Source organism: Acinonyx jubatus, chromosome A2, assembly GCF_027475565.1.
Source record: "Acinonyx jubatus isolate Ajub_Pintada_27869175 chromosome A2, VMU_Ajub_asm_v1.0, whole genome shotgun sequence".
Taxonomy (NCBI): Eukaryota; Metazoa; Chordata; class Mammalia; order Carnivora; family Felidae; genus Acinonyx; species Acinonyx jubatus.
The window spans coordinates 122,490,927-122,635,105 of NC_069383.1; positions in this window are offsets into that span (position 1 = coordinate 122,490,927).

The window sequence follows — 144,179 nt, forward strand, 5'->3', positions numbered from 1 at the left end:
GGTGATTAAATATCTTAAGGCGACAGCGTGCCTCTAAGAGGCATTTACAGGGAGTAAAGCTTATGGTAAAATGGAGAGCAAATACTCATGTTAAGTGGATAGCAAGTATTTAGATCAGACTGATTGTGGGCATCTGAAAATGGGAAGCAAATATTTCTAGACCTTCTCATTTCTTTTTTTGTTTGTTTTGTTCTTTTTGCAAGAAAAGCCAGACATCTGGAATTTTATGTGAAAGATTTCACATTATGATCACTTCACATGAATGATTATGTCATGTTGAGAGTTAACTGAATTTATATAAAAAAATATGAGATGTCTAATATTTAATTGAAGGCTGAATATAGTCCACAGGTCAGTTGCTTTATTGATGTCTGATTTCTTTGTATTTTAATCACTTAGCTGTATAATTTATTCTTTTAAATCCCATTAATTTATTTTGAATGGATTCTCAATCCTATCTGATGGTTACCAAAAGTTGTCAGTTTTTATTTATGCCTTCAAGTGAACTTTAAGCTTATAGACTTGAGTGGAAGTTTCCCTATCTGTATAATGGGAATTATAAGAGGGCCTAACTGCAAAGTTGGTTTGGGTTTTAAATCAGTTGATGTATACCAGCTTCTATATCTTTGTAAGTGGTAAATGTAAGTCTATATTGCAATTTTCCAGGATCTATCCAATGAGCTTTCACATAGAGGATGCTTTTAAAATATAAGTTGATTGACTAATAGACAGATCAATAGGTTTATGGCAACAAATACCCACTGAAGAATTCTTCTCACCCTATTATACTTGGATATGATCTAGTAATAGAAGGATATAATTGAGAAGAATCAGATTTTAGTTTTAGCCCATGATAGCATGTGGAAGCTTAATTCTTGAAATAATTATAGTATAAACATTTTTGCAATAAATAAAATATGTCTAAATAGCTTCATAAATATTTAAACAGTGAATCCACAAATCCCACCTGTGCTTTCCAGGCAGCATACTTTGAAAGCAACAACATTTTATTAGTTTCATGTACACCATTAGAGCACATTATTTATACAAATACAATTCCATTCTCAGACCACCTAACCCACTCCCACTTCAGAGGAAAGCCCAGTAGTCCTCAAGAAATGAAATGGATTTCACTCTGGATCTGTAGCTCAAACGACTAAAAAAATGAGGACAGAGCTGAAAATTATCCTTTTGTGGGGAAAATATAAGTGATAAGTAGAAATATTTTCTTTTTGTGATGAAGTCAGCTGTTGAATAATCATGCTGTAGATTTGCGTAGTAAGGAAATCACCTGGATTCAATGATATCTCTCTTCCAGTTTGAAAAATCTAGTAATAATAGCTGATGCATATAACTGTAATTATGAAAGCAATACATGTTTTCCTTTTTAGTTCCCTTGGGATAAAAAAGTGTTCTAATCATCGTGTAGAAATACATATTCCTTTCCTTCAAGTAGTTTAACATTTATGAGAGAATGTGTATATATGAGGAAAAATCATACAAGAAAAAAATTCAGGGAGAAAATAATAGAATATAAATTTTTTTGATATTTTTCCTGAGAAGTGAAGTGAAAATCTGAAGACATAAAGACTTTATGGAATAGGTTCACTTAGGGGAAAAAAAGAAAGCAGTATTGCAAAAAGGAAATAACACAGATTGATTGGCTGGGGGGTCTGAAAAAGGAACAAATAATTTAAAGATTTAGTAAGCATGTTAGTATGATTTTAGGAATGGGTAGCAATTAGAGAATAATAAAAATTAGAAAACTCTGCTTACACACTTTTTATTCAGAGATGAACAAGGCAAAATATAGTGAGGAGACACTGAATTCTTCAGAATAATTTGAGTTCACAGTCCAGTGGCTATTTAATTTTTCATTGTCAGGAAAGATGTTAATTTCTCTCTGTTTCCTTCTCTATAGAAATTGTATGAGGAGTGTTAGCCTACTTTCAGACACTAAGAAAATATTAAAATATGGCAGGTTTTAGTACTTAAATTACTCATGAAAAAGCCAACTGTTCTGAAAACTAATGCTATAAAAAAAAGCTTAAGTCCTGTGGAAAGCACTCCAAACTTGACAGAAATATTTAAAAGGTCCTGATTTTTCTAATATTCTAGGTCAGAAAAACTTTACTGTTTTTCATTCAAAGAAATAGTAGAGCAATAGGAATGACATGGCTTTATAGTACTCAGCTTCACTGATAATACACACATTATAATTTGAAAAAATAAAATTAAATCTATAAAACTTTACCCCCTATCATAAATGTTGTGCATAACACAAACATGTGAATGCATACATGAATATACCTTATGAATGTAAATTGGCTGTAATTCAAGAGCTCAAAGTTGCCCCTGATAAAATTACTGAAAATACAAAGATAAATGTAAATAGAGTAGTAGATGCCTAACTTAATCAGCTTGTGACAAATCAAATTTACAAACTGTAAGCATTGGTGACCAAATAAACATTAACTAACAAGGTCGATCTGACTAACAATATATTGATGTGCTTCATTTTACTATAAAGAGAAAAAGACCTTCTTTTTAAGAGCACATAAAACATTCATAAAAATTGGACAACTGTTGGGGCATTAGGTAAATGTTAATAAATTTGTAAAGGGAGAATTTATACAGACAGTATTCCCTGATCATGGTGAAAGAAAATTATGAATGTATAATGAACTTAGTCTCAAAGAGATTCTTTTACTTGGGAACTTAAATCCTTTCTCTCAGTTTATTTTGTTTTGTTTAGAGAGACAGATCACAAGCAGGGAGGGCCAGAGGAAGAGGAAGAGAGAATCTTAAGCAGGCTCCATACTCATACAGAGCCTGATTCAGAACTTGATCCCACAACTGTGAGATCATGACTTGGGCTGAAATCAAGAGTAAGACACTTAACTAAAAAAAAAAAAAATTTTAACGGTTATTTATTTTTGAGACAGAGAGAGATAGAGCATGAACGGGGGAGGGTCAGAGAGAGGGAGACATAGAATCTGAAACAGGATCCAGGCTCCAAGCTGTCAGCACAGAGCCCCACGCGGGGCTCGAACTCACAGACCGCGAGATCATGACCTGAGCCGAAGTCAGTCGCCCAACCGACTGAGCCACCCAGGCGCCCCATAGATGCTTAACTAAATGAATAACTCAAGTGCCCCTAAATACTCTCTCTTGAACAACTCTTAGTTCAAAGAAGAAAGACCGAAACTGAAGAAAATACACAGAAAAAATAAACGTGATATCTATCAGAACCCAAGGGACACCATGTTCAGAGGGAAACTGATAACCTTGAAACATACATTGATTTTTTAAAAAAGAAAAATGAGGGGCACCTAGGTGGCTCAGTTGGTTAAGCGCCAGACTTCGACACAGGTTGTGATCTCACGGTTCATGGGTTTGAGCCCTGTGTCGGGCTCTATGCTGACAGCTCAGGGCATGGAGCCTGCTTCAGATTCTGTGTCTCCCTCTGTCTCTGCTCCTCCCCCACTCATGCTCTGTCTCGCTCTCAAAAATAAAACAAGATAAATAAACATTAAAAAATTTTTAAAGAAAAATGAGAGCAAAAAAAATAAGCATCAGATGCAAAAAAGTTTAGAAAAATAACATAAAATGAAGGAAATATAACTAAAAATCTATAAAAAAGGTAAATTCATGAATATTATGGAAACTTTCAAAAATTGTATGCAAATTTTTAAAAACTGGGAGGAAAATAATAAACTACTAAAGAGTCTAATTAAGGAAAAAGGAAAAGAGAAGTGACAACTCTTTAGAGCTGGAGACACTATACCCCAATGAGCCAGAAATATATACTCACTCATAGGTCAAGATCTTTCCCTACAATAGGCAGTTCATAAAGTTTGCAAGAGGTAACTGCCTTTCAAATGCACAGACATTAGCACATGGATACAAGGAACATGAAAAGTCAAGGAAACATGACATATCAAAAGGAAACCAATAATATCTCAGTAACCAACCCCAAAGAAATGACTATCTATGAAATGGTTGACACATAATATAATATAAAATAATTGCTGTAAAGTCCAGAAAGCTACTTGAGAACACAGACAACTCAATGAAATCAGAAAAAAAAGTCTACAAGAAGAAAACAAAAAGTTCAACAAAGAGATGTAAATCATAAAAAAAGAGCTACACAGAAATTCTAAGTGGAGGAATACAATGGATGAAATGAAAAAATACAATAGAGAACTTCAACATCAGACTTGATCAAGAAGAAGAAGAAGCAGTCTGTGGACTCAGAAATACATCATTATAAATGATCTAGTCAGAGGAGAAAAAAGAAAAAAAACAGTTTTAAAAACAGTAATGAAAACCTATGGGATTTATGGGACATCATAAATGGATTCAATATATGCATTATAGGGGTTTCAGTAAGAGAACAGAGAGGAAAAGGGAAGAAAACTTATTTAAAGAAATTATGACCAAAAACTTCCAAAATCTTGGTAGTGAAGTAAATACTTGGATTCGTAATGCTAAAAGATTCCCAAACAGTATCAACTTGAGGAAGAGTACATTCAGACACATTATAATCACATTATTTAATATCAAGGAAAAAGAGAATTTTTTATATTTAATATTTAATATCAAAGGAAAAATGACTCAGTAAATACAAGGAATATCCAAAAGATTGTCAATGAGTTTCTCAGCAGAAAACTTGCAGGCCAGGAGAGAATGTAATGATATATTCAAAGTACTAAAAAAAAAAAAAAAGAAAAAGAAAACCAAAAAACTGCTGACCAAGAACAATGTACCTGGGAAAATTATCTTTTAAAAATGAAACAGAGGCGCGCCTGGGTGGCTCAGTCGGTTAAGCGTCTGACCTTGGCTCAAGTCACGATCTCGCGGTATGTGAGTTTGAGCCCCGTGTCGGGCTCTGTGCTGACTGCTCAGAGCCTGGAGCCTGTTTCAGATTCTGTGTCTCCCTCTCTCTCTCACCCTCTCCAGTTCATGCTCTGTCTCTCTCTGTCTCAAAAATAAATAAATTTCAAAAAAAAATTAAAAAAAAATGAAACAGAGATAAAGCTTTTCCCAGATAAACAAAAACTGAGGGAGTTCTTTCTTCATTGTTAGATCTGTCTTAGAAGAAATTCTTAAGGGAGTTCTTAAATTGAAATGAAAACAGACTAAAAAACAAGGTAAAAGCATATGGAAATATATATCTCACACAGAAAAGTAAATATAGGCAGATAGAGATTAATGTAATATTGTAAAGGAGGTGTGTAAATCACTTTTAACCTTTTTTTAAAATTTATTTTTTAATTTCTTATTTTTTAAATTAATTTTTACACCAAATGTGGGGCTCAAACTTAGAACTTTGAAAACCAAGAGTCACATGCTGTACAGAGTGAGCCAGCCGGGCATCCCTACTTTTACCATTAATATAAAAGGTAAAAGATAAAAATTGTTAATGAACATACAATGCAAAAAGAAGCAAACCAACCATAAGAACCCACAGTGTGTGTATGTGGGAAGCAAGAAAAATGCAGAGATTTTGTATGCAATTGAAGTTAAGCTGTTATCAATATAAAATATATTGTGGTTATAACTACAAGATATTTTACACAAGCCTCAAGCTAACCACAAAGAAAAAAATCTAAAATAGAGACACAAAAGATAGAGAAACTAATGAAAGGAAATCACTACAAAGATTGATTAAATAACAAAGTATGATAGCAAGAAGAGAGAAAGAAAACAACTACACAATGGGGCAGAAAACAATGAAAAAAATGGCAATAATAAGTGCTCATTTATCAAGAATTATTTTAAAGGTAAATGAATTAAACTCATCAAAGGTAGAGTGTGGATGAATGAATAAAAACTAGATCCAGTGTTATGATGTCTACAGAAGACTCACTTGAGATTCAAAGAATTACATAAGTTGAAAGGAAAGATATGGGGAAAGCTATTTCATGCAATTGGTAACAAAAAGGAAGCAGAAGGTGACTATGTTGTGTCAGGCAAATTAGATTTTAAGTCTAAAACTTTCTCTAGAGACAAGGGAAGTCATTACATAAGGACGAAAAGTTTAATTCAACACGAAGGAAACAATTATAAATATACACGCACCAAGAATCTGAGCACCTAAATATATAAAGCAAATATTGACAGATTTGAAGGCAGAAATTGACAGCAATATAGTAACAGTAAGAAACTTAAATATCCCACTTACATTAATGGATATAACCTTTCGACAGAAAATCAAAAAAGAAATAGCTGACTTGAACAATTCTATAAACCAAATCAACTTTTCACCCAATAACAGAATAATGCACATTCTTCTGGAAATTTCTACAGGATAGATCACATGTTGTTGAAACAAGCTTAACAAATCTAAAATATTGAAATCATCCTGGAAAAGCTGCAGTGTGAGGATGCTCTAGACTGAGTACTGCCATCAGTGTCTTTCCACCTACTCCTCCCGCAATGGCAGTGGCAGCAACAGCAGCACTTAGCAGTGGCAACTTGAGGCTGTACCCTGGGCAAGCCACACACCCCCTGGGTGATGCTCAGCTGAAGGGGTGTTCAGAGCCCCTAAGGGGTGTGTGTAGGGTGGGGTTGCCACCTGGTACCAGCTGGTATCCTGAAAAACCTCCCATACACCCACACATGCCTTTTGTATTACAGGATGCCCCTCCAGGAGCACAGGCAGTAAGAGGAAGTGTGTCCTGCACAGGTCCACATGGGAAAAGCAGTGGGAATGGAGACCAGCACTATGCTCTTGTCCTCCCTCCAGAGAAAACAGGAAAATGAGAACCAGCAAGAGTCTGGGTGACAAATGCCTGGATTGAGATTGGAGGACTGTTCATTTGGCTATTGCTTTATTCCTCAAAATTGTGTTACAAGTGCCTAATTATGGAAAACAATCTGAGGATTAAGAGAACAATCTGCACAATTAAAGGGAGAGAATGTGGCAGGAGTAGAAAATATAACAAGATTTCATAACACACAAAAGACAGAAAGCTAGACAAAATGACAAAATTGAGGAATTCTCCCCAAAAGAAAAACCAAGAAGAAATCATAGCCAGGAATGTACTCAAAACAGATATAAGCAATATATCTGAAGAAGAATTCAGAACAGCAGTCTAGTTGGGCTTGAAAGAAGCATAAAAGACACCACAGAAATGCTTGCTGAAGAGATTAAAAAAATAGGCCAAAATAAAAATTGCTATAATTGAGATACAAAACTAACTAGATGTAATCACAATGAAGATGGAAGAAACAGAAGAAGCGAATAGGTGATATAGAAGAAATATTTTGTAAAATAATGAGTGAAAAAAGAAGGAAAGAAAACTATTAGATCACAAATGTAAACTTAAAGAACTTAGTCACTCCATAAAGTGCAATAATATCATACGAGTCCCAGAAGAAGAGCAAGAAAAAGGGAAAGAAGGTTTATTTGAACAAATTATAGCTGAGAATTTCCATAATATGGGGAAGGAAATAGGCATTCAAGTCCAAGAGGCACAAAGTACTCCCCTCAAAATCAACAAAAACAGGTTGACACCAAGACATATCATAGTGAAACTTGAAAAATACAAAGATAGAATACTGAAACCACGTAGGGACAAAGGATAGCTATATAAGGTTAGCAGCAGACCTGTCCATAGAAACCTGGAAGGCCAGAAGGGAGTGGCATGATAGATTCAATATGCTAAATGGGAAAATATACACCCAAGAATACTTTACCCAGCAAGGCTGTCATTCGGAATAGAAGGAGAGGTAAAGAGTTTCTAAGATAAGTGAATACTAAAGGAGTTTGAGAACACTAAACCAACTCCAATCAAAAGACATAAAGTATTGGAACAGGTTTAAAAAAAATAAGTCCCATCGATACACTGCTTGCAAGAGACTCATTTTAGACCCAAAGACATCTCCAGAATGAAAGCGAGGGGATGGAGAACCCTGTTTAATATTAATGAAAATTAAAAAAAAGTGGGAGTAGCCATATTTATATCAGATAAACTCGATTTTAAACCAAAGACTATAATAAGAGATGAAGAAGGACACTATATAACAAGAAGATCTAACAATTGTAAATAATTATATGGCCAACTTGAAAGTAGTCAAATATGTAAATCAATTAATAACAAACTTATAGAAACTCATTGAGGGGCTTCTGGGTGGCTCAGTTGGTTGTGTTCAACTCTTGATTTGGCTTATGTCATGATCTCATGGTTCGTGAGTCCAAGCCCCGCTTTGGGCTCTGTGCTGACAGTGTGGAGCCCGCTTGGGCTTCCACCTCTCCCTTTCTCTCTGCCCTTACACTGCTCATGCTCTTTCTCTCTCTCAAAATAAATATATAAACACTTTTAAAAAAAGAAACTTGTTAATAATAATAATAATACAATAACAGCAGGGGCCTTTAACACCCCCTTGCAGCAATGGACAAATTATCTAAGCAGAAGATCCACAAGGAAACAATGGCTTTGAATGACACACTGAACCAGATGGACTTAGCAGATATACTCAGAGCATTTCATCCTAAAGCAGCAGGATACACATTCTTTTCAAGTGCACATGGAACATTCTCCAGAATAGATCACACACTGGGTCACAAATCATCCCTCAAGAAGTACAAGAAGAAAAAAAAAAGAAGTACAAAAAGATCAAGATCATACCATGCATATTTTTAGACCAGAATGCTATGAAACTTGAAATCAATCACAAGAAAAAAATTGAAAAGACCGCAAATACATGGAGGTTAAAAACATCTGGCTAAAGAATAAATGGGTTAACCAGGAAATTAAATAAGAAATAAAAAAAAATACATGGAAGCAAATGATAATGAAAATAGGACAGTCCAAAATCACTGGGGATGCAGCAAAGGTGATCATAAGAGGGAAGTATATAGCAATACAGGTGTACCTCAAGAAGCAAGAAAATCTCAAATACCCAGACCAACCTTACACCTAAGGAGCTGGAAAAAGAACAGCTAATAAAGACTAAAGCAAACAGAAGAAGGGAAATAATAAAGATTAGAGCAGAAATACATGATATAGAAATTAAAACAAACAAACAAACAAACAAACAGTAAAACAGATCAAGAAAACTAGGAGTTGGCCTTTAGAAAGACTTAACAAAGTTGATAAACTCCTAGCTAGAATTTTCAGAAAGAAAAAAGATCCAAAGAAATAAAAACACAAATGAAAGAGGAGCGATCACAACCAACACCACGGAAATCCAAACAATTATGAGAGAATATTGTGAACAAGTATATGCCAATAAGTGGGAAATGAGTAAGTTCCTAGAAACATATAAACTACCAAAACTGAAACAGGAGGAAATAGAAATTTGAACAGATCCATAACCAGCAAAGAAATTGAATCAGTAATCAAAAATCTCCCAAAAAATAAGAGTCCAGGGCTGGATGGCTTCCCAGGGAAATTCTATCAAACATTTAAAGAAGAGTTAACACCTATTCTCATGAAACTGTTCTTAAAAATAGAAATGGAAGGAAAACTTCCAAATTCATTCTATGAAGCCAGCATTACCTTGATTCCAAAATCAGACAAAGGCCCTACTAAAAAGGAGAATTAGAGATCAATATTCTTAATGAATTCCAAATTTGTATGGAACCAGAAAAGACCTCAAATAGCTAAAATCAAGTTGAAAAAGCAAAGCAAGGTGGGAGGCATCACAATTAAGATGTATTACAAAGCTGTAATGATCAAGACAGTATTGGCACAAAAACAGACACATAGATCAATGGAACAGAATAGAGAACCCAGAAACGAACCCACAAATATATGGCAAACTAATCTTTCACAAAGCAGGAAAGAATATCCAATGAAAAAAAGATATTTTTTTCCATCAGCAAATTGTGTTGGGCAAACTGCACAGAGAAATGCAGAAGAATGAACCTGGACCACTTTCTTACACCATACACAAAGATAAATTCAAAATGGATGAAAAGAGGTAAACACAAGACAGGGAGCCATCAAAATCCTAGAGGAGAAAAGAGGCTACAACCTCTTTGACCTTGGCCGCAGCAACTTCTTAATTGACATGTCGCCAGAGGCAAGGGAAATAAAAGCAAAACTGAACTAGTGGGATTTCATCATGATAAAAAAACTTTTCCACACTGAAGGAAACAATCAACAAAACTAAAAGGCAACCTATGGAATGGGAGAAGATACTCGCAAATGACTTATTGGATAAAAGACTGGTATATAAAAGCTATAAAGAAGTTACCAAATACAACACCCAAAAACCAAACAACCCAGTTAAAAAATGGGCAGAGGCACCTAGATGGCTCAGTTGGTTAAGCATCTGCCTTTGACTGAGGTCATGATCTCACAGTTTGTGAGTTCGAGTCCTGCATTGGGCCCTGTGCTGACAGCTCATAGCCTGGAGCCTGCTTCAGATTCTGTGTCTCCCCCTCTCTCTGCCCCTCCCCCCACTCACACTCTGTCTCTCTCTCAAAAGTAAATAAATATTAAAAAAAAAAGAGAAATGGGCAGAAGACATGAACAGATATTTCCCCAAAGAAGACATACAAATGTCTAACATACACATGAAAGATGCTCAATATCAGTCATCATCAGGGAAATACAAATCAAAACCATAAGAGATATCACATTACAACTGTCAGAATGACTAAAATTAACAACTCAGGAAACAACAGATGTTGGCAAGGATGCAGAGAAAGAGGAACCCTCTTGCACTGTTGGTGGGAATGCAAACTTATGCAGCCATTCTGAAAAACAGTATGGAGAGTCCTCAAAAAGTTAAAAATAGGGGCGCCTGTGTGCTTCAGTCCATTGAGCATCCGACTTCAGCTCAGGTCATGATCTCATGGTTTGTGGTTTCGAGCCCCACGTCAGGCTGTGTGCTGATAGCTCTGAAAGTGGAGCTTGCTTTGGATTCTGTATCTTGCTCTCTCTCTGCCCCTCCCCTGCTCACATTCTGTCTTTCTCTCTCTCCAAAATAAACAAAACATTAAAAGAAAAAGTTAAAAATAGAACTAAACCCATGACCCAGCAATTGCACTACTAGATATTTATCCAAAGGATAAAAAAATACTGATGCAAATGTATACATGCACCCCAATGTTTATAGCAGCATTATCAACAATAGCCAAATTATGGAAAGAGCCCAAATGTCCATTAACTGATGAATGGATAAAGAAGAAGAGGTATGTATATGCATATATACATATATGTATATACTTATACATATAAGTGGTATACGTGTGTGTGTATATATACATGTATATATACATATATATAATGGAATGTTAGTTATCAAAAAGAATGAAATCTTGCTATTTGTAATGACTTGGATGGAAATAGAGTATATTAGCCTAACTGAAATAAGTCAATCAGAGAAAGACAAATACCATATGATTCACTCATATGTGGAGTTTAAGCAACAAAACAGATGAACACTGGAAAAAGGAAGGAAAAATAAAATAATAAAACACTAATGGGCATTAACGAGGGCACTTGTTGGGATAAGCACTGGGTGTTATATGTAAGTGAGAATCACCAAGGTCTACTCCTAAAACCAATACTACACCTTATGTTAACTAACTTGAATTTAAATAAAAACCTGGAACAAAACAAAAACAAAAACAAAAAAACTATAAACAAAGAATTGATATAAAAATACTGAAATAAAAAAAAAAGACTGAAATCCTTTTTAAGGTAGCACAGTAAAGCTGCATAATTGCACTCAATGAAGACATTTCTTTTGGGGCACCTGGGTGGCTCAGTCAGTTAAGCATTTGACTTTGGCTCAGGTCATGATCTGATGGTTTTGTGAGTTCAAGCCCTGTGTCAGGCTCTGTGCAGTGACTTCACAAAGCCTGCTTGGGATTCCCTCTCCCTCTCTCTCTCTCTCTCTCTCTCTCCCTTGGTTCCTTCACTGTTCACACTCTCTCCATTTCTCTCAAAGTAAATAAATAAAAACAAAATTATTTTGAAAACAGCTAATTCATTAGGTTTCCTAGGTGCTCTTTTCTTTTAATTTTTTTAAGTTTATTCATTTTGAGAGAGACAGAGAGAGCGAGCAGGGGAGGGGCAGAGAGAGGGAGAGAGAGAATCCCAAGCAGCCTCTGCACTGTCAGCGTGGAGCCTGATGTGGGGCTTGAATTCACAAACTCTGAGGTCATGACCTGAGCCAAAACCAAGAGTTAGACGTTTAACTGACTGAGCTACCCAGGCACCCCTCTAGATGCTTTTTTTTCTTTTTAAAGACATTTCTTTCTATATAATCTTTGAAGGAGCTCAGACAACTTGCTAGATTTACAGAGTTGCTAGATATAGTAAATAAAAATATAGCATTCCAAGTTAAATTTCAAATAGATTAACAACAAATAATTTTTAATATAATTGTGTCCCATACAATATTTGGGACATACAACCCAGATGGTCTGAATGGTGCCCTCAGGTACAGTAAACTTTAGACAGGTTTCTTCCTGACTCAGACCCTTGCCTTCCCTTTCTTAGAACATTTATTCTAGGAAACTGGCAATTGTAAATTATCTCTTCCCTTTTGAAGTATAAATCTTGCAATCCCAGGAATGTCTTTCTCAAGGACCTGGGAGACTTCTCTTGGAAATATAATCATCACAAAAGATAGGGCCTTTATCTCCCAGCTTCTGTGGGAAGATAGTAGCCTAACTATCACAAGCACCAATTATAAATTCACATTGACCAACCTCCTTCAATGTCTTCTGATACTTTTTCAGTAGCTCACCCTGCACTGAAAAACTCTCTTGGTTTTTTCTTCAATATAGTTAAGTCTAACCTCTCTCGCATATTGCAAATGTATTTCTCTATTGGAATAGTCTTTAAAAATTTTTTAAATGTTTTATTTATTTTTGAGAGAAAGAGAGAGAGACAGAGACAGAGAGAGTGAGTGCAAGCAGGGGAGGGGCAGATAGAGGGAAACACAGAATCTGAAGCAGGATCCAGGCTCTGAGCTGTCAGCACAGAGCCTGATGTAGAGCTTGAGCCCATGAACAGTGAAATCATGACCTGAGTCAAAGTTGGATGCTTAATCGACTGAGCCACTCAGATGCTCCTCCACTGAAATAGTCTTGAATTAAGTTTTCCTTGCATGTTTAACTAGTCTTTAATCCATATTTATACTAAAATATCATACCAAAAAATCTGTCATTTATCTGAAGTTCTAATTTGACTGGGTGTTTTAAATTTTATCTGACAACCATATAGTTTTGTAAGATATAATAATGGAAAGCAAACGAACTGAATAGGAAAAAGAAAAAAAGAATAAAAAATAATCAGCTCAGCAGCTCATCAAGCATAATAAGGGATCTCAGCAAAACATCAAGCAAAATAACATTTACATTATAGGGATTCCAGAAGGAGAAGAGACAGAAAAGGGGGCAGAAAATTATGTGATGAAATAATAGCTTAAAACTTCCCTAATCTAGGGAAGGAAAGGGAAATCCAGATCCAGGAGGAACAGAGAGCCCCAAACAAGATCAACCCAAAGACGTCCACAACAAGACACATAATATTTAAAATGTCAAAAAGTAGTGAAAGATAATTTTAAGAGCAGCAAGACAGGGGTGGCTGGGTGGCTCTGTTGGTTAAAGGTCAGATTTTTGGTTTTGGCTCAGGCCCTGATTTCACATTTTGTGAGATAGAACCATGCATTGGACTCTGCATTGACAGTGCAGAACCTGCTTGGGATTCTCTATCTGCCTCTCTCTGTCTGCCCCTCCCCTGCTCTCTCTTTCTGTCAAAAATAAATAAATAAACTTAAAAAAATAAAAGCAGCAAGAGAAAAGAAAACAGTTACATACAAGGGAAACCCAGAAAGCTATTAGCTGATTTTTCAGCAGAAATTTTGCAGGCCTTAAGGGAGCAGCATGATATATTCAAAGTGCTGGAAGGAAAATCCTGCAACCAAGAATACTCTATGCAGCAAGGCTATCACTGACACTAGGAGGAGAGATAAAGACTTTCCCAAACAAAAGTCAAAGGAATTCATCACCACTAAACAAGTCTTACAATAAAGGTTAAAGAGAATTCTTTGAATGGAAAGGAAAGACCACTATCAAGAGTAAGAAACTTAAGGAAGTAATAGATTTCAGAGGTATATATAAATATAACAAAAGTAGTAGATTAATCACTTAAAAAATACAAAAGCAGTAAAATCAATTATATATAATTATATTACCTTATATATTAATATATATTAATATATAAAGTAATATAATTATATATATTATATTAATTTATATATATAATATATATAAATATATATATATACATATATATATGTATATGTATATGTATATATATATATATATGTTTTTCTTCTTGGTGATCCCTTCATAAACTGACCCTGAAATTATTCATCTATGAAATGTACAATTTGACTAATAAAGCAGTTCTTAAATAAATACAAAATAGGAAGATCTTTTATCATTGCAATATTCACTTTCCAAAGTAACCAGAGACCCAGAGTCTCAGTCAGATGTGAAGAAAGCAGGTGAGAGTTCTGAGCCACACAAGGATCAGGATAGAAATGGTGAGAAGCACCTGGAAATAAATAGACCTGAAGTTTAGACCAGAAGTGCAGAGGGCATGAGTTTTGCTGATGGGAAACAGAAAAGACGGGTTGGCATCCTAACACTAGACATGAAAAGACACCTCAACATAGGCAAAAGGATCAAAGGCAACATGGAACAAAAGCCAGGATGATGAGAAATCCCCTGCCCCACACTTTGGATTCAGGCTGTCAGGGCAGAGAGGGAGAGAGGAAGGGAAGGGGTGAATCTTACATTTAACTACTTTCCCAAAAGTGATTGAGTTTTAAATAACAGATGACCAATACACTTTGAATTAATGTGTAATTATTTTAAGTACTCCTTTAAAATGGGAACTCATGAGCTATGTTGAATTCAGTTACTGAAAAATGAAATCACTCATTTTCTGACAATGTTGCTTTTATAAATTTCAACATCACTACATGTGGATTTGATCCAGCAAATCTCAATATAGGAATTCACTCAAGAAAAATATATGCTAACATAAATAAGCAAATGTTTGCATATAAAAGTTAATTATAGCTTTTTATTTTATGGTAAAAAGCTAAAAGAAATCCAAATGAATGAAATCTTGCCATTTGCAACAATGTGGATGGAACTGGAGGGTATTAGGCTAAGCGAAATAAGTCAGTCAGAGAAAGAATAGATATATGATTTCACTCATGTGTGGAAATTGAGAGACTCAACACATGAACATAGTGGAGCAGAAGGAAGGAAAAATAAGATAACAACAGAGAGGGAAATAAATCGTAAAAGACTCTTAAATACAGAGAACGAACTGAGGGTTGCTGGAGGGGAGGTTGCTGGAGGGGAGGGGGGATGGGTTAAATGAATGATGGGCATTAAGGAGGGCACTTTTTGGGATGAGCACTGGGTGTCATAAGTAAGAGATGAATCACTGGATTCTACTCCTGAAGTCAAGACTACACTGTATATTAACTAACTCAAATCTAAATTAAAAAACTAATAAATAAAAGAGGGGCGCCTGGTTGGCTCAGATGGTTAAGTGTCGACTTTGACTCAGGTCATGATCTCGTGGTTTGTGGGCTTAAGCTCTGCGTCTGGCTCTGTGCTGACAGCTCAGAGCCTGGAGCCTGCTTCGGATTCTCTGCCTCCCTCTCTGGGTCTCCCTCCCCAGCTTGCACTCTGTCTCTGTCTCTTTCTCTCAAAAATAAATAAAATCTTTTTAAAAAAAGAAAAAAAGAAATCCAAATGGCCAGGAACGAGGATTTATGAAAATGAATTCTGGTATATCCATATAATGGAATAATATTTCGCTGTCAAAAAAATAGATCCTCAGGAATTTGCATTTTGAGGTGCTTCCTTAATATTTAATTAAGATCATTTGACAGTTTTCAATGAGAATGTAAAAGTTTGGCGACAAGTTCTCATAGTATTTACCTTACCCTTGGTATTCATTATAAGGTGAATTGTTGACTATCATATAATGAAATAGAGTATTCCCATGTAAACTTTTTCTTATGTTCAGGATGCTTTGTTTAAATAAAACTTCTTTCATATAAATACTGCATTTAAAACATACCAACCTATTTGACATATCTACTTCAGCATGAAAATTTTGTGAGCCAAGAAGATACAACCTGAGCTAGTCATTGATTCATTATTTTGAACACTAGAGAGAACAATATTAAGATGTTCTTAATTCAAAGTGTTGTGGTGAGATATTACTAGGCTTTATATAACTCAGTAACAAGTAAATCCCATAATGCCTGGGGAATAAGAGGTTCTGTTTAATTAAATATTCTATTTTACTCAGAGTTATCACATAAACTATAGATGGTTTCAACTTTAAAGTATTTGACAAATTAAAAAATGAAATGCTGTAAAAATAAAAACTGGAATATAACATACTTTAATTTTGATTTATTTTTAGAGTCTTTAATGTTTCAGAGCCATAGGAAAAAAAACTGTTAGATACCAACAGGAAAAGTATGGTACACAAATGGAAAACTTTTTAGCTTCCTTGAATGTATGTACTATATAAGTCTGCTAGAATTGCAGTAACAGAATACCATGGGCTTCAACAGCAGGAATTTATTTCTCACAGTTTTGGAGGCTAAGATGTCTAAGCTCAAGGTTCAGGCCAATTCAATCCCCCGGTGAGGACCCTCCTTCCTGCAGATGACTACCTCCTTGCTGTGTCTTTTTTTTTTGTTTGTTTATTTATTTTTGAGAAAGAGAGAGAGTGGGGGGGGTAGGATGAGGGGCAGAGAGAGGGAGACAGATAATCTAAGCACGTTCCACTCTGTCTGGAGCCCAATGTGGGGCTCCAACTCATGAACTGTGAGATCATGACCTGAGCTGAAGTTGGAAGCTGAACCAACTGAGCCATCCAGGCACCTCTTCACTGTGTCTTCATAGAGCAAAGAGAGAGAGCAAGAGAGAGAGATGGGAATTGACAAAGAGAGAGAGAGAGGGAAAGAGAGAATGAATAGCAGAGCATATCTTGGTTTCTTCTCCTCTTCTTATAAGGACACTAACCTCATAATGGGAGTGCCACCCATATCTAAATTTAATTACCTTTCAAAGTTCCCACTTCCAAGTATCATCGCATTGGGGGTTAGGGCTTCACTCTATAAATTTGGTTGGGCATGGGGGACACAACTCAGTCCATAGGACCCACTAACTTTACAAAAGGGAAAGCTTTATTCAGAGAGGGAACAAATTTACTAGCCTAGAATGGCATATAACTATCGGCAGAACTCAGCTGGGCCCCAAATCTCCCTAGTCTTGGTCAGTAAAATCTGAGAGTACTCTATCAGGCTGTTTCATAGTACACATTTCTCTTTCTTCCTTATTATAGTTGTTTTTCTACAAAATTCATATATTTTTTTTCTACAAATGATATTGATCCTACCAATCCGTAAGTTCTCCGAATACAGAGAATCCATATCTGAAGCATCAACTGACTTATTGTCCATACATTAATTATTTTGTTTCATAAAAATTAAGTTGTCAATTCAGGAGGGCTGTCAAGTGTCTGAATTTTCTAGTTGTTAAGAATTCAAGTATATTAGAATTTACTGCAGTATTTTAGTGATATATTTTATCCTTATTATTTTAGTCTTATAATTTTATATAGGCTTTGTATGAAATTTTGAGCAACAGCATTTACTATACGTTACACATGTCTACCTTCCATGTTGGCACTCATTAGTGTTAATAACTAGGCACTTAATTTTTTTCTGATGTGGTTCTGGTTATATTATTTTTCATTAAATTATAGCTTATATAGACGGCATATGGAACATGACAGTGCCATAGACTATGTCTCTTTGGTTTACTCCTTGGACATATGCTTTACATACAAAAAGATATTTCAATTCACCATATGTGATCCACATTTAAAAGTGGAAACAGAGCCTCACAGGAGATGTATCAAAATAGCACAGGCAAACATTTACTATTTGTGCCAGTAAGTGGATCTTTAGCAGAAAACTCAACAACTACCATAGGCAGCAGCTGTTATTCAGTGGACCAAAAATAACGGCCTGGAACGATGCAAGCTGCAGTTTCAGCAGATTTGAACCCCATCCACCTAGCAAATACTTATCTCTCAAAATCCATTCGGTTGCCTAAAAAGGCTCTTCAATCGCAATTAACCACTATAATTGTTCTGACCCAGACATACTAGTTAGGGAGACGTACTCCAAGAAAAAGTTTCCTGAGAGAACAGGTAATTGCCGGGAGGGAAAAAACAACACAGTAAACAGATTGTCGGTTCCCTAGGACAATTTTTGGAACTCAACAAAAAATATTTTCAATAAGTCTTTGGATGGCAAATATGGCTGGAACAATAACTTGTAAAATTTAAGAAAATTAACTAGTTTATCATCAGATGCCTCTCTGAAATACCACAAAAGGTTTTTTTTATGTAAAGTATTTTATTTCATCAGATTTTTTGGTCAGCAGAAATAGCCAACGTGAGTATGTGTTAATATTTGTTGGAAGACAGTCAGAACCAGACATGCTGGCAGTTAACTTTTGATGCATTGTGATAATGATGCATTAAACTCTGAGTACTGTTATGGTAGTAGTGGGGAATGCAAGGTTCAGCTAACAAAGTCACCAGCTTAGAACTCCAGCTCTATCACGTGCTTATAGGTAAGGCCCTGAGAAACCTCAGTTTCCTCTGGTACAAAGATGATAATTTCATATCATCTGATAATCAGTGCTTCTGATTATTTCAAAGAGTCATGGTGAGGCCAGGTGTACAATGACCATTACTGCTATCTGACATCATTTATTGAATTCATACTCTGTATCATGTCATTTAACCTTCAAATCAACCTACAAGCTAGTTTATTTCTATCCTGTTTCAACATACAAACCTGCAAATCTCAGTGATTTTACACAAAAAATTCTGATGTAGAATCAGGTGAATCTTCAGAGAAGTTCTATGGCATGCTGTGACTCAGAGATTCATGGTGCTTTAATTTTGTGATGACACCATTTCAACACATGCCTCCCAGGTCCCCAAATCTGGAAAAGAGAGATCCGGAGAGCTGCCATCTGCTCTTAAATGCTTTAGCCCAGAATTGACTAAGAAGAGCCCATTGGCCATGGCTACCACATGACCTGCCTGCACGTATGGGGCAGAGAATCTGGGGAAGCACACGGTTACTAGATGAGCAGTCAACATATCCACCACAGACAGTGTGGTTTTCCCTGTTTGACAAGTGAGGGGACAGAGGCCCAGAGGCATTATATAAATTACCTAAGTCACATACATGTTTTGTAGGAGAATCTATTTACATCCTAATTTTTTTGATTTAGGATCTTTATTAATATTTTGATAATTTATTACCATGTGTTAGTGAATCATAACAGGCCCACAAAAGATATGTTTTTATAATTCTTTCTTAATTAATGACCTTCACAAATGATGAGAAAATAATTATTTCATTAGGTTCTTCTTTCATGTCATGAAGAAAAAGTTTCTACTGTTTTATTTCTTAAGTTTGGGAAATTCAGACTCAAATTACTCAGACACTATTAAAACAGGAATTATTTGAAATAAGACAATTTAAACATTTCAATATACACTTGGATATTGTTCATCTTGGATAAACATATACATACTGTTTTAAGAGGGAAGAATAAATGCACATTTTGGATGTGTGTTTAAAAATACGGAAAACATTAAGAAAACCTAACTTTAGTACTCATATATAGAAATTAGGAAAATTAGGAATTCAAGTTAGAAATTCAATTATTTTTTTTGAAATAATTACTTCACTGTGTTGTGGAATGTGCATATCAGAAAGTAAGACATATAAGGATTTTAAGAGACCAAACAGATGAACCTAAGGGAAGGGAAACAAAAATAATATAAAAACAGGGAGGGGGACAAAACAGAAGAGACTCATAAATATGGAGAACAAACTGAGGGTTACCAGAGGGGTTGTGGGAGAGGGGATGGGCTAAATGGGTAAGGGACATTAAGGAATCTACTCCTGAAATCATTGTTGCACCATATGCTAACTAATTTGGATGTAAATTAAAAAAAAAAAAAAAGAAAGGGAGTAAGAAAGTCTCATGTTATGAAAATAGCAAAATAAATAAAAAAATATTCTAATGTACTTAAAATTATAAAATGGAACAATACACAAATCATTTGTAATATGGAACATACTACCAGAACATAGCATATGGCTTAATATTTGGGTGTTGCATATGGTAAATGTTTGCTTGCCATATTTGTACTCTTATTTATGGCTTTTCTCATAGTTCTTACAAGAACTAGGAAAACAGAATAATCCAAAGATTCTGATAGGAAAAGAATAGACTGTGATTCTGTTAGCTTTACAGATAGCCATGGGCAAATTAAAATTGTATGCAAGACCAGGAAAGCTGATTTTATTGTACTCATGGCTCATCTTCAGAAGTGGCGTGAAATTCTGAAAAGAGAACTATATCAAGCAATTTTGGGAAGTGCTTTTATTGTAACCACTGACCATATTAGCTTTATGTAATAGCACAATCTTTCCTTATCTTCTCCCATAGACTGTACTCAAGAACCACGATGTTTATTTCTATTCTCAAGAATTTCGACACCTCACTTCCTCCTTTCAAATTGGAACCTTAAATAAAATGCACTCTCCTATTTTTTTTTCCTAGTCTAAATTCAAAACCTATCTGGCATCGTTTGGGGATATATGATTTATATATAAAGATGGATGGAAACAGATACATGTGGTCATTTACGGACATCAGAAGGAAGGAATAACATCAAAGATGGTTAACATTTTTTTGGTAGGTGTAATGTTCCAGTCACGTTCTAACAGCAATAAATAACTAATAACAAAAATAATAGCTAGTCTTTATTGAGTTATCAGGCTTGGTTTTTTATCAGGCTTCGTTCTCAGTGGTTTACATACAAAAAAATCATTTGGTTCCTACAGCCTAAGAGGAGGGTGCTAATATTGATATCTTCACTTTACAGTTGAGAAAACTGGTGCTTAGAATAGCGAAGTGAATTGCCCAAATCACACAAGTCAAATGGGATGCAGGTCACTTGTGAGCCCCTGGCTCCATGATTCCAAAGTATAACTTCCTTTCTTTACACTATGAAGCTCCCTCTATCTACTTGTCGTCTTCACCTGTGGCCTCTGAGCAGTTGTCATTGTGTCTCCATGCCCAGTGGTCTGAGTCAGGGGTAGGAAAGAGTATTTCTTCATGCTAACAAAGTTGTCAATGGCATGGTTGGAAACTGTTGATTTCAGAATGGTGGCTAAGATAAATCTGACCAAGTGAGGCTCAAAGAAATTCATTGTTCTTGTGCTCTCAAGGAAAAAGCATTAGAGTATTTCATTCTCTTTACGGAAGAGATTAGAAAAGAACAATTAACAGGCAAAGCTATTCTCCAATGCCTACAAAGCCAGTATAAAATAGTATACCTCCTTCTTAAAATGGGGGTTTTGGCTCCTGCTAATGAGGGAAAAACTATTCTCAAATTACTACTTAATGTCTTGTGAAATATATGAAAAACACTATTAAATTGATTTTAAGACTCCTGTCAAAAGCGTTGCCTGCTATATCATTTAACAGTTCCTATTTAAGTTTCCATGTTAGAAAGAAAGTCCTTATGTGGAAATTATTTTCAGGGAAGGCTTCTTCTCCCCTAAGGAACTGTAATTCTTGTCTTAGTAACATGTTTCATTTTTACCCTGGTGGTCGGGCAGCTCAATCCAATATGAATGCTCTATCAAAGAAATCATTTAGCATCTGTGGCAGTCGCTTTATCCTTTTCCTATTTTCCCTTCTTACTGAGGGCACAACTAGGCTATTTTCCAGCCTTCTCTGCAGGTAGATAATTAATGTGAATCAACGAGATGTAAGTAAAAGCTATGTGTGTCATGTTCAGCCTGGCCACCCACTGTTGATTTTCTCTCCCTTCCCCAAATTGCTTGCTGATTCATGATGCCAAGGGTCATCGTTGAAGGTGTGTATTGAAGAGAGGAGTGCCTCTTTCAACCCCACATTCCCACCTCCCTGCCAACAGATATATCTCACATGGCCAATAAATAAACTTCTAATGTTTGAAGCCACTAAGGCTTCAGAGGGTATCAATTACAGGGCCTACTATTTTATTAATTACTAAAGAAATGTGTAACCAACACTGAGTGTTTTTCTTTTGTTCTCCATTTTTAAGCTCTAGTGAGGTAAGATGTGGGGTAGGTAACAGAGTGAGTTCTAGTTCACAAAGACATTCAGGATCCCATAGGCTCTGCCATCTTTTAAACATCCCTTCCAAGGTTATCCTTTGCTTAGCTGTTAATTAGTGGTTAGCAAGAAAAAAACTGGTGTCAGAGGCAAGAAAGATATAAATGCAAGCTATTCAGTGGCAAAGCATTTGTTTGCCTCTGATAACCTGAAGACAGACAATATGTATACAAAAATTTTGGCTATAGGAAAAGGGGTTGAAAAATGGTATCATTGGTGAGGACTGGTTTCCACTGGCTGAGCAAAACCTGGTATTAGAGGAAATAAGATTGAACGATAATTAGCTGTGTTTCACAGAGAAAGAAAAACAATAGAAAGTGTCTGGAAATTTAAGGTTCTGCAAGATTTGAGAAACCTGATCGAAAAAGTAGAAGCCAAACAGAAAGTAAGATCGAAAAACTTCAGACTGACAAAGATTCATTTGTACCCAACTATGCAGCAAAATTCCAATTGATACAGAGCTTCCCACTTAAACCAAAAAGCTTCAATATAGTCAATATGTATTTGCAAAAGACGCATGCAGATAAAGAAGAAAAACAAGAATGAAAACATCACACTTGAAAAACTATGACCCAGAAAAAAACTGTTAGTCTATCAGAGCATGGAACTAACTAGAGCCAGTTAAATCAGATGCCTAGTAAGATCATGAAGGTACTGCATTTTGAAAAAACCTGCAAATCTAGACTAAAAATATAAGTTTGACTTCTTAAGTGTTAAAATTGGATGAAAGCACATTGAGGGAATTGACCAGTCTCTGAGAAGGACATTCTCATCACCTACTTCAGATCTGGCCAAGCATAGGAGAAAACATGGAAAAGCCAGTAGGGGTAGGGTCAGAGAATATAGACAACAATGACAATCGCCCTGGCTCCTCAGAAAGCAAAAATTAGGATGTACTTAAGAAACTGACTCACTGCTAGGGCAAAGGTATCTAGCATTATAGACATATATCATTCCATATGACCTACATATAGACCAGAGCACACCAGCGACTGCTTGGTGTTCTTTCGTTTTGTAAAAGGACTTTATTGAGATGATTCTGTTGCTTCTTCTCCACTTAAGTGTGTGTGTGTGTGTGTGTGTGTGTGTGTGTGCGTGCTGAGGTGGTACATGATACTTTGCCCTTCTTTTTAGAAGGTTATTTATTTATTTTGATGAGAGAGAGAGAGAGAGAGAGAGAGAGAGAGAGAGAGAGAGAGAGAACAAGCCAGGAATGGGTAGAGAGAAGGAGAGACAAAAGTCCAGACAGTCTCCACGTCATCAGCACAGAGCCTGATGTGGGGTTTGAACTCAGGAACTGCAAGATCATGACCTGAGCCCAGATCAAGAGTCGGGCGACCGTACCAACTCGGCACCCCAATACTTTGCCTTTTTAATCATATGTGATTAATCACAGGTGGAGCCATACTAGGTCCTCACGGAGGTATGTGTGCTTCCCTCAGAAACCTCAGAAACTGAGCTACCTGCACAGACTGGTTGGGACCGGGAAGGAGACTGATGTGTTCTATGTTAGGTATGACGAGTAAACCAGATACTGATCAGCAGGGTGAACTGTGGCAAAGACTGGCTAACAATTTTCAAACCAATTCCTTTTTCTTTTTCTCTAGGGCATGGTATTGGACTGTATCTCAACATCTGTTGCAGTTAGTTGTGGCCACATGACTGAGTTTATGCCAAAGGAATGCTAACAGAGGGGACATCACTTCCAAGTCTGGCCCATAAAAACTTGTGCAATCTCATCTCTCTTCTTCCCTATCTGCTGATAAAAAGTTAACACTCTGGAGACCTTGCAAAAAATGTGTTGAAGATGGTAACGTTCTCTTAGCCTAGAGCTTGAATAAATGCCTGGAGTAAACATCTAGTCCCATTCCAAACAACCTTTATTTACTTGAGAAAGAAATACACTTCTGTTTTGTTAATCCATTGAGATTTCAGTTTTCATTTACAATAGCAGCTGGCATTATTTCTCTTCATTTTCTAATTTTCAGTTAACTATAATTTTTAATGATATATTTTAACATTTCTTTGGTGCAAACTGCATTCAATTCATTCAATACAAAAGAGGGAGGTATAAATATAACAAAACATACCAATAAAGTGGATGGCTGTGAATTCATGAAACTCAGGAGATAGTCTAATTTACTTCCATGAAATCAGGAAATTCAGTTCATGCAATTTTGGTGAGTTAAGTAAAGTAAGAAAGAGTAACTGTTACAAATGTGCCCATATGTTTTTGATAATCATCTATCTGCCTAACGAGTATATTTCTGATACTACCAGATATACTACAGCAGCAATTACTTTTATTACTCATGCAGAGTCTGACAGACTTTTTAAAGTGAGATACGATTATATTATTTATTTTTTAAGCTATGCATGATAAGGTCAAGCCTATAGAATAATGCTGACGAGCTGTTTCAACACAATACTTTTTGTTTCTTTTAATAGAGAGAATTTTTGTTTTTGTTTTTGCTTTTGTTTTGTTTTTTGGTTTCCTCAGTGTAGACCATATCCAAGTACAAATAAACTCCTATTCATTCAGGAATGATCTCCAGTCCTCCCAGATTAGAGAGCAGGAGCAAAGCTCTTCAACAAATTCAGGTGCTGCCTGAATTCCTTTTGACTACCACCATGCTCCCCTAAAATCCCCATGCGCTAATGATCAAGGTGCTTCTCATAATTACAGTCTTGCCTCGCTCAGCTTGGCCTAGTCATTGGAATATGCCCTCTACCTTCGACTCTCTTATTTCAGCTAATGATGCCACCAGTCATATAATCACCCTGACCTGAAATCTTATAGTCAATTTAATACCTCCTTCTTCCTAACCCTGTACATCCATCCAATCAATTTCTAAATTACATATATCTACCTCTACAAAGGCTTTCACATCTTTAACCTTCCTTCTATTCCTGCTGCCTGCACCTCAGTTCAGATCCTCATTACTTTCCTACCTTCTGTGCTATAATAACTTAGTAATTGGCTTCTCTACTTCTATGTCTCCCCATTCCAATTCATCTTAACACTGCTGCAAGATTAATCTTCTTAAACTGCATCTCTGATCATAGAATCACAGACTCTCAAGATAAAAGAGGCCCTTAAAGGTCAACTGATCCAACCTTCGTTCTTTTCTTTTCATTTCTTAATAAATATCAGAATCGGACATATGTACTTTGTTTTATTATAGAAGTAATGGTTTAAAAAAATTGAACAGTACAAAATAAAAAGCAAAAATCTTACTTCTCTCTTCTATCCCCAGTTTTATTTCCCAGAAGCAACTACTATATGTGCTTTTAGTTTGACTTTTTTATTCTCCTGGTGGTTACTATTATAATTTCTGTAATATAGTTATTACTTTCTTTTCTTGATGTAATAACATTTAATGTAATATATATTGACTTCCCATTGTGAAACATGAGTAAACTAGTGTACTTACTCCTTTTACCTACCTTTTAGTTTTTGTTAGTTTTATTATTGTCTGTTTTTTCATATTTCCAGAGCTTATGTTATTTATTTATTTATTAAATATATGAAATTTATTGTCAAATTGGTTTCCATACAACACCCAGTACTCATCCCAACAGGTGCCCTCCTCAATACCCATCACGCACCCTCCCACTCCCTATCAGCCACAGCTTATGTAATTTAAATTCTGTTCTACAAGTCCTCAATTCTTTGCATATAGCTTAATTCTAAAAGTTGGCAAAAACTCCAGCTTCTAAAATGTTATTATTAAATTATATCAGTGTAGAATCTGCAGTGTAGTTTGAAATCTACAAAGGGACATTAAAATAAGCAAAAAAGAGATACAGTAAGAGGGCAGTAATGTACAGATGAGCAGGTTGTGTCCTGCACAAGAGCATTTGTTCAAACGGGTGAGTGTGACTACAATCCCAATTACTGTGCTCTGCTCTGTGCATTAGCACAGCAGAATCACATTTTTCTAATTTCCGAAAAATGACATCAGTGCTAGCCGACATGCTAAGTGGAAGGAAAACAAGGTGAATACAAAGTCATCAAACCCAAGAAAGTTTCAACATAGAGGGAATGGTAAGGGTGTCAAATATTACAGAGGACTAAATAAGAAAAGGATTGTGATATTTTCCATTGGTTACCAATAGGTTTTTGGTTACTAGTGACCTCAGCAAAATCAGATATATTGATCAACGTGGAAGGTAGGCTGTAGTACCTTCATGAGAGAGTATTCAGACCAGAAAGCCTGAGAATATAGACAATTTTTTCTAAAAATTTGAATGGTTAGGGAAAAAAAGAAATCATTTGATTGCAAGTAGTCAAATCTAATAATTTGTTTCTTTGTAACACCTTTTATTGCTTTTGAATTTAGATATATCTTCAGTGTATAAGTATTCACTTATATTTTCTTCAAGTTCAAATATGATTTAATATTTAAAATTTTAATTTTAAAATCCATCTGTTATATATTTTCATATGCAGCATTATATGAGGCTTTAACTCAAACTTTATTTTTATAAACAATCCATTGTACCAATAACCCATCTTCTCTCTGCTAACCTGGAACATCACCTTTATCAATTAATTAATTTTTTATTTTGGGGGATCATTTTTCTGAGTGCTCTTCTGTTCCCTTATTCTAATTCTAAATTACTGAGTCAATGTCAACCTAATTTTATTACAGCCCAATATTTGGTTATGATTTTTCATGAGAAAGCTCGAGAAGAAGCTAAGGAAAACATTCTTTGCTTGGTTTGAATCTTGTTTCTGTTCCATTTGTATAGATTAAAAAGACTCATTAGCTGAAGGCTGAATCCCCATTTTCAGTCCTGGATATCTACAATTTTTCTATTGTCATTTTCATTCCTTTGTCCTTTTTTGTCTGTTCTCAGAGAGCGTCTCACAGTCTGCTTCCAGCAATAACATTTTCTGCAATGTCGGTTCATCTCCTTACTGCCAGCAGTCTTGCTCAACTTTAGTTTCCTAGCATTTATGTTTTAGAGTTTATTTTAATTTTATTTTTTTAGATTTACATCCAAGTTAGTTAGCATATAGTGCAACAATGATTTCAGGAGTAGATTCCTTATTGCCTCTTACCTATTTAGCCCGTCGCCCCTCCCACACCCTATCCAGTAACTCTCTGTTTTTTCTCCATATTTATGAGTCCCTCACGCTTTGTTTTTATATTATTTTTGTTTCCCTTCTCTTATGTTCATCTGTTTTGTCTCTTACAGTCCTCGTATGAGTGGTCATATGATATTTGTCTTTCTCTGACTAATTTCACTTAGCATAATACCCTCCGGTTCCATCCACATGGTTGCAAACGTCAAGATTTCATTCTTTTGACTACTGAGTAATACTCCGTTGTGTGTGTATATATATATATATATATATATATATATATATATATATATATATACCACGTTTTCTTTATCCATTCATCTGTCGATGGACATTTGGGCTCTTTCCATACTTTGGCTACTGTTGATAGTGCTGCTATAAACATGGGGGTGCATGTGTCCCTTCAAAACAGCATCCCTGTATCCCTTGATAAATACCTAGTAGTGCAATTGCTGGGTTGTAGGCTAGTTCTATTTTTAGTTTTTTTGAGGAGCCTTCATACTGTTTTCCAGAGTGGCTGCACCAGCTTGCGTTCCCAATTCTAGCATTTTTTCTTATCTCACCAATCAACGTATACTTCTAACCTGTAATTTCATGTCATCTATATTCTCTTATTTTTGCTTTTTCATACCTCCTTAAAGTCTATTCAGAACATAAACCTGGTTTTGCATTTCTTTTTCCTTTATGAAATGCTTGTGTATGTGTATATATATATATATGTGTGTGTGTGTGTGTGTATGTATATATATACATACACACACACATATATATATACATATATATGTATATTTTCTCCAAATTATGAATGCAAATGAGCCTTTTTATGGCACACGATCTTTTCTTAGATCCCCCACTTTTTAATTCTATATTTCCCTTTGCATGAGAAGCTGTTTACCTCTCATCCTGTTTCAAGTAAAAATGGGATGGTAGATTCTTTATTGCTTCATGCCATGTGGCTGCTACTAAGATCTTCAGATTGAACCCCTAATCTGTTTGTAGAACCTCTGATCAAATGGCAGGTACTGAACCACTGTTGGCCTAATCTGACTGTGCTGTTTTGAAGGAGGAGATGTCTGATGTTATCTGGCCACATGACAACACAGAAGTAATTTTATTCTTTGTTGATGTGAAAAAGTGCTTGGTTTTTCTTTTGTTGGGGGGGTGAAAAAAATACCAAAACTCCCAGATTCACTCTTCTTTTAGTCATTTCCATCTACTTCCTACTACCGACCCTTCATCCTAGAATGCAGGGCACACCAGCACTGCCCCCTTCCTCTCCCACTGCCCCTTTGCATCCGTGGCCACTCGAGAGATGTAGAAAGAGGTACTGAGGTGAGGGAAAGACTGATAAAGTAGCCATTGGCTTTCTAGCAGGTGAAGGTACTCATTTTTCAGGAAGAGGACTTCAGAAATCTTCCCCTAAGTTTTCGTTATGCTGTATGGCCTTATTACCATTCCTGCTTGTGCCAGATTTTAGTGCTCCTGAAACTTTCTCTCTCTATATCTGCAAATATTTAGGTCAGCACTTGGTAACTCATTTGACGTCTCATGCCTACCAATCTGCTGCTTCAAAACAGTCACTGTTACCCATTGCTCAGGGAATAGAACCCAGCCTGCCCTGAGCTACCTACAGCATCACCCCACCTTTACCATATCTATAGTCTGATTGCTTTGAGACTACTTTCAGGTGTCACAGTCACCTGCCAAATCACCTTCCTTTCCTTACTTGGACCCTTCGTTTTCCTGCCTCCAGAACATTTTGCATCTTACTACCTCACTTGTTGTGATTTCGTCCATTTTTAAGGGAATTCTCTCTTCATTAGTCTTCCTTACATGGTTGTCAGATGACTCTTGGCAGGAATATAGTCTTGATATACACATTCTGATGTTTGACCATAGCATTTATACAGTCTTCGATTGAATTAATGAAATCTGTGCAACTTGAGGCCACAAATATTTTTAACATTTAACATGTGTGAAATAATAACAATAATCATTAACAACAACAACAATAATTTTAATCAGTAGGAGATTTGTATTTGAACTTCACCTGTATTCACAAGGTTAGGACCCCAATAGTATTCTTTTTTTCTCCTTTTTCAAACTTTTATTGAAATCCCAGTTAGTTAACATACAGTGTAATATTAGTTCCAGGTGCCCAAAAGCTTTCTTTAGCATCTATTGCTGGTGTCATTTTTCCTATACAGATGTATCAGCCACAGGATGGGTGCTTTCCAACAGCACCTTACAGTAGATACTCTCTCCATTTTAATCTCCTCTTAACTGCTACTGCTTCTACACAGGCAGCAGATTGCACTCCTGCTGACCTTTTGGTGTACAAGGAAGAAAACGAGTTTCCCTTACAGCCTCCATGGCAAGTACACATGTGATTTCATTGGTTTCTTACACTGGTCTTCTTGCATTCTCTTCATTTTAGCCAGTTCTCTGTCTCTCTGTGTTTATACCTATGTGTGCGTATGTATCAGCTACAAAAACAGCCACTTAAAAGACACCCTTATCTCATTCCCCCCTTCTATTCCTTTGAGAAGTAATGCTCCAAGTGGGTACTAAACTTCATGTCACTCTGAAAGTCAGCTAATCATCTAAATGACAGCAGTGACATTTGGGACTGCAGGACTCTTGTCTACTGGCTTTATAAGCCCATCTTACAATTTTCATTTATTGACATCAAACAGCTTGGCAATAAAGTGTTTCTTGAAGCCATGATGAACCCAGATTTCATATACAAAATCAATTTAATTTGAAAAGTTTGAATGAAAAAGGTGCACTAAACCAGGAGACTGGAAGTCTGGGCAGTGAGGGCAGGCTGGTATAGGGAAAGTTAGAACTGGGTTTAAGCATCATGGTTTGTGGTCTAATATAATAGTTCATATCTTAGCTTCTTGATGTACTAGGTAGGTGAATCTTTGGCAAGTTACTCAACAATCCCGAGTACTTTGCTCACTGCAAATGGAATGTGGAAGTTTAATAGCGAATGGAATATAAAGTTCCTAGAAAGGTGTTTGAGTGAAAGTTGGCATTATTGCTATTATTGCACTAGATATGCCACTATATTGCCATGTGGCTTTCTATGTATTATTTGACTTTACAGGGCCTTTGTTTCCTTCCTACAACATTAAAGAAACTTGTCAGATGATTTCTAAGCCTGCTTCCAGTTTTTAAGCTTTATTTTTCCAACTGGTAGAACTGGAAGAATAATATTTGGTTTGTTTTCATTCTGGTGTGTTTGTAAGTCTGACCAATAAATCTCTAATCTTCAGGGCCATATCTACAATAGTTTAATACCAATTCTATACCAGACAGCTCATTAGAATGTGGCCTGACAAAATTTCACAACAAAGTGCCTCCTGGCCTCTTAGTCAATCAATGGCAAAGTGATCTTTTTCTTTAGATTTGGGAGAGCCTGACATCAATCATTAAGACAACCAGAGTTGGAGGCCACTGACCAATTTTACCTATATATTTTCAGACTTATCAATCATGGCCTATTGTACATAAATGTCATTTAGGAGCAGGACCTTGAGGAAGGCACAGTTCTACCCACAACAGGAATGTGGCCCGCAGTTTAGATTTGAATAGACATTAAGGTGGAGCGTAGGTGTAAGCAGAAGCCTGGCACGTTTCAGCGTGGTTGTATTCTGACAAGAAAACTCAACAGCTTTTTCATATCTCTGGAACACACTTGGCCTTGTCTTTGATTCATCTTTCCATGATGGGTAGAATAAATCTGCAATGATCTTTTAAATGATGAAGCCCATCAAAATGCTGGAAGATACTTAGAATGGTGAGTAGGAAGGCTAATTGTGACTTTTGAAAAGTGACTAAGCTAACGGGTATGTATCTTCATCTATTAAAACAAAGGGATGATTCACATAATCTGTCTTGAGGCAAATTTTCTATCTCTCTGTCACTTTCTTTTCTTTCCTTTTTTTGTTTATTTATTTATTTTGAGAGTGTGTGAGAGAGAGCGTGAGTGGGAGAGGGGCAGAGAGAGAGAGGGAGAGAGAAAATCCCAAGTAGGCTCACTGCTGTCAGCATGGAGCCCAATGTGGGGCTCGATCTCATGAACCATGAGATCATGACCTGAGTGGAAATCAAGAGTTGGACATTCAACCGAGTCACCCAGGTGCTCCTCCATGACATTTTCATATGCAATGTTTAATTAGAATCATGTGATAAGTGTGCCAAAAATGCAGATTTCCTGATCCCAAGTCCATTTATTCTGATTAAGTTAAAATAGTGAGGACTGAAGACATGCACTTTTTTTAGCATTCATATTTAGAATTCAAGATTCAAGCCTGCAATAATGACAGTGACATTCACACTGGTTTAATGGCCATGCATCCTTAATGGATCACTTAAATGTACTAAGACATTATAAATCTTCACTGACTAGCTCTGTGAGATAGGCATTCTTGCTAATTTTACCTATAAAGAGATGGGGTCCTAAAAATATGTAGCAAATAGCTGCATACATATAGTTAGCCGATGGAAAGACCAGAGTTTGAGCAGATTGTCCGAACCCAAATCCTGTGGCCTTAACTACTATCTTGCTTCTCAGGGCCATGCTAAAGTTTCCCGCAGCTATCAACGTGTCAGTCGTCATTCTCTATTTTTGATAGACTGTCAGACTGGACCCGGAATTTCAAAACCACCTAATTTAACCTCACTTGTTGAGGCCTTCCTGCTTTTGTTTCTGAACTAACTGGAATGGTACCATAATAGTTAACCTTAGAAGTGGAGAGTGAAAAAAAAAATCAACTTTCACTTCTTTGATTTAGAGCAACCAGGGCACTGCAAGGACCATATGATAGCTTTGTGTGAGACAGAAAAATACACTTCTTCTAGATGATCCAAATAAATACAGCCAGGGGTAGAACTAATTGGAAAACTTATTCATTCATACCAATGTAGCACCAAGAGTTCTGGGGCTTAGAGAACAGAACTCAGATTGGATTTAAGTCCTGATTGATGCCTTTGACTGGTGCCTTATTCAGGAAACAACCTGTGCAACTGTACTCTGTGCCCCCATAGGGCTGGAGCGTTTACTATATCTGCCCTTCAGTTTCCCCTTCAAAGTCCTATACCTGAAGTTATCTGGCAAAGTTGCACAAACAAAAACGCAGGTAGAAAATAGGGTACTAGAAACAAAGAAATATGTTTAACTTAGATTCCCATATGTGGAAGTCAACACATAAAGGGCAAGCTTATGTGGAAAAAGTGAAATCTATTCTAGGCATAATTTATCTTTGTCAGGTGTCAATGGACCTGGCCTTTATTTGAAAGCAATTTAATTAATGAGATTAGTGCCCCTGAAGTTCTTCAATGCTGAAATAAGTGAATTCATATATCCTAATGTCTTGCACAAATTTCTCCCTCACCCCCAACCCTGGTTTAATATACTTTCCAAATACCAATCATTGATCATTCACTCATCAGAATTGAAAAAAAAAAAAAAAAAAGGAAAAGGAAAACCTCCAAATTAGCTTTGGATTTCAGGAGAAACAAAATAAAATAAAACACTTGATGGTGGTTGAAAATAAACCATATCGAGGTTTGTGTTCCAGATTTGTTTGTCAAACAGAAACAAAAAACAACAACAACAACGACAATAAAAGCCCCAACTCTTACTTTGATGCTGTTCAAAAGCCTGAGGCAGTTTCTACCCCATTTGTATTTCTGGATTTTTTTCAGCCCCATCTGTTTATTTTCTATTGAGCAATCATAGCAAAACAGAAAGCCAGCTTCTGAGGATCTGAAAGCAGGTGGGATTTGGAGGTAATTTGAAAGGCATGATGATACATTCTCGGAATAGATGATCTCAGACTTGTCCAATACCATTGTTGTTTGGCATTTAATAGTTCCTTTAAGTTTATGTAGTATTTATATGAAGTAGAATTTATTTGTAGTGAGACAATCTGAAATGCTCAGAAATAATCTGAAATTGAGATCTTTAAATATGTGATTTTTTTTTTATAACTAGGAGATATAATTTTGGGTCTTAAGAATGGGGAGATACTTTCTTACACTCTTCTAGTAAAGTCCCAGGTTATAACATAAAAACCAGGAGATATATTTTAAACTTTCTTCCTTAAATCTAAACATTTGATTCTGATGCAGTACATTTCAGAAAGTCAAACAGCACAGAATTTTATTCAAATAGTAGCTTCATTTCAGATTGTTGAAACTGATAAGATCCAGAATACCATATATTAAAAAAAAGACCTATTTCTATAAAAATGGGAAGGGGAAGGGCACCTGGGTGGCTCAGTTGATTAAGTGTCTGACTCTTGATTTCAACTCAGGTCATGATCTCCTGGTTCATGAGATTGACAGCACGGAGCCTGCTCGGGATTCTCTCTCTCTCCTTCTCCCTCTGCCCCTCCCCCGCTCCTGCTGTGACTCTGTCTCTCAGAATAAATAAACATTTAAAAAATCAAAAATGGGGAGGGGGGAAGATGGCAACATTACTTTGCCTTGACTTTCATTTTACATTTTTGCATGATGAAATTTTGACAGAAAGTCATTCTTGCCAAAGATTCTGAACAAATGTCTTTGGTTTTCCTGGACTTGTGCCAGAAAGGAGCACAGGTTTTTATGACTTGTCTCAACAGAGGGGCAATGGTGACTACTATGGAAAATTTACACACCCCTTTCATTATAGGTGAGCAGAGAGACTTCAGTATGCCCACCCACATACTAAAGGCTACAGGTGACAATGAGCTCACTTCCTAATCAGACACGCATCATCATCTCCAATTTCTATGTACTGAGAACCCAGAGGGTTGTTCATGCTATTAGGAAGCACTGGCTAATGGCTGATTCTGGGCATGCTGCTAACGGCTAACACATAAAAAAATTCTGTCTTCCAAGGAAGAGTGTCTCTGAGGTGATGGAAAAGACATGCATTGACGGATAGATATCTCCATTTTTAACCCAGGAGCAATTAAACTTCAGCATTAGAAAGATTAGGTTAGGGTCTGATTACCCCCAAATCTCAGTCACTTAATAGAATGTTTCACATAAGCTCATTCCAGTGGATACTGGGCAGCCCTTCTGCATCTTGTAGCCATGCCACACAAAAAATACAGCTTCTAAGGACACTGCAGGGAACCAGGGGAATGGATGGACTGTCTTAGCTGAGACATATTACATGTCACTTTCTGTCAGCATCCATGGGCCAAACTACATACATTGGCCCAGCATAATTTCAAAAGAAGTCTGGGGAATGCAGGAGAGCACATGGAATAATTGTTGAGCAATAAATATTCTGCAAAAACCACGCTGTAGTACAAGCCTGGGGTTTTCATACTAAAATAGAAAAAAAAAATCTGAAAAAGGAAAGAAACTAGTTTTGCATATCACCTGAGATTAGCCTTGGAAGCTATTTTCTCTCGGTAAAATCTTAAAAAATGAAAGGATACATGGGATTTATGGAGTTTATTTCTGTAGGTTGAGCAGAGCAATCAGCCATTAATTTACTTTAGCAATCTGACTCAAATGAATCTATTTACTCATACCAATACCTAGAGTTTGAATGGAACAGTATTAAGAGGTTAAGCTGTAAAGACAAACTACTTAGCTTCAAAACCTGTCTCTAGTACCTTCTAGGTGCTTTATGAGCAGGTTGTGCAATCCCTCTGAGACCAAGTTTCCACAGTTGAAGTGGGAGTGATGATGTTCATGAGAGTGCAGCTTCCTGGGCTACCATAAAGAGTAAATGAAATGATATGTGCATAGTACAGTGCTTCACATATAGTATACACTCTGTAGCACATGGATATTTCCAATAAGAAAATCCAATACACCAGTTTATTCTATTTTCTAAGAATTCCTTGTGATCAGTGTCTCTTCAGTAGTTATGACCAATAGCTAGCAATAGTCGTTAGCGGAGGACTATTCACAAGTTTGTAACCTACGCATGTGTAGCAAGAGACATAGTACTGAAATAAATGAGGACTCAGAAAGGGGTTCCAAAAAAGAACTTGTTAATTCCCTGAAGATTCAAAGTTAAGGACTGCATCTCATCACCTCCTCATAGGCTCAAAACAGTTAACGCCTGCTCAGAAAAAAAAAAAACGTAATTATATTATTGAATAAGTGACTGATATTTGGGTAATATCTTTGATAATGCCTGCTACTGTGTTTGAGAGGTAGTCCACAAGATCTAACTAGACAGATTTTCTTGTACTATAGTCACATTGAATCCTGAGCCAAAATATATACTTGTTAATGCTTTTAAAAAATATTTATTTTGGGGGGGCAGGCAGAGAGAGAGGGAGACACAAAATCCAGAGCAGGCTTCAGGCTCTGAGCTGTCAGCACAGAGCCCAAAGCAGGGCTTGAACTCACAAACTGTGAGATCATGACCAGAGCCGAAGTTGGATGCTAAACCAACTGAGCCACCCAGGTTTCCCCACCTGTTAATGCTTTAAACTTTCTTTTTTTGTGATAAATTTAACCATCAAACTTCACAGCATGACAAATTTATTTTTCTGCCAAATAATTAACTAGATGCCTCTTCCATATACTGTTTTCTAAAGAGGATTTATTTGTTTGTTTGTTTGTTTGTTTATTTATTTAGTTAGTTTCACATCAGAAGCTTCCAGTGGGAGACAGCATACTAACTCTAAGCTGCTAATTCCAACATGATCCCAACTGCTTTAAACTGACTGGTGAATTAACCTAGCTACTGAGATTTATCTGTGAACGGTTAAGATATTTGGTGGGTAATAAGCTATAGAATTTCAGTACCCTTTTTCTGCATACCTTAATTATATCTAATGAGATGTTTTCGAAAAGAAACAAACTTCATACATTTTTGTCTAAACTTCTACATCAAAACCATGTTGTATCAGCTGAAATTGTTCTCATTAAGTGGATGGATGTGAGTGTGTTAATCAGTAACACGGTCTAGGAAGGTGCCAGAAGTCAGCTTCTCTTGTATCACTGGGGACCAGCAATCTGAGTTTTATTTGTTCATTTATTTATGTGAGAATAGCTGATACCAATTAAGTAAAATGATTCCAAATGCTAAGAATAAATCCTCTAATGTAAAAATACATTAGCATTCATACTCTTTGTAAACATTTAAAAATGAATGCATTCCACTTTTAACTAATGGCACTCATATTAGTACCTATGGGCCATGGGATGTTGTTTTCCATTAAGTAGATCTTTATGTTAGAGCATGTATAAGAAATTATAGCAAAAAAAAAAACCAAAAAACTTTCTCTAAACTACCGAACATATTAATATAGTCCAGGTTTGAAAATAAATGGTGTAGAGGAGTAAAGGCTTAATTATATAAGAGTTTTGCATGCTAGACAAACAGCTGTTAGATATTAATCTAGAGGAACACAGGAAACAACAAATCATTGGGGATCAAATAAAGGGCAAAAACTTCAACAAACAGACTGTCAGAAGGCCTAGTATGGAATTGAAGCAAAAAGATGGCATCTGCCAAGGTAAAAATCTTGATTAAAGTTGTCCAAATTATAAAGTTGTTACAGTGCTGAAAATCAGCTCCCAGCAGCAGACTGCTGGAGATATTTAACAGGTGGGCTGGTTTGGATGCTGGAAAGCTCTTAACTATACTGATGAGGGAAAAAGAGTTCAGTATTTTAATGATGGATTAACTTCATACACCTTTGGAGACTGCTTCCAATATGTCTTGAAAATAAAAATGTTTCTTTTTCTCGTCACAGGCTTTGATATAAACTACAGACACCTGGGAGCCTACTGGAGGTGGAACTCTCTTTGGACTGTGTGGTGCTTGGACAGAAGTCGTCATGTAAAGTGGGTTTGGATGAGACTGAGCAGGGGCCCTGGCTTGGTGGGAAGGTTTGCTGTGGTCAGGGACTGGTATGGGCAGCAGGCCAGGAAGCCACATAAATAAAACAAAGATTAAGGAATACACAATTATTAAAATGTAGAAAAGTAAGTACTAAATGCCAGCAAAAAGGTAACCCTGAAACCAAGACTCTGATGATCCCACCAAATGTTTCATATAGAAATGCATGAACCAACCTGAACAACAACAAGGAAAGAACAGGCAAGTGACTGTACCTAAGGAGGAAAAGCAATTGGAAGTAGATGAACTAGATCCTGATTATAGGTTGAATCGTGTTGTACCCACAGACGTCAGTTTTTCCACCTGAGGGACCCAGAACTATGGTTTATTCATTCCCATAGCCACCTCTCAGCTTTAATGTGATACATTTTTATAACATCGCCATTTCTTTGATGTGAACAAGACAGTCAGATTTTATTCAAGAATTTAATTTAATTTGAATAGAGAAATATGGCCAAACATTATATTTCCTATTGTCTGTTCACTCCTTTCCTGTCTGGGCAGCATTGGATATTGGTGGGGGAAAAGGGCCTTTTAGCTAGATGATCCTGAGTTTGAAATTTGTCATCATGTTCTCATTTTCTCAAGGCGAGTAAAAAATTGGGGTCAGTTACTTAACTTCTCTGAGCTTCAAGTCCCTTGCACCTGAAATAGGAAATAGGAAATGTATCTCCGGCATTGAGTCATATGATGATGTAAAAAAGTACTTAGAAGAGAACCTAAAATTAGGAACAGCTTAATCCAGCCTTCATCCTTCTGAATCCTGTCTTCATCATGGCAAAGCAGATGACACAAAATCCTTGTCACAGAACTAACAATTTTGGGGACTGGGAGTGACTTCCCTGTTTAGACAGAGCATTTTCTCTCCAGACAACCATCCTTACTCTGCAATATTATTTATTCATTTACATTAGCTACCTGTTCCTTATAGGCATATGCATAGGTTACCCTTAGGTAAAGTCATAAATAAGTGTTGGTCAGTACCTTAGTTTTTACAAATTTCAGGTGTAAAGAAAATGAGGTGACGTGGCAAAAGGGCTTCAATGCAGTATGTAACAACTAAGTGATCAGAGTGTCTTTGTGCAAAACTCAACATCTAATAATACTTTTCAGTCTGTTTTCATTCTAATATTAATTATTTTTCCTATGTTGACTTTATGACATAGAATTTGGAGCAGGAGGAATCTGAATGCTTGCCCAGTGCATGCTATTAATTTGCTGAATGAAACAAATGGAGGCCCACAGAAGAAAAGGTTTTGGCGTGGTAGAAGATCTCATAGTGACTGAACAAGGAATAAAAGCTGGGTCACCTTACTGACTGTTTAACGCTTTCAACTACATCTCAAATTTCCCCCTGAAAGAGTTTACACAAAACATTTACTACTGAGCCTGGCACAGACTCAACACTCCAAAAGTTAGCTGTTAGAATTGCTATTTCCATCTCTTTCCTTTCATTCATACGGTTTCATGCACCTATGACATTCTACTCCTTTTAAGGAATCAAGGTCTGACTTGTACTTTGAACCTGACATTAGACTCGGTTTCTGGTTATACCACATATTCAAAACTAGCTCTTTCTCTCAGGAAGTCCAATAACTGTTACTCTCTATCACTTCTCAGCACATAATCTGTTGCCTAATGTTGTTACTGAGTTTTTCTTCTTTTCTTTTTTCTTTTTAATGTTTATTCATTTTTGAGAGAGAGAGAGAGATACAGAGAGAGAGAGACAGAGACAGAGACAGAGAGAGAGAGAGACAGAGACAGAGAGAGAGAGAGACAGAGACAGAGACAGAGCATGAGAGGGGAAGGGACAGAGAGAGAGGGAGAAACACAATGTGAAGCAGGCTCCAGGCTCTGAGCTGTCAGCACAGAGCCCAATGTGGGGCTTGAACTCACTTATTGTGAGATCATGACTTGAGCAGAAGTCAGAGGCTTAACCTTCTGAGCCACCAGGTGCCCCTCTTTTTTCTTTCTTTTTTTTCTGGAAGTTTACTTATTTATTTTGAGGGGGGGAGAGAGAGAGAAAGAGAGAATGAGGGGGGAAACAGTGGGGGAGTAGCAGAGAGAGAGAGGGAGAAAGAGAATTCCAAGCAGGCTCCACACTGTCAGCACCACAACCTAACACAGGCCTTGTTCCCACAAACCATGAGATCATGACCTGAGCTAAAATTAAGAGTCAGACACTCAGCCAACTAAGCCACACAGGAACCCTGAATTTCTTTCTTATATGTGTACTGCTCATCTTCTCAACACAATTACAATTCTATCAGAGGGTAGGGAAGATCTTTGCATTCTAGTCAACTCCCATAGTGCAGTATGCTCAGTACTTTGCTGATTGGTGGATGGAGGGACGTACACTCTGTTCTGAGTAACACAATGATGAAACTCACCTCAACTCAGTACATCTATGTCCCGTGTCATCTACTGCTGAGAACAACCAGACCACCACGGCAAAGTTATGACAAATAGAAATTTAAGCTCGCTACACTGGGAATACTGTTATCTTTTCTAGAGCAGCTAAGCTTGGAATTTACAAAGTACAGTACTATTGCAACCCCTTAATAAAGAGAACGTAAACCTCTTGCCTCCTTTCCAACACTGCAGAGACCAGACGATCCGTTAGAATTTCAGGCACTACCATACTAGTTACGTGCTGTCAATACTTAGTAAAAGGGTCATATTACTAATGTAGGTGAATGTGAGAACCAGAAGTAGAATCTGCTTAGGAATAATTTAGAAACAAGTCTTTGTTTATTCAGCAATGCATGCATGAAGTGATTTCCTTGTTTTTACCTCAAAAATGAGGGCTGGCACCCAAATGGACTTTGCAGGTTTAGAGTGAAGATACACAATTCAGTTAAACTCCACACAAATGAGTTAATCATGAATAATAACACATCTCAAAGTTCAGTAACACAACTCAAATTTCCTTTCCTTGCTGCCTTTTTTTTCCAAGTAGAAGCAAGTATAAATTTTAATAGAGCAGATACCTGGAGCATAATGGGGCATTATCAGTGCAGTGTCACAAAAATGAAACCAGAGGTTGTTAAGAATGTTCAGCTCAATGAGACTATTGGTTTGGGTAGAAATGAATGTGACTATATTTCAAGGACTTCAATATTCCACAGAATGTGGAAAGGATCTTAGAAGTTAGTTCAGTGAGGAATGGTTTCTGATTCCTTTCCTTCCTCTTCTGTTCTTGACTTCCATTTGACTTATGAATCTAAGCAAGATCAAGTAACTGTGTACAGTTGGAAAGTGTGGCGGCTCAAATTGCAGGGTACTTTCCTCTGAGTGTTCAGACTTGCTGTGTGTTTTAAGTAGAAAGCAAGATCAGGCTCCTAAGTGTAACTGATAAACTTGTACAGTAAATCAGTGAGTAAGAGAGAGAACGACACAGCAGGTATATCTTGCGTAATAAGTCACATCTCTGACACGAATGAAATTAGTTTAAGTCCTACAGCATACTCCAACTCTTACTGATATTGGTTACCCAAGAGATTGCGAATGAAGTCTCATTTTTAAAGTACAGTAGTTGCTGGGGGAGAATATTTCTCCTTCTCATTTAATCGGTATCATTTTCTTTATAGGAATTCCCAAAACGCCTCCTTAATCTTAGCAGAATGCTGGTAGCGGGAAGGCAGCACAAGGTTTGCATTCTCTTTTCTCATAAGTTGCTTCATAGGTAAAACAATCATCACATAACTGGTCACACGCCTGTGTCTGACTAATAAATTGCTATATTGCTATTTACAAGGTGAGTGGAACAGCAAGAATTAGCACTGGGACTGAGACGCCTATGCAGATACCTAACTCCCATGTATTGACAACCAACTCTGCTGTAGGATATGCCACACAAAACATCTATTCACTGTATTCCTTTAGCTATTCTTTACTGAGAGACTTGTGCCTGGGCTGGATGTACATAAGTATATAAGAAATGGTCCTTGGATTCCACGTGTCCTGATCTGAAGGGAAGGAAACATGTTAACAGATATTATGTTTCCCACAATAGATACAATTTTACAATGCTGTTGTTATTGTTTAAAAAGTAGACAGGTTGGGACAGAGAATACTCATTATACTTGGCAGTTTGTTATCACTGAAAATTTCTGAGATTATATCCTCTTTAAATTTTTTCAATGTTTATTTTTGAGAGAGAGAGAGAGAGAGAGAGAGAGCGCGCCAGCAGGGGAGGGACAGAGAGAGAGGGAGACACAGAATCCGAAGCAGTCTCCAGGCTCTGAGCTGTCAGCACAGAGCCTGAGGTGGGGCTGGAACTCACAAACGGCAAGGTCATGACCTGAGCCTAAGTCGGACCCTTAACCGACTGAGCCACCCAGGCACCCCAGGTATATCCTCTTTAGAAGGGTAGAACCAGAGAGGTGATTGGAAGGTGACTACTAAGAGAGAATGTACTGAGCAGAAACACAGGCGCTAAGTACAGGGCTGGATAAAGAGACTGGGATTGAGCCTGGCTGTGCCACTCTTAAACAGTTTACTTCAAATTTCTGAGCATCAATTTTCTGTGGAGATTAAAAATAGGGCCTACCGGGGCGCCTGGGTGGCGCAGTCGGTTAAGTGTCCGACTTCAGCCAGGTCACGATCTCGCGGTCCGGGAGTTCGAGCCCCGCGTCAGGCTCTGCGCTGATGGCTCGGAGCCTGGAGCCTGTTTCTGATTCTGTGTCTCCCTCTCTCTCTGCCCCTCCCCCGTTCATGCTCTGTCTCTCTCTGTCCCATAAATAAATAAAAACGTTGAAAAAAAAATAGGGCCTACCTATTAAAGATGTTTTGAAAATTAAATGAAGTACTGAGATAATACTTGTAAGAAACTTAGCATAGGTCCCAGAGCCTGTGTTGCATTAATGTTAGTTGCTGGTGTTGGAATTGTTGTTACAACATTACATTATTACAGAGATGAAGGCATTATTGTTAGGTTATTTGTAATCAGTGTTAACAAGACCACAGACTCAGCAGAGTGGATGGGCCCAGAAGTCAGACTGTCAGGTAGATTTTAAAAATGAATGAAGTTAGATGTAAGAGACACTGACAGCAGACTCTCTTTAAAGGATTTTGATGGCAGGAGGGTAAGAGAAAACCATAAGTTTATGAAGAAGCAGGGCTGAATTGGAGTCCATTTACAAATGGCAAAGACTTAGGAATGTCTCTGAGATTGTAGAACAGAGCCCCAGTAGAGACAGACTTTAGAGATAAATGCAAGAGGAGGGGAGGAGAGGAGGAAAACAAATAAATGCAAAGAAATTTCCACACATAAGGGGTGTCAGAGGGAAATGTTTACACATACAAGGCTCTATGTGCACACACATTCATTCTGGGAAGAGCACTGAGGAAGTAAGAGATGGAAAACAAATTAGGCCAAGTGCAAAGTTCAATAAATTCACTGAGCTCTTTGAAGTGATGCCATATATACTCACTGTCCTTCATGGGCACTCTGAGAAGAATTGAAATGCATCATATATATGATCTATATGCATATAGAGATGTACAGTACAGAAAGACAGAGAAAGAAAAGCTACTTCACATGAGTTATTTTCTCTTTTTAGTCAATAGAGCAGGGCAACTAAGGTTTCAAAAGATATAATTCATACTGCTGATATGAAAATATAATAGAAGGGAAAGTGAATTTCTGAAATTTGAAACGTGAAAAGTTTCTGTAGACGATTGATGATGTATCCTTTTAGCTTATGGTCTCCGTTTGGTATCTTAGCATGAAAACTTTTGTAAAACAAGAATATCCATCTACGGTATATTTTATTTCATGTCATGGGTAGGACACATTTGTTGTTTTCTCTGACCAGCCTCCATCTTTCCCTTCTGGTGACAGCTCCTTGGTTTCTGCCTTTACTCTCAGTCCTGCAGTTAGAGGGGGCTGATCAAATCCCCACCTTCTAGGATACCCAGGAGACTTAATGTAGCTAGTTCTAGTCCTAATTTGGGTGTCCCAAGTTTGGGAATAAGAGTTAATCCTGTAACTCTTGCTGGAAATTTTGGGAAAGAGGATTCTTTTTACCGAGGTTGTTAAGCTGGTTGAATACAGATCTTGAGTTGCACGGTCAACCATAAGGGAAAAGCCCTGCTGAGCACAAAACCAGCATGTAATTCTGGATAACATTGAGCATGTGGATCCAGCCATGATGGAGGACTGTCCCTAGACTCACTGACGTGGCCAAGTCGGTTTGAATTAAACTTCTCTTATTTGCTAATAAAGATTTTTGAGATTCTGTTTTCCAAACCATAAAAATTCATTGTATTTTGTCAGCCACCTTCCTAGTTGGCAGCCCCACTGTGAGTCATTTCAGTTATGATCTCATCATCTCTAACAACCTACAACGGCTTACTTATTTGACTTTTGACCAGCGCAGTTCCTTTACATTGTCAATCCTATATGTATAACTCTCAATATTACAAAGATTAGGGTAAAGATTTTTAAAATTCTATATGGCTTACAAGTATAACTTTTTGGACACTTCTTTAGTACCAAGTGAATTACTTTCCATTATCTTTTATATGTAGGATTATATTTTGAATAAAACTACATTTATTTTTAATGTAATATGAACATATGAAATGTAATATGAACATATGTAATGAAATGAAGGCATTATTATGATCTAAAATGAAAACAAGATACAATATACAACAAGAGACAAGAGACAAAATAAAGTGTAGTCAGTAGTTCAAGGGAAGTTTAATAGGGAAAGTGAATTTTTAACAGACCCTGAAAAGATGAGATGTATTTTCTAAATGTTAGGTTATTTGATGTAAGTTGATTAGGTCTAGGAAGATGGGGAAGGCAGAGAAGGATACTGGAACGAAGGCTTTCAGGATATCAGTCTTGCAAAGAATATTTATTTCAAAAGTATTTAATAAATTAAATTAAATAAGGTTGCTATACAACTTTAACTTGTCTTGGAAAATTTCATGTGTCTAAGTGGCTTCAAGAAAAATTTAATACTCCAATTATTTTAAAGCAAAGGGACTTCATCTTACTCCTTTAGTCCTTTTATTGGGTATTGGGATACCCACTATGTATGTCTATGTAATGTGGTACATAGTAGTTGGATTATGAAAGCCATGTATGACATCTAAGTTTTGTTCAATGTGGGTAATAGTTTCAGAAGCAATGCATTTGCTTATATTATTTTGGTTCACATTCCTGTTGTAAAAAAATGTATAAAGTATTTCGAGTATAAAGAACATTTTTCCAACAAAGGGAAGGACACGTAATTATACTTGTGAAATACATGTATTTATACACACAAATGTGAGACTCTATTGTATTATACTCCTAGCACATTGCACTATGTCTGGCACAAGAGAGACTGAGTAAATATTTGTTGCATGAATAAATAAACAGAATAATGCTATTTTGTCATTCTTGGAGTTATGCCATGGAACAAGTATATATGCAAATTCGACTACAATGAAATATTTTAGTTGCTCCTCTAATGAAAGCATGTTGGATGCACTTTAAGGTGGTACTTAATGTTGGATTTTGCTTCATGATGAACTGTGTTTAACAAGGTAGCAATATACTTGAAAACATAACAAAGTTGTACCTACATGACACTAAATTTCCTAGATAAAACCTAAAAAGTTCAATAAAAAATATAGATGTTCAATGTATTAAAGCCAGACGTAAGGCTATTTGATATGCATGGACAATTGATCGCCTTAAAATTTTTTTTTTTTTTTTGTCTAGGTATTTGGCTGAGTATCAGGAGAACTAATTAGTGCTTTGTCTTTAAAAAGAAAAAGAATAGATTTAGAGTGCTAACATGGCCCAGTGAATCAAGTACCTAGACTTTAGGAATTCAGTATATAATAGACCTAAGTACACTTTTCAAGAATGGCAGAGTTAGTGCTGAATGTGATGCTGCTGTTGATGATAACGGTAATGGTGATAATGAGCATGATATCACACTGGAGAATCAACTGCAATCCACCTTCCTTACTCTGAGTTCCATCTTGCAGAGTCAGGTAATGGCACAGACATTAAAATCAATCTTCTTGTTGACTAGATCCTAGGAAAAAGAGCTCCAGATGAATTTTAACTGTCTAATGACAGATTTTATGACTAAGGAATTTGAAAAACTGCCATCAAGGTGCGGGACCAATAAGAGAATGTGTGGTATAGAAAGCCAGACAGCTTCACGCCAAATCTGTTCTAAGTATCTGGGAAGATTCAACTTCTGCTTCAGTGTGGTATCCTGGGGTATGTTAGAATTCCAGGCTTTCTGACTTCAATTAACCTCTTTTACAGATGAAGCCAAAAAAAAGAAACATGCATAATAACTGTTGCAAAGACATATTTCAAAGTCATTAAATGCACATTAATAATCTTGGGAATATATAATTTTGTAGGTGACAGATACTATTTTTACAGCTGTTCTTTAGAGAAAGAATAAGTTTCTCTTCATTAAAGACTAATGAGTGACATTACATTTAAGTGTTCACATTAGATATGCTTCTTTGAATTTAATGATGGGGCAATGAGGCCTTTAATTAAATACTCAAAAATCTCCACTGGGAGAAACAAAACAAATTTATCTGCAATTTTAAAAAATAATGGGATCCATCTGTTATATAATAAAATTGAAAATTTTTGGATATTTAGATATATTACCATTGTACCTATGCAAGCTTACTTCTTGATATCCTAATTTACTGTTATAACAAATTAAGTAATATGGTACTTTGTGTTTTATTATATCTTTTGTTTTGCTCCCATACCTTTCATATTCACTCCATATTCATGGAGTACGCAGGAATTCCCTATAACCCTCGGGTTGTTCTCTGAATTACTGTGTCTCAATATCCCACAATAGGAGCAGATCTTTAAACAATAATTGAAAGAAAAATAATTATAAGATTAAAGATTGCTATCTAGAAATTGGATTATAACCAGTTTCCTAAATTATGTGATCTTCCTAAATTAGTTTTTCCCCTATTTTAGACCACAGTATGTCCATTTACCCTATGCTAGAATTCATTATGTATTTATTGGAAATACAAAATGTAATTAAAGTTATTAAAATTTTTAAAATATTAAAAAGGAAGCATGATAACATTACTGAATTTTCACAGTAGGTCGCATTTAGATGAAATAATTTCTCACATAGACACTATTATTTTAAAGGTTTCCTAATTTCTGGACAACTGGAAAGAGAAAAGCAGTAGTTAGGTGCAGAGTAATTAAGACTACAGTAAATCAATATATCACTTGGGATATTTACTGAGCACTTAATTTTGTCCTTAGCTCCTGCTATTGTCTAGTTTCGCTAATGGTCATAATTTTGAAAAATATCAAAGAACAAATATCTTAAAAAGGAAAAGGATTAAAATGCCTAGAAGGGATGACGGAAAAAATAACTCTCTCACAGTCCATTTTGATGGACTTATGATAAAATCTTTCATTAGGCAAAGTCTTGGGAAGCCTACTGATGTGGGATTAGATACATTAGATGAGACTCAAAGCTTATGTAAGGTTGCTAATTATTGGTGGTTGATTTTTATGTTTTTCATGGAGCTCAAGTCTAATCTATACGCTACCTTAATAGTTTTAATGAAAATTCCTATTAATAAACAGAAGATACTGAAGGTTGTTTTTCAGAAGACCAATGAAAGAGTTTGGAGGGCAACAAACTCCCTTGAATTAAGTCGGGAAAGAAGATGCCATAATTGGAGGACCATTTGAGATAAATAAAGAATCTTAGAACTTCATGTCTTCATAAATTGGAAAGAATGATCTTGAAATATTTTGATGATGTATAGTGTGGGATGTGAAAAGAAAGTAATGATTACTTGAGACTGAGGTTTGGTTTTCCATTCATTCTTTAAAAAAATTTTTTTTAACATTTATTTAATATTGAGAGACAGAGACAGAGCATAAGCAAGGGGGGGGGGGCAGAGAGAGGAGGAGACACAGAATCTGAAGCAGGCTCCAGGCTCTGAGCTGTTAGCACAGAGCTCAGTGCAGGGCTTGAACTCACAAACCACGAGATCATGACTTGAGCCAAAGTCAGATGCTTAACCCAATGAGCCACCCAGGTGCCCCTCCATTCATTCTTTTGAAGCACCTACATTGTTCTAGGCATTATTTTGGGTTTGGAGGATAAAGTAGTGTAAAAAAAGAGATCAAGCTCTGAACTTAGGGATTTGGAATACCATTACTAAAACTTAATATTTGACTACGCACTTCTTCAAAGTTTGCAATATTTATTTTTTTATTTGTTAAGGGTCAAGAGGCAACACTGTGAGAATAAGAGTGGTAGACACAGTATACATTTATAGCACTAGCACACTTCATGTCAAACAACATTTCCAATCCCAACTTCAATTCTGGATGCAGAATCAAGTCTCTTTTTAATATAATTTTCACCCCATGTAATAAGAAAAAACAACCTATTTTGCTCAGGTACACTATAGCAAAGAGAAAATCAATATAAAATGTATGATCTATATTACATTTTATAAGTTTTAAATGTTTATTTATTTTTGAGAGAGAGAGAGAGAGAGCAAGCACAACCAGGGGAGGGGCAGGGAGAGAGGGAGACAGAGAATCTGAAGCAAGCTCCAGGCTTTGAGCTGTCAGCCCAGAGCCTGCGTGGGGCTCAAACTCACGAACTGCGAGATCAAACCTGAGCTGAAATCAGAGATTTGACTGACTGAGCCACCCAGGCACTGCTATGATCTATTATATTTATAATATTCTTGGTAAATTGCAAAGTGAGATCTGTAATGTAGAAGGATAGTGGACCAGTGGGATTTTAAATACTGACTCTGTTATCAGTGTGCAATTCAAAGTGAACTACTCAAGCATCACATGATAGCTTGTCTGACTTCCTTGGATTCTTAGGTATGGCACGGGATTTCTCAGGGCAGATTATTGTATAAAAATAATAACAAAAACTATATTCATTCACTTCACTAATATTTATTTTAAATTACAAGCCACCAGGGTGCTAGTTTTGGGATTTGGCAATGAACATAACCTGGCATGGTTTTTTCTTTTATGGACTTTGTATTCTTGTGAAAGAGGACAAATATTCATTACATGATCACAAATAGATTTCAAAAATTGTGACTGTGACAAGTGTTACCAGTGAATTCCCAAGGCCACCAAAATAAATACTGCTTCACTTAGTTTTAGGGTTGTAAAACTCTTCAAGCCATATATAAAGGAAAATATGAAGAAATAAAAGTAATGAGAGAAGCATTCTTATTCCAGGCATAGAGAATAGCAGACATAGAGCCCAGTAGCAGGAGTGAGGTTGGTAGATTGCATGTGCTAACTGGCTGGTGTAGTGGGAAACGAAGGAGCATAATGCAAGAGTAGGCGAGAATATGCAGAGCCTTTGGTCAATCTGAGTATCTTTTTTTTTTTTTTAAATTTAAACAGCACTGAGAACCCATGTGATAGTTATAATTTACAAATGACATAATTTCCTTTTTCTTTTTACGATTTTTTATTGTGGTAAAATATATACAACATAATATTTGTCATTTTAACTATTTGTAAGTGTACAATTGAGCGGCATTAATTACATCCACAATGTTGTACAACCATCGCTATCATCTATTTCCAAAATTTTTATTACCCAAACAAAAATCCGGTATCCATTAAGCAATAGTTCTCTATTCTCTCCTTCTCCTAACTCCTGGTAAGCTCGGTCTACTTTCTGTCTTTATTAATTGGGCTACTCTAAGTATGTCATGTAAGTAAAATCACACAGTATTTGTTCTTTTGTCTTTGGCTTATGTCATTTAGCATGATGTTTTCGAAGTTCATCCATATTGTATCACATTTCAGAACTTCATATCTCTTTATGGCTGAGTAATATTCTGTTTTATGATTGCGCCACAGGTTTTATCCCTTCACATGTGGACAGACACTTCCATAATTTCTACCTCCTGACTACAGTGAACTATGCTGCTATGAACACCGGTGTACAAGTATCTGTCGAGGCTTTGTTTTCAGTACTTTTGGGTATATATCTAGGAGTGGAATTACTGGGTCATAGGGTAGTTCTGTTTAATATTTTGAGGAATCCCAAAACTTTCCCCACAGCATTGTTTTACATTCCTACCAGAAACATATAGGGCATCCAATTTCTTATATCTTCACTTGCTAATGTTTGCTTGTTTTTGGGGGTGTGTGTGTGGGGAGGGTCATAGCCATTCTAATAGGCTTGAAGCTGTATGAATAGTATTTCATTGTGATTTGCAGTTCCTTAGTTACTAATAGTATTGAGCATCTTTTCATTTGTTTACTGGCAACTTGGATATCTACACTGGAAGGTGCCTATTCAATTGGGTTGTCTTGTTCTGGTTGAGTTGTGGTAGTTCTTTCTATATTTTAGATAGTGATCCCTTGCCAGATATAGGATTTGCAAATATTTATCCTATATTGTGGATTATCTTATCTTTTCCTTGAGAGTGTCCTTTGATACAATTTTAAAATTTTAATGAAGTCCAGTTTATCTAAATTTTCTTTTCTTGCATGTGCCTTTGGTGTCATGTTTAAGAAACCATTGCCAAATCCAATGTTATACAGATTTGCCCCTACATTTTTTTCTCAGAGTTTTCTAGTTTTAGTTCTTAAATTGAGATCTTTGAGTTATATTTTGAGTTAATTTTTATATTTTGAGTTAATTTTTATATGGAGTGCAAAGTAAGGATCCAACTTCATTCATTTGCATGTAGTTTTCCCAGTTTTCCCAGCACCTTTTATTGAAAAGGTGTTCTTTCCCCAGGAAGTGGTCTTGGCACCTTCTAAAAAATTAGTTGACCATAGATGTAAGAGTTTACTTTTGAGCTCCCAAATTAATAAATTATTCCATGGATATATATTTTTCTATCCTTATGTAAGTATCACACTATTTTGAATACTGTAGCTTTAGAATAAGTCTTAAATTCTGTGTTAGTCTTTCAGCTTTGTTCTTTTTCAAGAATATTTTGGCTCTTCTGGCTCTCTTGAAATTCCATATATATTTTAATACATATTTTCCCATTCTGGAAAAAAAAACATTGGGATTTTGGTAGAGATTGCATCAAATCTGTATATCATTTTGACATCAATGAGTTTTTATGAGAAAATTTTATTTTGAGATAATTGCAGGATCACATGTAGTTGTAAACATAATTGATAGATCCTGTGTACCATGCACTCCATTCCCTCAATGGTAACATTTTACAAAATCACAGTATAGTATTCTTACCAGGATATGGACATTAATACAGCCCAGGTACATTTCCAACCACAAGAATATCCACTGTCACCTTTTTATAGTTACACCTTCCTACAACTTCTTCTCAAACCCCACACATGACCTCTGGCAGCCAATATTTTTTTCTTCATTTCTATAATTTTTTTCATCTTTTGGTTGTATAAATGGAATCACAAAGTGTATAACATTTTGCACTTGGCATTTTCCCCTCAGCTTTGTTCACTTTTTTTCAGTCTATATATTTTTTGGTTTGGGATGGCTTAATATCTATTCCATCTTTCAGTTTATAGATTATTTTCTGTTTTTTTTCCATTTTGGTTGAATCTATCTGCTGAATTTATATTTCAGTTACTGTATTTTACACTTCAAAAGTTTCCATTTGATTATTTATGTCTTCTCTTTCTTTATTGGAGGTTTCTATTTATTTGTTGAGACTTTATTTTTTTTCCTTTGTTTTAAGGGAGATTGTAATTACTCAATGGGACATTTTCATTAGGGCTTCTTTAAGTTTTTGTCAGGTAATTCTAACAACTTTGTCATCTAGGTACTGGCATCTATTGATTGCTTTTCTTCATTCAGTTTGAGATCTTTCAGGTTTGGTGTGTTGGGTGATATTCAACTGAAACCTTGACATATTTTTATTAGATTATGGGACAGGATCTTATTTAAATCTATTTTAGCTGGTTTCCTCTGACACTGTATTTGCAGGAGAAGGGGTAGTGCTTCTTTATTTCAGCCAAGAGAAGTAGAAATCTAGGTTCCCCCTTGGTCTCTGTTGATACCCACAGTGGAAGCATCTTTACTCTCGGGTTAAGGCGGGAGTACCAATTTCCCTCTAGGTGTCCACTGATACCTTTCTGGCTGGGATAAATAGAAGTCCCATGTTAATGATTCCCATGTAGCTTCCACTAAAACCACAGGGAGATGGCCTCTTAACACTGACTGTGCAGTAGGACTCTTCTGATTCTACCCAAGCCCAGTGAGGAGGGGTGCCTCATTATTTCAAGGTAAAAGTCTATAGATCCCATATGGTCTCTATTGACATTGCAGTGTGTGGAAAGCAGTGAACCCACTTACCACCCAATGGAGGTGAAATTACTGGCTCCTTCCTCAGACTTTTCTGACACTATCCTGATGGTGTTGGGGGAGGGGTGCTGGGGTGCCATGTCTGGTGAGCATGGAACACCCACTCCATATTTGCTGGTGTGGGTATGTGTGGAGCCCCAACTGTTTACTGTGGTGTTTGGGTACAGTAGAGCGCGTTGTCCAAAGGTTTTCTGTTTTGCTAGGCTGACCCTGGTCCTTCAGCTTTTGAGTAGATTTTATTTTTTGTTTGATTGTATTTTATTTGTTTGTACTTCTTGTCATTTCCAGGTGCTAGATTATTCAGCCTGTAAAAGTTTGGGCTATATGATGTGAAAAGAACGCCTAGAAAACACACTATCGTGATTTTTTTGACAACTGATGTTATCACTTTGGTCCTGAGGTCCCTAGCCAGTCTGTCTTTCTCTCTACCCTTGAAAGTCTCCTTTTATATGTTTTACATATAATTCATAAGATATTAATTGTACATACTGGGAGGAATAGAGAACTGTATGTCTATTTCTTCTTCCTGGAAATTTGTTTTTAAAAAAGAACTGATTTTACTCTAGTGATTTCATTACAGGAGACAAAACAAGATATATTAATGTATTTAGCCTTTTTTAACATAAATATTTGAAAAAATTCAAAATAATAACATAACCATCCATTTTTATTTTTAATTTTTAACTGTGTTGTCCTGCAGAGATTTCATAAGCCACTCCAATATCTCCAAACTACAGTTGTGTATGTGTGTGTGTGTGTACCCGTATATGCAGGCACATACTTTTTTATTTGGGGGGATATCTTCTTTGTTATTATTCTTCCTCTACATAACTCTTCATAAGTATTCTTCTGAATGTCTTGACACTTCCAAAAAAAGACTCTTTAATTTTATTGCATGGATCGTGAATTCTTTCATAGTTGCTCTTATTAGATTGACCTTCTGTGTCAATTCCCTTTTCCCATATATACAGCATACTCCTTAATTGAAAAATTACTATTTATATTCTCTTGTTACTATTTATATGGTTTGTACTTATTTTCTAATTAAAGCCATCTTTTCCTATCACATTCTTTATATCTAATATTTTGTTTAGTTTTTTTTTCTGTTTAATATCAAAACATTTTTCTGACCTAACAGAAATATGGGAAATAAAAACAGACACTGTGCATACAAATGTTATTTACACATAGTAAGAAGATATAAGAAAGCTCAGCGTCTGTCGCATACTAAACGCTAATGCTCTCGTATGTTTGTGTCTTTGGAGTAATGCTGTCTTTGTAAATAGTTTTATTGAAAGTTGCTACACTCAGTATTTGTATATATTGTCTATGGCTATTTTCATGCTACGAAAGCAAAATTGAGTCATTTCAGCAAAGACCTATGAAGCCCAACAACTAAGATACTTACTATCTGCTCCTTTACAGGAAAACCTTGAAGATCCTTGCTTTAGAAGATTGCCATTATTAAAACCTCTAGAGAAATAAGGTGAACATATGCAATACCCAATATTTCTGAAGAATCCCTGATATCCGCATATGGTAATATATTTAAGAATGTGTGTGCCTTTAAACGTTTAATGCCAAGAGAAGAATGTCTGACTAATATGATGTTATGGTATGCAGAGATGGTCTTAAACATCACAAATATAGGAAAATGAAGAAGGATATCATCTCTAAGTATTTTGCATTGGCTTTTATGGAAATATATCCCCTTTCTTTATTTTCTTCCATTATGGAAAAATTTTCATGTTTCTTTTGTAGATGTCTCTATTTCTATCAGTTATTATATGCAGTTCCAAAAAGTCCTGGACTTTATCTCCATCCTCTTCCTAGGCAGCTAGACCCATAGAAACAACTTGATTTAGCATGTATTCATGTGAAAATTAAATATCTCTATCTTAGATCTCACTTTTCAGATCCATACCTGCATATTCAATTGCTTACTAGGCTTCACCACATGAGTGGCTTTCAGGCACATAAAACTGACTGAGTTGAGGAACTTACCAGCCGTAATCTCCTCTACTTCCATTGTTCTTGGTGTCAGTGAAAGGCCACGTCATCTATCATATTGGGCAAGCCACATACCATATAGTCATCTTTGTTTGTAGTGTTCTTCAAGTTCACTCTCATGTTCTGGTTATGTGATTGATTTTAATTTCTTTAAGTGGCTTTGCCATTCTTCATTAAATTAAATATCTATTCCGTGAACATTCTAGAAAATTCAGAGCAATTATCTCTTCAATTATTTTCTTCTTTATTCTCTCCCTGTTTTCTATTTGGGATCACTACTTATTCTATTTTCTTTGTCTGCCACATTTTATATTTTAATTTCTATCTTTGATCTATATGGATCTTGTGATTTATCCTGTTCAAAATCCTTTCTTCTACAGCATATAATTTGCCATTTAAATATTTTTAAGTTTTAAATGTAATTTTATTTTTCTTTTTAGAAGCTACATTCCATTAATTTTTGAGTACATGTGTTATTTTTCCATTGTGTTCTATTCTCTTGTCATGATTTCTATTGCATCTATATTTAAAAAAATTTAGGGGCGCCTGGGTGGCGCAGTCGGTTAAGCGTCCGACTTCAGCTCAGGTCACGATCTCGCGGTCCGTGAGTTCGAGCCCCGCGTCGGGCTCTGGGCTGATGGCTCAGAGCCTAGAGCCTGTTTCCGATTCTGTGTCTCCCTCTCTCTCTGCCCCTCGCCCGTTCATGCTCTGTCTCTCTCTGTCCCCAAAATAAATAAACGTTGAAAAAAATTTTTTTAAAAATTTAATGTTCTCATTTTGTTATCTTTTACAAATAACTCTACTATTTAAAAAAAAATTTTTTTTAACGTTTTATTTAATTTTGAGACAGGGAGAGACAGAGCATGAACAGGGGAGGGTCAGAGAGAGGGAGACACAGAATCTGAAACAGGCTCCAGGCTCTGAGCTGTCAGCACAGAGCCCGACGCGGGGCTCGAACTCACGGACCGTGAGATCATGACCTGAGCCAAAGTCAGCCGTTTCACCGACTGAGCCACCCAGGCACCCCTAACTCTACTATTTAAGTCTCATCAAGTTTGTTGCAATTTTCCTTCATTAGAGGTTATCTGCTTTTTTTTTTTTTAATTAAGTTCCTTTTAAGTTGGGATTGTATCTTTCATTTATTTATTAAAAAAAAATTAATGTTGTGTTTTTTTTTTGAGAGAGAGAGAGAGAAAGCACAAGTGGGGGAGAGGCAGAGAGAAGGAGAGATAGAATCCCAAGCAGCTTTGCACCATGAGCACAGGGCCGGATGTGGGGTTCAAACTCACAAACCTTGAGATCATGAACTGAGCTGAAATCAAGACTCTGATGCTTAACCAACTGAGCCACCCAAGCATCCCAGGGATTGTATCTTTTATAATGGAAGTCAATGGTATTTGTGGAAATGTCTGATCAGTAGTTTTACATTAATTTTTTATGTAGCTTCTTTAATCAGGAATTAGAATTGTTCTAGGCCCTTTTATAAGGAGGGCAGGGCTTCCAATGTTCCTCCTTTATACAAATATACAAATTCCAGCTCCTTGACTCACATAGGTTCAAGGACAACCTGTTTCCTCAATACCCTTTTTAATAACCATAGTTCTCTGATCTTCTTTTCTAGGCTACTATTCCTCTTATGATTTTATGAAGAAATCTTTCTTCTTTACTGGATCTTGGAGATATTCTTTTATTTTCTTTTTTTTTAGAAGTTTGTATTATATTTATCCAACATTTTTATATGTGTGTAGTGATAGATGTATCAGCTTAACTTAATTTATACGTTGAGATTATCCAAGTAATCTTTTCATAAGCAATTATGGCAACATTGTGCTTCTTTTAAACTATTCTAATAACTTTGCTATACTTTTGGGATATTGGCTTTAATTTTTACTCTATCCTGAAATGTCTTGCTATTTCAATTTTTTAAAACTTATCTCATAAAATTCTTTCTCTTTCTTTTTCTGCTTCAACCACTCTGGACTTCTTTCATTTCTCTAAATGCACCCTATGCTCTTCTATTGTATTCTTTACATATGCTGTGCCTTCTGTGTCTGGAACATTTTTCCATACCCTCTTCAATAACCAAGTTTATTGAAACTGATGATCCAGAACTAGAAATCTCTGACCCTCTCTTATTACTTAGACTTATTTATTGCATTCATTCATACAATTATATTCCTTTTCTTCAGATCATTTGTAACATTTTGTAATTATATGATCAGTAATATGATAATTAGTTTAATATACAGTGTTCACCCTTTATCCATAAACTACATGCCCCTTTAGAGAGGAGGAGCAGAGCACTGTTTATTTTGATTCATCATATTATGCATGGAGTCCAGCACTCATTAAGTGCTTACCAATATTTATTAGGAAATTGTTTGATTGTATCATATTGGTTGGGAGATTCCTCTTATATTGACTTAATATTATTGGGTGTGTATAACCTTAAATATATGAATCTAAATCTATTCAATCAAAAGCTATCATATTGGATTCTGAGTTTGACCAAGATTATAATTTGAAAAATTTATGTTTATTTCACATTAAGTTTGACATAAATTGAATAAAAAAAAAAAGAAAATGAGAAACTAAGAGTGCTGTTTAATGAGAAAATTTAGAAAGGAAGAGTCACCCCATTAGACAGAACCAAAATATATTACTACATAGATATAGCACAAACAAATTCTGAGACCATCTGTTCTGCTATCTAAAGCTAATTAAATAAAAAAACCTGAGCAATTAAGAAACAACTATCAGCCTAAAGTCTGAATCAAAAATGATTTGATAATAAAAACTATAGCTATTGAAAATACATTTAATTAGGAAGTACCTGAGTAAAAGTCTACAGGTCATTAAAGTAGATTTGAAAGAGTGAAGTATGGTGCAAGGATAGTAAAGGAAAAAAAAATTCCAAGGGGTAATGGTTACCTGTTGCATTCGATTAGCCTAATGAATCTAGCCTATCTAGGAAATAAAAGCATGCAATTTTAATAGTTCTGGAAAAACTCATAATACACTTTAGAATATTAAATACCAACATATTAATTAAAAAGTAGAAAAGCAAAGAAGACATTTCCTTATTATATACTAGATACCTAGTTTTTATTACTGGTATAATCCTCAGTAAATCCATGTTGATTATTTAGTTTCAAAAAAAATAACAATTACTGAAACTTCTGTTGAAGCTATGTAGATGTGGTAATAAAGTACTTTTCATTTAACACAGTATTCTTCACGTATTCCGTATTTACAGTACATAAAGTATTTTGTATTTTCACTTATATGTATTATTCGACCTTCCTAAAACCTCTTAGGTGAGTAAAGCAGGTAAAATTAGCCCTATCTGACAAATGAAAAAACAGAGTGGGTTCAAGCTCACATAGATGGATCTTAATTTAGTTTTTCTGACTCTTAAATACACTAAAATTGCAGTATGCTTTTTCTGCTCATCAGATAATTAGTATCTTTAAAATTTTTTTAAAAAATATTTATTTTTGAGAGAGAGAGACAGAGTGTGAATGGGGGAGGAGCAGACAGAGAAGGAGACATGGAATATGAAGCAGGCTCCAACCTCTGAGCCGTCAGCACAGAGCCTGATGTGGGGCTTGAACCATGAACTGTGAGATCATGACCTGAGCCAAAGTTGGATGCTTAACTGACTGAGCCACCCAGGCGTCCCCAGATAATTAGTTTCTTTATAGGAAGTTAATAAGACTAATTTGAGGCATATTGGAGGAATCTGGGTGACTCAGCCAGGTAAGCGTCTGACTCTTGATTTCGGCTCAGGTTATCATCTCATGATTTGTGAGATCAAGCCCCAAATTGGGCTTTTTGGTGGGTGTGGAGCCTGCTTGGGATTCTCCATCTCTCTCTCTCTCCCCACCTCCACCCCTTCAAAATAAATAAAATAAACTTTAAAAAATGCTCATTTGAGGAATATTATGAAGGGTTTATTTTTCTGTAAGAACAAACTGTCAAATCCTCTAGCTAACCAGGAGATATCTGCGTGTATATTTCACAAATTCTTGAAGTTATAATTATATTGATTTTACATACAAAATCTAGTCTAAGGACAGATAGTCTTCACTGGAGGAAATGCATAGTTATGCATTTGTGAGGGTAAAGTATATCAAGACAAATAAGAAAAAAATCATACCTTAATCTCTTCCCTGATTCTCATCCACAGCCATCAAAGTGTAAGTGGAGCAAACATTCATATCATTGGAGTGTGCTCATTATAAATGAAGATTTTGAGGTCCTACACAATCTATATCTATAGAGGTAATGTCCAGAAACCTGAATGTCTTTATGAGAGCCCCCCGTAAAAATTATGCACAATGTGGTTTTAGAACCATGGAGTGGGTGAATGTTGAAACATGTGGAAGATGATTTAAAATGATTTAGAATGAAATCAAGGGTTTTGACATCTCAGGGGGATAAGGAAAAAGTTCAAAATATAATTATAGTAATATGAACATTTAGCATCAATAATTAAGTACACAAATATATTAAGTTAGAGCCAATATTAGTCAAAGGCTTGTAACATATAAAATAAATTTAAATCAATGCAATTTTGATTTTTAGGAGTTTATCAAGGATTTAACATAATTTATTTTGTTCAATGTTTGACCCTGGAACCAAACAGCACTGTATGGATCCTATCAACCCAGAACAGGAAAAATGAACAAGGATCCAATGTTTTGTCATGGGCAATTGTATCCCCTGTGTTTATAACTAAACAACAGGCTTCCATTTAAAATGGCATCTGGCTAGTCGTCCTACAGGCAGTGTCTCTGAACTTCTCTCTAAAATACCTATTAAGACAGAGGAAAACTCACAGCATCACAACAAATGAAGACTGACAGACAACCTATTGCTAGAAAACGGGAGGAATTTCTGCTAACTATAAAGTCGATGGAATTGGATTGAGAAAAACAATCGTGGCTTCATGAAAGCAAATATCCTCACACTACTGAAAAAGATCAGAAGATACTTTATTTTCCTTAAGTATCCTTCTCTCTTTCTCTCCTTCTTTCTTTCTCTCTTAGTTACACCGTCTGCTTTCTATATCTAACTTCTAGGATCTTAGACATACATTCTTCCTTTTTCAATACAGTCCTTGCTTTTACAGGTAATCTCAATAATGTCTGTGTCTTCTTTCCTATAGCAAGAACACAATGGAGTAGAAAGTAGGAGTATGAGAGCCCTTAAACAGGGATGCATGCGTACTGAGAAGTGTAGCTCTCAGAAATAAAGCAGTGTAGTTTAAGGCAGAGGATAGAAAAGCTGTGTGGGAAATATATGCAGTAGATTTTCATGTACATCTCTAATTTAATAAGAACTCCTGTGTGTGGGATGAAAGACACCCCTCTTAATTTCAACAGAAAAGACCCTGGGAACTAGGCCAAGAACTGTGCACATCAATTTACTTTTTATATATAGATCTGAAAAGATGATTAAATTTATAATCAAATGGACAGTGGCTGGGGCCAAGGGCATCCTACTAATTGGTAAACACTGTAAATAGGATAGATCTCCATTCATACAAGAAGGAAAACAAAACAACATGTGTTCTATTAAAATCTAATTGCCACAGAGGGAAAGGGGAAAACTGAATATCATTATGAAGGCTCACTTGAAGAAAATTTTTAAAAAATGACTTATCAAAGAAAAAGAAGAAAATGTTAAAATATTTCACCTTGAACTAAACCCCAAGATGCAAGAAAAAGTGGTGTCAATGCATATGCGAGCAGCAAGTATTGAGAGTACAGGCAGTCAGATATGAAATAGAAGGGGGGTGGGCTGAAAAGAAAACAAGATGAAACACATAGACCAAAGGCTGAGAAGTTAAGAAGCTGATCTAAATAAGGTATCATAAATTAAATCAGGAAAGCATAATTAAAATTTGCATCAGAGACAGTAGAGATAAGAGCTACTATTGCAGCAAATAAAACCATTCATGTGAAGCCCACAATTGAGATTCATTCCTGGAAACAAAGGAGAAAGACCAGGGGATTAAAAAAAAAACTATTAAAGAAAAAGTGAAGCAGATGGAAGTTGGCGAATGGAAATACAAAATGTGTATTTGAGGTTTTCTCAAAAAAGAAGCCAGAGGAATTAGGATGGAAGTAATCATTAAAGGAAAAAAAAATGATGAAAAATGTCCCCAGCTGATAAGATTATGACTCTTCTAATAAAAATGCTTCAGGGGCATCTGGGTGACTCAGTCGGTTAAGCATCTGACCTCAGCTCCAGTCATGATCTCACCACTTGAGGGTTCAAGCCCTTGGTTGGGCTCTGTGCTGACAGCTCAGAGCCTGGAGCATGCTTCTGATTCTGTGTCTCCCTCTCTCTCTGCCTCTCCCCTGCTCACGTTCTGTCTCTGTCTCTCTCTCTCTCACAAAGAAATAAATATTGGGGCGCCTGGGTGGCTCAGTTGGTTGAGTGTCCGACTTTGGCTCAGGTCATGATCTCGCAGTTTGTGAGTTCGAGCTCGGCATCGGGCTCTGTGCAGACAGCTCAGGGCTGGAGCCTGCTTCAGATCCTGTCTCTCTCTCTCTCTCTGCCCCTTCCCCACTCATGCTCTGTCTCTCTCTCTCAAAAATGAATAAACGTTAAAAAAATTTAAAAAAAGAAAGAAATACTAAAAAAATAAAAAAATGCTTCATAATATTCCAAAAAATGGAAATAAAAAGGACCCTCACCAAACCAAAAATTCTAATGAGAATAATTAAGATAAATATTCTTAATAGTATCCAGACAATGAAGTAGGTTATGAATAGAGGAAAAACTTCAATTGGTCTGACTTCTTCAGGGCAAGAGTTATCCCATAAAGGTAAATTTATTGCATTAAAGCCCTCAGAATTTTGCTGTGGTAAATTTGAAACCTAAAAATGTAAATCAAATATCCCTCCATATGTTAAGGCAACAAGAGGATCTTTTCAGATAAAGAAGTGATTAAAATGTACACACACACACACACACACACTCTTAAAAATATTTCTTTAAAATTGATTTAGGTACATATTACAGCTTATTGAGAAAGGATTAAAAATTTAAAACTCAGGAATGAAGAAAATTACAATCTAGGAGATTTAAGAAATTTTGAAAACATTTAAATACAGGCACTGCCTAACTTATAATGATTTGACTTAACAATTTTTCAATGTTACAATCCTGCAAAAGTCACATGGAGAGAGAGAGAGAGAGAGAGAGAGAGAGAGAGAGCATGCGAGCAGGAGAGGGGCAGAGAGAGAGGGGCACAGAGAATCCAAAGCAGGCTCCAGGCTCTGAGCTGTCAGCACAGAACCCGATGTGGGGCTGGAACCTGTGAACTGCAAGATTATGACCCAAGCTGAAGTCAGACACTTAGCCAACTGAACCAGCTAGGCACCCCTGGTCAAACTGTACTTTGAATTTTGATCTTTCCTTGGCCAGCAATATACAGTATGATACTTTTATGATGCTGGGCAGTGGCAGTCAGCTGCAGCTCCTGGTCGGTCCCCCACCACGAGGGTAAACAACCAACACATTTATATCCCTTTGGAACCACATAATCATTCCGTTTTTCACTCTCAGTATAGTATTCAACAAATTACACGAGACATGTAACACTTTATTATAAAACAGGCCTTGTGTTGGATGATTTTGCCCAACTGTAGGCTGATGGAAGTGTTCTGAGCTTGCTTAATGCATATAAAATATATTGTCAACATATGACATTTTCAGCTAACAATGGGTTTATTGGGACGTAACCCCATCATAAGTAAAGGAAGATCTGTAATTATATCAAATGTTGTAAAGTCACAAGTTTGTGATGAAGGGAGATGTTTAAAATATTAATAGTTTAATATCATGATTTGGCTCTAAAATCAAATTTTGTCAAATGAACAGGAGTAAATTTTAAAAAAGCAGAGAAGTCCAAGCTTGTCAAAATTCTCACCTTTTGTGAATAGATAATACGGTAGTAAAATGGAATAATTTCATGAAATAACAGAGACTAATTAATGGAGGTTATCATGAAAACAAAAAGCAATTGTTTAAGGAATTTAAAACCAGAGGAAATACTCCAGAATCCTTGAAGATTATGAACAAAAAATACTTTACTATAGAAAAAGGTAGAAAATAAAGTCAAATGCCAGAAAGCATAAAACAAGATTTACTTATGAAAATAAGTATGAAAAGGATTAAACTCTTCTATTAGAAAGTAAAGACAATCAGGGACAAAACATAAGAGATTCATAAATATGGAGAAAAGAGGGTTACTGGAGAGGGTATGGGGGGGGGGATGGGCTAAATGGGTAAGGGGCACTAAGGAATCTACTCCTGAAATCATTGTTGCACTATATGCTAACTAATTTGGATGCATATTTAAAAAAATAAAAATTTTTTAAAAAGTAAAGACAATGGGATTTGGCTGACAATCCAATCTAGAACTATATGAGCCACACACAAGAGAAAATAATACAGATAAAATTATATTAAAATATTAAAAAATAAAAATGATACCAATTTATCCAGTAAACACACATGAAAATAAAGCAGTGAGAAACTATTTCAGTAAAATAGAAAGCACATGCATTATACAAGATTAAAAATATCTTTTCACAATAATATGAACTTCAAGAGACTCTACAGCAAAGGGAAATGAATAAAAATATAAGTGAACACAAATACAATTTGACAAGAAGTAATGAGAGAACTCTTATCTGGCCATATATGAAAATACTCTGTATGATGACAAATACAAAAATCATTTATTGTAATATACACCATTGTTTTATGTACCACTAAAAAGAAAAAAAATGATTTTCTATGCCATCCTGTAAAAATCATCTCTATTTCAGGGGCACCTGGGTGGCTCAGTTGGTTAAGTGTCCAACTTCGGCTCAGGTCATGACCTCACAGTTTGTGAGTTTGAGCCCCGCGTTGGGCTCTGTGCTGATAGCTCAGAGCCTGGAGCCTGCTTCAGTTTCTGTGTCTCCCTCTCTCTCTGCCCCTCCCCATTCATGCTCTGTCTCTCTGTTTAAAAATAAATAAAACATTTAAAAAAATTTAAAAAATCATCTCTCTTTCAGAAATGTTTACATATGAAAAAGTGTGCTAATTACAACTGGTGAAGTGCACTATTGTAAAGCTTTCCTAATTGAAACAGCATTACACCAGACACAAAATCCGTAAGCAGAAATGTGACGGCCCACAGAACCTTGAAATAAAATGTTTGTATGAATAATATCGTAATTGAGTACATAAGAACTTTAATTTATAATAGGACACCGTAAACGAAATCAACAAACTGACCGGAAAGGTATAGAATATTCAATAAATGGTATGAAGGAAAAAATACATCTTAGATAAAAATGTTAAGTCCAGTTCACTGAATGGATATATTTGCTTGGGTATAAAAAAATGATGTAATAAAAGACCAAAGAAATTAAAAGTGAATATTTAAATGACCTTTGGTAGTTAGGACTAGTAAATTACTCTTTTAATAAACAATGAGGGAAAATTACAAAAGGAACTTTTAACTGTGTGAGAAGTTTAAGATTTCTAAACATCAGAAACATTACAAAACTAAAAGCCAAAAATTTGGTTGAGCCATATGGAACCACTGTTTTTGTGGGTTAACGTGGCTGAGTATGGGTAACATATGAACAAATTGGGAATAAGTTTAACCAACATGAAAATTAAACTAAACCTTGATTGATTAGAAATCTACAAATTAAAATAAATACAGTAACACACTAGTACCAAAACAGGTGAGGGACAATACTCCATTTCTAGAAGAAACAGATATGGCCAATAAATATAGAAAACATTTCAACTTAACACATATTTTAGATTAAAAAGCAATTAAAAGGGAATATACCAAAATCTTACTTTTGGTCCTCTCTGCGTGTTGAGAATATGGCTGAGTTTAATTTGTGGGATTTTTGGTATTGTTTTATTTTGCTGACACTTTTTTGTATTTGAAAACTATTCTCAAGTGAGCATGAGTTGTTCATTAACATCAGGAACATATATAAATACATATAGTGATTGGGATAGAGCAGATGGTACCCAGCAGAGAGAATAGAACAAATGAAAACAGGAGGCTGAATGTGGAATGTTTCTGTTGGCTGAGGTTGGAGTATGGGAACAGTTACTTGCCTCTCCAAGCTCTACACTTAGACAGCACAGTGTATATTTTAGAGACAAGAGTGTCTGAGGGGGATTTGGTATCACTTTCAACTTAGTAACACTGAAGCCTCAGCATCCTATAACTGAGAATATCTAAGGAGGAAAAACGAGCAAGACTGTATACCTAAAGTAAGAAGTCTGACCCCTTAGTGTCACAGGCCATCTCAATTTTTGTTTATTTTTTTATCTTCCATACTACTTCATCTATGGTTGATTTAAAGCAAGCAACACATAATTTGATAATTAACTTTTTACTTGGGGAAAATGAAACTGATATTAAAGAGGATGGTAAAATTGCTGATACATCCCAATTCCTAATGGTTCCAGGTCCCCAAAATTGCGCGTATTAATATGACCCTAGAAGTAGAAATGGTATCTAGATCAGTAGTTCTCAAAATGTGATCTCAAAATGCATGGGAGTTTGTTAGAAGTACACATTCTCAGACCTCACTAACACCTACTGCATCAGAAATTCTGGAAGTGGGATTCACAGTGTTTCAAAAATTTTTTTAAGGTTTATTTATTTTTAGGAGAGACAGAGAGGAAGAGAGAGCAGGGGAGGGGCAGAGAGAGAGAGACAGAGGGCGACAGAGGATCTGAAGGGGACTCTGTACTGACAGCAGAGAGCCTGATGCAGGGCTCAAACCCATGAACCATGAGATCATGAGGTGAGCTGAAGTCGGATGCTTAAGTGACTGAGCCACCCAGGTACCCCCACAATCAATGTTTTAAAAAACCCTTTTGGCAAAAGAACAAACAATCCAATTAAAAAAAATGGTGGAGATGAATACACATTTTCCCAAAGAAGACATACAGATGGCCAACAGGTATATGAAAAAGTGCTGAGCATCACTATTCAGCAGGTAAATGGAAATCAAAACCACAATAAAAAAATCACCTCAGACATGTTAGAAAGGCTATCATCAAAAAACAAAAGGTAACAAATGTCAGAGAGGATGAGACAATGGAATCCAAGTACACTGTTGGTAGGAATGCAAACTGGTACAGCTGTTATGGAAAACATTATAGTGATTCCTCAAAAAATCAGGAATAGAACTGTCACATGATTCAGCAATCCCACTTCTGATATATGTCCAGTGGAAATGAAAAAAAGCTCTTGAAGAGATACCTGCACTTCCATGTTCAGTGCAACATTATTCACAATAGCCAAGACATGGAGCAAACTTAAGTATCTGTCAGTGGATGAATGGATAGAGAAGATGTAGGGTGTGTGTGTGTGTGTTTGTGTATGTGTGTGTGTGTGTGTGTGTGTTAATATGCAATATTATTCAGCTCTGAGAAACAAGGAAATGCTACCATTTGTGACAACATAGATAGACTTTAGGGCATTATGGTAACTGAAATATATCAGACACAGAAAGACAGATATTATATGAGATCTCTTATGTGTGGAATCTAAAAAAGCCAAATTCATAGAAACGGAGAACAGAATGGTGGTTAACAGGGGTTGGGGGTGGGATGAGTGGGGAGATGTTGGTTAAAGGGTATAAACTTCCAGTTACAAGATAAGTTCTGGGTCTAACGTACATCATTGTGATTATAGTTAGTAATAGTGTATTATATACTTGAAAGTTACCAATAGAGAATTTCTTAGATGTTCTTACCACTAAAAATAAAAGGAAATCATGTGGCATGATGGAGGTGTTAGCTAAAGCTGTGGTGGTCATCATTTTGCCATATATAAGTGTATCAAATCAACACATGTGTACTTTAAACCTACAGTGTTATATGTCAATTATATCCCAATAAATCTGGGGGAAAAAACTCTCTTGCTGATTTTTTTTCACACTAAAGGGGCAGGTTTATTTTTAGCCAATAAGTGTCTGGAATTTCAGACCAGAAATATAAATATAAATATAAGCATAAACATAAATATAAATATAAACATAAGATATAAAACCACAGTAAAAAATCACATTTCATTGGGTTCTCCAAAGATGCAAATGATAATCTCAAAAACACCATTTTTCAAATCATGTTCTCCAGAGTTCTAGACAACTGGGTATTTGCTATACCTTTAAAACTTCAGCTTGTAGATTCACAACATATGCTAGCAGCTAAGGATGCTAATAGGTCTAGTAAAGAAACTGTATTTGACCAAGATGGTTTAGTTTTTCCTGGTATCAGGAAATGCCCAATATCATTATGTGATGGGATATTTACCTAACAACATCATTCAGAACTGCTGTCGCATGAATCATCCTTTGTGAAACATTCTAGCTCTTTCGTCTTCAAGTCCAACAGAGAAAGGGAACAGATCTGTATTTCATACTGGGATTATAGTAGTCAAACTTTTGAAGCTTCCTTTGGAAGGAAAGTGATATGTTTTCATTCCACGGATATATTCTCCATACATATATTATCCAGCATGGATAAGGAGGGAAAAATATTTAAAGGCTTAATGGAAAATTGTCACACGCCAAATGTCTTATAAGTAACATCCATTGCTACTCTTTTCTCATGGGGAATATTTGCAAAATAATCATTCATTTCATTAGCAAAATTCTCATAGAATATGAAAATCTTTGCTATTTACATTGAAAAATCCTTTCAAAAATGTATTGAAAAAAGAAATATGGGATGTTTATTTATTTTAATTTTGTTACATTTAATTTTGGAAGTAGTTGAGGTCTAAACAAGACTTAAAATTTCTGTGCTCTAGGGGCGCCTGGGTGGCTCAGTTCATTAAGTGTATGACTTCGGCTCAGGTCATTATCTCTCGGGTCGGCTCAGGTCATTATCTCATGGGTCGTGGGTTCAGGCCCCGCTTTGGGCTCTGTGCCGACAGCTCAGAGCCTGGAGCCTGCTTCGAATTTTGTGTCTTTCTCTCACTCTGCCCCTCCCCTGCTCATGCTCTGTCTGTGTGTGTGTGTCTCTCTCTCTCAAGAATAAACATTAAAAAAAATTAAAAAAAATTTTTCTTTACTCTAAACTTTAAGCTTGTTTCTGTGTTACAACTTTTGCACTTCTAGTTATTCTGCTTGGACTACTGTTCCCCTTTATATTTCCATATCTGGTTCCTTCTTATTATTCAGGATCTATCTCAGAGCACTGACTCAAGGACCCAAACTAAATGAATTGTTTAATCCCCAACAACAGTCTGTAGATCAGCTATGTTCATTTTACTGTTTTGGTAGTGAGAGCTATTGGAGCTATTGAGAGCTATTTGGTATCAGAGCTATTGGAACTAATCTTGCATGATTTGTCAGTGGTGCTGTTTGTTTGTATCATTATTTCATTATTCTGGAGGTACCATCAAAGGTAGAGTCTTTTGTTTTGAGCACCATCCATATAGAAGAGTACCTGGCACCTTATAGGCACTCAATAAATAAATAGCTGTTAATGAAAAGTAGAGAATTTAATGTTTTATACCAGTGTTTTGAAAACTTTTTCTATAAAGGGCTGGACAGTAAATATTTTAGGTTTTGTGCACCATGTGATCTCTCTCATAACTAGTCACCTCTGCCAGGGGCAGCCCAAAATAGCCAGGCATATTATATAAATTTATGAGCTTGGCCATGTTCCAAAAAAACTTAGTTATGAAAAGAGGAGATGGGCTGGGTTTGGCCCATAGGTCTTAGTTCAAGAAACCTATTCTACAGTATCAGCAAAGAAAACATCACATACTGGAATGGAAACTACCTCCCTTAATCAAGAAAGTGAGCCAAGTGCAACTTGTAGACTTGCGCTGTGAACCTTGACAGGTTTTGGGTATATACTCCAACCAAACACTTTTTTTTTAAATACTCTTTTTATTTTAGAAAAATTTTGAGTGACATAAAATTGCACGAGTAGTACAAAAAATGTTAGCGTACCCTACACCCCATTATTCTATTATTAACATCTTCTACAATAGGGTTCATTTGTTACAATTAGTGAAACAATATTAATATATCATTATTAACTGAAGTCCATACGTTTTCAGTTTTCCTTAGTTTTTACCTATTGCCCTTTTTCTGTTTCAGGGTCCCATTCAGAGTATCACATTGCATTTTACACTCAGCCCTCCTTATGCTAATTATTTTTAAGAGTATAAATTGTTATGGCTTGTCTCTCATTTTTGCCCATTTCCTCTCTTGCTTCTTTCCCCCATTATTCTTTACTCTTCATCCATGTTTGGGCCAAAATATGTTGGTAGCAACTGGTGTAGGTTATAAGATGCTTAGGAAAGCGGCATGGCAGAGCAGATATAAACTTGAGTTTTGCTCACACCCACGAGTTTTCTGGATAGATAATTTAATTCTGTACACATCAGTTTCCATGTTTCTAAGCTAAGAATGGTGGTGAAACTCCTGTCTTTGATGAGCCTGTTTCAGAAGTAAGCGGACTGACCACTTTTTGTGAAAACACTGCCTGAAAGCATTTTGCAAACTCTAAAACACAATTCCAAAATAAGGATTATCGTTATTATCAAAGGTCAGAATTGTGAGGGCAAAGTGCCCAACCTTTCTTCTTGACTTCAAGGCTGGAAACTACTGTTATTAATTAGATCCACAGTAAAGAGCAATAGACAGAGTTAAGATTGAATTCCTAAGCACTTATGCAGAACTCCTAATGATATTTTATACTTCACACCAAATTGAATAATCATTAGATATTTTACTGCCAAAATAAAATCTAAGCAGATAAAAATGTATCTCCTGTTTAAAATTCATCATGGTGAACTGTGGAATTATATCAACATGGACATTTTCTATGGATAGCCTCGGTCTTGAGCCAACATGATCTTGTTCCACATATATCAGCATTTGAAAGTGTTACCTGTTTTCCAAGTGTAATGTAAGTAACATAAATATTGATTGGAAAAGCCCCTGTTGGGACTCTGAAAGTGGAAAACACTTCAAAGATGCTTGTAAATAAATTAGAAAATCAGGTGAGCCTACATCAGAATTATTTTAATGTTTGCCTTCTTTTCTCCCCGCCTTGGAGTCTGCAGTATTTTCCTTCCCTTCCTTCCTTCCTTCCTTCCTTCCTTCCTTCCTTCCTTCCTTCCTTCCTTCCTTCCTTCCTTCCTTCCTTCCTTCCTCCTAGGAGATGTTTCTCATATCACAAATTATGGACCCTTCTTTGCATAGTGAATGATTGGATTGGGCTAAATTCTCTAAAAAGTTGGGGCTATTATTTTGTTTATCATGGTGCAAGCCCATTTTCACATTTTGTGAGAACACTTCTCTATTGTACTTCTGACTGTGCAACCTACTCTACTAGTTGTCATTGTAAGTATTTCTCAGATGCTCTGGAGAAGCACCATCCAACAGACCTTTCTCTGACGGTGGGTATGTACATCTGAACTATCCACTATGGTCGCCACTAGCCACTTGCAGCTACTGAGCACTTGAAATGTGGCTGGTGCAACTGAGGAAATTACTTTTTAAACCTTTCTTTAAAAAAAACACAAAACACGTTTCTTTCATAGTTTTGAGAGAGAGAGCATGCACAGGGGAGGGGCAGAGAGAGAAGGAGACAGAGATTCAGAAGTGGGCTCTGCACTGACAGCAGAGAGCCCAATGCAGTGCTTGAACTCACGAGCCACGAGATCATGACCTGAGCCAAAGTTGGATGCTTAACCGACTGAGCCACCCAGGTGCCCTGATTTTTTAAACTTTTAAACCTTTAATTGATTTAAAGTAAAATGTAAATAAGTGCATGTGGCTAGTGGCTACTATAATGGATGGCACAGATCTAGAGAATTCTTTTACCCTATACTTTTTAAAGATGAAAGGCAGTGTAGACAATCTACTTTTTCATTTCATTAAAGTCTAGTTACTATATTTTTGAACCTTCCACTAACCATCCATGTAGGAGAACCTTATTTTAATTCTTGCATTTCTGAAAAATCATCATAGGAAAAAAAGTACAGAAAATCTGGGGACAAGTTACCTGATTTCTAAAATTGGAAAAAGAGGGGTGCTTGGGTGGCTCAGTCAGTTAAACCTCCAACTTTTGGTTTCAGCTCAGGTCATGATCTTATGGTTTCATGCATTTGAACTGCAAGTCAGGCTCTGAGCTGGCAACCAGGAGCCTGCTTGGGATTCTCTCTCTCCCTCTCTGTCTGCCCCTCCCCTACTCATGCTATCTCTGTCTCTCTCAAGATAAATAAATATATTTAAAAAATGAAATTGGAAAAATATTTACCTTGCAAAAACAGTTACATTCTATCTTCAAATTGGTTTTAGTCTAAAATTTCTTAGTCTTTCATAATCTCAGACCTGCATCTTTCATAATCTCAGCTCTACATGGCAGTCTAAAGCAGCCTGACATAAATCAGATATGGTTGCAGCACACATACAGACGATAATACAGTGAAATAGGTGAGAAAACTATTTGTGGTCAAACTAGAGTTACTATACTCCCTGGGCCATTCTTCTCAGTTCTTGGGGCTCCTTTTTTCTTTTCAATCTGTAAGTGGATTTGGTGACAGAAAGTCTCAAGGCTGTCTCTTCTCTATGTAGAGTGGTCTGATTGGCATATTCCACTAATTGTGAACCACTAGTCCTCACTGAGATTTGGCACAGTACAAATCATCCTTGACATAACTGCGGGCACCAAATATTGACAACTTCTTGTGTGCCACACTCTGTTTTAAGTGGTTTTCCTGCATCACCTCTTTACAATAATCCTAAAGACAGGTAACTGCTACTATTATTTCTATTTTTCAGATGAAGAAACCGAGGTGGCCCAGTTAGAAAGGAGTAAAGCCAATGTTTGAACCCACACAGCAGAATTCCAAAGCTTTCTTTTACCCTTAACTCAATTGTCATGCCAAGATGCCTTGTCAAAAGCTAGGTAGAGGAATTAATGCTACTCCAACATTTGAAGTACTTTCTACCTTGCAATGGGCTTGACCCATTAAATCGATGGTAAATTTAATGTGCTTGAAAAAAAATCTTCTTAATATTTGAACAGACAGGTTAAAAGAAAATAAGAATGTAAAAACAAATAGATTTCCAAAGAATGCCTCCTAACCTGGCAGCAGCCCCCTAGAGGTAGCAGGCGTTTTGAAAATGAGTTTCCAGTGAAGGTGTTGACATATCTTCAGAGGTCTAATTTATTCTGAATTGTTCTCAATTACTTTCTGTTTGAGAAGATGGCAGCATTCTCAATGGTGCCACAATAAACTGTATCATGAATGGTTTAGAAAATAAAGTCAATTAGATACAGAGAATTCATCAGCAGCAAAGTGACAATGGTAGTAAAACTAGCTAACGTTAATTAATACACTTACTATGTGCCAGATATTTGTTCTAAGAACTTTATATGGCTAGCTTTTTTAAATGTTATTCCAGAAACATTTCTAGAATATTAATATGAAGTAAATATTATTATGGCTTCTTTATTATATATGAGAAAATAGAAGCACAGAAAAGTTTAAAATAACTGGCCCAAGGTCACTCAAATGGTAAATGGTGGATCAGGAAGTCCACATCCATTAGGCTGGACTTTCTCTGTGTCAGCAATCCTCAATTCAGGACAAGATGCCTGTGTAGGGATCCTATGGCCTTGATTAGCAACTATATTCCTCTTTTCCCTTCCATAAGAGCTTGCCCAAGAGAAAAGAGAGGAAAAAAATCCAATTATAAAGATGAATGAGATTCAGATACAACTAAGACAAGGAAAAGGAAACTCAGTTCTGATAGATGAAGTAATTTGCTATATATAACAGAATGCTTCAAGTTACCAGAAGACTGAATATTAACTGTCTTTTAAATTTTTTAAATAAAACACTTTTATTTCTGAATGGAAGGCAGTCAGGAAATGTGGAAAAAAGGCAAGCTGAGAAATTACTCAGGTTTCTACCACAACTCTAACAACAAAAATTTTCGATCAAACAATGGAATTCAGGGACACTTATTCTGTGTAATCAACTTTTTAAGAGACTTTGAAATCATATAGAAAGGGTTAAGAACTTCTGGGAATGAAATGCTAGATATAACAATTTCTTAAAAGAAGAAAAACAACATTTGATACATTATAATGAATACTTCTTTGAGTTATGAATGGAATTAGCACACATAATAAGCGTTTTAGACGTTTCATTATTTTATTCTTCATGACCTTAGCAAAAAGGCTGCACACCAGGAGACATACAGAATATCCTAATTAAAAACAAACACTTCTAGATTTAACAAAGTTTAGTCTGACAGGTAAAGACATCCAAAGAGTGATGTATTTTTTATCAGTAGTATTCATTTTCCTGCAGCTGAACAGCCATACACTCATCAAATGACAGTTGCTGGAACACACTGAACATAAAAGAATAAATACAATTTTGAGTGCACAGATGATTTGATCTGTTTGTTTTTTGTGGTCATTTCAAAATAGTTAACTCTACAATGTATACAACGTTTACACAGAGGTAATGTTATTAAACCAGAAAATCTTTAGGTCTTCTCAGAACAGAATCCTGAATTGAAATAAGGCATGATTAATTTATTTCTTTAATGAATATATAAATATAAAGCTGGAAATAGGGCTAGCTCAATAGCAACAGAAGCATAAAGATCCTAAAGAACACCAGTTCATACCTATTGGATCAAGATCCCTGAGGTACATTCAGGAAATTTAATATAAGATCCAGTTCTAGCATGTAGTTGTTACTCAGTCACTTAGTGTCCTCTTCTAGACACTGGAGATAGATAAAAATCTTTGAACTGTCCTCATTACAAGATCATTAAAAAACAAGTAGTATCTTACTGAAAAAGTCCTTTGAAAATTATAAAAGAGATATAAGATATCATTATTGTATAGGTACTAAAAGAACAGGACCAATGCCTGTAGCTTCTAACAAAGTCTATATAGAGCTGGTGTGGTCCCACCAGTCTTGTCTCTTGTATTCAGTTTATATCTCTCATGAGAATCCACCCCAAAATGATCCAAGTGATCCATAATCACCTTGACCTAGACATGTTTATCTATAACTAATCTTTCTCTCAATCTCTCTCCTTCCCTTCTCCCTCTCCCATCCATTCCCCTACCTCTCTCAAACCAAATAAACGTACATGGATGAAAGAACCAGTAGTTAAGATGCTTTGTAAAGATGATGTTCTTATTGAAACACAGAGCCATTGTTGAAGCATTTCATGTGTTAGAAAGTAAAACTCTTAAAATCTAAAATAAAATCAATAATAGATGAAATGTCAAAGATATTATTAGTGTACCTATTATTATTAGTAAAGCTAATTCAAAGAACACATGATAAAAACAAACTTTTCTTCTCATCAAGTTAAAATCTCAAATTTGACTTATATCTTTCAGAACTAAAACTGGCAATCAGATTTATAGTTCCATTTAATAAGTAAGCACTTATGAAAAAATTCAGATTATTGAAATTCCTCCAAGAACCTAAATCTTAGATAGTTGTACATTATAATGTAAAACTGGCTTAGTCAAGTGTGGCAATTCAGAAACACAAGGTTCTTCTGATTGGTAAAAGTCCATATTACCCAACTATGAGAAAGAGAGACAAGAGCTAAAAAGATCCCATCCCCCTCAAATTCCTTCCCAGGACTCAGAGCAAACCTGTTCAAATGCTTATAGCAACGAGTCACAATAATTCCCATCCCATTTTTCCAGTAAGGTCAATGAAGTCCTAGCTTTCTGTCCAGTTAGGTATTCCAACCATTCCTGCATGACATCATGTTCTCAGCAATCTTCTAATGGCAGGAGAAATGTAAACATCTGGTCAGAGCAAGGTAACCCAAAGTGTCATAATCAGCAGTTAGGCATCAAGGTTAGGACACTGTTCGAAAGGCCAACACTTGTAGGTTCTTATACCATGTTTGTGCAAGGATGGGACCATCTTGACAATTTTCAGACAGACCACCTTTGTTGAATCCCAACAATTCAACCAGTGAAAGGCCACCATTAACACCCTTTATGCTAATTACATGATAATGAACAAATATCCTATTTACTGAAGCTACATTTGGTGTGTGAATTTTCATTGGAGGGAGGCTTCTAAATGTGAGAGTGCCCCAGGAAGATTGTATTTCTCATTCAGTTATCTGTATCTAGATATACAGAAACACACACACATACAGAGTCCATGCGAATTTATGCTAAAGTAAGTTACAGATAATAAAGAATAAACCAATCAGAAGCCATGGTGATTCATGTTAAGCGGCTTTAGCCATCATTACAAACAGCCTGAAATCTAATAAATATCTTAGTCACTCTCGTAGATATCTCTTGATCTTGCTATTTGGAAAGAACGTGGATTGTTGACAGCCAGCAATTATTTACGCTAAAGGCTAATGTTTCCATTTTGAAATTATCTCCCTGTTTTTGAACATGATTATTCATAAAATAGCAAAATAATTCTTATAATTTATCTAATGAATTTTCAGCTAAATTTTGATCGGTTTAACAGAGTAGAATATTATATAAACAATTCAAAATAAAACAAAAAACTCTATAAGGAAATGTGAAAATACCCTCAGAATATATTACGTAGATCATTCAGTTTGACTTCAGTGTTTGAAAGAAAAGAGCTCCCCGTGCAAAAAACTTTTGGGGTGGAGGAATAGCAACTGTAAAGTTTCTCATTCAGTTATATTAATTTGACATTATAAAATAAACATATTAAATGATTAATGGTTTTTCCAGTTTGACTGACAACATATCTGCCAAGCTTTTATGAAAAAAAACTATTGAATTTAGTGTTAGTAACTGTGTATATAATGTGGAGAAAAGCCTTTAAAATTTTTATTATATTTTCAAAATTGAATTACACTTGAATAGACTTCCAGTTATCTTGCTTTGCAGCGTTGTGCCCTAGGGATTTCCTCAGGGTTACATAACTTGTAAGAGATTCTGATACATGTTAGTGGCAACTTATATTTATCCAGTGCTTACTCAAGGTACTTGCACTTATTTTATTATTTTATTTCTCTCATAATAGCTCTGAGTTATAATCCGCCTTTTACAGATTAGCAACTGAGGTACAAATAATCACGCAAAACCTTGTAGGTCGCACGGGGCAGATCTATATTTGAATCCATGCAATATTTCCAGAATGTATACTCTAGAAAGTTATTTTATAGTGCCTTTGTTATATGTTAAATCAGATTTTTAGGTGAAGAAACTTGTTTTTACTGAATCCCACTAATTAACTGAACTAAGAGTAGGTTTGGAAGATTTTTGTGATTAAATGGGTTTAAATATGAATAGAATATTATAAACTATCACCTGGTTGAGGAGATGAAGTGGTTTTACAGTTTCCAATAAAAAATAAACAGGATTTATTCTGGTTTGGATATTTTCTCCCACCTTCCTTCTACAAATTCAGGAGAATACAGTCCTAACTTTCGCTTCTCTTCTGGTCTTGGATTCAACAGGTGGGGCATCCCAATATTCTCGTGTAATGATAACACATAATTACTCCACAATGACTTAAACAAATAAACAATTTTGAGTCCTTAAGAGGACTAAATTACAAATAGTTACTATTTCTGGGTATTTTGTTCTTAAAGTCCTATGGACAGATTTGAACCACTTTTTTCTTAAGGTGTTAAGGTTAAGTCAGGGCAGCCAAGATGTGCACACTGTCATGGAGTAAGCATTCGGCTTATTCAGTAGATGGCACTCTTTCCTTCTATCTACAAACTTAAATTCCTAACATAATCTGGGGAAAATGCTACTGGTGCCATTTTCCAGGAAAAATGTGAGATATATGCCAGGGAAAACTGTTTAATACTCATTTTTTTTCTTTTCTTTTATGAAATAGCACTGTTAAATTCTAAAAAGTAGCACATTAACCAAATTGTTGCGAAAATCTAACCAAAAGTATCTCTATTCTTTCTAGTTTATACCATTATAGAAAATATATGACATGTTCCACTTCCAAATAGCTATTGCAGATATTAAATACTTAAATATATATGTTGAGAGCATGTGGATAGAAAAGCAATTTCAGTAACATCAAATTCTGAAATGAAAACTGGGGTATTTTCTTTCTGTTCTTTACTATTTTATGCATCTATAAATGGTCATCTCTTGTTTTCGATTACACAAGAATAATATCTTTGATAACAGCAATCACTATTAATGATAAACTAGTCATTGTGTTCTGCATGGCCAAGTGTTTCTTAGATAAGATTATTTATTTATTTATAAGTATTTATTTTTGAGAGAGAGGGTGCACAAGCACAGGAGGGGCAGAGAAAGGGAGAGAAAGAATCCCGAGCAGGCTCCGTGCTGTCAGCATAGAGCCCGATGTGGGGCTCAAACTCAATGTACCATGAGAACACGACTTGAGCCTACATCAAGAGGTTCTGAGTCACCCAGGTGCCCCAAGAATTATAATCTATAGCATCTTGTGTGTCAGTGGACTTTAATGTTACTTACATGTAGTTCTTTGACTACCTGTGGCAGCACTTTGGAAATTGTTATAAAAGCATATTTGAGGCCCCACCGAACCCCTTCTGAATTTCTAAGGATGGGGACCTGAATTTATATGAACAAGCTGTCCAGGTGATTCTTAAGCAAGTCAGTTTGAGATGCACTGCAGTGGTTTAATGAAGCCAAGTAGCATTAATTGGTAAGACACACCAGGGAAAAGATGTATGTCCCCATGGGATGCGTCCACACCTTTACTCTTTATCTTAGTTTCAAATAAAAATTGGGATTAAAGTGTAAAACATAAAATGTTTCTGATATCCATTTTGTGAGTGAATGAAACTATGAGTCACTTCCTTTTTACTACACTCCTAAGTAGATCTGTGACTCTGATAAGCAGAAAACAAAGGATCTTGTGTTTTTGATATAAAGCTTCTCCTTCCCTCACTTTTTTCTCTCCCTCCCTCCCTCCCTGCCTCCCTTCCTTCCCTTCCTTCCTGTCCTTCTTTCTTTTCTTTTCTTTCTTTTTTATAAAAGGTTCCAACTTAAATCCCATGGAATAAACATATAGTATAAATTTAGGACGTATCATCTACACAAAGTAAATGAATGGGATCTAAACAATTGTCATTTGTCATTTCTGTAGAGGAAATTATGCCACTTTTTTTTCATTTGCCACATCTGACCAAACCAAACAAGTCTATCAAAGTTTATAATTTTACTCTATAAGAGTGTATTGGATAACTGTAAAAAATTAGGTTTGATTCTAAGTTCTTCAAACACAGAATTAATTTATAAATAATGATAATATATGAACAGGTATTGTTCCTATATTTGAGATCAAATTGAATCACCAGCACAAACTTATGGAGCACCTGATAGGTCACAGTATAGTTTTAGATATTATGAAGAAAATACCTTGAGCTTAGTTCTTGTCTTGTAGTATAATCCCTTCATGTAATTTGATATACGTGGCTCTCAGAGATATTTGTTCATTTCCACCTTACGTCAAAAGATCATGGGAGCTTTCCAGTGAAAAATAGGCTTGTGGGTAGCCAAGAATCGGAGAAGAAAAAGATAAAGTTCCATACATTTGTTGCTAGCATCATATAGGAATCTTCTCTCATATCTCAATGAGAGCAGAATCTGTGCTTCTATATGTTTTGAATATACATTAAACCTATAAAGGTAAATATGCCCCAGTATTTTTTATAATGCTTACCTTGAAAATATTTTGGGAGATATTAAAATAGCATAAATTCACAGGACATACAATGTCCATCCAGTAAAATTTGGGACATTGCATGTAAACTTGTTTAAGAAAATGGGTTTAATAATTTCTACTTTGAACTGCAATGTATTGTATGTTTTAAAGTTTAGTTATTGGGGAATAATGTGTTAAAAGTCCTGTTGTTGGTAGCAGGTAACACTATTCATGGTAGGATTAATATAACAACTAAATATAACAACATTAATAAACTAAATTGATAATGATGTACTTATAACTTAATATAAAACTTAATATATTAATGGAGAAGCAAGAACAGCAGAAAACAAAACATTAACTAACCCGAGACAACACTAATAGTATAATGACAGCAAAGCAAAATTCAGAATTGCTGGAATTCCAACTTTCCTTGTTCAAAACGATGCCACGTGTCATGAGGCAGCTAAAGTTCTTAACAGAATACTGAATTGAAGTCTTCAATAAGCTCTAGCAGTACATCAATTTTAGTTTAAGAATACCAAATCTTATCTGTATGCTGAAAACTATAGAAAGCTTATGAAGGAGATTGAAGAAGATAAAAGAAATGGAAAAACATTCCATGCTCATGGACTGGAAGAATAAATATTGTCAAAATGTCAATACTGCCCAAAGCTATCTATACATTCAATGCAATCCCAATCAAAATTGCACCAGCATTCTTCTCGAAACTAGAAGAAGCAATCCTAAAATTCATATAGAACAACAAAAGGCCCCGAATAGCCAAAGTAATTTTGAAGAAGAAGACCAAAGCAGGAGGCATCACGATCCCAGACTTTAGCCTCTACTACAAAGCTGTCATCATCAAGACAGCATGGTATTGACACAAAAACAGACACATAGACCAATGGAATAGAATAGAATCACCAGAACTAGACCCACAAACGTATGGCCAACTCATCTTTGACAAAGCAGGGAAGAATATCCAGTGGAAAAAAGACAGTCTCTTTAACAAATGGTGCTGGGAGAACTGGACAGCAACATGTAGAAGATTGAAACTAGACCACTTTCTCACACCATTCACAAAAATAAACTCAAAATGGATAAAGGACCTGAATGTGAGACAGGAAACCATCGAAACCCTAGAGGAGAAAGCAGGAAAAGACCTCTCTGACCTCAGCCGTAGCAATCTCTTACTCGACACGTCCCCAAAGGCAAGGGAATTAAAAGCAAAAATGAACTACTGGGACCTTATGAAGATAAAAAGCTTCTGCACAGCAAAGGAAACAACCAACAAAACTAAAAGGCAACCAACGGAATGGGAAAAGATATTTGCAAATGACATATTGGACAAAGGGCTAGTATCCAAAATCTATAAAGAGCTCACCAAACTCCACACCTGAAAAACAAATAACCCAGTGAAGAAATGGGCAGAAAACATGAATAGACACTTCTCTAAAGAAGACATCCAGATGGCCAACAAGCACATGAAAAGATGCTCAACATCACTCCTCATCAGGGAAATACAAATCAAAACCACACTCAGATATCACCTTACTCCAGTCAGAGTGGCCAAAATGAACAAATCAGGAGACTATAGATGCTGGAGAGGATGTGGAGAAACGGGAACCCTCTTGCACTGTTGGTGGGAATGCAAATTGGTGCAGCCACTCTGGAAAACAGTGTGGAGGTTCCTCAGAAAATTAAAAATAGATCTACCCTATGGCCCAGCAATAGCACTGCTAGGAATTTACCCAAGGGATACAGGAGTGGTGATGCATAGGGGCACTTGTACCCCAATGTTTATAGCAGCACTCTCAACAATAGCCAAATTATGTAAAGAGCCTAAATGTCCAACAACCGATGAATGGAAAAAGAAATTGTGGTTTATATACACAATGGAGTACTACGTGGCAATGAGAAAGAATGAAATATGGCCCTTTGTAGCAACATGGATGGAACTGGAGAGTGTGATGCTAAGTGAAATAAGCCATACAGAGAAAGACAGATACCGTATGTTTTCACTCTTATGTGGATCCTGAGAAACTTAACAGAAACCCATGGGGGAGGAGAAGGAAAAAAAAAAGAGGTTAGAGTGGAAGAGAGCCAAAGCATAAGAGACTCTTAAAAACTGAGAACAAACTGATGGTTGATGGGGGTGGGAAGGAGGGGAGGGTGGGTGATGGGTATTGAGGAAGGCACTTTTTGGGATGAGCACTGGGTGTATATGGAAACAAATTTGAGAATAAACTTCATATATTGAAGAAAAAAAAAGAAAAAAAGAATACCAAATCTTAGCTACATTTAAGAGCACATTTATTAGGTTAATGGTAAGAATTACCCAGTTCTATTGCATAAAAGTGAAAAACTCAATGGAATTATACATAATTTACCTGTAATGACTGAGGGAAGGACTTATATGTTTTGCATTACTTCAAAGCCCAATAAGAGAACTGTGCATTTTAGAATAAATCTATTGAGGGAAATGAAATATAAACACTAAACCTAACCTCACCAGAATCATATAAAAAGGATGACAATGGAAAGGATGCCCCTATGTAGTATGTGCATAAGACCAAATGATAATAGATATAATGCATATTAATAAGAATTCAGACCACAGAAATCATTTCAACCTGGGATGTGGCTGTTTAAAATAGGCCTTGAATTGTATGAAACCTCTGAAAAGTAAAAGAGGAAGAAAGAATCTTGATGGGTAAATATTATGAATCAGGTAAGTATTATGAATCAATCAATGTCTAAAGGTCAAGGAATATCCAATTACTACATTTGAAAAATCTGCTCATCTCCAAAATTGAAAAATATGAAGATATATGAATTATAAATACCATATTTACTGGGGTTAATCACAAATCACAAAGTTACATAATATTTTTTTTTAAAAAACAAGCAAAACATTTTCAGTGATTCTGGCTCTTACTACCATTGAAAAATTCTATGTTCATGCGATACACGGAAAATCTTACTAAAGATGGTCCAATTTGGGTATTCCATTATGTTTTTAATAGTGGAGCACATTACTGAGTTGACAAAGGCAATAAACACTTATATAGTGAAAAATAAGCCAATATTGTCACATTATTTAGTGACGAGGGAATGATACTGGGGGAAGCTTAGAGAGGGGATAGGTAAATGTTTATTCTATTCAGTTCTCCGGATGAAACTGACTTTCATTAATCTTTATATTACATTGATTACAAAAGCACACTGAGTTCATCACTATTAACCAAGAAACAAGAAACATAACTAAATTGAAAACAATAAAGATTTCTAAGTCAGTTCACTATAAAATATCAGCTGTGTTCAGTTGAACTTTTGTTTTCTTGTAACAGATATCATTTCTGTTTGTTTACCCTTTATGATAACTCCTTCTCTCCTTCTTTTGCTTCCTTCCTTCATATGCATTTATGCATGTATATAAATGTTAGAGTTCTATTACACTCTTCCAAAAACCTCAGAGGTAACCTCTGTCTTTTAAGTGGATTCCTATCAAATGCCCTGGAGATTATGTGAAAAATGCAGATCCCGTTTCTCCAGGTCTCCAGTAGGGTCTGAGACTTTTTTATTTCTAACCAATTAATGTGGTTGGTGATGCTGTGTAGACTACGCTTTGAGTAGCAAAGCTCTGGGCCGATTGGGATTTGGCATATGTGACTAGCACAGCTGTCCCTTCCATGCTTGCCCAGCTCTGTCGCTTTTGTGTTTGAACAGGAGGAGATTTTTCTTACTTTCTTGCCAGCTCATCTATGGACTTAAAAGATGTTTCAGTTTTTTCTTTTAATTGAGCAGGCTTAAGTGTTTTTTTACTAAAAAAAATTTTTAAAGAATAAAGTTCTAAAACACGCTTATTTATTATTTTTTTAAAGATTTTGCATAGAAGTATATGTATATAGACTTGGAGTTTGTGCGTTTGTTTTGGTTTAGACCTGTGGATAGCCTTACTATAAAAAAGCTATAGCAAGTGTTTATATATGGCCTCACGTGAGTTGTCAGTGGAAATTTTAAAATGTGATTTCTAGTCTTTTGATTGTCTACAAAGCAAAACTTGGAAAACAGCAGGCAGTTTAAAATACCTGTTAAGAGCTGTACAATTTGGAATCAGAAATACATGAATTCCAGATAAGTGCTGCTATGTTAAAGCTATGTGACTTTACGAAAAGTACTTTTCTAAGCCTTGGTTTAGTTTATCTTAGTTTATCTGTAAAATAGGTTTAAAGGAATACATACCTTAGTGGGCTGTTATAAGAATTTAGTGATACAGGAAAGCTCTAGAATTACAAATGTTTAAACACTTATCTTTTTAAGACAAGTTTATAAGGGAGACTGTGATTATTTTAAAGAATGATTAAAATAATTCCTCCTTAAAAGACAAATAAAAATCCCCTTCAAAATTATAATTAGAATAATTTCAGAATTACCCATTATATTAATATTCTCATTCCATATAGTAGCCATTAGTCACATGTGGACATTTAAATTTAATTTTAGGGGCACCTAGGTGGCTCAGTCTGTTAAGCATCCTACTTCAGTTCAGGTCATGACCTCCCGGTTCATGGGCTCCAGCCCAGTGTTAGGCTCTGTGCTGATAGCTTGGAGCTTGGAGCCTGCTTCAGATTCTGTGTCTTCCTCTGTCTCTGCCCCTCCCCAGCTCACACTCTGTCTCTCTCTCAAAAATAAAGTAAAACATTTAAAAGGCGGGGGCCGAGAGGCTGGCTGCTTAGTTGGTTAAGCCTCTAACTTTGGCTCAGGTCATGATCTCGCGGTTCGCAGGTTCAAGCCTCGCAGTGGGCTTTGTGCTCACAGCATGGAGCCTGGAGCCTGCTTCAGATTCTGTGTCTCTCTCTCTCTTTCTCTGCCCCTCTACTGCTCATGCTCTCCCTCTCTCAAAAATAAATAAAAACATTAAAAAATAAATAAACTTAATTAAAAAAAAATTAAGTTAAAATTTGAGTTTCTCATGTCCATCAGCCACATTTCAAGCACTCAATAGAAACATATGGGTCAGTGAATAATGCATAGAACATTTCCATCACTGAAGAAAGTTCTATAGATCTTACATAAAAGATATTAAGTTGATAAATATAGGACACAAAAGACTACTATATTTAAATATAATATAATTGCTAATTTATTCCAGTTTTCTTCGTGAGATGACTGATTTGTTTTTTGTTGTTGTTGTTATTTGTTTGTTGTTTAAACGGACTCAGTGATTAGGTTTATAAAAAGAAAGCTTAACAAGTGCGAATCAAAAAAACAAATAAATGAAAACCTGTCATTCCTTCAGAAATGAAACTAAGCCGTGGTTTCTATGTTGTCATTTAATTCTGCTTAGGTCATCCTTTTTTCTGAGTGAGAAATGGGGGCTTCAAGAGAGCCACAGATGTGTATCACTTGTGTATCACCATGAACTAACCAACATATTTATAACACTGTGCAATCAGGCAAGGTATTCATCTGGATAGTCAGCATATGACCAAAAAAAAAAAAAAAAAAAAAAAAAAAGGTAACCTAAAACCAAATTTTGGGAACATTTCCAAAACATGCAATGCAATATGGGGCGGCACTGAGTAAAGAAGGGATTTTTGGTTGTGTTTCTAGCAAAAAAGGAAATAAATCAAATTGAGGGCATCATTACCAATTTGACCTACCATAGAGTAAGTATTGCATTGGTCATTATGCGCTATGGAATTCCTTAAGGAAAAGAAAATAGATTTGGAAAACATACAGTTTTGGAAATACTATGAAGGTGACTATTTCAGAGATTTAGTACGTTGAGGAGAAAGGCTAAGGAAATGAATCTGATTCTCACAGGAAAACAGTACACTTCATGATAATTTAATTAAGCATTCAAAATGGGAAAGGGGTTGGATTAATAAAATTGATCTTTAGATCATATTCACACTGGGACAAAACATAGCTGTTAAAAAGAGGAAAAGACACATTATAGTATATTAAAGGAAATACTGCAGAGTAACTAGATTTGGACGCAGTAAGTTTATAAGATAACAGCATTGGAACAAGTCCAACTGCCCAATGTAATCATCACAACTATGTGATCGGCAACAATATCAATAATGTATTCAAATAATATTGAGCCTCCTACTGCAAACAGATGAATTCCTCAACTTAATCTAATTCACATCTCCCCCAAAGATTGCTTTATCAAATGATGTAACTTGCAATAACATAAGAACTGGAATGTATTATTTCAGTGATATCTAGGTATATTCAAATATTCATTAATTTGGAAAGAATGAAACTGGAAACAACAGGATACCCTGTGTGTGTTGATTTATTTTTAATTTCAAAGAGTTAATTAGTGGTAGAAAAATTACAGGTTGCAAATGAGTCAACTGAAAACTGAACACCATGTTCCTAAAACACAGTAGGTGCACAGTAAATATGGGGACTCGATCAATCATCACAGCTGCTGTATTAATACTTTCACTCCATATATCATGGGAAGCGTTGCAGAGACTAAAGAGAGCACAGATGTGTTTCTTCCATAAAGTCTTTATTTCAAGAAAGTTAGCTAACAAGCTACGGAACTAGCAGGGTTCTTCGCAATTTGTTAAGCATACATACAGCTTAAAGGAAAATGAGTTTACATTTTGAAATTCTACTTCATGAGAAAAACTGAGTTTGCAACCATTGTTATTCTCAGAACTATTCCATTTTTAAAACACCTTTATGTCGGGACCAGTGTTAGGTCTTATTCATCTTTATGGTTAGCTATTCCTTCCTTCGTCCCATGTTATCACGGCATGTTTGTTACACACAGTAGGTGCTTATGACACATGCATATTTAAATGAAAAGAGGGCACTACACAATGCTTCTGAAAAGTCCTTGTATAGCCAGCCTGTCCTTTTGATATGCTAATCCATTTTAAGTATGGAAATGCGCTAATAAATAATCTTTATGTGTCTCTAACGGGGAAACTATCTGAGACTTAAACATAATTATGCACAAACTTCCTTTGACAAGCAAAATTGTTTTCCGATGATTAAATCAAGTCAGAAGACGTATGGAAAAAGAAAATAGCTCAACGCAAGTCACTTGTCAAGGCTCCTGACATACTTGCTTTATTTTATTTTATGTCTTTACATCTATTTTTATGGATTAACTGAAATAACAGTTGTGAAAGATTCTTTGGCACTATTAATCAGTGAATGCCCAAAGTGAGTATTCTCATTTTAGCAGGGGCCAAAAGTATTGGACAAATTGTCTGATCTCTCCCCTTGACTGAACATGCAGATACTTAGCTTAATTCACTACTAATTCATGAGAAATTTTTAACAAAGACAATCTGTTTTATGACTTACAACAAATATTTATTGCTACTCTCATTAACCTAGTAAAATCAAGAAAATGTAATGGTTTTCATTTTCTGTGTCACTGTGTTCATTAGTTGGCATATTGTCCTGTATAAATGCAAGGATAAAGTGCTTTGAAATTCTACTTTACATTAAGGGAATAATATCAATACTGCTGTTGAAATATTTTAGTCGTTGGAGGGGAAATTATTGTTTAATGTTCTGATTTTTTAAACAAATAAAATATCCTATTAATATTCTGTCACATCTTAGAAAGGAATATTTAATGAGATTTACTATCATTTTTCCCCAGTAGTATGGTCTCGATGATTTATAATATAATATTAAGGAGATGTTTCAGTTTTCTTGAGGTCTTATACCATCAAATTTTAAAGACCTTTCAATTATTCCATTAACTTTCTATTTTTCACATGCTATCAAACTTTTTCTCTACCAGGACAACAACACCAAGAAGATTCAAAGCATTTGAAAAATTACTGTGGGGGTTTGTGGGGGAAAAGTATTATTATAAGAAAAGTTGTAAGGTAAGTATTGTTTCCTGTGGCTGGAAGAAAGCATGCTGTGTGAGGGTGTTTGTGTATAAATGATGTGAAATCTGATCTGGAAGGAGAAGGCCGGTTGAGCCACAAGAAATATTTTAATGGAACATTGGAGGCTTTCACAATAGTGCACTACTGTGGCTTTCCAGTCTATTTTGATCATGGACCTATACGTCCGCACTTCCCATACTAACAACGCACATAAAAGATCTTCCAATTCTCTTCTCTCATCTAGTTATATGGGGTTGGTGACTCAAATTGCTGAAGCTGATAATATGAACAAAAAATATTAGGAAATGGTTTCATATTCAACAACACATTACTGGTAAAGAATTACCTTATATTCTAGGAACAGCACAGTACAAGTGAGAGGACGAAATGAAAAAACAAATAATGTTTTAAAATTTGGTGTTCTTTTCATAAAGTACCAGTTTTGGCGATACACTGAACGAGTATTTAAAATACCATTTAAGGTCATTTCTCCAACATCCTCAAATGCCTTTCCAATGCTTCCTTTTCAGTTTTTCAATTGTCCATATACCGTATGTGGGATACTATTGTAAAATCATCTTACAAAAATGCTGTTCATTTTATCCCATGGTATAAAAGCATCTCCCCCAAAATGAACAAAATTTAAAATGTGTTTATTATAATGGTTTAAGTGAGGAAATACACATAAATTCTTGACTCCTGTAAAGGCAAATTTACAAGGTGGCTAAATGGTAACTTTTAGTTTTAGAAAACATTCCAGATACCTTTATTTTGACACAGGACAACTAGAAACATGTATTCAGGATATTTATACGAGGCCCTTGCCTTACACAGAATAACAGTGATGTAGCTTGACTCACTGAGTAGATCATAGCCTCTGTGTCCTGGGGCAGCCTCATAAACTAGATGGCTTTCTACCAGGGCTGCTCATTTCTCCCACAAGCAAAGCACTTTGGAATGAGCCCTGAGACAGACCTTCTTAACTACAGAGATACTATTTCACTCTGCACACCATGGCACCAAGTTCTGTATATTGAACACGAGCTTGCTGGAAAGAATTCTGCATTAGTCGGGTACATATGAAGCTTATTGCTGCCATCTGATCTTTTGTCTTATGCTTCTCTTCAAGAATGCCAAAACAAAAGGCCAACATCAACACCATAATGCTAGAAATAGAGGTCTTTGCTCTCCAACACTAATATGAAGGTGTTCTCACACATGGCATGGTCTAGCAATATCATCTGGGTAACTGACATGTTTTTCACTTTTTAACTTGCTTTTGCATGCAGCCATTTATCAATTGTACCTGCACACTTCCATTTTACTGCCAGGCCCTACAAGAGACTTTCCATATCAGAATTGATACACTTTCCAGACACAATGTCTTAATATTTTTTCTTTCTTCTATTTCTTTTCCTTTTCTCTTTTCTTCTCTTCTTTTCCTTCCTTCCTTCCTTCCTTCCTTCCTTCCTTCCTTCCTTCCTTCCTTCCTTCCTTCCTTCCTTCCTTCCTTCTTTTTTTAAAGAGTAGACAAGTGTGTGTGACTTGGCATATTCAACATTCACAGTTGGGACTATTCCTGAGATAACTCTAATATGTGGTAATAGGTCATTTTGTTGAGGTACAAATCTGAATCATTCGAATCTAACATTACAAGGCTGATGGTCAAAGCCAGTCATTTATCCAGTAACAAAACTGGTCAAGAGCCTAACTGCAATGTCTCAGTAACTCAGTGAGTTACCTTTCTCACTGCCTCTCAAGATGACAGTCTCTCTTTCTTTTTCAAGTCATCAAGTGAGATATAAAATACTGAAAACTGAAATGGTGGCAAACTAGGGATATGATGTTACATACTGTGGAAAGCCTGTGTGACTCTCTATGGATCCATGATTCAGGACAAACTTACCTCTGTTGGCAAATGTCGGGATTCTGGGAAGTCTCGGGACATATTCCTTGTAAACTTCGAAAAGTTGCCTGTTCTTATTTTCATCTTCAACTCTTGTTCAAATTATCCCCTATGTGCAAAATACTCCCTATCTGCTTATTTCTTTTGTTTTACTTTTCTCTTTACTGTTCTATTTTTAGGTATGAGTAAGACTTGAATACAGTCTTTAAAATATTTAAATAATACCTCAGTACACAAATAGTGTTAAAATTCCCATCATCACTTCCTTACTCCTACTTTGCTCTCTGGAAGTAACCACTTACCCATATGGTGTGTGTCCTTCCAGCACCCTTACTACTCAGTTACATAAACAGATTTATGTACATAGATCTTTTCACTTATTTGTATTTTTTACATATATTGGATTAAAGTAGAATAAGTTCAATGAGAGCAGGGACTTTGTTGGCTCTTTGAAATATCCAGAAGTTCGAGACGTACTTGGTACATAGTAAGTCCTTACCTATTTGTTGGGTGAATATAACTTGCTTTTTCAACTTAATATGTCTAGGTGACTATCCCATGTTAGTACCTGAATTTGAAGCTACCTCCTTTTTTTAAATACATATGCACAGTATTCTATAATGTGGGTATAAGATAAATTATTTCACCATTCAAAATTCTACTTTCTGTTTACAAGTTGAAGTAACTATTTTATAGGAATCTTTCTCTATGCACAATGACTTTTATTGGATCTGAAAGACAGTCATTTTGCCCCCTTCACATTGTATCTTTTGGGGTTATTAGATCCTTGAAAGTGTCTGCCTTAGATTATGTGTTTCTGAAGGACAGAGATTGGGATATTCACTTCTTTGATAGAAAAGCTACAACAGTGTTTGGAACAAATGTGGACTTTAGGCAATAAAGCATATTGACATATACCTCCATAGTTGGTGACTAATGTCTGGAGGAAGAATTGTACCTAAAATATATTTGGTGGGGAAGATTACAAACTGTGATTTATTATTATAATTTTTAATCACATGGATCTTAGAAAGAGATTGACTATGGTCATTGAACATATCTTCGGACCTAGAAAAAAGTGGGCAGATAATTGGAATTGCCTGTATAAAACACTATTTTCTTTAAATATTAATTAGCACTCTCCACATCACGCTTTCTCACTTAGAAACGTTGACAAGAAGATATGAAGTTTCTCAGATGATAAAAGTTGGCCTTGTATTTATAAACTGCTTGCTGGACATTTAAGACACCCCAAATAATGCTGAACCATATCTGTTAAAATTTGTAAAAATCAGCATTTTGTCTCAGATTGCATTGAAATTAAATTAAAAAAAGTAGGATGATGAAACCTGGAGAAAAGTCTGAACCTTTCTTACAACGACATAACAATTGTTAAGCTAAGCAACGAATTTTTATTCTTGGATGAGCTTAAATAATGATGTATCCACACCAAAACCAATATTTTTATCCCTAGGTAAGTGATTGTTTCTGTCTAATAATCTTAAAATATTGCCTTGTTTGTAATGGTTTTCTTGACATAAAAATGATTGAGAACAAGCCAATAAAATTTGTTGCTGAAAAAGAAAAACATTAAATTAGGCCCCGACTTTCAGTAAAATAGAACCATATGGTACATTTAATTATAAGTTGAGGAGATATTTGAAGTTTTAATTTAAATGTTTTACTTACAACATTAGCTCGACTCTTCTGACCAGATAATGAACATCCAGCCATAGCACCTCACACAGAAAAACAACACCTCAAAAGATAAAATCAAAAACTGACAACTCATGAACTTTTTCTGCACATCAAAAAGACGTCAAACTCAGGGTGCCTGATACACTACATAGTCCACTAGAATGATAAATGAAGACCCTGCAAAGATCACAGTGGTTTATATATGGAAAGCATAATGGGCACCCAGGTAGCTCAGTCGGTTAAGCATTTGGCTGTTGATTTCAGCCCAGGTCAGGATCTCACAGTTGGTGGCTTTGAGCCTGTGTGGGGCTCTGTGCTGACACCTCAGAGCCTGGAGCCTGCTTCAGATTCTGTCTCCCTTTCTCTCTGCCCCTCTCCCACTTATGTGCATGCGCTCTCTCTCTCTTTCTCTCTCCCTCCTCAAAAAAAAAAAAAAAAAAAAAAAAAAACATTTAAAAAATTTTAAAAGTATGTCAAACTGAAAAAGTTCAGTAAATGGGGTCAACTCATAATGAATTCTATTTCTCTTTTTCTCTCACAAGGTACATTGATTATGTAGTTTATGTTGTTTCTTTGCTTTGTCAGTCACAGGAATCTATCATGGAATCAGAGCCTTGGGCACAAATGCCTGTTCTGCCAATTAATTTGTTCATTTATTTATCAATTCCTTAATCACGCAACAAATACTGAACGCTTATCGTGTGCCAAGCTAGGCACTCAGGACAAAATGGTGAGCAAAAGCTGGCAAGATGCCTATATTCTTGGAGATTAGAGTTCAACTACTAGGAATTGATTAGCATTTGTCAAATTATTTAGCATCTCTAAGCCTCAGTTTCATCTGTAAAATGCAAAAATGATCCCTACTTCGAAGAACTGTTGCAAGGTTTAAACAGGATAATGAAACATGTAAAGAAAGAGCACAGTGCCTTTCACAAAAGAGATACTAAAAATGCCAGCTACCTTCCCTTACCCATCCTCACCCCACTCCGTGAACAAACACGGATGTTTAATCACAGTAAGTGAGCATCCTCAGAAAGTACCGCTATATTGCACAGCTTCAGGGTGGCACGTACTGCCGCAGACCTTATCCTCTTGCCAGGACAATGAAGATTGATGAGTAGAGGCGGGGGGAGGCCTGAACGTGGGGCTCCATCAGGCACTTGATGGATCCTGTGATCCCTGCACCTCTCATTTTGCTTGGTTTGAGGCAAGAGGAACAGGGCCAGGAACAGCTGAGCAAACAAAGTAATCCAGATCATACTTGTGGTAACGGTGACAAACTCTACGAAATAACATCAATCATTTCAGGCAATGACTGTCTTCTCAGATTGTGTTCACATGGACTAGAGGCGGGAAAAAATAAGTGGCTGTTCAATACTCTAGAGTAAAAGCTCTTTTCAACAGGGATGGCTTTGTTGTTTTCCTATTACTCACTGTATTTTACCCAGAATACTCACTCTTCTTGTTCCACCTACACTTTCAGCATCATAAAGCTGACAGAGCAGGCTGTGAAACCAATTCATCGTGTGGCCTGCCCAATGAATTACATTTATTCCCCAATTCTGAAAGGTGTTCTGCACAAACACAAGTGGAACCAGCACTTCCCTCATTAGATTATCGAATGGTGAAAACCTTGGGTTTCAGATGAAGAAATTCCACTTGAGCAACTTGAGGGAGCATCTCGCCTCCAAAGAATCCAGTCAAGGACATTGCGCCCCAGTTGAGATTAAGCATTATTATATTCCCCTGCTTGCTTTGTTGCAATGCCTTGCGGACAATTTTCACCTTCTCCTTCCAGCCAGTTGACAGTTACTCTGGTGCCAAAGCAATTGCTGCTGTTGCCGCCTACTGCTTTTTTCCTGGTTTAACAACACTAGTACTTTATTATTCACAGTATCATTAATTAATTAATAAGACAGTTGGTGATGATATGAAGGAAGCTGGACCCATTTCAGTTTAGATCGACACTACTCAAGACATTGGCACAATTGGTGTTTGTTCAGAAATAGTAGAGGATGGCAGGGAATCTGGGAGAGAATAATGGATGGCTAATTTGGACCCAACTAATTAGAAAATCATCATAATTTGGATAGGGAGTAAGCTAGTATTTATCTTTTTACAAGTATAAAAATGATTTCTGAAGCAGTGCCATAAGGCAGTGATTCTCAGTGGGGATAGGGAGCTATAGCAGAATCTGTTACCAAGAAGCATGCCAGGTTTGAAAAAGTATATTCACTATACCTATTTCTTACATAAGCCTGAAAGGAAAGCTGGATAAAACTTCTTGACTAGGGAGAGAGGGAATATATAGAATATAGAGTGAGAAATCAATGTAGGAGGCATGTAGAGTGGGAACAAAAAGCCAAGAAATACTTTAAAAACATAAATTAAATATTTGGAAAAGTATTTAACTTATTCATGAGAACAAACAATTTTCAAGTACTTTAGCAGCATATAGTATATATATTTAAAGGTCCTGGTTACCATGGATTTTAATAACTGGCATAGCAAAATCTCCTTTTTTATTTTTTATTACTTTTAAGCCTAATTGGAGAAAGTACTGTGGTGTAGCAGACAGGGTGCTACCGAGATATACTGGCTTTGTTGCTATGCTGCAGTTAAATTCAGTGAACATTTTGAGAGCATACTGAGTATGTGTTCTAGGAACGGTGGGAGTTCACTTCTTCCTTGGACCTGCTTCCTCACCATAGGTTCCAGTTACTAATACTGTATATCAACCCCCCCACCCCAATTTAGTAGCATGAAACACCCTGGTATCCTGCTTATAGACAGAGCTAGGATTTTGAACAGGATATAGCCCAGATTGCTTGTCTCTGTACAGCAATGACTGGGGCCTCGGCTGGTTAGCCAGAAAGGCTGGGATGGCTCCAACACTCAGGACAGGAATCATCTGGAGGCGTCTTCACTCATGTGTCTGGTTGTCGATACCTGCTGCTGATTGGGCTGTCAGGTGGGCTGTTGGGCAGAACACCTACATATGGCTTCTCTACGTGACCTTTTTGTGCGGGCTACTTTGGGTTTCTTCACAGAATGACAGCTGAGTTCCAAGAGCGAGTGTCCCAAAAGAGAGCTAGGTGGAAGCTATCCTGGAAAGACTTTTGGTATTACTTTCACCAAAGTCACACAAGCCTGCTGGGATTCAAGAGGTGGGAACATGAGCCCCATCTCTTGATAGAAGGGATGCCAAATTTGCACTGTAATGAAAGCTTACGGGACAGTAGATGTTGCTGGCAGCATATTTGGAAAACTCAGTTCTCCACAGTGCACTTCAGTTTAGCAGATGACTGCTGATGACTGGCCGAAGAAAAGTTCTGACTTTCACACGTGAAAGTCAGAGGATCTAGTGGTTTTCAAACAGCTGTAACATCATAGGGAATATTGTATTTTCTTCAAGAGACATTATGATTCCCTTCTTTCCCAATCCCCAGGAGGTGACTGGTTTTGTTTGGTAAATACTTTGAGCATCTTCTTGAGTTGACAGAACATAAGGCCTCCAAAAACTCTGATTGGTAACAATACATCTCTTGGTAATTAACTTTCTTAAGGAGAAGTCACCCTGAGATTTGCTGGGATTTGTATCCTCCCTCTACCACTTATTACCTGAATGATCTTGGACAGATTACTTACTCCTTCTTTGCCACAGCTTATCTGTCTATAAAACAGGATATAATAGCAGCAACCTTTTGCTCTTCACTGACAGCACAAAGCCTGCTTGGGCTTCTCTCTGTCCCCTTTCCCCACTCATGAACAAGCATGCATGTGCTTGCTCTCTCTCTCTCTGTCTCTCAAAAAATATTAAAAAATAGTAATCTCTTTTATTAGGCTTATTTATTTTGACACACACACACACACACACACACACACACACACACACACAGAATCTAAAGCTGGCTCCAGGCTCTGAGCTGTCAGCACAGAGCCCCATGCGGGGCTTGAACTCACAAGCTGTGAGATCATGACCTGAGCAAAAGTCGGACACCCAACCAACTGAGACATCCATGTTCCCGCAAAACAGTAACCTCTTAATAGAGTTGTTTTGGAAATAAAAAGGGGTGATTAGCACTATGCTTAGAATATACCAAGCACTCAATAAATGATTGCTGTTATTATTTAGGAGGGTAGCTTAAACTAACTGAAAGTATTTATGTCACTAAGTTGTTAATAATGATTGTTATTCAGTGCAATAGGAGAAATTTTGAGGAGTGGTATGTTGGGAATGATGAAAGAGGTTTATGGCAGAAAGAAACTCTGGTGTTCAGGGCTAGTGATCTTCCTTCCCCTTCTCCACTTAAAATTTTCAATGAAACCACCATTTCCCACCTATGTGCTATGTGGTTGCATGTATCTTGAGGCTGCAATAGAGGTGCAGAGTTTTGCTTCAAATGGAGAGAGAATGAGACAGAAGCAGCCTTGAAAGATCACATATTTAAACTGTTTATTACCAAGCAGCCCTTTCAGGGACTACAGTGGGGAAAGGACAGATGTCACTCAATTTCCTACCTTTGCCTCAATCAAAGCTATTGTTAGGCCTTTTCTCTCTCCTTATTTTTAGGTTCTGCATAAAGAAAGCTTTTCATCTATGATAAAAAATATTATTTGAAAGCCACTGGGTCTACAGATTCCTCCAGCTCTGAGACTTTCTGAGATCTAATTCTGTGTGTTCTTGAATATCATGCAATTGTGATCATAAACAGTCTTCCACAATTTACATTTAAAATTTTAACTTCGATACCTTGGAGCTACATGTAAATCAAAGCAAAGTTGGTAGAAAAGTCATTTTTTAGATTATTCATAGTGCAATCCATTATCAAAACAAAAGTTTATATGAATATTAAAGCTTATCATCTAATAAAATGAAAGAACAAAGAGCACATAAGAATCAGATCTCTTTTTATAAGAACAAGCTCCCTGAAACACACACCCTCATATACAACCACCACCACCACCAGATAGTTTGGCCATATCACTAAAAGGGATTTCCATAACAGTTTTTTATAACCTTTAGTTAAACTGTAGCCACATTTCCCAAATTTCCTTTGTGTGGTTCCAGATCAGAGGAAGACATTTATTGGGAGATGTAGGAAGTAGAATGGAGCAGCAGCCAGTTTGTACACTCTGAAGGTCAGGGTAGGGTGCTAGCCACTAGGGCAGCTCATGGATACTGTTGCTTACTTACCAACTCACTTTGTTGGTGAGGGGCAGCCCTCAGCCCCTCGGCCTCTTTAGATCCTGCCACCTCTTCTCCGCTGGGTTTTCTGAGCTCTGGGCCAGATGTGAATGCACGTCATCTAACAGATTCCCTCCATCATCAAAAGTGGAGGCAGTGAAAGACCAGTGCAAGAGGGTCCAGTTTGGCCTTGCTCTCCCTCACCCTAAGCTCAACCCCAGAGAGAAAGGTTACAACTTTGCATAGCTCTCTTAACCAGTTCCCATAGTTGCCTACGGTCTAATCTCAATAGTAACTCCATCACTCATAGCATCATAGCATTGTTACTTCTTTGACTGAAGCCCAACTGATAGCACCTACTATCATGTTTCTTAGTTATTTATAAACCCATACCTCTATAATCATTTCTTACTTTATCTTCTATAAATCCCAAACAGCTAAGAAGATTTTACACAGTTGAAATACACTGCATTATATAAAATCCAGAGGCACTGAGTGATCTGGCTCCTGGCTACTTCCCTGCTGGACCTTCTACCATCTTCTTCCACCCTTAAACTCCAAACACACTAATCTCCTCAATGAGCCTCAAACCCATGGCACTATGATGTCTCATGGTGCCCTTCCTTTCCCTTCCCTTCCCTTCTCTTCCCTTCCCTTCCCTTCCTGTCCCTTCCTTTCCCTTCCCTTCCTTTCGCTTCCTTTCTACGTGACCCTTCCAAACCTTTCCAAATATGTCTATATTGAATTCCTCTATAACATGCACACAAATTATTTAAGCATATGTATTTCTTTGTCTAGTGTATTATCCATTTTCCTGACAAAAATACAAATGTTATCACGGCAGAGATCTGAGTTTTATTCTCATTTGTGTTCACATTTTCCTCACACAGTGCCTAAAACACAGCAGCCTCCAGTTGGTGAATAAATAAATTCAGTAGCTAAATTACTACGCTGACATATCAATCCAGGTAGGCAGGGTTGCAGACTTGGAGTCACTGTCCTCTGTTGTTGTTAAGTAGTAGTTATGTAAATTTGAACTTGAACTTGTTCTGAGAGCTATCACAAACTTGCAGGTTCATGCTCATATTCTAAATCATGTTAGAGTTTTGACTTTGGAAATTAAATTCAGGAACAAGAGCATACATTTCTTCTTCCCCCAAAACAATTGTGTTTGGTTATAGATTTCTTTTAATAGAAGTGGTAGTTAAAAAATAAAATCCTGACCAATCTTAATAGCTATCAAACTGCATATGTACCCATCTTGGTTATAATATACAGCCCAGTCCAAGACAGTCTGATAAAATGTAACCAGTGACCATTGCATATGAGAAAATATTAGTAATTTTATTAGTAATTTTTATTACTAATTTATTGCTAATTACTAATTTTTATTAGTAATTTTATTAGTAATTTTACTTCTTCCTGAATATTATTTATAGTCATATGCTCTTATAGAGGTGCTGAGTCCAGTTGGAAATGTAAAAAATGTAACTTCTCTCCCTGGATTCATGTAGAAACAGAAATGGTACTGTCTGATCAACCATGCTATTTCTGATGTTCTCTAGAGTCACGTATCTAGAACAGAGCCAGTAAAAATGAAAAAAAAATCACACATACGCCTACCTAGACATTCTCATTCTCTTTTTTTAAAGTTTTCATATCTATTTCTATTGACTATCTGTGAAGAAGCTGACTGCAGTTGGCCACTTGTTTCAAAACAGAAGGAAGACAAGAGCTGGGTTTGCCACAGTTGTTACAGCAGAGTCAGTGACACTGAAAGCATCTTGGCTTTGGAGGCTGTCCTTGTGCATTAACCGCCCTGTTCCTGAGACACTCAATCACAGCATGTTACCGCAAACTTGTTTTTTTTTCTTAATTCCATTTTGTGACAAAATAGAACCCCTTTATTTATTTGAGGAAAAAAAGTAAAAATCAGAGATAAAATATATGTTCAAAGTATTACTTAGAAACTTTCGCTGACTCCTAACCTACCTCATTTCCCCCCATTATATATCGCATCATTATATCTTGAACTCCCCCTTAATATAACTTAGCATATTGATATAAAATTAAGTACAATTAAAATAAATAAATAAAAACTTAAAAAAACATTTAAAAGGGAGCACTGGCTTAGTAGATTAAACATCTGACTGTTGATTTTGGCTCAGGTCGTGATCTCACAGTTCAGTTTGAGCCCTGCTTCGGGCCATGCATGGACAGTGCAAAACCTGCTTGGGATTCTCTCTCCCTTCCTCTCTTTCTGCCCCTCCTCTGTTCATGCTCTCTCTCCCCAAATAAATAAATTTAAAAAGAAAGTTTTTAAAATTCTCTCTTCCATATGAGAGTGTAAATTCTTATGGGGACTCTAGTAAGGAACTGTGTTTTCTCTTATTTACTTCTGTGAAACCATAGATATGTACAGTGCTTGACATACAACATGCATTCAACAAATGTTTGCAAAATAAAAGAACAATATATTACCAGCATGGCTCATTTTTACCTACGTTTTCCCTTTTATACCTTCATTTCTACGTGAAAATAGAGAGATGAAAAATCAAGCACTTGCAAAGTTTTCAGATTATCGTCACAGATGTTATGAGACCAGAGCTGACACATAACAACATTACATAAATGCAGATAACATGATGATAATATTGTGGTTTTCAAATCCGAGAAAACTGTACATATTAAACGTTTGACAATATGCTGAGTCTACAAAGTGTGTATTAATCTTAACACTAAGATCATTGGAGAGGTCTACTTCCTTATAGCATGACTCTTACTTCATTGAAGATGAAAAAACACATCAATTCTTCAATAAAACTTTTAGTATCACTGAAATTATCTTGAATGTTTTCTCTGACCTCTTTTTTAAACTTTCAGCCTTAAAAATAAGTAGGATACTTGGTAGACTTAGAGAGGTGAAGAAGTGGGACAAGTCAGGATATGGTAATTAATCATACCAGTAATTAATCATACCACCTAGGGCACTGCTTCCAAATTTGGCTAAAGATAAGAATCACCTGGAGCATTTGATAGAGAAAAGAGAAAGATTACTGGCTGCAACTGAAACCTACTGAATATGAATTCTAGGGGTAAGCAATATATTTAACATTCATCCCTTAAGGATTCTTATCACCAGCCAACCTAGGATGGACGGCTCAAGGTAGCCCAGGCTTGGGGGTAAACCCTGGAAGTTGTCCAATAAATAATGAAGGACATAGTGCTCAGAGCACAGATAATCAAGGCAGGCAGGTCTGTAATAATAGGAAGGAACAGAACAAAACAGGTTTTATAAATTACCATAATATAATCACAGGGATTGTGATAAGAGGGCATATGAGTTCTAGTCAGATAAACTAGTTCTTTTATTTTTTTTTAACAAGACTGTGTAACTTTGCTTTGCTTTCTAATACCTATTATAGGCATTCTATCCGTGTTTCCAGTTTTTAGTTCTGCTTACAATGGACTGATGAGTTTGAATCAGCTAGTCTGTCAAAGCCAGACAGAAAGTCGACAGGCTAGCTCTTGGCCTCTAAGATGTTCACCAGCAGGTCACGGGGATGAGGTTGAATGGAAGACCTCTGTTCCTATGGCTAACTTGGTAAATAAAAGGAATGGACACAGTCTCAGAAAAATCAAACAGATAAACAGATTTATTTCTTGTCAGGCTAACAAAACAATGACTTATAAATGGGAGAAACATGAAAAAACGACGAGATTTTTGGAACTCCATTTTAGGGCAGGGCTTTCTTTGGCCTCAGTAACAAGACCAAAACCCAATTATCAGAATGTGGCTATGCTCTGGTATCAACGTGTTACAATTGACTGTGGGGTCATTCATGTTTTGGGGGTAGTGGTTCTTCAATTCCCCATAAGCACCTGGATGATTCGGAGGCCTAGCCTGACATTGTTTCCACAGGTAAGGATCAAGTGGCATCAGTTCTGAATGATTAAGAAGGCACGCCCATGGACTATAGGAGATTTGTTTTTAGTTGATAATAGCAGGTAGTCTGATTTTTTATTAAAAGGGAGAGATTTGAATAATAAGCTGATTGTGTAGTGACAGACAACCGTTTTGCTTAACTGGAATTTACAATAAAAAATAGTCAAGAAGAACTCCCAGGATCCACCACATCAAAGATTCACTCAAGTAAAGAAGGGAACCTCTAAGACTGAAGTGCCCTAATTAACATAATGCTTATTAATTATAGACTTCAAAAAGCTTTTATTTTCAAAGTTTAGAAGCACTGCTGATGACCTTAATATGTCTTATTATGCATATCTTTACCTCACCTTGCCACTGGGGAAGAACAAATTTTAACTCTGATCTGCTAGCTCAAGGTATTAAATAAACGAGCATTTTAAATTGATGTTTCCTAGGTCACTTTTTTTCCCCCTTTGAGTGTGTGAAAGAAACAAACAAAAAAAAAAAGAAAAAAGAAAAAAGCAAACAGTTTTCAAAAACTCCTTTGCCCTTCCTAGAAAAGAATTACTTGTAAGATTCTCTGTACTGTATCCTATCCATTCTAGGCCTTATTGTACACACTGCTAAAAAAATGAAGGGTGAACAAAAGAAACAGATCAGAAGGCGATCTACATTTAAAACAGCAGAAGATTTTACTTGTGGCAGAAAGAGAAGGAAGAGAGGGTGTATCATTAAAAACAGCTACTGTTTGCTGGGCTCACTTATAAATATTGTATGGGTATTAAATTAGCTCATTTAACTTCATGACAATCCTGAAGGTAGTGTAGGAGACACGATCTTTCCTCTATTCAGCATCCTATTTCCCACTTCCTTCTCATTGAGAACACTTGAATTTTGTTTGGGGGCAATGTGCCAGTTGAAACTACTGATCTTACAATCTTCTCATACTACAGTTCTGGACAATGAGGTATAAGTGGACCTCAACTGGGGATTCACAGGGAATCCCCTTCCCTTCCTCTTCTCTTCCCTTGCCTGCGAGATGGACATGGTGGCTGAAGATGCAGCAACCATCTTGTAAAAGTGAGAGAAGCGTCCATAAAATTATAGAGCATAGGCCCTGGTACTGACTTCCCAAATGAAGGTCAAGCACCACTTCTTACCAGACTTCTTGCTGTATGAGAAATAGATAATCAGATCGTATGAGCAATGGATTGCTTTTTCCTGCAACTGAGTTCATTCCTCATTACAACTGGTAGCCATTCTCACTATACAGATGAGACAATTGTGTCACAGTGAGTTTAAATAATTTGCCCAACATTACACAAGGTAGAAGGTGGAGATTAGAGTGATGAGGGTGCTTGGTTGGAATGACTTGGATAGCTGAATTTTAAAGCTGGCCCTGGGGGAGGAGAGCGCCTGGAGAGTATCTCTAGGGATTGCATAAGATACTGAGAGTGATATTGTGGGAAAATAAAAATTTTTTAAATGTTTTGCTTTCTATTGTAAATATACCTTCTCTTTGGTATTTCCTTTAGAGAGACTGTGATAATGATTTAGATGGATTTTATTTACTTATTGGTTGTTGGACTCTGGTTCATATTTTAATGATATGTGAAAATCACTTATGCATGCCTGGCACATTTAAAGCATTAAAAATACTAGCTACTATATTATTAATATAACAGTGACATTCAGGAAAATACTGTGCAGTTTTCAAGAAAACCAACCTGACTGTGGGTTAAACAAAGTCCTCCGCTAGAGTTTATCTGTGACTTACAAGAGAAACCCTTCTAGAATATGTCTATTTAATGCCAAGATTCAAGTAGAAAACAACCCCCCCCCCATATGTACATGCACACACACACACACATACACACATACCATATCAGTTATTTGTTTTCAGAAACCTGACCACACTTATCCAAATTAAAAAAATGAATTGGGGCACCTGGGTGGCTCAGTCGGTTAAGTGGTCTGACTTCAGCTCAGGTCATGATCTCGCAGTTCGTGAGTTTGAGCCCTGTGTCAGGCTCTGTGCTGACAGTCAGAGCCTGGAGCCTACTTCAGATTCTGTGTCTCCCTCTCTCTACCCTTCCCCTGCTCATGCTCTGTCTCTCTCTCTCTCTCTCTCTCTCTAAAATAAACATTAAAAATGAATTAATTTTAAAGTATCTTCATTTCAAATTTTCCTCACTCTTGGAAGCACAAGATAGTTATGATTATAATTTCATATTTGAAGATATGGTAGAATCTAAGGCATTAATGATTCAACAAATGTTAACGAGTGCCTATGTATGTGAAATCTTGTAAGTAACAGGTAGGTTATTTTATTTTATTTTACCACGTATTTTCTTCTTATATAACATTAGATTCTATTTTATTTTAATGTTAGGCTTAAATAAAGATATAATTGATGCATATGATTTCCTGCTCAGAGGGAGGGAAATTTCTTATGGAAGTATCATCTTTTGAGCTGGAGATGAAAGAACACATCATGCACAAATAGATGTTAAAGTAGGGATAGGAATGAAATGCATTCTAGATTGAACAAACAAGAGATGGGAGAATGCTCAGCAAATGTTAGCTGTTGTGGATACTGAATTGCAGAATATTTGTAAAGACATACTAGATTATTCCTAGGAACATTAAGAAGTATGGTCTTAGTTTAATTTTTCTTTAATGTTTATTTTTGAGAGAGAGACACACAGAGTGCGAGTGGGGGAGGGTCAAAGAGAGAGCAAGACACAGAATCTGAAGCAGGCTCCAGGCTATGGGCTGTCAGCCCACAGCCCAAAGTGGGGCTTGAACTCACAAACAGTGAGATCAGACCTGAGCTCAAGTCAGACTCTTAAATGACTGAGCCACCCAGGTGCCCGAAGTATGATCTTATTTTAGCATAAAGATAGGACTTGGTTTTTTTTGGCAGTTGTGGAAAATAACCACATTAATCTTTTAGGAAAAAGACATACTTCTGGTAGTAAATATGACAGATTTAGCAACTGGGAGATGAGTTGTAGGAACAATCACCTCTCTACTTGTTTATGCACAGTTTTGTTACAGCTGATTGTGCTCCTAAATAATATAGAGGGCTACAGTAAAGTCCATTTTTACTGAGGAGAAAATTGTGGCTCAATGAGTTTGAACAACTTGCCCTAAATCTCACAGGTAATAAGTAGAAAGAATGTAGAAAAGATAAGATAGTAAGTATTTTTGAGATGTGTAGTGTTAAAATTAGCATGCAATCAGAAAAAATAGTCTAAAAAGGCTGACTAAGAATTTGGAGAATTTTATAGGAACTGACAGGACATTCAAAGAACATCCAACCTGACCTGGACGTTTACATTCTTGGGGAATAATACAGGAGACGTATTTTTCTGGAGAAGTCTTCCACGTTTGGAGTATGGTGAGAGGTCGCCACAATGCAGAAATGACCAGTGCGCAGGTGAAAGCCAGAGGATACGTGTGAGCCCAAGTGTGGAACAAGAGATACAAAATGGAGGACAGAACCAGGAAATAGAATCTGGGACCTTTGGGAATGGCGACATATAAAGGGATAGCAAAAGGAAATCCTTAAAAATGTCAATGGGCAAATTATGGCTTTCCTTCTTCTGTGACATATGCTGCATGATGAAGTAGATTAAATATGGCTGCTTTTGTTAAGACAGAAAAGCATCACTTTTTTCTGATTATATTTTCATAGAAGTACGCTTCTAAATTAGCTTTCAAAGTAGCTCATCTTAAACCGATCCAATTTTCCACTGAAAATTGTGCTCTGATTTCCAGGAGACATTGGCTAAAAATGAGGAAATATCTACATAATAAGAAGATATATTCACAATAAATTATCTCATATGCTCAAGAAAATAAAGAAAACAAAACAGAAAGAAACCACATTTTTTACAGAGATTCATTAGGGTATGTCATGATGGGACTATCTCGAGAAAGCAGGTATTTTGTCCTGACAAACCTAACAGTCTATCAAGGAAACTGTGGTTGAAAGCAAACCATACTGAAGAGCTGTGTCCTAGCTCTAGCCCTCCCACCCTCGTCTCCTTTCCCTCATCTCCTTCAAAATAATTCTTAGAAATTGTTCCCGGAACTAAACCCTCCTCTTCCATTTCTATATGAGGCACAGAGAATTTCTCCCAGCCTGGCTTTGAATACTTAATTTCTGGACACATCTGTTTCTCTTCAGGAGTTAACTTTTAAAAATAACCTTTCAGAAGATGAAAGGGAGGCATGAACATTTTTATTTTCTTGAAGACTCTCCTTTCTCTTCTCTCGGGAGACAATTGCACCCGGGAGCCATCTCATTCACTTTAAGCCACAGCTATTTGTTTCATTTAAAAAGATAAGGAAGAGGAAAAAACAAAATGGTTTGTAAACAGACGCAAAACTTAAGCAGGTTTTCTTTAATTCGTGCCAATTAGTTGACCACTGGAGTCTTAAGTTCCTGTTTGGTTCAAAAAACTTCTCTATCCACTCGCCAAACATAAATCTCAAACTCATCGTCCACGCCTAACTTTCATCTTTACCACTTTGCTTTCCAACATTTGTACTTTCTCACTTAAAATTAAAGAATAAGGGGAATAATTACAAATACAATTATGTAGTGAAGGGACTGTTTATGTGGTCTGTAGTTAATTACAGAGGCCCCATTATTCTTCCTAAGTCAACCCTTGTACTCTCTTCCCGTGTCTTTTAAGGAAATTACTGAAAACTATTACAACAAATTGATTCTCATGTAATTAGTAGATTCAGATCAGATGATTTACCAGATTGTAATGAATTGGATTACAATTTACCCTCCCATAACATTTGTGCTTTTAAGCATTTGGGGGACTCTTGGGACAATGATATGCTTTGTTTTTATATTAGTCATCCCACATAAAGCTCCTTATAGAGTCTACAAGGCAAAGAAGAGATTACTAACTTCTAATCATTTACTGGAATGACAGCTGTGGTGGTCCAGATTAGCAGTCATAAAAGTTTACCCCTTAGGTTCTTTTGTTTTTCTGCCTAAGTGGAAATAATAGTGATAATTTGTTTTTATAAACAATAATATTGTTTCATTACTCTCTTCTCTTTCCGTCTCCTCTTCCTGAAAGGCAGCCAGGTTTGGGCCCAGCTGAAGTGGGTATCAGATTCCAGTGGCAGCCATCTGGTGTCAAGGCCCATATGAAGAGGGTGTCTCAGCTGTGCAGCAGCCCAGTGGGGTCAGAAGGTTAACTGTGTGAAAACTAATAAACGGGAACTTCAGTAAAGTAGACTTGGAATGCTAGAAGGGGAGGCTGGAAGGGGGAGCCAGACCACTCAATGCGAATTACAGGAAGAACTGTCAATTACAGACCCCTAGAGAACACCTCAACAGGAAAGAATCCTCAGTTACAGGCCCCCAGAGGGAAAGACACGCATCACATTTTCTACAGGAAATTGACTAACCCTGCAACTCAGCCAATGAGAAATCATTATCCCCCTGAACTCTTACTTTTCTCCAATGGACTTTCATTCAAAACAATCCTTCCCAACTTCCTCTTTCTCCATAAAATAATGTTCCTCTCCTTTGTTGGACTCGCCTATGGTTTTGCCAGATTGCAATTTTCTGCGATTCGCAAATAAAACCACCTTTGCTGGTTAAATAACTGGTAGTTTTATTTTTTAAATTAACAATTTTATGCAGGGGATTGAGCAAATAAATACATATATTGAGAGATAATGGGGAGGGGTGCTTTTCTCACTTGGAGAAGGGAGAGGCAAATACGGAAACGGAAAAAACTAGAATGAATATTCTTTGTCGGATGTGAATGAAAACTATTGGTGTGAATTCCTGATTTCAGTACATAAAGATAAATATCAAAATAAATATAGATATAAATGTTTGTGCCCAGTGGAAGGCCCTGGCTACAATACCTCACTAGCAATGAGCCTACTTAGCATTTAGTTTCTAAAAAAAAAAAAAAAAAAAAAATTATCTACTAAAAGGATCAGGGGAGGGGTGCCTGGGTGGCTCACTTGGTTAAGCGTCCTACTCTTGACTTTGGTTCAGGTCATGATCTCACAGTTTGTGACTTGGAGCCCTGTGTTGAGCTCTGTGCTGACAGTACAGAGCCTGCTTGGGATTCTCTGTCTCCCACTGTCTCTGCCCCTCCTTTGCTTGCTGTCTCTCTCTCTCTCTCTCTCAAAAATAAATAAATTAACTTTAAAATAAAATAAAATGATCAGGGGTTCTTGGAAAATGGCTGATTACAGGGCTGCAGCATTTTGTTGTTCCAGAAAGTAGTGAAAATGGGGACATGTCAAACAGACATAAAAGCCAGATTTAAGGTTCTGCCACTAACTAAATCTGGGACAATTTAAAAAACATTTTTTAAACTTATTTTTGAGAGAGAGAGAGACACAGAGTGTGAGTGGGGGCAGGGTCAGAGAGAGAGGGAGACACAGAATCTGAAGCAGGGCTCCAGGCTCTGAGCTGTCAGCACAGAGCCCGATGTGGGGCTCGAACCCACAAACTGTGAGATCATGACCTGAGATCATTCCACCTGAGTGGAAGTCAGTTGCTTAACTGACTGAGCCACCCAGGTGCCCCTAAATCTGGGACAATTTGATGAACAATAAAAATAATTATAGCAGTGGGTTATGATCAATCAATTGAATAAGTGGTTCGACAAAATATAAATAAATTAATAAATAAAGGGAGTGGAGAAGTTTTTCCTTAGAGTAGAATGCCAAGTTAATGAATGTAGAAGAAATGACATACATAGAAAGTCACTGCATGACAGCTATCATCATAAAAGATAACTCAGGAAAGAATGGTTACTAGATGCTATAACCAGTAGGTGAAAGTGTTATAAGGAATGGGATTTTACATAATCTCAAAGTTTCTACTCACAACAATCCTTATTGTTTACACAGAGAGGTTAATATTACAGTGAGGAGGCCTGCAGGCACTGTCTTAAGTGATCACAGCTAACACTACCTCTAATGGGACAGATCAATACTGCTGCGCCACCCACGATTCAGTGACAAGTTGGCATCACTTGTGTGATCTTCCAGCCAATATGCATAACCTGGGTCTATGATGTGGAATCCCTGGACAAACCCAAATTGAGAATCATTCTCCAAAATGAATACTTTTCATCTTTAGAAATGCCTCAGTCAAATAGGTCAAAAACTGAACAATATTCCAGACTGAAGGAAGCTATAAAGACATGACAAATGGGTGCAACCTATGATCTGGGATTGGAATTTTAAGAAAAAAAGGCATCATTGGGAAAACTGATGAAACATAAATGAGCTCTGAAGGTGAAGGTTATGTGGAGGTTATCTGTATGGTTCTTGGAAATTTTCTGACATTTTGATATTTTTTTCAAAATGAAGGTAAAAAATATTAACATAGTACCATTGGTATCACTCTGTCCTTTATACATGAAAAGGCTACTAAAAATGGGTACTGATCAACACCACTCTACTATCTAGTAGAGCATAAATTCTGTGAGAACAGACACCTTCTATATCTTGTGTATTTCTAGCTGGGCCTAACAGATAGCTGTCAAGCTTAATAGTTCTGTGAATAGCTAGATAAATAGTACTTCCTCATAAAATACTCAATGGACAAGTGAGTTGACAGTATGTAGAATCTATACTTAGGATTCTTTTGTTCCATTTTGGTAGTGAAAAGCAATCACTATTCTATTGCTGTCTTTACGGAAGGAGAAATACTGCATCCTAGTTTGCAATGTGTTAGAACGCAGATCCAGAATGGAGGCTGCCTGGGTCAGAATCCTGGCTGTGAATTTCAATGATGTATGTGAAAGGCTGTGAAAGACAATTTTGTTTCCAAGCCTTGGTATCTTTATATGTGAAATGGGATGGTAAGAGTACTAACCTCTCAGTGTACTGGGTGGCTGTAAGGGAGATAAATATGATAGATAAGAAGGAGCCAGAAAAACACAGAAGAATTCACCCCTGCAGGTTTTAAGGTATGTATAATCTCGGGGCGCCTGGGTGGCTCAGTTGGTTGAGTGTCCTACTTCAGCTTAGGTCATGATCCCACAGTTTGTGGGTTTGAGCCTGCATCGGGCTCTGTGCTGACAGCTCAGAGCCCAGAGCCTGCTTCAGATTCTGTGTCTGCCTCTCTCTGCCCCTTCCCCACTCATGCTCTGTCTCTCTCTGTCTCTCAAAGATGAATAAACATTAAAAAAATTAAAAAAAAGATATGTATAATCTCTCTCCTTTTCCCTCTCCCTCTCCCACTCTCCCTAGTTCTCTCTCCCTCTCCCTCCTTCCCTCCCTCTCTGTCTCTCCCTCTCTCTCTACACACTAACACTACACAGAGGGTATCTAAATTCTTGTGGTCTAGTCACTCGCAAAGGGGCAATCACAAATAAAACAGGAAGGGAAATACTAATACTAATACTAACATTTATTCATTAATTCATTTGTTTATTGCTTATTCATTATTTGTTGAGTGACTACTATGTGCCAAGCACTGTTCTAGACATGAAAGATATGTAAGTGTTATATCAGAAAAAAATACTAAAATTCAGTTGGCCTCAAACTATATAGTGTGTACAGAAGCCATGAACTCAAACCACAGTGTGCATAGAAATCATGACCTCAAACTATAGTATGCATAGACACTATGACCTTCAACGACATTGCATGTAGAAATCACTATAAGAGATCCTGATCCTTTTGTCTGGATGGGGCTCAGGAAGATGCACATTTAATAAGCACTTATAGATGCTCAGCACTATTAGCACTTCTAATAATCACTATTACAAATTACGAGTGATTTTGAAAATGTATTTACCATTATCTCATTTAATCCTTACAGCAGTCATAGGAATTGGGTGCTGCTATTATGTTTTATGGGTGAGCAACCTGAGACAGAAATGGGTGTCTTGATCTTGGTCATAAAGCTAGCATGAGGCCAGTTCAGAGCTTGACCAGTTTTGTCCAAAGCTAAACCCAGCTCTATGCTAGGCTGCTGCCTTAACAATTTCAGGAAGCAGAGCCATGGACTTTAGCATGTCTTGTAGCAGCTAGTGCAGCGGGCTGGCTCAGTGAACAGGCACAGAACGGCTGGGGCCCGGTGCCTATCTTTTGTCCAAAGGTGTATCCACATGATGACTCCTGATAAGTGAGCGTGTTCAACTGAGGTTCATGAACACGAAAAGTTACTGATGAAAACTCAAAAAGAAAGGTCCTAAAAATGATTATTAAATGACAGATGAATGTTGCCTGCAATAAAACAAAACACAAAAAAACGAGGAAAAGACAACATTTTTCTGAACACTATACAGAACCAAAATATTTTAATCCCCTACACATCAACACTCATAACATGTTCGTCTTCAGTGCAGAATGGTGTGGGGAAGACAACGATCGCAAGAAACTGAGGGTCCACCTGCCTTAGTCACAATCTATACAAAGTAAAATTGCAACCTCAACTGCTTTATGCCATGGTAAAACCTGACAGTATCCATGCCAAGCGTCTTTCTATACACAGTTCTTTCCCATCTCTGGCATTCTTGTTACCAGTAAACAAAGTATAGCCCAAAGCTGGATGGGTGGAGAACACTTGATGCTGAAATTCATTATTTTTGGTCTCTTTCCCTGCTTCTTTACACAAAACTCTACATAAATATATGTCCCTCTTGGCCTCTCTCCCAGTCCCCTTTTGTCAAAGAGCCATCATTTTTAGCTTCTAATGAATCAGAGGTCTTGTCTTCAGAGAAATTCAAGAAGCTTTTAAGTTGGTCGGTTTTGTACTTCAGTCATGATAGCCACAAGCTAAAAATGTGTACGAACTGTAGAAACAAGCCCTAGATGAAGTTTCTGGAGTTAATAGTGAGGATGCCATTCACACTCAAGCCTAGTTGCCAAGCCCTTCTAAAATATATCCTGATGGTAAGGAGTCTGCTCTGAAAGTCTTAGGAAGGATGTAGGAAGGGAAGTTTGGCATTTACTCTGAGACATAGTTTCTAAAACACCAGAATCACCTGTGGTATGTGTTAAAAGCGAAGATTTTTAAGCTCCTCCACACAAACGAATCATGATTTCTAGGAATTTTTGCATTTTTAATGCATACTCAGATATGAGCCCTCAGCACTAATAGTTGATGCATGTTACTAACAATGTTTTGTGAGCTGCTGAAGGCTGTAATCAGGATGTCATGCCTCTGCTTTAAGTCTCTATAACAACAATAATAAAAACAAGTTACATGTTTGCCATCGTATACTATAGTCCAGATATGCTAGGCGCTATATATTTCATTGAATTCTTAAAACACTATGGCCCATCTACTAATTTTTTTTCTCACTTATAGATGAGAAAAATGACAGTGAGAGAAGTTATGTAAACTGTTGAGGGTCTAAGAGCCAATCCAAAGGACAGCTCACTTTGGAAGCAAGGACTGCATGACTCCTAAAAACATACACACTCTCAAATGCTATATTCCATGTAAAAATTTATAGTTAAAAACACTTGGCAATTTACTAATTGCAAAGGGTTCTGCAAATAATAAGAAACACACACACACCTAGCTAATACTTGGTCTTTGACCCCCGTTTCTGATATTGAGCTCCCAAATGAGTGTCATTTCTTGGGTGATAGGAGTGTCTCACACACAACTCCCAAATCCCTAGAATTTCTTGGATGATAGGAACATTTTTTGTTCTAATGAGGTGGTTATTAGTGGGCTCCTACATGGAACTTTCAGGACCACTGCCCCCTTTCTTCTTCCAGAGAGGGGAGACGGGCAGGAATATGACAACAATGAATCATGCCTACATGGTAAAGCCTCCATAAAATTCTTAAACTAGGAGGATTGGACAGCGGCCAGGATAGTGAAAACATCTATAGGCCAGGGGGTGGTGCACAGGGTCAGAAGCTCTTGCACTACGGACCCCTCCAGACCTTGCCTTTATTATCTCTTCATATGGCTGTTTATTTGCATCATTTCTCATATCCTTTATTATATAATAAACTGGTAAATGTACTTAAGTGTGCCCTTGAGTTCTGTGAGCTATTCGGCAAGTGACTGAAACAGGAGGGAGTTGTGGAAAGCCCTGATTTGTAGCCAAGTCAGACAGAAGTGAGGGTAACCTGAGAACCCACTACTTACAACTGACATCTCAAGTTGGGGGCTGTCTGGTGGGACTAAGGTCTTAACCTGTGGGGTCTACACTAACTCCAGGCAGTTAGTTTCAAAATTGTTTGCTGTGGAAAACCCATTCATCTGGGGTCAGAGGGTTGTCAGTGTGGTAGTAAGCAGTGTGAGAATTCAAAAGAAACAGTGAATTTTTCCTTACATGGGTGTTTACTTACATTACCTCTTTTGATTTTCATCAGAACTGAATGGACAAGGAAGCTATTACTAATTCCATCTTACAGAGAGCCTTAGCTGTAGAGTGTCCCCACATTCAGGAATTGGTTTTGCTAAGACCAAGTCTCCAGATTTCTATTGCCCCAATCTCTGGCAGCTTATTTGTTTCATTACCCTATCTAGCAGGCAAAGAGCTTTTAGTTCCTGCTTTCAACCAGGGTGCTATTACACTTTACTTTTAGTAGCTAGCTGCCGGCTGAGCTATTAGTAATAGGCCTATTTGAGAGCATTTGGTGATGACACTTTGACCATGCTGTTTGGCAGGTGAGAAGAATTACTGAAGATGGTAAGAGCCGCCAGAAAAAAAAAGAAAGAAAGAAAAAAACTAATAAGGCATTGTTCACATTTGGAATGGCAACATCTTGCTCTCTTATCTCCAGATAAATGATTCTCATTTCATTTTTGAATCTGGAGCTGGTAACACTGATTTTGAAAATAAACTTCGGGATAATCTGAGCCCCCGGACCTCCAATGCCATTTTCAAAGCTAATGTTGCTTTCTTCTTATCTGGCCGACACCAGGTGTTTCATAGGGAATGTGTAACATCTACTCTTCCATTTGTAATAATTTAGCATTACCTGAAATATTTGAAAAGGGCTTTATGGTCATTTTAGCTCATTACTTCTCACTAGCCCTGAGGTAATTCAGCACTGAAGTCATCAGGTAGATATTATTAGAGCTATTAATACTAATAATAGCAATAAGTTTAGAGCTATTGTCATTTTGGCAAACGGCCTGAACCCTGAGGAGCTAAAAGTGATGATTGTCGATCTATAGGTTTAAAAAAATGGTTTAAATCATATTCAGACTACAGGGTCTTAAGATGCTGGGGGAATTTTCTGCAGGAGATTCAACTTTATATGCAAAGAATGATGGCCAGCTTCCTCAGATGGCTCATTATAACGCATGTCACAGCATAGAAACAACAACAAAATAATACTATACCAGAGAATCATTGTAACAGGGTCACTATCACGTGTAGATCTACAACAAATCTACACTGGATACCACTTAGTAGATGTGTTCTCGTCACATGGGAAAAGTATTTACAAATAGATGCAAACACATACATGATTCTACTTAGAATATAATTTAAACTTCAAGCCCTGGCTTCTAAGTCAGTATGACCTGTCTTCTCCTATTAGTTTATCTACTGATTACCTAATTAAGCCACCATAGTCTCCTCCCTGATTCTTTAACTTTGAGGCTCGTGCTGGATACAGGACTTTTGAATATGCTTTTCATATTCCCTAAATTACTTCTCCGCCAGATTGTTGCATGACTGGCTCCTTCTTCTCAAGCAGAATTCAACTCAAGTGCCAGTCTCAGAAAAGCCTTTGCTGACCATACTAGCTAGAGAGGCCTTTATGACTTCTGTGTGACTGTTCTTTTTCCTTCATAGCACTTCTTGACACCTGAAGTTATCTTATTTACCTGTTTAGTTTTTATGTATCCTTCCACCTTGGCCACTGGACTGGAAGCTAAGCAGAGAGTTTGTCTATTTTGGTCCCCCATGTGGAAGAGAGGTTCTGGCAAAAATTAGGTGCCTGAAAATTATCAAAAAACAAAAAACAAAAAACAAAACTAATATTGACTGGATCCATAAGCCAGGCACACACTGTCCTTAGTGACTCGTATGTATTAATGTATTTATTTCTGACAACAACCCTGTGAGTCAGATATTGCTATAGACTGGATATTTGTGTCACCCTCAAATTCATGTTGAAATCCTAACTCACAGTGGTGGTATTAGGAGGTGTGGGATTTTGGGGAGGTGATTAGGTCATGAAAATGGAGCTCTCATGAATGGGACTAGCTCCTTTATTAAAGAGACCCCGGAGAGCTAGCTTGCCCACTCTGCCATGTAAGGACACATTGAGAAGACAGCCATCTTTGAAGAAGTGGGCCCTCACCAGACACCAAACCTGTATGGCACCATGATCTTGCATCCTCCAGTCTCCAGAATTGTGAGGAGTAAATTTTTGTTGCTTATAAGCCACTCAGTCTAGGATAGTATGATAGGACAAGATAGGATTCAGTAGGCAGAGAGGGAAAGATTAGGACCTGATGTCCCTGGGTGGCTTATAAACCATATAAGAAACACATATTTTGGAATAATGCTGGGAGGGTCTGACCACAGCCAACCCCTTTGGGCTTAAGGTTCCTCTAAAGAATATAACAGACACCACCTACTCCCCCTCAGCTTCCCCTCAGGAATTTGACCATCAAAATATCTAACTAAAAATAAGTGGTAGACCATAAAAAATGATATGGCCATAGACCACCCCTCATATAATGGAATCAAGCCAATCAGGAATGGACAAACTAGTACCTAGAGTTATCAAGCCAATAAAGGCAGGACCTGAGAAGGAACAAGGGGAAAGGGAAGGGAAGATCGACCAGAACTTATAAAACAAAGACCCTTGCCTATTGTCATGGGCATTCACTTTCAAGTGTGCCCTCTCTGTAAAGAGAGCTTTCACACTATTCTTCCTTTCTGATCTTATACTCTAATCAACTTTTGCCCACTGCTCACCTTGTGTCCACCTCTTAATTCTTCGAAGTGGCAAGACAATGAATCCTGGGCATTGAGCCAAAAAATCCTGCGATAGTAGTTCATTAGAGCTGCGCAAATGAAACTACTTAAAAGCATGAAGTTGAACAAAAATCAAAATGGCTGCACTAATGCTCCAGCACAACTAGATTATAAACTAAGTAACCTTTCTCCTCTTTTCCACAAACTTCTCCTTGTCCCTTCTTAGCCTTTTGTTTCAGGAACCCAGTACCTGAAAACATGACAAGGACAAAGGAGGCTGGCAGCATGGACAGAATTCCTGTCAAAACCAGCTAGATCCTGTATTTCCCTATAAAACCCCCAGCCCCTTCCTCCGGGGGCTTGAAGTTTTTGGAAGACCTCAGCCTGCTGCAGCCTCCTTTGCTCAGCAAAGCAATGAAGATATTGTTCCTCTTTATCCCAAACTCTGTCTTCACATTGTATTTTGGCTCCAAGGTGTGGAAGTTGGTTTCTGACAACACAAATGGACTAAAACAGCTACTACTATTGTCCTTATTTTGCAGATGAGAAAACTGGGTAACAAAGAGTCTAAGCTGTTGCCTTAAGTTTCGCAACTGGTAACAGAACAAGGATTTGAACCCATACAGTCTGGGTAGGAACACACCAGCATAATTAAACTCAGGCTGAATACATCAGTGAAATAATGTACAGACACACGGGATTACACACACGTATACAATATGTTCATACATTTATACGAACACATACACACTCATGTATTTACACAAGTGTACTGCATTTCCAGAAGTTAAAACAGAATTGTGGTGATGCATCCACGGGGTACATATCTCTTCAGGTCATCTGATAAGAGCAATGCGTATTCATTAAGAGGATGGGAGGAACCAAAGAAAGGGCTACCAAGATATCAATATTAACCACATTGGTCAGGAAGTTCTAATGTAACTGACAAGACACCTAAATGCCCCAATGGGGTCAAGATGAGGTGGAATCATTTATAAAACACAAAATGATGGCCCCAAATAAATGTAAAGTTACAGAAAATAGGTAATCATTTTAAAAATAAACTTCCAAAAATAGCAAGCTTCATCATAATATAAAAGTAATGGAATTAGAGGATCTAAATGTTAAAAAATCTTAAAGATCACCTCATTCAATGATTCAAAAGTTGCATGGTTTGTTACATTATTTAGAACGTTTTCATAGATGTACAGACACACACGTGTATATGCATATATTTTTTCTCATTTGACCCTGATATCACATAAAAAGGCATGTAAAATTATCCTCATTTTACCAATAAACAAAGTGAGACTAAAAAAAATTTTTGAATAGTTCGTCCAGCATTCATTTGTAGGTGGATCACTCACAAGTATGATTGGAGGAGAGAACTTCGTAGAGAAAAGTATTACAATTTTTTGAATGACTGCTATGTGTAAGCATTATGTTAGATGGTTTCCATGTGCTATTTTACTTAATTATCGCAGCAATGGTTAAGGTAGATCTTACTAGCTGCCCCCACTCACAGGATCCACCTTAAAAGAGAGAACCAATTGCCAACGGTAACACAGCTATTTAATAGGGAGTGAGTGAGAATGCCAAGACAACACTTCTGACAATACAATGCAGAGTTGAAATGATGACTCCATCTTCATATGTATATTTTGTACTCTGTCATTACACCCTGATAAATTTACATTCACAGTGGCAAGTCTTAGTGAGACAGGTATGAAATACTGTCTTTGGGAAGGGGACTATGTGCAGGCAATGTTTTGGGGAATCACTTGCAAATCTACATTCTAAACATTTAGTAGGAAATATTTATTTGTTATTCAATCAATTTTGATTTGTAAAATCTAGCAGCACAAGAAAAGATAAAAAAAAATAATAAGCACCCATTTGGTGGGAATAGATTTTTAGAATAATTTCTTTATATGTAAATAATTTACAAGGTAGTTGAATAATTTTGGCTATTATATCTGAATGTTTGATGAGAAAAATCTTGCTAATTTAAAAGCTGGACTCATGGGGCACCTGGGTGGCTCAGTCGGTTGAGCGTCTGATTTCGCTCAGGTCACGATCTCACGGTCCGTGAGTTCAAGCCTCGCATCAGGCTCTGAGCTGACAGCTCAGAGCCTGGAGCCTGATTCAGATTCTGTGTCTCCCTCTCTCTCTGGCCCTCCCCCCGTTCATGCTCGGTCTCTCTCTGTCTCAAAAATAAATAAATGTTAAAAAAAATTTTTTTTAAATAAAAAAAAAAGCTGGACTCATGCAGTTCTCACTTTTTAATACAAAATCAAAAAGCATCAAGGATAATTTGCATTTGAATTTCTGCTGTAGAGTTTCAGTTATTAGAGAGCTAGGCATAGCACAGTGTGAAATCATTTATTTTCAAATTTAGCTATATCAACCATTTACAAATAATCATATAATTTCCCTATATCTTATTTCTAGCATTAATCCACTATCTATTCTAATGACTTCGCTTGAAATATTTTCTCCATTTGATTAAGATACTGAAGATAATACTATAAATTCTTTTCTACTCAAAATTTGTTATCTTCTCAGAAATCTAGTATAGATTTCATGTATCTATATATCTCTAGCTATAAATCTATCTTTCATCTATCATCTATTTATGTACCTACTTAACTACCAATCAAAATATTCTCCATTAGTTATATTTTTTCTAGCAAGATATGAAAATTAACTGACTGCCTATATATCATCTATCTATCTATCTATCTATCTATCTATCTATCTATCTATCTACCTACCTATCTAGTCATCCTTCTTATTATAGTGGTTTAATATTCCAAAAGGAATATACCATTAAAAATAAAATTCTTCCATTAAGGAAGAAAAAAGGAATGCAATTTCTTTGAGCAACATTTTGTTTTGAGATGAATATATGTACAATTCAAACTTTAAGCTGTCACTACTTTAAAAAAGTAAGTGGTGAAAACATGGTAATTACATAATTAATATCCCTGTTCTGTTTAAAGTAAAATAATATCATGAAAAATCACCATTATCTTCCTTGAAGGTAGAGACAAGAATATAGCCAGTATCTATTTAAAATTTTTATACATGTATGCACATCTGTATTGTTAAATAACTTCTATGAAAAATATTACCTAATAAAATAGGAACTAGTTCTTAGACTTCAGAGAAAATCTGACAACCACTTGTGCATTTGTTCACAGAAATGAAAAAAAAATGTCTATTTTTCCCAACACATACATGATATTTTCATTTGAATTAAAACTCTTTTCTTCCCCCATGAAACACATCTTTCTCTTACTATGGACTGTTGGATGGTTTTAATGTATACATATCTCATACTCATATACAACCAACATATTTTTAGAGTAAATTGTTGGAGTATTTTCTTGTGATAGGATTATTTCTATTATTAGAGACAAAAAGGACAGATCATACGGAAAATAAAACAGAGAAAATGCATATGAGGTAAAAGATTTCCTTTTAACAAGAGATGTTTAAAGCTGGAATAGGTTACTTTGGTGGAGAAGACAGAATTATTTTCTCTGAAAATGATTAAAAATGTGATGAATCTCTCTGTGGGTCATCTGTGTCATTCTATTTCAAGGCAGTGCATTGATCTTTATTTTTGTTTAACAGAAATACTTCAAAAATTTTTGATCATAGAAATAAAGTGTGCTTATTATAACAGTACAAACTATTGAAAATAAAATAAAATGAACTTGGAATCCTATGTCAGAGTTCAACTTTGAATATTTTAATGTTTTACATCCATGTCAATAAATGCAAACATATTAGTTAATGAATTTCATCATACATACATTTATTCCTTCCGCAAATACTGATAATGCAATTTCTAAGGATTAGTCATTATTCTAGTCATTGAGGATAGTGAACAAAAGAGAACAGTCCATGGACCCATACGATTTATATTCTAGAGTGAGGAGACAGAAAAGAAAAAAAAAATCAAAAAGCAAGTTCATGGTTTGACTGATGATGATATGAGCCTTGGAGAAAAAGCAGGGCTAGGCAAGTGATGAGTTTTACTAGTTTGCGTGAGGTGGTCAGGGAAGGCCTTGTAATGAGACGACGGTGTGAAGAGGCCTGAAGGGACTGACCCACTGCCAGTGACTTGATAATTTAGAGAGAGTAAACCAGCAAAAAAACCCCAAAAAACAAAAAAACAAAAAACTAGGTGACAGCATGGTGTTTAAGGAATCCTACAGAGACTGGGTTAGATGGAAAAGAGCTCAGGAAATCCTGACTTGAATTTCTTTTACTCTTTTCTATTAGACTCTAAGCTTCTCCAAACCTGTCTCTTTCTTTGATATCAACCCAATATCCTTCCCATCATAGTATCTTGCACATAGCACGTTCATAATCTGACATCAAAGATTTTACAGATTGAGTGCTGCTCTGAAGAATGAATTTTCTATGCAACTGTGGCCCAAAGCATCTGCTATTTATGCCCTATTTCCCAGATCTCCCATAGTGTATATATGTTATCATCTGTTGGCTTGTACAAATAATATAAGCTGTGTTTCTTAATTGATCTTAGAGAGTATACCTAATTATGCTTTTTAACTTATTCAGATTCTCATCTATGAGTCCAGAATGAAGAAACTTTAACTTTTGTGCTATTACCAGAAATAAATATCTGGCTTCCCCAGGACATAACATATGCCATATTGCACTTCCCCTTCTTTACCAAGGTGGTACAAAAAACAGGAAGAACGCAGAGATGGCTTTAGATACACAAAGTTTGGATGACTCTGATAATCCATGAGTAGTCAATCCGTTAAATATATGGGCCTATCCATATGTATTATCAAGCTTTCTACAGTGTCAATAGTTTTAATTGAATTATTCCATGTGTATAATTTAAAATGAAAAATTTTAGTTTCTAATCCTTCATAATAGCAACAGAAGGATATTAGCTCCAAATAATTTTAAATGCATGAATCACAGCAAATAAACATCTCCCTTTCTATAAAGAAAAGCAACACTGAGATAACAAGATCTCCTCGGTATCTCAGAAGTTCATCGAGTTTAGTTACCTGCTTTTCAGGATAGAGAGTTACATTCATGTACTATTTTGGGAGGGTGATTCTGTGATCTGGCTGAGAATTCTGACCTTTAGTTAAATACATCTAGATGCTTCTTAAAAATAAAGTCTTTCCTTTGGTCTGAAACTCTTGTGATACCAAAGGACCAAAATATCACACTCTAAATGAGGAATCCAAATGGCTGAATGCGATCTTAGATGAAATTATCTCTTACCCACCATTCATTAACCAAATAAAATGATTGAGTCCAAGAAAGACTAAGTGACTTGATTGGAGTCATACAAGTGTTCTATGAGAGTCAAGAGCAGAATGTGTGTCCGTGTTTCATATTTGAAAGTGAGGGCCAAAGTCATGTTAAAGTTTAGCTAATCTGAAATTATAGGCAGAAAATTTACTATGAATAATATTCGCAAAGGAAGATTCCATGTAAATGGGAAAACAAACGTTAACATGTAAATCCTGCAGCTGTCAGTACTAATTTGTCTTTTAAGCTCAGGCGATGGCACGGCTCCATTCCTTATTATCTGGGGGTTTGGATATGACTGAAAAATCAATATGGAACCTCATCATCTTCCACAGTTATTGAGCGTCCACTGTGCACGTGGTGCTGAAGTAAGCGGCTGCACCGCAGCGTCTCCCACAAGCTGGCCCCCAGGGCCAGGGCAGCAATTTCTGCCAGTGATATTTGCCTCAGACTAGTTTAGGGAATGTGTCCCAACCAAATAACAGCCTGTTTCCCAGCTAAAATTGTCATCAAAATTCTTTTTTAAATTTAGTGATTCCTTATCACCAAACACCATGTTCCCAAGTCTTTTAATACACATGCTTTTCCAATACTGCTGGCTGTTTATTTCGAAAGTGTCTCTGCTCAAAAGATTTTCTTAGTCAAGAGACTTTCTATGATTTCAAACAGTATATGATTTCCACTACCTAGAAAATTTTTGTTAATCATTATGCACTGAAAATGTTTAACTGCACATCACCCAGCTAGGGTGTACTCAGGGAGTTTCACCCAATTACAACATAAGCAGAAGAAAACATAAAGCAAATAGATACTGCAGAAATTACATACTGTCTCTACTAATCAAATATAAATTAATTTTACATTAGCTTTGGATTATCCATGCCTCATTTGCTCCTGCTGTTACCTTTTACTATCCATAGATGTCAGATTAATGTGGATTGTTTTGTTAACATTTGACAAATGTCAAAACATAGCTTCTCATATCCCACCAGTGACCTCTCTCTGATTTTCAGCCTATACACTCTCATCTCCATGTGAGTTTTTCAGATCTGATCTCTGTGGGAGTCAGATGCATTCACCAGGGTTTTGCAAAATAATGAAATGGAACACCATAATGAAAGTGCATGTCCCTGGTGTCAGGTTTCTTCATGAATTCCAAAATCATTTAGGTTCAGTGACTGAGAATTGGAAGTGCCTTAAATATGATCAAATGGGGATCAGCACACACACAGATACTGACTCCTTTCTAAATGAACTCTTTCTAAAATGTCACCCTTTTTATGATGGAAATTTTTTCCATTGTTACTGAGAAATAATTGATATATATCACTAATAAGTTTAAGGCATAAAGCATGATAGCTTGACTTACATATACTGTCAAATGATTATCACAATAGGTACAGCTAACATCTATCTGCTCATATGAACACAATAGGAAGAAAAGAAAAAAAAGGAAACATAAAAAAAATTTTCCACCTTGTAATAAGAATCATGTATGATCTATTCTTTTCACAACTTTCCAGTATATCACACAGCAGTGTTAGCTATTGTCCCCATTCTGTACATTACACCCCCCGAACATGTTTATCTTATAACTGAAAGTTTGTATCTTTTGAGCACCTTCCTCCAATTCCCTCGGCCCCACCCTCTGCCTTTGGTAATTACAAATCTGATCTTTTTTTCCTATTATTTTTGTTTTGTTTTGTTTTTGCTTTTGTGTCTACATATAAGTGAGATCATATAGTATTTGTTTTTGTTTAACTTATTTCACTTGGCATAATGCTTTCACAGTCCATCCATGTTGTCACAAGTGGTAGGATTTCCTCATTTTTTATGGCTGGATACTACTCCATTGGGTGTGAGTGCATATATATGTGTGGGGGGGTGAGTGGGGAGTGTACCACAACGTCTCTATCCATTTAGTCATTGATGGACACTCACGTTGTTTTCATGTCTTGGCTATTACAAATAATGCAGCTATAAACATGGGAGTCCCATGACCGTGCAGTCATGACCTGAGCCAAAATCAAGAATCAGACACTTACTTGACTGAGCCACCCAGGCGCTCCCTGTTTTCTTTCTGTTTTCCTTCTGGAATTCCCACAATGTGAATATTGTTCCTTCTCATTGTGTCTCTTAACTCCTATTGTCTTTCCTCACTTTTTCATTATTTTTCTTTTTGTTTCTCTGAACGGGTGATTTCCAGTGTCCTATTGTCCAGGTAGCTGATTCTTTCTTCTGTGTGATTGAGTCTACTTTTGAAACGCTCTGTTGAATTCTTCAGTTCAGTTATTGTATTCTCCAACTGTAGAATTTGGTGTTTTTTTTGAAGACTGTTGAACTTCCTGTTTTGTTCATGCATTGTTTTTGGAATTTCATTTAGTTGCCTGTCTTGTTTTCTTGTAGTTTACTAAATTTCCTCAACGCGATTATTCTGAATTCTTTGTCTGACAATTCATAAATCTCCATTTCCTTAGGGCCAGTTATTGGAAAGTTAGAAGTTTCCTTTGGTGGTGTCATATTTACCTGATTTTTCATGATCCTTTATTCTTTACATTGGTATCTGCACATTTGAGTAATCAGGCTCCTCTTCCAGACTTTACATGTTTGCTTTGGCACAGACGCTTCTTTACCAGGTCACTCAGTTTGGGTTTCTGCGTATGTCTGCTGGTGATGTCCTCGGGCAGGTGGGACCTACTATTACAGTCAATTTTGGGGCAAGGCAACAGTTTCAGCCCTGAGGTTGGGAATGTAGGGTGTGTGCCACTGGCTGAGAATAGTTGGAAAGGACTGCTGGCTTGGTTCCCTAGCCAAGTGAGGATGGGTTCCATGGTTGCCTGGAATCTCTGGTCAGGCTTACTAGATGATGGGAACTGGGTACTATATTCAGGAATAGAAGGGGCTATGAATTAGCTTCCCTACACTGGCCAGGCAACAGGAGCCTGTGCAGCTCCTTGCTTGGGTACCTAAATCAGGCCAGAGTGTGCACTGAATTCCTTCATTAGGTAAATTCCGCAGATTTGCTCTCCTGTTGGGGGAAGACACAGGTTGCGTTCTCTGTTCAAGTGCTACTATTCATAGGGCTGTTACATGGGCTACACAGTTTACCATGTGCTCTGGTTAGGTTCCCTGGTCAGACAGGCTGAATTGAAAGCTGTATTCAGCAAGGAGTGGTACTATGCAATAGATTCCCTGCCCAGGCACAGCAAGAGAAACAGCTCTAAAGAAGGTAGAGCTCTCTGTTTGTTATCTTAAATCAAGGCAACACAGCCCATTTTCCTGACGAATAGGGCCATTGGCTTTGCTCTGAAAACTATTGGCTCTGCCCAACTTCCTCTCAGCTTGAGCACTGCTGGGCTGCACTGCTTCTATGAGTTGTCAGCAGCCCTTCAGGTTATATAGAGCCACAAGACATTCTTTTTTTTTCTTATGAATATAGTGTCAAATTGGCTTACATACAACACCCAATGCTCATCCCAACAAGTGACCTCCTCAATGCCCATCACCCATTTTCCCCTCTCCCCTACCCCACCCATCCACCCTCAGTTTGTTCTCTGTATTTAAGAGTCTCTTGTGGCTTGGCTCTGTCCCTCTCACTTTGTAACTATTTCCCCCTCTTCCCTTTCCCCATGGTCTTCTGTTAAGTTTCTCAAGATCCACATATAAGTGAAAACATATCTGTCCTCTGACTGACTTATTTCAGTCAGCATAATACCTCCCAGTTCCATCCACGATGCTGTAAATGGCATGATTTCATTCTTTCTCATTGCCAAGTAGTATTCCACTGTATATCTAAACTGCATCTTCTTTATCCACTGATCAGTGGATGGACATTTAGGCTCCTTCCATAATCTGGCTATTGTTGAAAACGCTGCTCCAAACATTGTGGGGTACTTGTGCCCCTATGCATCAGCACTCCTGTATCCTTGGGTAAATTTCTAGTAGTGCTATTACTGGGTCATAGGGTAGTTCTATTTTTAATTTTTTTTTTGAGGTAACTCTACACTGTTTTCCAGAGCAGCTGCACCAGTTTGCATTCCCACCAATAGTGCCAAAGGATTCCCGTTTCTCCACATCCTTGCCAGCATCTGTAGTTTCCTGATTTGTTCATTTTAGCCACTCTGGTGTGAGGTGATACCCAGTGGAGCTTTGATTTGTATTTCCCTGATGATGAGTGATGTTGGGCATCTTTTCATGCCACAAGACATTCTTAACAGTAGGTGGGGCTGTGATTCAGCTCCTTTCCCTGACATGTATAAATGAGGGTCTAGGGCTGTCAAAACTCTTGGTTTGAGGAACCAAATCAGGCAGTTCTGCCCCCACTTCCCCAAGTTCCCTGGTCAGACTCGATTGTGTAGATGAGCAAAACTGCTGGTTGGGATTACTTCTTGGGCTGCAGATATCAACTTGATCTGCCAAGATCCATGTACCGGTTGTTGCAAGTCTCATGCCCTTCTCACTCACAGTTTGATTTCCAGTTTGATTTCCAGTGGTCCAGTAGAACCAGTGCAGGTTCTGCTGCAATTACCATGGAACCGGGTCATAGCTGGGACTCCCGCAAAGCTACCCACAATGCCAGTGGGATTGTTCTCCCAGGGTTCTCTTTTCCTACTTAAGGAACCAGAAGTTCAGGGGAGACCTCTCCATGTGGTGCTGCATTGTTCTGGGGGGAAAGGAGCAATGGCTAATGTGTGGCTGCTTCTCTTAATTTTCTAGAGCAGTCTGTCTTGGTCTCCATGGTGCAGGGAGGTGCTTCAGTCTTACTCCCATAAGAACAAGATGGGTAGGACCAAGAATTCTCTCAGTGGTGTCTTGTTCTGAAAAGGTGTTAGTTCTTCTTGTGAAGGGGTAGTGAAGTCAGGATCAACCTACATCACCAATGTGGTAAGGATATATCTTCTCCCTCTTTTTAAATCTGAATTAAGATTGTAAAGGTACACCTGAGTCCTCAGAAATGTCCTTTAACAATCTCCTATGCTACCTGTACCTGTTCAACTCATTTTATTTCTTTACACAACTCTGCTCATCTGAAAGGCTGTGGGCAGACTGAAGGAGACCAAAAGAGTAATGTGGTTAAAGAACATTATATAGTGTCCGGCAGGAACATATGGCCAGTTTGTGGGCCAGCAAGTTATGCTGCCTGAGAAATTGTAAACTAGGCTTTGAATAATCTGATTAAATTAGTATTAGTATTAGTATTAGTATGAGTATATTCGTTAAGCATTTCCTTGTTATAAATGTGTAATTGTATCAGATTTACTTGGTGGTGGATAACGGAGATGTTACCTTTTAGCTGATCAAGTCTGAACTAACCTTATATTTTGGGGGAAATTCACTGTCTTGGGATTCTTGGCAAGGCCAGAGATCACTTGGTCTCTTTGCTGCAAGTACCTGAGTGCATTACATAGTCAAGCCTGGCTAGCACATTTCCTCCAGAACTAGACCCTTCAGCTTTTGAACTGAAGAAGCAGAGACAGTGGAGAATCCAGTATGGTGGCCCATGGCAGTCTTCATGGCCATTATGTCACATTTCCAGGATGTTTCTATGTGGGCATCCAGTGTAAGGCTGAGAAGTCCAGTGTTTGGTCCTCTTTGAAATAGTTCCACATTGTCCTCTTTTAAGTGGCTCTGTAGTGTGATATTGGTTTTAGCTATAACCATTACCACCACACCTTGTTTATGCTTAGCTTTTGAAGCTGATTCACTGGACAATTTGGTGAATTAGCTAAATTCCTTTCAATACATTTGTTGTCTACTTAAATTATCCAGAGTTGGTTTCTATTGCTTGCAATTTACAACTCTGACTACTATTGCTACACTGTGCAATGCATATTAGTGGATAATTATGCATTTTACACCTTGTTGATAATTTAGCGCCCTACAGGGAGTTTATCAATTCCTACATTCAAAAGCATCTTTAGTGAATAAAAACAAAAATTATAACAGTTGTCTTTATGACATCCTATGATTATATTTTCATTTAGATTCCATTGCAAAGATACCAGTCTTTAGATTTAGTGGTGCACTGTGGGTTCAATGTGCATCAAGGACGACAGAGTTTTAAAGATTTATAATTTGGTCCTATCTTGTACATGTCTTTGGTTACTGAGCTAAACAGTCAAATGATATATCAAATCTTGTACCACAGTATCTGCAATGACCAAGATTAAACCATCTCAAATAGTGGTTTATAATAAAAATATCCCCCCCACCCAGAGAAACTATGTGTAACCCAAAGAGAAAGAGCAGACCTGAGGCAAAGATTTAGGCTTCAGGGTTATATAACTTTATCCTGTGTGTAATGTGGAGTTTAAAGCTCATGCTGTTGGACAAGAGGTTTTGACTTCTGAGCAGGAATGTGCTATACTTTTGAAATAAAGAGCAGTGAGAATACCATTGCCTCTCCCGTCACATTAACAGCAAGACTTGCTCTTCAAGTGCTTCCTGCTGGTTCCCGCCGAGCACAGGAAGCAATGTTCTGGTGATTAAGCAGCAATATCATTATAAAAGCCAAATGAATAATCATTGTGTTAATGAACTTTATCTCAGAAAAGATTAGTTTTTTAATGTTAAGCCTCTTCCAAGATGAGAGAGAAAATGTATTTCAATTCCATTTAATCAACCAGAGGTGTTCATAATCTATACAATTTCATATCCTGTCTGCACATATCTCTGTAGTTCTGCACACAGAGTGACTTCAATGTATTATGTCTAAAGATTCTCTTAGATATCCCCCTCTCTCCTCACTTACCTTTCCTGTTCCCCCTCTCTTTCTCCCTCTGTCTCTCTTTCTCCTTGTCTCTCATGTACACACACAGTAACTTCAATGAATACTGATTATTCTATTATATATTTCCACCTCTCCTTCCCCTACCCTGTCTCTGTGTCTGTGTCTGTGTCACTATGTCGCTTACACACACACACACACACACACACACACACACACTCACACACACACCGCTCTCCAGGAATAGAGCCATAAAATCTTACATGAATTAAACAGATTAGATTTCTTGGTAACAAGCAACATGTGGTTCACAATTTAGTAATGACAATTAAATCACTGAGATACAAATTGTACCACTTGAAAGAAATTTGGAGCGCTTCTTTGGAAAAAAATGAGAGACTAATTCTCTTTGGAAAACTGGTTTTATGAGCTTTGGGTCCTGAGTTGTATTATGAAGATCAATATCTTCCTAAACACAAAACCCTCCTTCCAAAAAATAAAGACTTTTGCTAGATGACAGAAGAAAATTTTGTCTTTTGACTATACACCCAAAATATCTGCATTCTCTGTCTTTCTATATTTTATATATTCTTAAGGAAATTCCATAGACATAAAATGAGTGTCAATTACTACTATTATCACCCCATTTATCTCTTCCTTTTGATGCCACTGAACAGGATGATAATATGAAAGAATGCCATAGAGGTTTCCTGATGAGTAGGAGTTCATAACTCAGACACTTTTAATCTAGATGAAATCATCCAATAAGAAATGCAGAATTCTCAAACACTCCAAGAGAAGCAAGCGTCTCATCAAAAACTTTTATGTATTCTATCTCAGAATTCTCACCTGTGGTGTCATGGGTCAGTAATAGAGAAGACATGCATGTTTTCTATCTGTACTGTAGGCCAGAATTTTGCAAAGCTTGGTATCATTTTAGGTGATACATAAGCAAACATTTGAAAAATGTATTGCTCTCATATTACAATGTGATTTCATGCATAATTTTACCACAGTAGAGACTAAATTAAAAAGTGAATCAATTTTAAACTGACTCAGAATGGTTACTGAGTAAATCATAGTGCAGATGCTAATGCTGGTAGGGCAAAACTATGATGTTTTTATGTGAATAAATGAAGCCAGACAGCACTGTTTTAACCTTAGTGAATTGCCATTTCTGATGAGATTCCAAAAATAGTGAAGAACCATTATCCAAGTGTGAGTTCTCACGAAATCAGACTTTAAGACAAGGATTTGGATACTGGTGGTTTATTTGGAGGTGATTCCAGAGTGCAGGAAGGGAGTGGGGAAGAGAGACATGGAAGGGGGGAAGTCAGTCCAGGGCACTGAGCTTATAAATAATTCCAGATCATTCTGAGAGATGGTGCAGAACATAGCACTGAACTGTCCCAGTGAAGGGCTAGGAAGCCCGGGTATTTATCCACAACTTCCCATTTATCACTGGCTGATGGTCACTCTTGGGGAAATTAGTCTTCTGGCAATTTTGTTCTGCCCTGAGTGGACCAAGTGAGGCAGAGAACAGGAAATTGGCCTCGACTTTGGCCTTGACCTCCATGATAGACAAAGAGGTAAGAGAGGCCCTGATAGCATCTGCTTCAAACATTGCTCTAAACGCTATAGAATTGATTTAAAATGGCTTTTAAATGGCCAGTGATACTTGATTTATTTTCCAGAGTCTTAAAAAAAATTATTACATTGGGCGCCTGGGTGGCTCAGTCGGTTAAGCGTCCGACTTCAGCTCAGGTCATGATCTCGCAGTCCATGAGTTCGAGCCCCGCGTTGGGCTCTGGGCTGATGGCTCAGAGCCTGGAGCCTGCTTCCGATTCTGTGTCTCCCTCTCTCTCTGCCCCTCCCTCGTTCATGCTCTGTCTCTCTCTGTCTCAAAAATAAATAAACGTTAAAAAAATTAAAAAAAAATATTACATTCTAATTAGGGAAAAAATATTCATCCCAATATAGTTTAAATGAAGTAAATTTATTAACCAAACTATTCTACAGCTAGATTGAATCAACAGGAATCCAATTCTCTTTATTTCCCATTTTGTTTGCGAGATTATATTTATAAGTGGTGTGGGAGGAATTGGTAGTAATGAGTTAATGCTCATATATTCAATCTGACTGTGAATATTTCCACATCATAGGCTGAATAATTGTGAAAATAAAGAACAAGAAACAAAGTAGATATTTGGAAGGAAAAAGAGAAGAAAGATCAACAAATGGTTCTTAAGTCTATTAGCATCTAAAAGGGTTTTAGTTCATCCCTTTCTCAGTTACCCTCTTACTACTAAATACTTATTTTTTCCCAGTCCTTCTTGTTCAAGTCCATTAGTATTTACTTTTCTAGGCTGAATCCCAATTCATTTCATGCCAGCCATCTCTGAGCAACTAAAGCATCCATTTTTTTTTAAGCTCTGCACTTGCTAGAATCTGTACCATCATTCCATTTTTGTCATCTAGATGGATTATCTACTTCTATTTTTACCCTTGAGGCCAGCTAACAATAAATAAAAGTTATGCCGTAAAGCTTTAGTTTTTGAGAAATCTATGTATTAATTGTGATTATAAGTGCCTATCTCAGATGCTCCAGTGAGAAAGTGTAAAAAAATTTTTTTGGGGGGAGTTTACAGCTGGAGTAAGAGAGGTCCACAGAAGAGTGACCTGTCACCACTGTGCCTCTGGTACTAGCTTCTCACTAAGAACAGTGACTGGAGAGAAGGATATGTTTAAAAACAGTAACTTGACTCCTTAGTCATGCTTTGGCAGGGCTCCTCACTATTGATCAGAAATGGAATTGTAGTCTTACTTCTCAGATTGCGAATTTATTTTTACTCCTGCGCGGTCCTGTAGCTAACTCCAATTTAGAACTGCAGTCATAGCTCGGCTTTGTCCTCTGAGGTACTGGTGCTCATTCTCACTCTGAGAACATATTATTTTGCTCTAGTTTCAACAATACCATCCTTTCTGCAAAAGGTAAAACTGGAGTTAATTAATTAAAAAGTGCTAGGAAATGGCTGCATGCACCCAGACTCAAAAGGAATCACAGCCATTCTTAACTGAAAGCACATGGTCGTTCAAACAGGCAATGATGATTTAGTGAAAACTAGAATCTACACATGAGGAAAAATGCTAACTTTTTTATGGCCATTTCTCCTTAATCTTCAAATCTGTCCACAAGGATTGGCACTAGTTATGATTTTAATCAACAATAAGAAACGTTCATTGCATGTGTACTCTGTGATGGAAAGTGTTTTAGGCTGGAGATAGGGAGATTAAGAAGGGTTACTGCCTTCAAGTTGTTCACAGGGTCCTTACTGTTAGCGGAAAACACAAAGTGATTTATTCAGTCAGTTATGACAGGGAGAGAGGCTTAAGAGGAACAGAGTAGAGATTCACCATCTATCAGCTTGGTGAGCATGCATAGAGGGGCCTCCTTTGCCTCTGCAGCATACAGAACAGAGTAAAAGAGGTGAATGAGAGGGTTCAGGAAAGCGAAAGAGAAAGAAAAAAATCATTCTGGAATTATATTCAAAATGTAAGCCAGGGCAATGGAGGATTTCTTTTTTTGGTGCCTTATATCCTTTATTCTACAAATATTTGTTAATCCTTACCACAGGCAGGGCCTGGGACAACAATGAGGATCTTTTAAAAGGAAGCAAAATGAATTGAAGTAATTTATAGTTTAAAAGATACTGCAGAGATGTATTAGCCAATCATAACTTGGATCCTCATTCAAAAACAATTTTTTTAATATTTATTTATTTTTGAGAGAGAGAGCGTGAACAGGGGAGGTGCAGAGAGAAAAGATGACACAGAATCTAAAGCAGACTACAGGCTCTGAGCTGTCAGCACAGAACTCCACTTGAGGCTTGAACTCATGAACCACGAGGTCATGACCTGAGCCGAAGTTGAAGTTGGACGCTTAACTGAGTTAGCCACCCAGCTGCTCCGATCCTCATTCTAACATATTTATAGAAAATTATTAGACACGTGGGAATATTTAAACACTGACTAGCTATTTGAAGTTATGAAATATTGTCATTTCATTTAGGTTTGGTAATACTATTACAGCTAAATTTTTTTAACTGTCCTAATCTTTTAGAGATACATCCTGAGATATGTACAAATAGAATGAGAACAAAGAAGTAAAGTTTAAAAGTAAGAATTTTATTCATGGTTAGGCAGCTTTCAAATAACATGGTGATTACTGTAAGGTTGGTTCTGGTTTGAATGCCATAAGCAATTAACCATCACTTACACTGACTTGTCATAAACATTTATGATACTATGTGACTGGAGTAAACATGTAACATAGTCCTCCCCACCATCCCTTGTACCGCCTGCGCCCAGTTCTTTGTTCTCCCATGTCCGTTTCATAGACTTGGGGTCAAATCATGTCATCTCCCACTTTCAGACTCCCATTCTTTGAGGTTTAATTCAATGGCCATTTTGGACAAGCACCCTTTCACTGGTCACCTGCACCACTGGAAGAAATATGGTGCGACACATAAATGACAAATTACTGCATTTCAAAACAAATTCTCTAAGGGGCCTTTTGAAATGAAGCAAGCTCTAATTTAAAACTATTTCTCTGCTCTCATAACATTGAAAAAGGAATTGCTGTCTTACTCAGACGCCTAAGGGTGGTGAAAGTTTTCCACCCATCGGGGGATGGATTTTAAAGAATGGAAACGTCTTTGAAAGCCATTATGAACAGAATATAGGAATTCCATTTCTCAGCATTTCCCCTTTATGAATGCAACAAAATGGATTCAGAAAATAAACCTAAGCAAGGATTTGTCACTGATAAACCTTCCACTTGCTTGTCAAAAAAAGTGGTCATTGTCTTGCAGCCCAAAGAATTTTTTTCTTAGATGAACTAGAATTCATTTGCTTTATCTACACAGCCTAATCGCCTCTGCTCCTTCTTGGCTGGGATTATACTTTGGTTCTGTCTGATTATACTGTCATTCAGATCTGCATTTAGAGTAGCAGAAAGAATAAGCAAAATATTAAACAGAGTTAGTTCTAAAGAACTATTTCCTAGTTTCTGTATCAGGAGATGAACAGAAGCATTACCCATACAATTATGAGCAAACCCTATTCATACCACAAGTTCTTCCACAAAGTGCCCTTTTTTTCCTGCTGAAATCACGCCAAATGGCTTAGTGTCGCTTGAGTAAATATTATGTACTTACCAGGTTGGCTTGAAAATAGTTTGGGAATTAGCTCTTGATCCATCAGTGGGCAACAAGGAAACTGCAGCTACTGAAAGGTCTGCTAACATTCTCCCCCGCTAGCAGTCCCTGAAGTCAGAGTCATTTTCTACTGTAAGAGTTGATTAATGGGAAAAGAACTCTCATACTAAAATAAAATGTCAATAGTTCAGACACTGAACAGTTTAGCTAGACCAGTTTGAAAAGGCTTGCTCTGTATACATTATAGTGTATACATTACAGTGTGAGTCATTCGTTCATTCATTTATTCCTTCATTCATTTTTCTTTTTCACACTACTCCTTGTGGGCTCTAGGATAAAATGGGGAATAAAGAATGTGTATGAGACACTCTCTACCCCTGAGAAGTTTACAATGTAGATTGAGAGATAGTATTTTTAAAGGTGTATTGAACATGTACTTAGTAATATGCTAAATGCTATTTAAAGTACTTTTGACAGATTGTTCAATTTCATCCTCCTAACATTTCTATCAGGTATATACTATTCTACTCTTCATTTTCAGATAAAGAAACTGATGCTTAGGGAATCGTATTTATCCCTAAAAGCTAGAGCACAGTGGGTCAAATGCTCTGAGAATACAGAAATGGGAGAAATATGTCTGAGGTTTGGACTACCTACAAAGGATGGGGTAGTATTTAGATTTAATTCTGAAAGACAAATTGATACCTGATGCCTACTCTTCTATGGATTCAAACACAGCTCTATCACAGTACTTAGGATTGTACTGTATTTAATTATATAGTTATTTATTCCCATGGAGTTACGCACGAGCAGGTACCATTTTAAATGCCTAGTGCCTTGACTGTGTTCAGCATAGAGAGTTTTCAATAAATTGATTTTAAATGTATACATTAACACCATCTCATTGGATGTAATAAAGTGAGCTTTCCAGAGAAGTAGAACAGCAGGAGATATGGCACAGAGGTATGAATGTGTTGTCTGATGATAAATGAGCATTCCCACAGTTAAATATATAGAGTGTAAGGATTAGAACTGGAGGAGAGGTCAGGAAAAGGGAGAGATAAGAGTAGAAAGGCAAGCTGGAGTCTGGTTCCAAATGATTTGGATTTGACTTTGATTCAAAGTCAGCATGGGGATAGGATGAACATCAAGACATGGGCTACATTGGTAGAAAGATAATTATCAGGCCAAAGATTATCTAGGAAGTGAGCTAGTCCCAGGATGAGATGAAGTTGGCTAACACAAATCCAATGACTGGGATGGAAGTGACTGAATAGAAGGAAATTCAGAAAGTGAAATCAGGAGTATTAGGGACCGATAAGACCAAGGAGATGCTTCGAAGAGAGATATAGACTAGAAGTGTGACCTTGGACTTTGAAGGGGGCCTGGAAATAAAGTCGAGACATTAATGCAACACATATTTCAGGGTGAGATGTTTAAAAACTTGGACTTTAAATTCTCAAAAGTCACCCAGAATAGAATAAGAAAAAAAAGTTTGTCTCTAAATTTCTTAGGTATTCTATGACATGTCTGAGACTTTTCCTGGGCCACCGAATCTAAAGTTCTAGAACAGTCTTCTTACCCAAAAGATGGACTATCTGGCATTGGCTATCCTGAACCTTCAAATATAGTCAGTTGAGTTTTCTCAAGGTATGTTCTATAAGAAAGATCTTTAGAATTCAAGTGAACTCCAAAAGAAGCCCCCAGGTTCACTCTAGGTTCTAAAACCCCAGAGACGGAGTGCACAGCAATTCTTGTGTATTTGCCATAGGACATGGAGAGCAACATAACATGTCAAAGTACTGAGCCATCTAGATCCTGTTTTCTTAGACATCCATGTAGTAGAATACAGCTGTGTAAGCCAACAGAAAGTAACAGAAATCCCATCTCATACTGACTTAAAATAAGGATATTTATGGCTTCTCATAATTGGGGATCCAGAAGTCAGGTTCATATCAGAAATGACAAAATTCACTTGGTCAGGTGTCCTTTCCCTAGAGTTCTTTGAACCCTGTTTTCTCATCTGTGTGTGCATTCAATACTCAGGAGGGCGATGAAATGACTACAGTAATGGAACACAACAGTGTTTAGAGAAATAACCAGAGAGAGAAGCTACAGGAAAGAAACTGCTTCAAAAATAGATTAAAAGTTAACCCAGACTTCACTCGCAAATGTGTCCTGTATTCTCACTGGTACAAATGTACAAGAGGCCATGCTTGAGCCTATCACTGTCAAGTGGGGTAGGATTACTCCTAGAATCAATCAGCACCCTGGAAGGAAAAAGAAATATAGGTTGTTTGGCAATGAAACTGTTACAAAGGCAGTGTGAGCAGTGGGGTCAGGGACGTGACCCAGAGGCCAGTAACTGTAAGAAGCCACTATTGCCCTGTATTTGGAGAACCAAAAGGGGAAGGGCAGTGTAACCCAGGGCTGCTCCTGATAAAATTGCGTCTCTGACACTGGGTAAAAACAACCTAAGAGACCTCTGTCCCACTTACCCTGCTAGAATACATAGTCTCAAGAAGATTCCCTTTGCCACCAATTCCTTTGCCAGAACCAAAAGCAGAAACTTCCCATTCCTTATGTCCCATCTAGTGACTCTCACTGGAAATATTCACCCAACATGACAGTCTAAGAAATGACATTTACAGGCTCCCTGCTGGAGCAGATGAAAGAATGACTAAGACATTGGTGTCTAAGACAAATGGTTAGTGTGCTCTTGCACCAAATAGGAGTGCACAGGTTGCTGAGGAGATGGTGGGTGAGGGTAGAACTATAGCAGGTATCAGCGGTCATAAAGCACATGAACAAAGTGTGTAAGAAATAAATAGCTCAATAAAAGGAGGCTTTGTTAGCATCGAGGAAAGGAGAAAGAGCACCTGGCAGACTAACAACAGTGTGCATGACAGCTGCTGACAAGTAAACTAAAATTTATCTTCAATGCACACCCGGGTGGCTCAGTCGGTTTTGCATCTGACTTCAGCTCGTCATGATCTCACGGTTCATGAGTTCAAGTCCCACACCCATGACTTCGAGCCCTGCTTTGGGTGAGCCCCACTTCTCTCTCTCCCTTTCTCTCTCTTTCTCTCTGCCCCTCATGGGATTCTCTCTCTCTCTCTCTTCCTCTCTTTCAGCCCTCGCTCTCTCTCTCTCCTCTCTCTCTAATAAAAAAAATCATCTTCGATGACTAATCCAAATTTGTGAAGAAACCTTGGAAAATATCGCTTGAATGAAAATCATTTAAAAAGTGTGTATCTCTTGATAGACTGAGAAGATGGCTTTGATTATTTTTGCTTTTATTGTGGAAACACCCTACATGGACCAAGGAGAAGCATTTCTCTGGGGGATATTGTTATCATTACAACACAAGACCTAAAAGAAGTAATTAATGCATTAACTAAGATCACCTCATTAAGAAGGAATGTGTTAGACATGCTCACACACATTATCAGTAAGTTTGACTGCTTTATCACTTAATTGATGCTAACAGATTTCCTTCTCAGAGTTTTCACTTCACGTTGGCTCAGTGGGAGTCCAAGTATCATCACGGCAGGGCTGGGAATAAAGATTTTGTCAACTCTTTTCCTTGATGAACATGTCATTTAGGAGGGATTCCAACGGGTAAGATAATCTAGGTTTCCAGTGTGAGTCCCATGCCACAATCCCACTGGACCTATTTCAAGTTGCTTGGCAAAATATAAAAGACTGCTCCATTAACTTACTTCTACCCTACTTACCCTCTAGAAATTTCTAAACTCCATTTCTTGTCAAACAAACATTCTGTTAAAGACTCTTCTTCCTTTTTGATCATGAATACAACTCAAAAGACAAGTAAACTTTTTATGAATTGTAGAGCTATCCATATTTCACATCTACCTATAATCCTATAATGTCATGGGATCATCTATCTGCATTTTTCTTTTTTTTTTTTTTTAAGTCTCTCACAATTCCATACTGTTTTTCAGACAATAGGGTCTGGTCATGCCCTCCTTCTTTCTGGTTTTCTTACAAAATGTTTTCCTTATCACTGTTTTAATTCTCAAATCCTCAATAATATTTATCATAAATGCAATTACATTAATTTTTTTGCTATTTTTAAACTCCCAAGAAATGTAAGTCAGTTGTAACCATTCAAAAGACACAGAAAAATAAAAATACGAGTATCTTCTTCCCCTCCTCAACTTCCTTCCCATTTGTGGAAATCATGCAAGAATATCCTTCAAGATTTGGAAAGGAGAACAACAATTCTTAAATAGAGAATATTTTAAACATAAGAAAAAACTAATGATCATTGAGTTAATAGGTTAAGGGCCCAAATTAGTACTGGGCATATAGTAACTGCTCTTAAACTTTCGTTAAAGTGAAAACATATGCCAAATTATCCATTGTCCAGATTTTACATGTCTTAATATTTTTATATTTTTGCATCACATTGCTTTGTGCTTGAAGAGAAATAAAACATTACAAGCTCACTAACATTTCAGGCCCAGAGCTTTCCCCCATCTCTGCCTACTCTGCCTCATTAACCTCCTCATTCCTGCTCTGTAAAGTCTCTCCTTCTGGTGGACCTACTCAGAACAGACCTGTTCATGGGGAATGAGGATAGACAGAAATCCTAGAATTGGATGCTTAGAGGGTAGCACCCTCATATAAATCTTGGTACTTTTCTACATATGTACACATCCATAACCAATATATGCTATTGTTTTGTGTGTATTTTTTGAATATACAAAACTGGCATTACACCGAACACATTATTTTGCAACTTTCATTTTCCCCTTCTCATTATGCTTTTGAAATCTATCCATTTTAATCCATGTAATTCTTGCTAATTCATTTTAATTTATATATTTTTTTCAACATTATGACTAAATGGTATTTTACTTACTTGTCTTTTGTTGAAAGATTCTCAGGTTATGTAAATTACTCTGCTATTAAAAAGGAAGCTAAAATGAATATTTTTGTCCATGTTGCCTTAAGTCCTTATACAAGAGTTGTTTTAGGGCACAGATCTAAAAACATACACTATCTCAGTTGTAGCAGAAATGTATTTTCATATTTACTAGGTACAAATCAAATTATTTTATAAATTAGCCATATCCGTTGACACTCTCACTGATGAAGCTTGAAGGTTTCCCTCTTTCCTGCATGCTAACAACTGTACATGTACAGAAATTTGAATGTTTGCCAATCTGGGCATGAAATGGTATCTCATTATAACTTTAGTTTGGCTTCCATGAACATTATTGAGGATATGCTATCTTTTTATATGTGGATGGATTATTTGGCTTTACTTTTTCATGCAATAGCCTTTGCTTATTTTTGTGTTGGGTCATTAGTTTTTTTCATTGTTTTTTTCACTATTCTTGGTTATTTAAATTATAAATATCTCATCTAGTATGTAGCTTATCTTCTTACTCTGTTTATGGGATGTGTAATTTTAATGCAGTCAAATTTCTCATCTTGATGTTTTCTCTTCTTTTACCTGTTGTAAATAGATTTTTTTTATATCCTCTTTGGAAAGCTTTAAAACTTCACTTGTTGGCTTTTAGGGCTTTAATCTGCCCAGAATTTATATCTGTGTATTATGTAAGAGAAGAATACCATTTTTCCTTTTTTCCATATGAATAGCCAGTTGTCCCAGGATCATTTATTCTTTCATAGCTTTTTTTTTTTTAATGTCAGATTTGTGCTATCCCAAATCCCCATACATTTAGTACATTTTTCTTGGCTCCCTAGTGGCTTCATCTGGTCTATTTTTCTCTCCCCTCTTTTCTATTTTACTTCTCCCCACTATCACCATAATCTTTTAATTACTCGATGTTATTTTAAGAATTATTAGCTAGATTGCGTGATAACAAAGCTTTCCTATTAAAATAGGGTTTTTTTTTGTTTGCTTGTTTCCAGCATGTCTACTTGTTTATAGTGAGAGCAACTTTTGGCAGAATCACACTTTTTCCCTATGTTTATCAGATACTATGTGTTATGAAAAAAATGTTCTGTATATAACCCTAAGAATTTTTAGCTCGCTGTTCTTCACTATCAAGGTAGCTGATGTTTCACATGTGTTGCCTGAGAGAAGGGATGACCCTGAGAATGGATGAACAGAGAATTCTACAAGCATCAGAGGGAAGAGAAACATAAGAAAAAAAAATTGAAAATAGTCAGTAGGCACCTCTCATTTTCTCCACATCCTCTCCTGCCACACCATTAGATTATGCCTATTCCATGAACTGGAATGAGAGAATGAGATATGAAGTGAATGTTTTAGTGGTGGGTCCCCAAGGAACGACCAGTACACCTCAAATTCTCTTAGCCTTCTTCTTGGGGGTGATAGTGTCAGAAAGAGCTGAAAATCAGAAAGATTTGCTTTGATTTGATTTGAAAATCAGATAGATTTTGAGTCTGCAAATGAAAGCCAAGCAGACCCTATGGTAGCATGATATTCCAAATTCCCTTCACTTCCCAGTTTGTCGTTGTGGAGCAGTACAGCAGAAATAACTGCTCGGTCTCCGGGACAATGGGTATCGGTTGGGAAAAGAAGCCCAGGAAGATCATGGAGATGTTGAAGGACTTAGAAACCTTAACTAATTTTCCCAAAGCCTCTTTGCAGCCCCAGGGCTACAGGATTCTTTTCCCTGGCTATAGGCACCGTCAGCAGCAACCTGTTGGGCTTTTCCTCAACAAAACAAAACCAAAAACAAAAAAAAAAGTTTTTTGGAGTTTTAAACTACCCTGTGCTCACCTCTGGTAGAAAAAACTAGAGAATTCTACATATAACATGCACTGCAATTGCCTAGAGGTTCCAACAAGATGTTGTGGTTACTTTTTCTTGTTGTTTATTGGTTGTGTGAGGGAGGCGAATTCAGAAATTAACTTGAGGTTGCCACTGACCTTGAATCTTCTGCTACTTTCCTTGTCAGGAATTTAATTAAATTATTTTATATGTGAATATATATATTTTGAATGACTCACTCCCCCCAAAAGATTGAAAGCACCTTGAGAACAAAGAATTATGGTTGCCTATTCACCACTTTATCCCAAGCCAAGCAGAGTACCTGGCATGTGGTGAACATTCAATAAATAATTGTTGAATGAATGAAAAAATAAATCATATATACACAGAAATATAAGGGTCATACCTAGTCATAATAGGAAGAGCCCTGGTGTGGGAATTAGTGACTCTGGGAATAATCCTGATCTATTTACCAATCATATGTGACCTTGACAAGTGATAACCTTTTCAGGGCCACAGTTTCTTTCTCTGTAAAGTGGAAAGGTTACATTAAATCAGAGATTTATAAACTGGGTTTGCTCTGGGGATATTTTTAAGAACTAGAAAGGATTGGAGAAAGTATGCAGTGGGCAGGCTTAGTATCTCTTGTTTCTAGCCCAGTAAATACAAGATTCATTAAAAATTTTTTAAAAAAATATTTATTTATTTTTGAGAGAGAGAGAGAGACAGAGTATGAGTAGGGGAGGAGTAGAGAGAGAGGGAGACACAGAATCCAAAGCAGGGTCCAGGCTCTGAGCTGTCAGTACAGAGCTCAATGCAGGACTTGAACCCTCGAACCATGAAATCATGACCTGAGCCAATGTTGGATGCTTAACTGACTGAGCCACCCAGGTGCCCCGATTCATTTTTTAAAAAATATTAGACTAAACATTTGAAGAGTGTCTCTGTAGCTTACACACACACACACACACACACACACACACACACACACACACACAATCAGGAAGAATAGCTCCAAGTTTCCTTACATCTTCTTGGGATAGACACACCGGTCTATAACCAAAACAGACAATACAGTGTTTCTCTCCATCTTAATTTTGTAGTAAATTTTTGAAGTCTGTAAGCAGGATTAGGAACCTAGATTGTTTAGCCAAGAATTGGCAGGAAAAGAGTTATATCTGAGCACATGCAGCAGGAAACTGGTTCTCTATTGTTTAATAACTAGAAAGTTCAAGCATATATTCTAGTAAACAGAAAATATATATAAGTATTCTCATAAGTGTTTGGTGTGTGTGTGTGTATGTGATGACATTTTTGCAAGTGCTTAACATGTACTAGGTTTTTATTAAGAAGTTAAAAAAACTAATAAAATACAGCAACATTATGAAGTAGGTAAAATTGTCACTCATTTTATATTCTTTAGTCAAAGTATTGACTGAGCATCTGCTATATCCCTGTTAGTATTCAGTGGAATGGGCAGTGGTTATCAAAGTAAAAATACATAAGTTCCCTACTTTCATGATACTAACATGAGAAGTGAGTGGTGGGGACAGAAAATAAACAAGTAAATTATTCATAACATACTTGGAGAGAGTATTGTGTCTCATCATTTTTACAAAATATTTTCCCATATGTCTGAAGAAAATAAAAAAGGAACATGGAATAGAACACGATGGAGGTGGAGTGGGGTGAGAAGAGAAGCTACATTTGAAAGAAGTCTTGGGGAAGACCTCTCTGAGTAGAGAATACTGGAGCTGAGATCCGCATAATGACGGGGGATCCATATTGGAGCACGTCCCTGGGGTCATGAAGGAACTAGGCAATTCGGGAGGATAGAAAGAATGAAGAAACTGAGGCACAGATGGTTTAACTAAATTGCCTCACACAACACAGGCAGTATATGTTACCTGGATTTGCCCACTTCCAAAGTTGTCCTCTTAAACACTAAGCAATATGGCTTCCCTAGAAATGGACTTGGCAGCTATATAGCTAATATCCATAAAACAGATCAGAGAGCTTCTCAGGATAAAAAGTTGGATGGTTTTGATTATGAGGACATTTAATGACTTGAACTATTGAACATTTGGGAATATCACAACAGTATGATCCCGTGGCAATGATTCATCCTTTCATATTTATATTAGGAAAAATCCTGTAAAATGCCCTCTTCCTGCCAACTGCATAGCTGACAGTAAGATGAAGTACCTTAAGGCAAGGACATGGCCAGGTAATTGGAACTGCAAATTGGTAACAATTAGATCTTTTGTACTTGCATAGCATCAAGCAATAATTGTAATTGACAGTGGGGTAGGCTGTAATTGATGTCCATGATTCCAAAGGAGAACAGAGTAGATGACAGGACAAAGGCTTAGACTGTGTTTGTGAGCATAATAAAAATTAGTAACAATATGTTAACGTAGAAAATAGGGTTAGAAAACTAGGCATAAGCCACAAACCTTATAAACATAATCTTTAGTATCTATCTAAGATTATAAACTTCCAAAAATAAGGAGTATGCTGATAGATGATCCTTGTGGGGCAGTACAAACTTACCCTTGCTTTGGAGAGGTTTTAGAAATAATTTTAAGCACGGAATTTCTACAACACTGGGACTTATGCTACAGTTTTGCTGCATTTATTCACACAGTTCTTTCCCATTTTCAGGCCCTAAGGGTTTCATGGGTCCCGGGCTCATTAATTTTTATAATGTGCCTCTGTTGTACATATCAAACTTCATTATTACTCAAACATGAGAAATGGCACACAGAGTGGTTGTGGAATTCACTCTTTATCACAAAGCGATTGAGAAATGCATAGAAAGCTTTAGTCACCAGCACTAAAACTGAGTCATGTGTGTACTATGTCCTTGGGTAGACAGGAAGAATGTAGCACCTAAAGAAGAATGATATAATCTGCATGAAGTAAAGGGCTTAAAGAAATATATGCACATTATCTACCCTTAGCAAATTTCATTGATAGCATTTCCTTAGTTACTAAAAATGTATTTTCCATTTCAAAATGCATGAGTATTTGGAAAGTAAAAAAACTATATGAAGAATATTTACATCTGATATTTTCTCTATGATTATTATTTATTTCTGGGAGTAAGATTTTTATTGTATATACTTTTCTGTTTCCTGCTTTATAGTTCAATATAACATCACAAATATTTTACCATATCATCACAATCTTAATAAGTAAAATTTCAGTGACTGACTGTACATCATTTCTCCTAATGCTGGATTCATTTTTCTCAATTTTTATGATAAACATTGCATCTGTGCATAATTTTTACATTTCGGATTATTTTGAGTTGACTTGTAAACTGGGTAAACAAATGGTAATATTTAAAAAATGACATTCACATCCTAAAATTTAAAATATGATACAGCTAGAGTAGCACTTGTCAAATTTAAAGTGTGTGTGAAGTATTTGGAGATATTGTAAAATTGAATTTCTCATTCACTAGGGTGGAGATAGGCCTGAGATTCTGCATTCTAACAACGTGGCAAAAGCTGCTAATGCCACTGAGGCTTGCCCCACACTTTGGTAGTAAGGTGCGAGTGATTTTTTCCCTAAATGTGTCAGTGGTAGATATAGTACAAAGTCCATGTGTGTCAAAGTAAACTTGATATTGTTGCCATCCAGAAACAACATTCAGATTAGATATGCATGTTTAGGTCTATGTGGTATTTGAGGAAAATTCTGAGATCAATCCTTTTCTGTTTTGTAGAAGAGAAGCCTGAGGACACTGGTCTTTGCCCTCACTTGTAGTTAGATACCCTCTTACATTTCTCCTGAGTGTTCATAGGGTCACAATTCAAACATGAAATTCAAGTGGCAAGACCAAGTAAGGTGTGCAGCACTAATGCTCTTGCAGATCCTACCTATGAACTCTAGACAAAATGTAAACAATGACGTGAAGACACTGAGCAGTGAGCAAAAGCAATCATATTCTAGAGGGAAAATGATGTTTAGAAGAAAGAGAAGAGCACAAAGTGAGTTTCTGGAGGTTACAGCTTTAAGTCTGAGGGTTAAGTCATTATCTGTGTCACACAGCCTTGTTAAAACTCCAAAAGAAAACCCACAGTCTTTCTGCCAAGAAGCAGTGAAAGCAAAAATTTGGGTCAACCACTTCCCCCAAAGTCAGAACATAACCCTGAAAATGAGATATTCAGAAAGGGGAGCCCCTGAACCTGTATATTGACTCTACTGATATCCCTGGCTGAACCCCCAGATCTACATATATAAAGCAAGCACACCACTAGTAGCTCTGCTAAGGATGAAGGAAATTTTAGATGCCACCATAGGAGACGAACTTTAACAAAATACATGTAGTGCCAAGTTTATTTATCTACTGAAAGGAATTAAAAAACCCTAAAGAAATGGAGAAACATAACTACAGTCATGGTTTAAAAGACCAAATATTATTAAGGTATCAATTTTACCTCAAATTGATCTATATCTTCCAGGTACTCCTTATCAGAATCCCAGAAAACCTGATTTTAAAATTCATATGGAAATGTAAAGGACCTACGTTATCCAAGCAATCTTGAGAAAAATGAACAAAGCTTGAAGACTTACACTGCATTACTTTAAGATTAACTACAGCATGTGATGATCTAATAATTATTTTACTGGTAGGGGGATCAATAAATGGGTTAAATTAATAGAGAGCTAAGAAATGGATATGTACTTATATATCCACTTGATATTTTTGACAACGATATGAAACCAATCCAATGGGAGAAAGAATAGTCTTAACAAAAGGGGCTGGGAAATCTGGATATCCTTCGAGAAAGCAATATACCTAGACCCCTACCTCACACTAAACCCAAATATTGAGATGTATCACAGACTTGAACGTGAAATCAAAAATAATAAATCTTTTAGAGACACATGTAGGAGAAAATCTTTGTAACTTGTGTGTTGGCAAAAGTTTCTTGGGACACAAACATCAAAATCATAAAAAATATATATAAATTAGATTTCCTCAAAACTAAAAATTGTCATTAAAAAATCCCACTGGGGTGCCTGGGTGGCTCTGTCAGTTGAGCAACCAACTCTTGATCTGGGTTCAAGTCACAATCTCATGGTTAGTGAGATCGAGCCTCACATAGGGTTCCATACTGACAGCACAGAGCCTGCTTGAGATTCTCTTTCTTCCTCTCTATCTGCCCCTCCCTGGCTTACACAAGTGCATGCTTTCTCTCTAAAATAAATAAACTTAAAAAAAATCCCACAATTTTGGCATGGGAGCATGGATACAATTCTTAAAGTATAAATAAATAGAAAGCCAGCAAAGTTGTAGCTGACTGGGCTCCCACTGGCCCAAACTGAGACAATGAAAACCACAAAATTAAAAGAGTAATGGAGTATAACCCTTTAAATATAAATGATCCATGAAACTACTAGGAAATAAATTAAAAAATAAATAAAGTTGAGAGGGGTGACAAGCTGTTTCCTATAGTAGGATGACAACCAGTAAATGAGGATATTTACACAGTCTCAAATATCTATGCCCAGTTTACCTATGAATTACAAAGGGACAGTGGTAACTTTAAAAGAAGGAATATGGCAGACTCTACCTTTTTTAAAATTTTTTTAACGTTTATTTATTTTTGAGACAGAGAGAGACAGAGCATGAATGGGGGAGGGGCAGAGAGAGAGGGAAACACAGAATCGGAAGCAGGCTCCAGGCTCTGAGCCATCAGCCCAGAGCCGGACGCGGGGCCCAAACTCACGGACCGTGAGATCGTGACCTGAGCCAAAGTCAGACGCTTAACCAACTGAGCCACCCAGGCTCCCCTGGCAGACTCTACCTTTAACCAAGAGATCAAAGTTTACCTCATGAATAATAAGACAAACCGATAACATTCACTTCTTCATATGACTCACTGAGAAGGACACAGCATTGCTTTCATAGTGCTCCCTGAGAAAATTCCAAACTGAGGAACATTCTACAGAACAACTGAACTGTGCTTTTCAAACCTCAATGCCATGAAATACAAAAAAAAGAATGAGAGACTCTTGCATTTTAAAGGCTGGAGAACCAAGACAACTAAATGCCATGCATGGTCCTTGATTAGTTCATAAATGTGTGAAAAAGTCCTATAAAAGGTAATTTGTGAAATTGAATAAGAAATTTATTATTACTATTACTACTGTTGAATTTCCTGAATTTGATCATTTACTTCACCTTGGTTATATAAGGGAATGAATGACCTGGTTTTTAGAGACAGAAAAAGAGACTGAGAGAGACTGAGAGAGATAGCATATAGCAAATGCATTGAAAAAATTGTTGAAGGGTATATAGGTATTATATTACTCTTAACCTTTAAGGTTTACTTTTTTTTTTTACAAAATAAAAAGATCAAAAACAAAACCCCAAATAATCTAATTCAAAATTTTTTTCCGTTTACTTAGGAGAGATTTTGTTTATAAATGGTTTCATCTTGATCTGTGATTTAGGGTTTTCCCCAGCACATGTAGGTTTTCTTTAATAATAACATTTATTGATGCTCATTTTACAAATGTTCTTGTTCATTTTTCCACTTAGGAACAAGAATATTTCTTAGATTTTAAATATCATTACCCATTTTACATAGTTAGTATCTTTCTATCCCACCCATTCCTCCCTCCCTCCCTCCATTCAATTATGAAGTTGGGTTCAAAATCCCAGATCTATGCCTTACAAGGTAGTGATTTAGATTCCTTGAGTCTCATTGTTTTCATATATATAGTGTACTTTAGAGCACACAGCACATGGATTTATGAGTGAACTTTGTTATTTTTAGTGAATGTTTATTCTAAATTTCTTTGTCCTAACTCTGCATTCCAGTGGCTCTTTGGAAGATGGTTCTCCAAGTCACTGATTTTATTTCCACACTGTTAATTTTATTTTCTTCAGCCACCAGTTCAAATTCTATTATCACATGTTCATTCCCAAAAACTTTCCCCTACCACTTCCCATTTCAGCTCAATCTATACTCTGAAAACCCTTGCTGCTACTCTTTCTTTGAGTGTGTCTACCTATAGCCAAAGATGAGGCCAGTTTTACTGAACACTCCTTAGTAATTCATTCTGAGAGGTCTTCTGTTCTGTGAGTTTTCAGATAATGCTTCCTTTCTTGTATATCGTGGCATTTTGTTTTCACAGATACCATGTTGGACTTTTTTACAGCTGACTCATCCAAAAAGGATGGGAGAGCAAGCAGTTTGCCATTTGCTAAGTAACAGACTTGTCTAAGTACAGTGTTCCCAATCATTCCAGTGCTTCTATGTTAGACTGAGTTAAGATCGTTATCTTGCTCCCAGTCTGGCTCCCAGCCACGCTTTTTATATATGGAAGACTTTTTAATTTTCCCTGCAGGATGCCCAGCACTGTATTCATAAGATTGTGTTTCCCAGTATTCAAAATGGCTTCAGAGATACCCTCACCTTGCACAGTTATTTGTTTATTTATTTTTTGGGTATTTAATCATGGGATGCTTATAGATGTTTCTGTATATGATAGAAAGACAATGGCTAAGTCTTATTTGTTGGTATAGATTTTTTTAACCTAGGTAATAAAGAAAGGTAAATTATTCATTATTCTTTGACCATCATAGAATCATAAATGATTATAATTTTATCCCCCATCCTAGACCTACCAAACTTTTAGAAGGAATTTGGATCTAAACCAAGCTTTCAGGTCTTGGCAATAAAATGACTTTCTGTCTTAGAATTTTAAAAATTGAGTATTAATTACTTTCAAAGTCTTCCAAGTATTTTAATCAAAATTGGTAGAAGATTCATCAGAATCAGATAGTCTAATCATTTTAAGTAATTTCATTATTTTTATCTGTGAAAAAATAAGTTTACATTACTAGTAGAATCAACTTTTGGGTAAAGCAAAGAGTCAACCTAGAGAAAGTAAAATATATTATTTTAAAAGCAATGATGAATGCCTATTTTTCTTTTTGAATTTCTTTTTCTTAGGTTTATTTTCAAAATTCATATTTTGTGTTGTGCAATAACTACAATATACAGAAACAGGAGCATGTTCTTTATTTTGAAAATTTGCTTTGAAGGTATATACCTTAAAATAAATCAAGTTAAGATATAACTTTTGTTATTAGTTTGTAGTTGTATAGTAGTAAATTGCAGTGAATGTGGCTGGATTTATTTCTACTTTTAGGGATTTATTGGTGTTTTTTTTATGGCTTGATATATGAGCAATCATTTAAAATGTTCCATTGGCTCTTGAAAAGAAGGAGCAGTACTTATATAGGATTTAGGATGTGAAATACAGTTACACATAAAATATATCCTGTTA